General features: G+C 44.8%; 5 protein-coding genes across 10 annotated transcripts in view; 2 read left to right on the plus strand and 3 right to left on the minus strand.

Annotated features, from left to right (window-relative positions):
• Nucleotides 1-5,848, minus strand: part of LOC139580496 (isthmin-1-like) — a 39,810-nt gene extending 33,962 nt beyond the window's left edge. Inside the window, exon 1 of the mRNA XM_071409240.1 lies at nt 4,690-5,848. Coding sequence (XP_071265341.1) covers nt 4,690-4,830 — 141 coding nt within the window. The 5' untranslated portion in view covers nt 4,831-5,848. The remainder of the gene's footprint in view (nt 1-4,689) is intronic.
• Nucleotides 5,849-40,436: 34,588 nt separating this feature from the next.
• LOC139580497 (protein TBATA-like) lies at nt 40,437-71,298 on the minus strand. 2 transcript variants are annotated; one of them, XM_071409241.1, is made up of 12 exons: nt 71,147-71,298; nt 63,892-63,986; nt 62,599-63,279; nt 59,032-59,116; nt 58,443-58,653; nt 58,059-58,232; nt 48,875-48,954; nt 48,554-48,715; nt 44,460-44,541; nt 43,806-43,971; nt 43,634-43,677; nt 40,437-40,905 (listed from the first exon to the last, which is right to left on the minus strand). In XM_071409241.1, the coding sequence occupies exons 5-12, from the start codon at nt 58,645-58,647 to the stop codon at nt 40,790-40,792; spliced, it is 1,029 nt and encodes a 342-aa protein (XP_071265342.1). In that variant the 5' UTR covers nt 58,648-58,653; nt 59,032-59,116; nt 62,599-63,279; nt 63,892-63,986; nt 71,147-71,298; the 3' UTR covers nt 40,437-40,789. The 2 variants fall into 2 exon arrangements, with proteins under 2 accessions (XP_071265342.1, XP_071265343.1); XM_071409242.1 differs by lacking the exons at nt 58,443-58,653; nt 59,032-59,116; nt 62,599-63,279; nt 63,892-63,986; nt 71,147-71,298 and adding an exon at nt 58,355-58,388 and having other exon boundaries at nt 40,621-40,905.
• Nucleotides 70,239-96,080, plus strand: LOC139580498 (peptidyl-prolyl cis-trans isomerase A-like). Of its 3 annotated transcripts, XM_071409245.1 has the most exons (7): nt 70,250-70,531; nt 73,557-73,587; nt 73,861-74,023; nt 90,468-90,556; nt 90,695-90,791; nt 91,356-91,431; nt 95,481-96,080. In XM_071409245.1, exons 2-7 carry the CDS (start codon nt 73,561-73,563, stop codon nt 95,614-95,616), a joined length of 588 nt encoding a protein of 195 aa, XP_071265346.1. In that variant the 5' UTR covers nt 70,250-70,531; nt 73,557-73,560; the 3' UTR covers nt 95,617-96,080. The 3 variants fall into 3 exon arrangements, with proteins under 3 accessions (XP_071265345.1, XP_071265347.1, XP_071265346.1); XM_071409244.1 differs by lacking the exon at nt 73,861-74,023 and having other exon boundaries at nt 70,239-70,531; XM_071409246.1 differs by lacking the exons at nt 73,557-73,587; nt 73,861-74,023 and having other exon boundaries at nt 70,240-70,531.
• A 25,634-nt stretch (nt 96,081-121,714) lies between these two features.
• On the plus strand, nt 121,715-139,774 carry LOC139580499 (myosin-6-like). 3 transcript variants are annotated; one of them, XM_071409248.1, is made up of 36 exons: nt 121,715-121,882; nt 121,977-122,133; nt 122,227-122,254; nt 122,346-122,451; nt 122,560-122,652; nt 122,765-122,828; nt 122,918-123,016; nt 123,207-123,310; nt 123,409-123,547; nt 123,649-123,767; nt 123,987-124,136; nt 124,667-124,837; nt 125,031-125,340; nt 126,405-126,475; nt 126,649-126,854; nt 129,428-129,551; nt 130,159-130,295; nt 130,386-130,641; nt 131,431-131,673; nt 131,760-131,936; nt 132,035-132,180; nt 132,304-132,394; nt 132,487-132,876; nt 134,201-134,327; nt 134,424-134,542; nt 134,632-134,828; nt 134,998-135,181; nt 135,282-135,447; nt 135,559-135,683; nt 135,781-136,089; nt 136,717-136,920; nt 137,022-137,318; nt 137,440-137,736; nt 137,832-137,966; nt 139,217-139,272; nt 139,652-139,774. In XM_071409248.1, exons 1-35 carry the CDS (start codon nt 121,805-121,807, stop codon nt 139,235-139,237), a joined length of 5,640 nt encoding a protein of 1,879 aa, XP_071265349.1. In that variant the 5' UTR covers nt 121,715-121,804; the 3' UTR covers nt 139,238-139,272; nt 139,652-139,774. The 3 variants fall into 3 exon arrangements, with proteins under 3 accessions (XP_071265349.1, XP_071265350.1, XP_071265348.1); XM_071409249.1 differs by having other exon boundaries at nt 121,819-122,133; nt 137,440-137,544; nt 137,641-137,736; XM_071409247.1 differs by having other exon boundaries at nt 121,819-122,133.
• Nucleotides 139,775-144,152: 4,378 nt separating this feature from the next.
• Nucleotides 144,153-144,179, minus strand: part of LOC139580500 (cofilin-2-like) — a 21,851-nt gene continuing 21,824 nt past the window's right edge. The window contains exon 5 of the mRNA XM_071409250.1: nt 144,153-144,179. This exon is cut by the window's right edge and continues 746 nt beyond it. The gene's annotated coding sequence lies outside the window, so the exon portion shown is untranslated.

The raw sequence follows: 144,179 nt of genomic DNA on the forward strand, positions 1-144,179 counted from the left end.
CCGGTACAGAGTCAATGTGGAGGCTATATACAGGGGGGTACCGGTACAGAGTCAATGTGGAGGCTATATACAGGGGGTACCGGTACAGAGTCAATGTGGAGGCTATATACAGGGTGTTACGGTACAGAGTCAATGTGGAGGCTATATACAGGGGGTACCGGTACAGAGTCAATGTGGAGGCTATATACAGGGGGTACCGGTACAGAGTCAATGTGGAGGCTATATACAGGGGGTTATGGTACAGAGTCAATGTGGAGGCTATATACAGGGGGTACTGGTACAGAGTCAATGTGGAGGCTATATACAGGGGGTACCGGTACAGAGTCAATGTGGAGGCTATATACAGGGGGTACCGGTACAGAGTCAATGTGGAGGCTATATACAGGGGGTACCGGTACAGAGTCAATGTGGAGGCTATATACAGGGGGTACCGGTACAGAGTCAATGTGGAGGCTATATACAGGGGGGTACCGGTACAGAGTCAATGTGGAGGCTATATACAGGGTGTACCGGTACAGAGTCAATGTGGAGGCTATATACAGGGGGTACCGGTACAGAGTCAATGTGGAGGCTATATACAGGGGGTACCGGTACAGAGTCAATGTGGAGGCTATATACAGGGGGGTACCGGTACAGAGTCAATGTGGAGGCTATATACAGGGTGTACCGGTACAGAGTCAATGTGGAGGCTATATACAGGGGGCACCGGTACAGAGTCAATGTGGAGGCTATATACAGGGTGTTACGGTACAGAGTCAATGTGGAGGCTATATACAGGGGGTACCGGTACAGGGTCAATGTGGAGGCTATATACAGCGGGTACCGGTACAGAGTCGGTGTGCTGGGGTACAGGCTAGTAGAGGTAATCTGTACATGTAGGTGGGGGCGAAGTGACTATGCATACTGTGCTAGGACATAATCATTGTGTGCTAGGATTATGGGACCAAATATTTAACTGTTTACTACTTTAATACACAAGTGAATTTGTTCCAAAACTATTGGTCCCCTAAAATAGGGGAACTATGTACAAAAAGTGCTGTAATTTCTAAATTGTTCACCCGATATGGATAGAAATACCCTCGAATTAAAGCTGACACTCTGCACTTTAACCTCATAGTCATTGTACCATTTCAAATCCAAAGTGCTGGAATACAGAGCCAAAACAACAAGAAAAATGTCACTGTCCCCAATACTTTTAGAGCTGACTGTATTTATTTAGGGCAGTCAGTTTAACCTTCCTAAAACCAACAGAGAGAGCCATATCTCTTATTCTCAGTTGTCCTGTAATTTCTACACCTGGCCCCCCATAGAGACCAGGGCCTGTATGAAGAGTCTCAGAGTACACCTGGCCCCCCACAGAGACCAGGGCCTGTATGAAGGGTCTCAGAGTAGAGGTTCTGACATTTAGATCAGAATGAACAGAATGAACAAGATTAGATATAAACAGATCCTCTGAAACGCTTTGTGGATACGGGCCCTGGCCTCCCCCTTTAGATCTATCTTTACCTCGGTCCCCACTATAGAGGACCACTTAGCTACATCAGATTGATCCCCCTCCACAAGCTAGGCCCACCTCTTTTCTCACAACATATCAGCTAGAGCCCACAGGGCCAGTACCTGTGACATGGCTATTCCCAACCTGTTCTCTATCCTAGTCCTGTCCTGTGGTATTTCATTGTTCTAGAAGTGGATCTGGTACACTCCACAGAGCAGGGCTTTACGGAAGAGTGGCCAGAAAAAAAGCTGTTGCTTAAAGAAAAAATAAGCAAAGACGTTTGATGTTCGCCACAAGGCATGTGGGAGACTCCACAAACATATGGAAGAAGGTACTCTGGTCAGATGAGACTAAAATAGAGCTTATTGGCCATCAAGGGAAATGCTATGTCTGGCGTAAACCCAACACATCTCATCACCCCGAGAACACTATCCCCACTATTTCCATCGGCAGGGACTGGGAAACTGGTCAGAATTTAAGGAATGATGGATGGCGCTAAATACAGGGAAATTCTTGAGGGAAACCTGTTTCACATTTGAGACTGGGACGGAGGTTCGCCTTCCAGCAGGACAATGACCCTAAGCATACTGCTAAAGCAACACTTGAGTGGTTTAATTAAGGGGAAACATTTAAATGTCTTGGAATGGCCTAGTCAAAGCCCCGACCTCAATCTAATTGAGAATCTATGGTATGACTTAAAGATTGCTGTACACCAGCGGAACCCATCCAACTTGAAGTAGCTGGAGCAGATTTGCCTTGAAGAAAGAGCAGAAATCCCAGTGGCTAGATGTGCCAAGCTTATAGAGACATACCCCAAGAGACTTGCAGCTATAATTGCTGCAGAAGGTGGCTCTACAAAGTATTGACTTTGGGGCGGTGAATAGTTATGCACGCTCAAGTTTTCAAATTTTTTGTCTTATTTTTTGTTTGTTTCACAATAAAAAATATATTGCATCTTCAAAGTGGTAGGCATGTTGTGTAAATCAAATGATACAAACCCCCCCCCCAAAAAATCTATTTTAATTCCAGGTTGTAAGGCAACAAAATGGGAAAAATGCCAAGGGGGGTGAATAGTTTCGCAAGCCACTGTACATAATACGTTATAGAAAATCAAGTCAGAAATGTTAGTGGAACTTATTAATTTTAGAAGCCTTTTTAAACCTTAAACTTAGTTTGCATGTCCTCCTGTGCAGGAAAATTGTAATCAATAAAAGAGTGATCAAATTAAGACCCTACATCTGTACTAATATGGTATTTTCAAAGATATTTATATACAGTACCAGTAAAAAGTTTGGACATACCATATGGAATTATGTAGTAACCAAAAAAAAAGAAGTGTTAAACAAATCAAAATATATTTTATATTTGAGATTCGTCAAAGTAGCCGCCCTGTGTCCTGTGTGCTGTGTCCTCTGTCCTGTGTACTGTGTCCTGTGTGCTGTGGCTATTTTAGATGTGCAGCTCGAACCATAGAACTAGAATGACTGAATTTAGAATGCATCTAATTCTAATTCTAGAACAGGGTCGGGTCCATTGGTGAACATCAGTTCAAGTGATTCTGATGGTGGGAAGTCCTAAATATGTCTACGGTAATAATAATAATACTGACCTGGTTAAAACAGGTGGAGACAAGGGCCTGAACAAACAAGACACATTTCCAGTCATCAAAGGGGATTAAATGAGATGGATTTGAGTTAAAATGGGGGAGACAAAAAGAGAGGTTTTATTTTGCCTGTAAAGCTGCAGTATAACAGTGGGTTTAAATAAAAGGCAGCAACAGTGCGGTGTGGGAGAGAGAGCTTTCCAACAGAAGGGCTCCAACAAAGGTGACTATAGAAGTCATGTGAAGCCAGAAAGCCAATCAGGCCACACCATCGGGATGTGGTGTGAACGGAGGGTACCTCCAGCGCTGACCTGACCGCTCTCCCCGTCCCCAAGGAGGAGACTAGGGTGACCGTGATGAGGCTGTGATGACAGAGTAGTGCCTGCAGCTAGGGCATGGAATCCCCATGGAACCCCCAGCTATGATGAAGGTGAATGGACTATGACCCCTGTGACCCCTCTCTCCATCTTACGTTTCACCTCTTACTCCCAGCCTCCCAGGGGAGACTATTGTGTGTGTGTGTGTGTGTGTGTGTGTGTGTGTGTGTGTGTGTGTGTGTGTGTGTGTGTGTGTGTGTGTGTGTGTGTGTGTGTGTGTGTGTGTGTGTGTGCCATTTCACCTCTTACTACCAGCCTCTCCTAGGGGAGACTATTGTGTGTGTGTGTCTACCATTTCACCTCTTACTCCCAGCCTCTCCCAGGGGACTGAGACTCTATGAATGGACTGTCTCTTTATACTGTATATCAGGGGTACTCAAGTGCTATTTGAGAAGGTCTCTGGTCCCACACATTTCCTAGGTGGCAAAGATCTGGAAGGATAATGTAATTTACCGCTGTAGTAACAAACCCTGACCTCGCAACCCATGCGACCTCAAAATGTTCAAACACCTCTTGTCGGCAGAGAGAAAATCAAACCGTTTTCAAAGATAATTTCCCGCTTTTCTGCGTATTCTTCCATGTCTTCTGTGTGTTTATATTGATACCGGGGGTCGAAGCCCGAACAAGTTTAAAAAAAAAAAAAGAGATATACAGTAGCAGTCAAGAGTGTCAAAACACCAACTCATTCCAGGGTTTTTCTTTATTTTTACTATTTTCTACATTGTAGAATAATAGTGAAGACATCAATGTGAAATAACACATATTATTCTTCAATGTAGAAAATAGTAAAAATAACGAAAAACCCTTGAATGAGTAGGTGTTTGACACTTTTGACTGCTACTGTATAGATATTTATTTGCGGTTATGACACCGTTCTGGGTCTGGATCCGATCAGACAGTTGAGTATGGGGGCTGTATATCATAAACCCCAAGGACTCAGAATAACCCTCTGGGAATGTGTTCATCCATAATATATCATGTCTGTTATCCAACTCTGTGGTCATTTAAAATAGACCCTTTTCACTTTCCATTTCAGACCCAATGTGTTACAGAAACATTTCCCGGAAAGGACTGTGGATCCCATAGAATACAGGCTTAATTCCCCATTTTGATATTGAGCCCTAACCCTAAACTCAATAGCCTAAAAAAGAGTCCCTGCAACGTATACTGCACTGCAGGTTTCCCGAAAGAATAGAAAAATAAATAGCACTCACCTCTGCAATCACAGTATCCTGCTGATCCTGGCTCAAAGTTAAATTCCCGTGGTGCAGCGGGCTGCTCCGTAACACCGTGATGTGTAAGGTAAGAAGTACAAGTCCTAAAAGCAACAAGAGTTCTGCCACCAATCGAACCATCTTTTTCACCCGATCCGTCTTGGTTACCTGCGGTGTGACAGGGGGTCCGCCGCCAGCTCCTCCCGCTGCAGACGCTCCAAGCTCCGGACCCGCTGCGGGCGAGGAGCCGCAACACCACTTCGGATCCACTTCGAGGTTCGGAAGGGGGGGGGGGGATAGGACGTAGAATAGAGTATTCAAGAAAAATAAAACCTGCCACAAGTTTGTTTGGGATCAGGTGGTTATGTTAGGTTGATTTTGTTTATTATGAATTACATCAGACCAGCCTCGGTGGAGAGCGTTCTTCTAATGTGCCAAAAAAGTGAGTCCGGATTCGATGTGTAAAAACGGGATAACGTTAAACCAAAGTTAAAAGTCCATTCAGCAAGGTTTCCTGTGGAATCCCCTTGAACTATGCTCCTTCTATGCTGGCATGGATCTCCAAGGTTAATTATCCAAATGCTGCCAGGGCGACTGTTATAACACTACCCATGGGAAAAGTACAATTTCGGATGTTTTAGTCATGTAGGCTATTGCCTGTTGCACTCCAGATGGAGTCCTCTCCACGATCAAGAAACGTGCAGCCCAGTTCCAGACCCGTGTTTCCCCCACTGCATTCTCCACTGTTTACACGAATACTTTGGCTCAACTTTAGAATCAAACCTTCTCGTTCCCTTCTCCCTCCCTCTCATCTGTGGTATGCCGCACTCCTTGGTGTTGATGGTTCGGACACAAATGATCCCTTATGCATTACATAGGCTATCCTCTATCCAAAAATTGTCATTTTGAATTTGCGCAGAGAATGAACTTGCTGGTGTGGCTACCTTTTCGTACACCAGCCAACCCCAAAAGATCCTTTCTAGTTTTAATAGTTCTCCTTTTCAACCACGACCATTAGTCGCGAATATAGGCCTGGTGGTGGTAATTCTGGGCTGAGTTCTGCGCAGCATAAAACCAGCAGCTATCCAATCCAATCCAAGCTCCAAGTGCGTCCCGTTCCTCACCGTGTCCAAATGGTGTAAACCACACGGCGGTCAGTCCACACTCCTATACTATGGGCATGCTATACAGGCTGTTTTCTGTCCCAGCGCGCAGTGTTTTTAATACGCCCCTCTGCTGGTTTGCTGTCAGCTCCCCCTCCCCCTTTCTCTCCCTTCAGCGCCCGTGACGGGTCATGTCTAGAAGGATTATGTCAAGTTGACGTCGAACGTATATATATATATTGAATTTTTTTGGTGTATTTTATCTAACCCGAACTATTTTCCTAATGTTAACTTAATTATCCTAACCTGTTACGTTAATTATCTCAACCGTGTTACGTTCATTCTCTCAACCTACTGCATAAATTCTAACCTGCTACGAAAAGTCACTTCTGACATTAGCTTCATCCCTTCTAGTCAAAACCCTGTGACGCGGAGGGATGGTGGCAAGTCAAATCGTCACGGCTCTACATCACAATCAAGTCACAGGCCACCTACTCTGTAGGTATTTGTACATGTGCCCGATGTTATTGCAGGAACCGTACATATGGACTTGAAACATGAATATATTTCAAATTAACATTATACTTTCAAGCACTTTATTTGTTTAGTGCCCTCTTCAAAGGACCTGGTCACTGATCACCCAGTAGGATCTCCTTCAGTTCCCAATAGTACAGTTCCCTAAAACAAATGGCAACTTTAAAGGGTGAATGCACTTCCTGATTTACCCTTGTTTTTCCATTAATGCTCATTAAGAAATGCTAGCGGCCATGACTGAAGACAAACAACCATTGTCTTGGGGGTGTGGTTTGATGTGGGTGTGGTTTGATGTGGGTGTTTCGTGGGTGTGTCTTTGCCATTCAACAACAAAAAAACAAGGCCAGTAGTGAGTACAGCGATGTTAGCTAAGCTAGCTTTGCTATAGAGAGAACAAAGTTTTGAAGTTGAGGACTTCTCAAGATGGTCAGCTAATTCCGTTGTACGTGTAGGCTAAAGCTTACCGTATGCTTCCCAGCATATATTATGGCAACATTTTCTTGTTCGTTTTGGTCTTTGGCAGGGGGGTTTTCAGCTGTTTGTGCACACAAAACATTTTCTAGAGGTAAGTCAACATTTTTGTAGCTGAAGTCTACTCCCCTTCGTCGGTGATTGGTTAATAGTACTACTCCTAGTAGGACTGGGAACATTAAGTGTTTGTTGTCATCGAACAAGAGACGACTAGTTTTCATGCAGAATTTTTCACTTGAGAAATACTGCACCAAACAGCTTATCTAGATTTAAAATTGCACGACTAAAGACCTCCTTGGAAAAAACATCAACATTACAGAGGTCTTCAGTGATCTTGAAGAAGTGTTTCCTGCGATGTTGTTGCTAAGGTGGCTCAAGAGGGACAAACAACAGTCATATTGGGTAGAAGACCTAAGACTCAAGAAGGCGCCTAAGACTCAAGAGGGCCACCATTGTTCCTGTTCCCAAGTAAGCAAAGGTAACTGAACTAAATGACTACCGCCCCATAGCACTCACTTCTGTCATCATGAAGTGCTTTGAGAGACTAGTCAAGGATCATATCACCTCTACCCTACCTGTCACCCTAGACCCACTACAATTTGCTTACCGCCCCAATAGGTTCACAGACGATGCAATCGCCATCACACTGCACACTGCCCTATCCCGTCTGGACAAGAGGAATACCTATGTAAGAATGCTGTTCATTGACTACAGCTCAGAATTCAACACCATAGTACCCTCCAAACTCATCATTAAGCTTGAGACCCTGGGTCTCGACCCTGCCCTGTGCAATTAGGTCCTGGACTTCCTGACGGGCCGCCCCCAGGTGGTGAGGGTAGGTAACAACATCTCCTCTTCGCTGATTCTCAACACTGGGGCCCCACAAGGGTGCGTTCTCAGCCCCCTCCTGTACTCCCTGTTCACCCACGACTGCGTCGTGACCAACAAAATATGATTTGATTTTGATTATTGCTGCTTTTTCCTTGTTTTTTAAAGGGAAGATCTTAAGGGATCGAGCCTAGCCGAGTTCTGCTGGAACCCAACCTAAGAATGCGGACGCCTTAAATCCTGCGCTGACCTTGTGTTTAGCCAAACTGACAGCAGCGTTCACCCTAATGCTTAGACCTATCCAGTTCACATGGGCCTCGTGAGAGAGGGTTCGGTTTTCTTCTATTGAATGTGACAGTAGGGGTGTCTCCTCTATCGGACCTTTGACAAAAGCCACCAATGACAAACGCCCTAACCACTGTCCCAATACGGGATATCTCTAGGGCATGTGCTTATTGGGCCAGAATAGCCCCAGTCCAGAGGAAGGCCTAACCCTTCCTCCCTAGGTATTTGTGTCGATCTGAAACAACTTCATAGGTGTAAGCAGTAGGATGAATGCTCTTTGAAATAAATCACAACTCTGTTAAAAGTCAAAAATTATTTTATTGATCATAGTGATTCAGGAGTTCTCATGAAACATGTCCAGAACATTAATATATGTTATATTCTGAGAACATGGCAACCGTGTCCTGTGTATGTTTGATGTGACTTTTGATGGAATATTCTCCTAACCCCACAGGAAACTGGACACATGAACGTTCCATTAAAAACACATCTAGAACATGAATATTGTATATTCTGAGAACGTTAGTAACCACGTTCTGGGTTCTGTTTGACATTAAGGCAACGTTCTTCTACCTCTAACGCCAAAACATGCTTAAAAAGGTTCTCAGAAGGTTTTTTGCACACATGGATAGAATGTTCTCCTAACTAACGGAAAACTGGACACAAGCATTAGGGGAACATTACGAAAATGATCTCTATCCCTAGAATTGTTAGCTGGGTGCCCTGTTTTGATTCTAAATGCCAATGGCCTACAGTTAGCTGTTGTTAGCAAGGTAGCTAGCTAATGTGACTTATGCACATCTTCCTCTGACATGCTACATCACAATTACACATCAGTGGAGGCTGCTGAGAGGAGGACGGCTCATAATAATGGCTGGAATGGAGTCAATGGAATGGTATCTATCATGTGTCTCCATGTGGTTTCCATGTGGTCTCCAAGTAGTTTCCATGTGGTCTCCATGTGGTCTCCATGTGTTCTCCATGTGGTCTCCATGTGTTCTCCATGTGTTCTCCATGTGGTCTCCATGTGGTCTCCATGTGTTCTCCATGTGGTCTCCATGTGTTCTCCATGTGTTTTCCATGTGGTCTCCATGTGGTCTCCATGTGGTTTCCATGTGGTTTCCATGTGGTCTCCATGTGGTCTCCATGTGGTCTCCATGTGGTCTCCATGTGTTCTCCATGTGTTCTCCATGTGGTCTCCATGTGGTTTCCCTGTGGTCTCCATGTAGTTTACATGTGGTCTCCATGTGGTCTCCATGTGGTCTCCATGTGGTCTCCATGTGTTCTCCATGTGGTCTCCATGTAGTTTCCATGTGGTCTCCATGTAGTTTCCATGTGGTCTCCATGTGGTCTCCATGTGGTCTCCATGTGTTCTCCATGTGGTCTCCATGTAGTTTCCATGTGTTCTCCATGTGTTCTCCATGTGTTCTCCATGTGTTCTCCATGTGGTCTCCATGTGGTCTCCATGTAGTTTCCATGTGGTCTCCATGTGGTCTCCATGTGGTTTCCCTGTGGTCTCCATGTAGTTTCCATGTGGTTCCATGTGGTCTCCAGGTGTTCTCCAGGTGTTCTCCATGTGGTCTCCATGTGGTCTCCATGTGGTCTCCATGTTGTCTCCATGTTGTCTCCAAGTGTTCTCCATGTGGTCTCCATGTGGTCTCCATGTGGTCTCCATGTAGTTTCCATGTGGTCTCCATGTAGTTTCCATGTGGTCTCCATGTGGTCTCCATGTGGTCTCCATGTCGTCTCCATGTGGTCTCCATGTAGTTTCCATGTGGTCTCCATGTAGTTTCCATGTGTTCTCCATGTGTTCTCCATGTAGTTTCCATGTGGTCTCCATGTGGTCTCCATGTGGTCTCCATGTGGTCTCCATGTGGTCTCCATGTGTTCTCCATGTGGTCTCCATGTGGTTTCCATGTGGTCTCCATGTAGTTTCCATGTGGTCTCCATGTGGTCTCCATGTGTTCTCCATGTGGTCTCCATGTAGTTTCCATGTGTTCTCCATGTGGTCTCAATGTGGTCTCCATGTGTTCTCCATGTGGTCTCCATGTGTTCTCCATGTGTTCTCCATGTGTTCTCCATGTGGTTTCCATGTGGTCTCCATGTGGTTTCCCTGTGGTCTCCATGTAGTTTCCATGTGGTTCCATGTGGTCTCCATGTGGTCTCCAGGTGTTCTCCATGTGGTCTCCATGTGGTCTCCATGTGGTCTCCATGTGGTCTCCATGTGGTCTCCATGTGTTCTCCATGTGGTCTCCATGTGGTCTCCATGTGGTCTCCATGTGGTCTCCATGTGTTCTCCATAGTTTCCATGTGGTCTCCATGTGGTCTCCATGTGGTCTCCATGTGGTCTCCATGTGGTTCTCCATGTGGTTCTCCATGTGGTTTCCATGTGGTTTCCATGTGGTCTCCATGTGGTCTCCATGTGGTCTCAATGTCTTCTCCATGTGGTCTCCATGTGTTCTCCATGTGGTCTCCATGTGTTCTCCATGTGTTCTCCATGTGGTCTCCATGTGGTCTCCATGTGGTTTCCATGTGTTCTCCATGTGGTCTCCATGTGTTCTCCATGTGGTCTCCATGTGGTCTCCATGTGGTCTCCATGTGGTCTCCAGGTGTTCTCCATGTGTTCTCCATGTGTTCTCCATGTGGTCTCCATGTGTTCTCCATGTGTTCTCCATGTGGTCTCCATGTGGTCTCCATGTGGTCTCCATGTGGTCTCCATGTGGTTTCCATGTGGTCTCCATGTGGTCTCCATGTGGTCTCCATGTGGTCTCCATGTAGTTTCCATGTGGTCTCCATGTAGTTTCCATGTGTTCTCCATGTGTTCTCCATGTAGTTTCCATGTGGTCTCCATGTGGTCTCCATGTGTTCTCCATGTGTTCTCCATGTCTTCTCCATGTGGTTTCCATGTGGTCTCCATGTGTTCTCCATGTGGTCTCCATGTGTTCGCCATGTGTTCTCCATGTGGTCTCCATGTGTTCTCCATGTGGTCTCCATGTGTTCTCCATGTGTTCTCCATGTGGTCTCCATGTCTTCTCCATGTGGTTTCCATGTGGTCTCCATGTGTTCTCCATGTGGTCTCCATGTGTTCTCCATGTGTTCTCCATGTCTTCTCCATGTGGTTTCCATGTGGTCTCCATGTGTTCTCCATGTGGTCTCCAGGTGGTCTCCATGTGGTCTCCATATGTTCTCCATGTGGTCTCCATGTGGTCTCCATGTGGTCTCCATGTGGTCTCCATGTGGTCTCCATGTGGTATCCATGTGGTCTCCATGTGGTCTCCATAAGGTCTCCATGTGTTCTCCATGTGTTCTCCATGTGTTCTCCATGTGTTCTCCATGTGTTCTCCATGTGGTCTCCATGTGTTCTCCATGTGGTCTCCATGTGGTCTCCATGTGGTCTCCATGTGGTCTCCATGTGGTCTCCATGTGTTCTCCATGTGTTCTCCATGTGGTCTCCATGTGGTTTCCATGTGTTCTCCATGTGGTCTCCATGTAGTTTCCATGTGGTCTCCATGTGTTCTCCATGTGTTCTCCATGTGGTCTCCATGTGGTCTCCATGTGTTCTCCATGTGGTCTCCATGTGGTCAGTGGGGTGGACCACTACATGTTGTCTGGACAGTGGGGGTGGACCACTACATGTTGTCTGGACAGTGGGGGTGGACCACTACATGTTGTCTGGACAGTGGGGGTGGACCACTACATGTTGTCAGGACAGTGGGGTGGACCACTACATGTTGTCTGGACAGTGGGGGTGGACCACTACATGTTGTCTGGACAGTGGGGGTGGACCACTACATGTTGTCTGGACAGTGGGGGTGGACCACTACATGTTGTCTGGACAGTGGGGGTGGACCACTACATGTTGTCTGGACAGTGGGGGTGGACCACTACATGTTGTCTGGACAGTGGGGTGGACCACTACATGTTGTCTGGACAGTGGGGGTGGACCACTACATGTTGTCTGGACAGTGGGGTGGACCACTACATGTTGTCTGGACAGTGGGGTGGACCACTACATGTTGTCTGGACAGTGGGGGTGGACCACTACATGTTGTCTGGACAGTGGGGGTGGACCACTACATGTTGTCTGGACAGTGGGGGTGGACCACTACATGTTGTCTGGACAGTGGGGGTGGACCACTACATGTTGTCTGGACAGTGGGGGTGGACCACTACATGTTGTCTGGACAGTGGGGGTGGACCACTACATGTTGTCTGGACAGTGGGGGTGGACCACTACATGTTGTCTGGACAGTGGGGGTGGACCACTACATGTTGTCTGGACAGTGGGGTGGACCACTACATGTTGTCTGGACAGTGGGGGTGGACCACTACATGTTGTCTGGACAGTGGGGGTGGACCACTACATGTTGTCTGGACAGTGGGGGTGGACCACTACATGTTGTCTGGACAGTGGGGGTGGACCACTACATGTTGTCTAGACAGTTGGGGTGGACCACTACATGTTGTCTGGACAGTGGGGGTGGACCACTACATGTTGTCTGGACAGTGGGGGTGGACCACTACATGTTGTCTGGACAGTGGGGGTGGACCACTACATGTTGTCTGGACAGTGGGGGTGGACCACTACATGTTGTCTGGACAGTGGGGGTGGACCACTACATGTTGTCTGGACAGTGGGGGTGGACCACTACATGTTGTCTGGACAGTGGGGGTGGACCACTACATGTTGTCTGGACAGTGGGGGTGGACCACTACATGTTGTCTGGACAGTGGGGGTGGACCACTACATGTTGTCTGGACAGTGGGGGTGGACCACTACATGTTGTCTGGACAGTGGGGGTGGACCACTACATGTTGTCTGGACAGTGGGGGTGGACCACTACATGTTGTCTGGACAGTGGGGGTGGACCACTACATGTTGTCTCTGGACAGTGGGGGTGGACCACTACATGTTGTCTGGACAGTGGGGGTGGACCACTACATGTTGTCTGGACAGTGGGGGTGGACCACTACATGTTGTCTGGACAGTGGGGGTGGACCACTACATGTTGTCTGGACAGTGGGGGTGGACCACTACATGTTGTCTGGACAGTGGGGGTGGACCACTACATGTTGTCTGGACAGTGGGGGTGGACCACTACATGTTGTCTGGACAGTGGGGGTGGACCACTACATGTTGTCTGGACAGTGGGGGTGGACCACTACATGTTGTCTCTGGACAGTTGGGGGTGGACCACTACATGTTGTCTAGACAGTTGGGGTGGACCACTACATGTTGTCTGGACAGTGGGGGTGGACCACTACATGTTGTCTCTGGACAGTGGGGGTGGACCACTACATGTTGTCTGGACAGTGGGGGTGGACCACTACATGTTGTCTCTGGACAGTGGGGGTGGACCACTACATGTTGTCTAGACAGTTGGGGTGGACCACTACATGTTGTTTGGACAGTGGGGGTGGACCACTACATGTTGTCTGGACAGTGGGGGTGGACCACTACATGTTGTCTGGACAGTGGGGGTGGACCACTACATGTTGTCTGGACAGTGGGGGTGGACCACTACATGTTGTCTGGACAGTGGGGGTGGACCACTACATGTTGTCTAGACAGTGGGGGTGGACCACTACATGTTGTCTAGACAGTGGGGGTGGACCACTACATGTTGTCTCTGGACAGTTGGGGTGGACCACTACATGTTGTCTGGACAGTGGGGGTGGACCACTACATGTTGTCTGGACAGTGGGGGTGGACCACTACATGTTGTCTGGACAGTGGGGGTGGACCACTACATGTTGTCTGGACAGTGGGGGTGGACCACTACATGTTGTCTGGACAGTGGGGGTGGACCACTACATGTTGTCTGGACAGTGGGGGTGGACCACTACATGTTGTCTGGACAGTGGGGGTGGACCACTACATGTTGTCTAGACAGTGGGGGTGGACCACTACATGTTGTCTAGACAGTGGGGGTGGACCACTACATGTTGTCTGGACAGTGGGGGTGGACCACTACATGTTGTCTGGACAGTGGGGGTGGACCAGGCATGTTAGTGAAACATACCCAACCCTCCAGTAAGTCATGATAAACTCACTTTTCAAAACTCAGTTTTGGATGAGACTGACCTTTATGACACAAATTATCCTACTTTCACTTTGTAGTCAATTTTGACAAAAAAAAGGAATGTTTCAGACTCATATAGATGCCACATTGTCACGCCCTGACCTCAGATAGCTGTTTTATTTCTCTATTTGGTTAGGTCAAGGTGTGATTTGGGGTGGGCATTCTATGCTGTCTATTTCTTTGTTTTTGGCCGAGTATGGTTCCCAATCAGAGGCAGCTGTCTATCTTCGTCTCTGATTGGGGATCATACTTAGGCAGCCCTTTTTCCCACCTTCAGTTGTGGGATCTTGTCTTTGCACATTTGTGGCCTGCTGGAGGTCATTTTGCAGGGCTCTGGCAGTGCACCTCCTTGCACAAAGGCGGAGGTAGCGGTCCTGCTGCTGGGTTGTTGCCCTCCTACGGCCTCCTCCACGTCTCCTGATGTACTGGCCTGTCTCCTGGTAGCGCCTCCATGCTCTGGACACTACGCTGACAGACACAGCAAACCTTTTTGCCACAGCTCGCATTGATGTGCCATCCTGGATGAACTGCACTACCTGAGCCACTTGTGTGGGTTGTAGACTCCGTCTCATGCTACCACTAGAGTGAGAGCACCGCCAGCATTCAAAAGTGACCAAAACATCAGCCAGGAAGCATAGGAACTGAGAAGTGGTCTGTGGTCACCACCTGCAGAATCACTCCTTTTTTGGGGGTGTCTTGCTATTTGCCTATAATTTCCACCTTTTGTCTATTCCATTTGCACAACAGCATGTGAAATTTATTGTCAATCAGTGTTGCTTCCTAAGTGGACAGTTTGATTTCATAGAAGTGTGATTGACTTGGAGTTACATTGTGTTGTTTAAGTGTTCCCTTTATTTTTTTGAGCAGTGTATATATATAGAGAGAGAGTGTTAGAGAAAGGGAAACAACGAGATAGAGAGAGAGAATCTGCGGCCTTGGACACACAGAGCACTGACAGGCGTCTGGACATCAAAGGTCTAGCAGAAGATCCCCCTTCAGAATAGCAGCCAGCCACATGCCATTCCAAGAAGTACAGCCTGCGCAGAGCTGAGGTTCAACAGAACTGCTAAATACAGGCAGACAGGCAAGCAGAGAGGGAGACAGGCATACAGGGAGGGAGACAGACAGACAGACAGGCACAGGACAAGCAAGGAGGGAGGGGGGAGACAGGCAGAGCTGCTGATTGGCCTCAACAGGCAGGTCCCGACCCATTAGAGTCTGGCTAGACAGATGTTTCTGAGAGGTTGTGTTCCAAATTACACCCTTTCCCCTATGTAGTGCACGTTTTTGACCAGGGCCTGTAGGTGCACACTATGTAGGGATCAGGGTGGCATTTGGGACACATCCAGGCAGAGCATTGCAGACCATACTGGCCTCTCGCCATTTCTGTTCATATTGAGCACCTTTTAAGAGATTGCTGGTGGTTTGGGGCTGGGGATATGGGGAGACTGGACATCTGTTTTCCAGACCTGACAGCTCGACTTAGAGGAGGCCCAGCTACCTTGACTTGGAGGGGGCCCAGCTAGCTAACTGACTTGGAGGAGGCCCGGCTAGCCCACTGACTTGGAGGAGGCCCGGCTAGCCCACTGACTTGGAGGGGGTCCAGCTAGCTAACTGACTTGGAGGAGGCACGGCTAGCCCACTGACTTGGAGGGGGCCCAGCTAGCTAACTGACTTGGAGGAGGCACGGCTAGCCCACTGACTTGGAGGGGGCCCAGCTAGCTAACTGACTTGGAGGGGGCCCAGCTAGCTAACTGACTTGGAGGAGGCCCAGCTAGCTTGACTTGGAGGGGGCCCAGCTAGCTAACTGACTTGGAGGGGGCCCGGCTAGCTAACTGACTTGGAGGGGGCCCGGCTAGCCCACTGACTTGGAGGGGGCACGGCTAGCCCACTGACTTGGAGGGGGCCCAGCTAGCCCACTGACTTGGAGGAGGCACGGCTAGCTAACTGACTTGGAGGGGGCCCGGCTAGCTAACTGACTTGGAGGGGGCCCGGCTAGCTAACTGACTTGGAGGAGGCCCAGCTAGCTAACTGACTTGGAGGGGGCCCGGGTAGCTAACTAACTTGGAGGAGGCCCAGCTAGCTAACTGACTTGGAGGGGGCCCGGGTAGCTAACTGACTTGGAGGAGACCCAGCTAGCTAACTGACTTGGAGGGGGCCGGCTAGCTAACTGACTTGGAGGGGGCCCAGCTAGCTAACTGACTTGGAGGGGGCCCGGCTAGCTAACTGACTTGGAGGGGGCCGGCTAGCTAACTGACTTGGAGGGGGCCCGGCTAGCTAACTGACTTGGAGGGGGCCCGGCTAGCTAACTGACTTGGAGGGGGCCCGGGTAGCTAACTGACTTGGAGGAGGCCCAGCTAGCTAACTGACTTGGAGGGGGCCCGGCTAGCTAACTGACTTGGAGGGGGCCCGGGTAGCTAACTGACTTGGAGGGGGCCCGGGTAGCTAACTGACTTGGAGGGGGCCCGGGTAGCTAACTGACTTGGAGGGGGCCCGGGTAGCTAACTGACTTGGAGGGGGCCCGGGTAGCTAACTGACTTGGAGGGGGCCCGGGTAGCTAACTGACTTGGAGGGGGCCCGGGTAGCTAACTGACTTGGAGGAGGCCCGGCTAGCTAACTGACTTGGAGGGGTCCGGCTAGCTAACTGACTTGGAGGGGGCCCGGGTAGCTAACTGACTTGGAGGGGGCCCGGGTAGCTAACTGACTTGGAGGGGGCCCGGGTAGCTAACTGACTTGGAGGGGGCCCGGGTAGCTAACTGACTTGGAGGGGGCCCGGCTAGCTAACTGACTTGGAGGGGGCCCGGGTAGCTAACTGACTTGGAGGGGGCCCGGCTAGCTAACTGACTTGGAGGGGGCCCGGCTAGCTAACTGACTTGGAGGAGACCCAGCTAGCTAACTGACTTGGAGGGGGCCCGGGTAGCTAACTGACTTGGAGGGGGCCCGGCTAGCTAACTGACTTGGAGGGGGCCCGGCTAGCTAACTGACTTGGAGGAGACCCAGCTAGCTAACTGACTTGGAGGGGGCCCGGGTAGCTAACTGACTTGGAGGGGGCCCGGGTAGCTAACTGACTTGGAGGAGACCCAGCTAGCTAACTGACTTGGAGGGGGCCCGGCTAGCTAACTGACTTGGAGGGGGCCCGGATAGCTAACTGACTTGGAGGAGGCCCAGCTAGCTAACTGACTTGGAGGGGGTCCAGCTAGCTTCCTCGACCATCTAGAGGAGGAGGAGGAAGAAGTGGAGGAGGAGGAGCAGGAAGAGGGGGAGGAGGAGGTGGAGGTGAATGAGGAGGTGGAGGATAAGGAGGAAGAAGAGGAGGGGGAGGTCTAGAACAGAGCTGGGCAGGGGATGGAAACACAGATGTAGATGGAAACACAGAGATCAGACATCCATCTACTGTAGATGGAACCACAGAGATCAGACATCCATCTACTGTAGATGGAACCACAGAGATCAGACATCCGTCTACTGTAGATGGAACCACAGAGATCAGACATCCGTCTACTGTAGATGGAAACACAGAGATCAGACATCCGTCTACTGTAGATGGAACCACAGAGATCAGACATCCATCTACTGTAGATGGAACCACAGAGATCAGACATCCACCTACTGTAGATGGAACCACAGAGATCAGACATCCACCTACTGTAGATGGAACCACAGAGATCAGACATCCATCTACTGTAGATGGAACCACAGAGATCAGACATCCATCTACTGTAGATGGAACCACAGAGATCAGACATCCACCTACTGTAGATGGAACCACAGAGATCAGACATCCACCTAATGTAGATGGAACCACAGAGATCAGACATCCATCTACTGTAGATGGAACCACAGAGATCAGACATCCATCTACTGTAGATGGAAACAGAGATCAGACATCCATCTACTGTAGATGGAAACACAGAGATCAGACATCCGTCTACTGTAGATGGAACCACAGAGATCAGACATCCATCTACTGTAGATGGAAACACAGAGATCAGACATCCATCTACTGTAGATGGAAACACAGAGACCAGACATCCACCTACTGTAGATGGAAACACAGAGATCAGACATCCATCTACTGTAGATGGAACCACAGAGATCAGACATCCATCTACTGTAGATGGAACCACAGAGATCAGACATCCGTCTACTGTAGATGGAACCACAGAGATCAGACATCCGTCTACTGTAGATGGAAACACAGAGATCAGACATCCGTCTACTGTAGATGGAACCACAGAGATCAGACATCCGTCTACTGTAGATGGAACCACAGAGATCAGACATCCGTCTACTGTAGATGGAAACACAGAGATCAGACATCCATCTACTGTAGATGGAACCACAGAGATCAGACATCCATCTACTGTAGATGGAACCACAGAGATCAGACATCCGTCTACTGTAGATGGAAACACAGAGATCAGACATCCGTCTACTGTAGATGGAACCACAGAGATCAGACATCCACCTACTGTAGATGGAAACACAGAGACCAGACATCCATCTACTGTAGATGGAAACACAGAGATCAGACATCCATCTACTGTAGATGGAACCACAGAGATCAGACATCCATCTACTGTAGATGGAACCACAGAGACCAGACATCCATCTACTGTAGATGGAACCACAGAGATCAGACATCCGTCTACTGTAGATGGAACCACAGAGATCAGACATCCATCTACTGTAGATGGAAACACAGAGATCAGACATCCATCTACTGTAGATGGAACCACAGAGATCAGACATCCGTCTACTGTAGATGGAACCACAGAGATCAGACATCCGTCTACTGTAGATGGAAACACAGAGATCAGACATCCGTCTACTGTAGATGGAACCACAGAGATCAGACATCCATCTACTGTAGATGGAACCACAGAGATCAGACATCCATCTACTGTAGATGGCACCACTGTAGATCAGACATCCACATACTGTAGATGGCACCAGAGTTCTCCTTAGAAGACAAGTTTTAGACACTGTAGATAGCAGACATGAACGCAATAGTGGATACTGTAACAGAGAGAGATACTGTACATTTTGGCATACAGAGAAGGGTGTACTGGCCCTTAAATCATTAAATCAGCCCCAGGTGAAAGACAGTACATAAGTTTGAGGCAGGGCCTACAACGGTTGACCAAATCAGTGGTTCTCAATTCTCTCCTCGGGGGCCCTCAGCCATTTCAGCGCTTCCACAGCTGATTCAACTTGTCTATTAACACATGGCATTTTAACAATATGCCTAGCCAGAACAATTAATGGTTTTTCAAAATGATCTAGAAATAAGCTTTGAGATGGAGAAAGGTCTTTATAGAACCTCTCTCCATAACGGTTCTATAAATATCAGGTATCAAGGAAGTGCAGACTGTGTGAAGTAACAAGGTTTATTGTAACAACAGGGACAGGAGAACGACAGGTCAAGGCAGGCAGGGGTCGATAATCCAGAGAGGGGCAAAGGTACAGGACGGCAGGCAGGGGCTGGGGCAGGCTCAGGGTCAGGTCAGGCAGAGGTCGGTAATCCAGAGTAGTGGGGCGAAGGTACAGGACGGCAGGCAGGCTCAGGTCAGAGACAGGCAGTGGTCGGACGGGTGGGTACAGGTTCAGGACAGGCAAATGTCAAAAACCAGGAGGACGAGAAAAAGAGAGACTTGGGAAAAACAAGAGCTGAGACAAACCGCTGGTAGGCTTGAACAAACAAGACGATCTGGCAACAGACAGACAGAAAACACAGGTATAAGTACACAGGGGATAATGGGGAAGATAGGAGACACCTGGAGGGGGGTGGAGACAAACACAAAGACAGGTGAAACAGATCAGGGCGTGACAATAAAGAACCGTAGAAAGGGTTCTATATGGCCCCAAAATGGGATGTAAGTCAGTTTAGGTGTTGAACCGTATATTAATATAAATCTATATATATTTTACCTTTATTTATACAGGTTTATACAGAGAGACCTGGTCCAATAGCAGCAGGGGGAACAACGTTTCAGACAAAATAACTTACTAATAACAACATTAAACAAAACTATAGACACACATACAGTACAACAATTACATATTACGTTAAAAAAACACAAATGTCTTGACTTAAAAACAGCTGTCCTAAAGACAATGACACTCTTGTATGATATTTACATCGATCAAGTGTTTAAACTCCACCAACGTGACTAGATCATCACATTTTAAAATGTTCAGGAGAGAATTCCAGGACCACGGAGCTGAGTAACTAAAACTATTTCTACCATGACCTGTTCTAATTCTTGTTACTGTTAGAAGCAAATGAGAACGGGACCGTAATTGATATTTATTTACCGACCTGACTAAAAAAAGAACAGAGATAAAATGGCATTTTACCCAATATGGCCTTATAAATCAGTGTATACCAGTGTTTAAGCCTACGTAAGGTCAATGACGACCAGCCAACAGCGCTGGAGAGATCACAATGATGTGTTAGACGTTTCTGATTTGTAATGAACCTGACGACAGCTTGATACACTGAATCAAGTGCTCTCAGGGAAGTGGTTATACCGTATACTGGGGGTGTTTGGGTAGTGGTTATACCGTATACTGGGGGTGTTTGGGTAGTGGTTATACCGTATACTGGGGGTGTTTGGAAATAGCCATGCAATAGTTTTTCAATACGGTCAAAACTGTTGTTTTACATGTGAACGTGTAGCTACTTTTTAAGTTACTAACCTAACAGTCAACTTGTACAATACGTTAGGAGACAAAGCAGATTTCGTTCTTCATTTCACCCGTCACATTATGACGCTTACCGTAGTTTCTCAGAACAGTCTGTCGCGTGATGGTTTGTAAATAACAACATGAGAAAAAGGGAGCAGCTGTGTCTTTGGTTTCACTTGCTAGTTATCTCAGTAACTGGCTGAATTAATAAGGAGACTGGGCATCCTATGCAGTGCATTTGGAAAGTATTCAGACCCCTTCCCTTTAACCACATTTTGTTACGTTACAGCCTTATTCTAAAATGGATTAAATGTATGTTTTTTTCCTCATCAATCTAAACACAATACCCTATAATGACAAACCGAAAACAGGTTTGTACAGAATTTTGCACATTTATTACAAATAAAAACAGAAATACCTTATTTACATAAGTATTCAGACCCTTTGCTATGAGACTCAAAATTGTGCTCATGTGCATCCTGTTTCCACTGATCATCCTTGATGTTTCTACAACTTGATTGGAGTCCACCTGTGGTAAATTCAATTGATTGGACATGATTTGGAAAGGCACACACCTGTCTATATAAGGTCCCACAGTTGACAGTGAATGTCAGAGCACAAACCAAGCCATGAGGTTGAAGGAATTGTCCGTAGAGCTCCAAGACAGGATTGTGTCGAGGCACAGATCTGGGGAAGGGTACCAAAACATTTATACAGCATTGAAGGTCCCCAAGAACACAGTGGCCATCATTCTTAAATGGAAGAGGTTTGGAACCACCAAGACTCTTCCTAGAGCTGGCCGCCCGGCCAAACTGAGCAATCGGTGGAGAAGGGACTTGGTCAGGGAGGTGATCAAGAACCCGATAGTCACTCTGACAGAGCTCCAGAGTTCCTCTGTGGAGATGGGAGAACCTTCCAGAAGGAAAACCTTCTCCGTAGCACTCCACCAATCAGGCCTTTATGGTAGAGTGACCAGACGGAAGCCTCTCCTCAGTAAAAGGTGTATGAAAGCCCGCTTGCAGTTTGCCAAAAGGCACCTAAAGGACTCTCAGACCATGAGAAACAAGATTCTCTGGTCTGTTGAAACCAAGATTGAACTCTTTGGCCTGAATGCCAAGCGTGTTTGGATTCGGTCTTGTGTCAGGTAAACTGTTGTGTCCTCACCTTTGGTCTAATAATGTTCCCATAATCTCCAAACTGTTCCCTTTCAATTGCTGCCATGGCTATGCATTTCATATTTCTTCTGTAAATAACAATTCAATTTAGTCCTATCCATAGAGGCCATTTACCACGAGTGTAAAGGGTTAATGGTTATTTATGGAACCTTAGGAAACAGGTCTTTATAGAACCATGAAGGTTCCATTTAGAACCTCAAGAGCATGGTTCTCTATAGAACCTTAGGAAACAGGTCTTTATAGAACCATGAAGGTTCCATTTAGAACCTCAAGAGCATGGGTCTCTATAGAACCTTAGGGGAGCTAGAAACACAAGCATTTAGCTACGTATTACTGTTGGAGCTAGAAACACAAGCATTTAGCTGGGTATTACTGTTGGAGCTAGAAACACAAGCATTTAGCTAGGTATTACTGTTGGAGCTAGGAACACAAGCATTCAGCTGGGTATTACTGTTGGAGCTAGAAACACAAGCATTTAGCTGGGTATTACTGTTGGAGCTAGAAACACAAGCATATTGCTAGGTATTACTGTTGGAGCAAGAAACACAAGCATTTAGTTAGATATTACTGTTGGAGCTAGAAACACAAGCTTTTAGTTAGGTATTACTGTTGAAGCTAGAAACACAAGCATTTAGCTAGGTATTACTGTTGGAGCAAGAAACACAAGCATTTAGCTAGGTATTACTGTTGGAGCTAGAAACACAAGCATATTGCTAGGTATTACTGTTGAAGCTAGAAACACAAGAATTTAGCTAGGTATTACTGTTGAAGCTAGAAACACAAGCATTTAGCTGGGTATTACTGTTGGAGCTAGAAACACAAGCATTTAGCTGGGTATTACTGTTGGAGCTAGAAACACAAGCATTTAGCTACGTATTACTGTTGGAGCTAGAAACACAAACATTTAGCTACGTATTACTGTTGGAGCTAGAAACACAAGCATTTAGTTAGGTATTACTGTTGAAGCTAGAAACACAAGCATTTAGCTACGTATTACTGTTGGAGCTAGAAACACAAGCATATTGCTAGGTATTACTGTTGAAGCTAGAAACACAAGCATTTAGCTAGGTATTACTGTAGGAGCTAGAAACACAAGCATTTAGCTACATATTACTGTTGGAGCTAGAAACACAAGCATATTGCTAGGTATTACTGTTGAAGCTAGAAACACAAGCATTTACCTAGGTATTACTGTAGGAGCTAGAAACACAAGCATTTAGCTGGGTATTACTGTTGGAGCTAGAAACACAAGCATTTAGCTGGGTATTACTGTTGGAGCTAGAAACACAAGCATTTAGCTACGTATTACTGTTGGAGCAAGAAACACAAGCATTTAGCTGGGTATTACTGTACTGTTGGAGCCAGAAACACAAGCATTTAGTTAGGAATTACTGTTGGAGCTAGAAACACAAGCATTTAGTTAGGTATTACTGTTGGAGCTAGAAACACAAGCATTTAGCTGGGTATTACTGTTGGAGCTAGAAACACAAGCATTTAGCTGGGTATTACTGTTGGAGCTAGAAACACAAGCATATTAGCTAGGTATTACTGTTGGAGCTAGAAACACAAGCATTTAGCTGGGTATTACTGTTGGAGCTAGAAACACAAGCATTTAGCTACGTATTACTGTTGGAGCAAGAAACACAAGCATTTAGCTAGGTATTACTGTTGGAGCTAGAAACACAAGCATTTAGCTGGGTATTACTGTTGGAGCTAGAAACACAAGCATTTAGCTGGGTATTACTGTTGGAGCTAGTAACACAAGCATATTGCTAGGTATTACTGTTGGAGCAAGAAACACAAGCATTTAGTTAGGTATTACTGTTGGAGCTAGAAACACAAGCATTTAGCTGGGTATTACTGTTGGAGCTAGAAACACAAGCATATTGCTAGGTATTACTGTTGGAGCTAGAAACACAAGCATTTAGCTGGGTATTACTGTTGGAGCTAGAAACACAAGCATTTAGCTGGGTATTACTGTTGGAGCTAGAAACACAAGCATTTAGCTACGTATTACTGTTGGAGCAAGAAACACAAGCATTTAGCTAGGTATTACTGTTGGAGCTAGAAACACAAGCATTTAGCTGGGTATTACTGTTGGAGCTAGAAACACAAGCATTTAGCTGGGTATTACTGTTGGAGCTAGAAACACAAGCATTTAGCTGGGTATTACTGTTGGAGCTAGTAACACAAGCATATTGCTAGGTATTACTGTTGGAGCAAGAAACACAAGCATTTAGTTAGGTATTACTGTTGGAGCTAGAAACACAAGCATTTAGCTGGGTATTACTGTTGGAGCTAGAAACACAAGCATTTAGCTACGTATTACTGTTGGAGCTAGAAACACAAGCATTTAGTTAGGTATTACTGTTGAAGCTAGAAACACAAGCATTTAGCTACGTATTACTGTTGGAGCTAGAAACACAAGCATATTGCTAGGTATTACTGTTGGAGCTAGAAACACAAGCATTTAGCTAGGTATTACTGTTGGAGCTAGAAACACAAGCATATTGCTAGGTATTACTGTTGGAGCTAGAAACACAAGCATATTGCTAGGTATTACTGTACTGTTGGAGCTAGTAACACAAGCATATTGCTAGGTAGTACTGTTGGAGCTAGAAACACAAGCATATTGCTAGGTATTACTGTTGGAGCTAGAAACACAAGCATATTGTTAGTTATTACTGTTGGAGCTAGAAACACAAGCATATTGTTAGGTATTACTGTTGGAGCTAGAAACACAAGCATATTGCTAGGTATTACTGTTGGAGCTAGAAACACAAGCATATTGTTAGTTATTACTGTTGGAGCTAGAAACACAAGCATATTGCTAGGTATTACTGTTGGAGCTAGAAACACAAGCATATTGTTAGTTATTACTGTTGGAGCTAGAAACACAAGCATATTGTTAGTTATTACTGTTGGAGCTAGAAACACAAGCATATTGCTAGGTCTTACTGTTGGAGCTAGAAACACAAGCATATTGCTAGGTATTACTGTTGGAGCTAGAAACACAAGCATATTGCTAGGTCTTACTGTTGGAGCTAGAAACACAAGCATATTGCTAGGTATTACTGTTGGAGCTAGAAACACAAGCATATTGCTAGGTATTACTGTTGGAGCTAGAAACACAAGCATATTGCTAGGTATTACTGTTGGAGCTAGAAACACAAGCATATTGCTAGGTATTACTGTTGGAGCTAGAAACACAAGCATATTGCTAGGTATTACTGTTGGAGCTAGAAACACAAGCATATTGTTAGTTATTACTGTTGGAGCTAGAAACACAAGCATATTGCTAGGTATTACTGTTGGAGCTAGAAACACAAGCATTTAGCTAGGTATTACTGTTGGAGCTAGAAACACAAGCATTTAGCTGGGTATTATTGTTGGAGCTAGAAACACAAGCATTTAGCTGGGTATTACTGTTGGAGCTAGAAACACAAGCATTTAGCTGGGTATTACTGTTGGAGCTAGAAACACAAGCATTTAGCTGGGTATTACTGTTGGAGCTAGTAACACAAGCATATTGCTAGGTATTACTGTTGGAGCAAGAAACACAAGCATTTAGTTAGGTATTACTGTTGGAGCTAGAAACACAAGCATTTAGCTGGGTATTACTGTTGGAGCTAGAAACACAAGCATTTAGCTACGTATTACTGTTGGAGCTAGAAACACAAGCATTTAGTTAGGTATTACTGTTGAAGCTAGAAACACAAGCATTTAGCTACGTATTACTGTTGGAGCTAGAAACACAAGCATATTGCTAGGTATTACTGTTGGAGCTAGAAACACAAGCATTTAGCTAGGTATTACTGTTGGAGCTAGAAACACAAGCATATTGCTAGGTATTACTGTTGGAGCTAGAAACACAAGCATATTGCTAGGTAGTACTGTTGGAGCTAGAAACACAAGCATATTGCTAGGTATTACTGTTGGAGCTAGAAACACAAGCATATTGCTAGTTATTACTGTTGGAGCTAGAAACACAAGCATATTGCTAGTTATTACTGTTGGAGCTAGAAACACAAGCATATTGCTAGTTATTACTGTTGGAGCTAGAAACACAAGCATATTGCTAGGTATTACTGTTGGAGCTAGAAACACAAGCATATTGCTAGGTATTACTGTTGGAGCTAGAAACACAAGCATATTGTTAGTTATTACTGTTGGAGCTAGAAACACAAGCATATTGCTAGGTATTACTGTTGGAGCTAGAAACACAAGCATATTGCTAGGTCTTACTGTTGGAGCTAAAAACACAAGCATATTGCTAGGTATTACTGTTGGAGCTAGAAACACAAGCATATTGCTAGGTATTACTGTTGAAGCTAGAAACACAAGCATATTGCTAGGTATTACTGTTGGAGCTAGAAACACAAGCATATTGCTAGGTATTACTGTTGGAGCTAGAAACACAAGCATATTGTTAGTTATTACTGTTGGAGCTAGAAACACAAGCATATTGCTAGGTATTACTGTTGGAGCTAGAAACACAAGCATATTGCTAGGTCTTACTGTTGGAGCTAGAAACACAAGCATATTGCTAGGTATTACTGTTGGAGCTAGAAACACAAGCATATTGCTAGGTATTACTGTTGGAGCTAGAAACACAAGCATATTGCTAGGTATTACTGTTGGAGCTAGAAACACAAGCATATTGCTAGGTATTACTGTTGGAGCTAGAAACACAAGCATATTGCTAGTGTATTACTGTTGGAGCTAGAAACACAAGCATATTGTTAGTTATTACTGTTGGAGCTAGAAAACACAAGCATATTGTCTAGGTTATTACTGTTGGAGCTAGAAACACAAGCAGTATTGTCTAGGTTATTACTGTTGGAGCTAGAAACACAAGCATATTGCTAGGTCTTACTGTTGGAGCTAGAAACACAAGCATATTGCTAGGTATTACTGTTGGAGCTAGAAACACAAGCATATTGCTTAGTGTCATTACTGTTGGAGCTAGAAACACAAGCATATTGTCTAGTGTATTACTGTTGGAGCTAGAAACACAAGCATATTGTTAGGTATTACTGTTGGAGCTAGAAACACAAGCATATTGCTAGGTATTACTGTTGGAGCTAGAAACACAAGCATATTGCTAGGTATTACTGTTGGAGCTAGAAACACAAGCATATTGTTAGTTATTACTGTTGGAGCTAGAAACACAAGCATATTGTTAGTTATTACTGTTGGAGCTAGAAACACAAGCATATTGTTAGTTATTACTGTTGGAGCTAGAAACACAAGCATATTGTTAGTTATTACTGTTGGAGCTAGAAACACAAGCATATTGTTAGTTATTACTGTTGGAGCTAGAAACACAAGCATATTGTTAGGTATTACTGTTGGAGCTAGAAACACAAGCATATTGCTAGGTATTACTGTACTGTTGGAGCTAGAAACACAAGCATTTAGCTAGGTATTACTGTTGGAGCTAGAAACACAAGCATATTGTTAGTTATTACTGTTGGAGCTAGAAACACAAGCATATTGCTAGGTATTACTGTACTGTTGGAGCTAGAAACACAAGCATATTGCTAGGTATTACTGTTGGAGCTAGAAACACAAGCATATTGCTAGGTATTACTGTTGGAGCTAGAAACACAAGCATATTGCTAGGTATTACTGTTGGAGCTAGAAACACAAGCATATTGTTAGTTATTACTGTTGGAGCTAGAAACACAAGCATTTAGCTAGGTATTACTGTACTGTAGGAGCTAGAAACACAAGCATTTAGCTGGGTATTACTGTTGGAGCTAGAAACACAAGCATTTAGCTGGGTATTACTGTTGGAGCTAGAAACACAAGCATATTGTTAGTTATTACTGTTGGAGCTAGAAACACAAGCATATTGTTAGTTATTACTGTTGGAGCTAGAAACACAAGCATATTGCTAGGTATCACTGTACTGTTGGAGCTAGAAACACAAGCATATTGCTAGGTATTACTGTTGGAGCTAGAAACACAAGCATATTTTTAGGTATTACTGTTGGAGCTAGAAACACAAGCATATTGCTAGGTATTACTGATGGAGCTAGAAACACAAGCATATTGTTAGGTATTACTGTTGGAGCTAGAAACACAAGCATATTGCTAGGTATTACTGTACTGTTGGAGCTAGAAACACAAGCATATTGCTAGGTATTACTGTTGGAGCTAGAAACACAAGCATATTTTTAGGTATTACTGTTGGAGCTAGAAACACAAGCATATTGCTAGGTATTACTGTTGGAACTAGAAACACAAGCATATTGCTAGGTATTACTGTTGAAGCTAGAAACACAAGCATTTAGCTAGGTATTACTGTAGGAGCTAGAAACACAAGCATTTAGCTACGTATTACTGTTGGAGCTAGAAACACAAGCATATTGCTAGGTATTACTGTTGAAGCTAGAAACACAAGCATTTAGCTAGGTATTACTGTACTGTAGGAGCTAGAAACACAAGCATTTAGCTGGGTATTACTGTTGGAGCTAGAAACACAAGCATTTAGCTGGGTATTACTGTTGGAGCTAGAAACACAAGCATTTAGCTGGGTATTACTGTTGGAGCTAGAAACACAAGCATTTAGCTACGTATTACTGTTGGAGCTAGAAACACAAGCATTTAGTTAGGTATTACTGTTGAAGCTAGAAACACAAGCATTTAGCTACGTATTACTGTTGGAGCTAGAAACACAAGCATATTGCTAGGTATTACTGTTGGAGCTAGAAACACAAGCATTTAGCTAGGTATTACTGTTGGAGCTAGAAACACAAGCATATTGCTAGGTATTACTGTTGGAGCTAGAAACACAAGCATATTGCTAGGTATTACTGTTGGAGCTAGAAACACAAGCATATTGCTAGGTATTACTGTTGGAGCTAGAAACACAAGCATATTGTTAGTTATTACTGTTGGAGCAAGAAACACAAGCATTTAGCTGGGTATTACTGTACTGTTGGAGCCAGAAACACAAGCATTTAGTTAGGTATTACTGTTGGAGCTAGTAACACAAGCATATTGCTAGGTATCACTGTTGGAGCTAAAAACACAAGCATTTAGCTAGGTATTACTGTTGGAGCAAGAAACACAAGCATTTAGCTGGGTATTACTGTACTGTTGGAGCCAGAAACACAAGCATTTAGTTAGGTATTACTGTTGGAGCTAGAAACACAAGCATTTAGCTGGGTATTACTGTTGGAGCTAGAAACACAAGCATATTGCTAGGTATCACTGTTGGAGCTAGAAACACAAGCATTTAGCTACGTATTACTGTTGGAGCAAGAAACACAAGCATTTAGCTAGGTATTACTGTTGGAGCTAGAAACACAAGCATTTAGCTGGGTATTACTGTTGGAGCTAGAAACACAAGCATTTAGCTGGGTATTACTGTTGGAGCTAGAAACACAAGCATTTAGCTGGGTATTACTGTTGGAGCTAGTAACACAAGCATATTGCTAGGTATTACTGTTGAAGCTAGAAACACAAGCATATTGCTAGGTATTACTGTTGAAGCTAGAAACACAAGCATTTAGTTAGGTATTACTGTTGGAGCTAGAAACACAAGCATTTAGCTGGGTATTACTGTTGGAGCTAGAAACACAAGCATATTGCTAGGTATTACTGTTGGAGCTAGAAACACAAGCATTTAGCTGCGTATTACTGTTGGAGCAAGAAACACAAGCATTTAGCTGGGTATTACTGTACTGTTGGAGCCAGAAACACAAGCATTTAGTTAGGAATTACTGTTGGAGCTAGAAACACAAGCATTTAGTTAGGTATTACTGTTGGAGCTAGAAACACAAGCATTTGGCTGGGTATTACTGTTGGAGCTAGAAACACAAGCATTTAGCTGGGTATTACTGTTGGAGCTAGAAACACAAGCATATTGCTAGGTATTACTGTTGGAGCTAGAAACACAAGCATTTAGCTGGGTATTACTGTTGGAGCTAGAAACACAAGCATTTAGCTGGGTATTACTGTTGGAGCTAGAAACACAAGCATTTAGCTACGTATTACTGTTGGAGCATGAAACACAAGCATTTAGCTACGTATTACTGTTGGAGCTAGAAACACAAGCATTTAGCTGGGTATTACTGTTGGAGCTAGAAACACAAGCATTTAGCTGGGTATTACTGTTGGAGCTAGAAACACAAGCATTTAGCTGGGTATTACTGTTGGAGCTAGTAACACAAGCATATTGCTAGGTATTACTGTTGGAGCAAGAAACACAAGCATTTAGTTAGGTATTACTGTTGGAGCTAGAAACACAAGCATTTAGCTGGGTATTACTGTTGGAGCTAGAAACACAAGCATTTAGCTACGTATTACTGTTGGAGCTAGAAACACAAGCATTTAGTTAGGTATTACTGTTGAAGCTAGAAACACAAGCATTTAGCTACGTATTACTGTTGGAGCTAGAAACACAAGCATATTGCTAGGTATTACTGTTGGAGCTAGAAACACAAGCATTTAGCTAGGTATTACTGTTGGAGCTAGAAACACAAGCATATTGCTAGGTATTACTGTTGGAGCTAGAAACACAAGCATATTGCTAGGTATTACTGTACTGTTGGAGCTAGTAACACAAGCATATTGCTAGGTAGTACTGTTGGAGCTAGAAACACAAGCATATTGCTAGGTATTACTGTTGGAGCTAGAAACACAAGCATATTGCTAGGTATTACTGTTGGAGCTAGAAACACAAGCATATTGCTAGGTATTACTGTTGGAGCTAGAAACACAAGCATATTGCTAGGTATTACTGTTGGAGCTAGAAACACAAGCATATTGCTAGGTATTACTGTTGGAGCTAGAAACACAAGCATATTGCTAGGTATTACTGTTGGAGCTAGAAACACAAGCATATTGTTAGTTATTACTGTTGGAGCTAGTAACACAAGCATATTGTTAGGTATTACTGTTGGAGCTAGTAACACGAGCATATTGCTAGGTATTACTGTTGGAGCTAGTAACACGAGCATATTGCTAGGTATCACTGTTGGAGCTAAAAACACAAGCATTTAGCTAGGTATTACTGTTGGAGCAAGAAACACAAGCATTTAGCTGGGTATTACTGTACTGTTGGAGCCAGAAACACAAGCATTTAGTTAGGTATTACTGTTGGAGCTAGAAACACAAGCATTTAGCTGGGTATTACTGTTGGAGCTAGAAACACAAGCATATTGCTAGGTATCACTGTTGGAGCTAGAAACACAAGCATTTAGCTACGTATTACTGTTGGAGCAAGAAACACAAGCATTTAGCTAGGTATTACTGTTGGAGCTAGAAACACAAGCATTTAGCTGGGTATTACTGTTGGAGCTAGAAACACAAGCATTTAGCTGGGTATTACTGTTGGAGCTAGAAACACAAGCATTTAGCTGGGTATTACTGTTGGAGCTAGAAACACAAGCATTTAGCTGGGTATTACTGTTGGAGCTAGTAACACAAGCATATTGCTAGGTATTACTGTTGAAGCTAGAAACACAAGCATTTAGTTAGGTATTACTGTTGGAGCTAGAAACACAAGCATTTAGCTGGGTATTACTGTTGGAGCTAGAAACACAAGCATATTGCTAGGTATCACTGTTGGAGCTAGAAACACAAGCATTTAGCTACGTATTACTGTTGGAGCAAGAAACACAAGCATTTAGCTAGGTATTACTGTTGGAGCTAGAAACACAAGCATTTAGCTGGGTATTACTGTTGGAGCTAGAAACACAAGCATTTAGCTGGGTATTACTGTTGGAGCTAGAAACACAAGCATTTAGCTGGGTATTACTGTTGGAGCTAGTAACACAAGCATATTGCTAGGTATTACTGTTGAAGCTAGAAACACAAGCATTTAGTTAGGTATTACTGTTGGAGCTAGAAACACAAGCATTTAGCTGGGTATTACTGTTGGAGCTAGAAACACAAGCATATTGCTAGGTATTACTGTTGGAGCTAGAAACACAAGCATTTAGCTGGGTATTACTGTTGGAGCTAGAAACACAAGCATTTAGCTAAGTTTTAACATCTGCAAGTCTGTGTATGTGACCAATACATTTTATTTGATCACCGCCATCTAGTGGCCAAAATATATAAATGACAAGATTTGGTTCAGTACTCCAGCACTGCAGGTGGCTGATAAATCACTAATATTAACTTTACGCTTTTTACAAACACAAAAGAATAAGAAAATGTACTTATTTCAAATGGATATATCCTCATGGTGCTGCCCATGCTGTCACAGACGGCATAATGGCACAGATACAAAAATGAGTCCTCTATCGGCAGGGAACCTAGCGGTTAGAGAGGCGAGCCAGCAACCGGAGGGTTGCCTGTTCGAATCCCAGGTCCGATGGGAGAAATCTGTCGGGAAGTGAGCTGGCAACCAGAGGGTTGCTGGTATCAAATCATAGATGCCATTGCCTGCCATCGTACCCTTGAGCAACAACAGCTCTCTGGGCTCTAAGTGAGGCAGCCCCACACACCTCTCCACCCCCCTCAACAACAGCTCTCTGGGCTCTAAGTGAAGCATCCCCACACACCTCTCCACCCCCTCAACAACAGCTCTCTGGGCTCTAAGTGAAGCAGCCCCACACACCTCTCCACCCCCCACAACAACAGCTCTCTGGGCTCTTAGTGAAGCAGCCCCACACACCTCTCCACCCCCCACAACAACAGCTCTCTGGGCTCTTAGTGAAGCATCCCCACACACCTCTCCACCCCCCTCAACAACAGCTCTCTGGGCTCTAAGTGAAGCAGCCCCACACACCTCTCCACCCCCCTCAACAACAGCTCTCTGGGCTCTAAGTGAAGCATCCCCACACACCTCTCCACCCCCTCAACAACAGCTCTCTGGGCTCTAAGTGAAGCAGCCCCACACACCTCTCCACCCCCCACAACAACAGCTCTCTGGGCTCTTAGTGAAGCAGCCCCACACACCTCTCCACCCCCCACAACAACAGCTCTCTGGGCTCTTAGTGAAGCATCCCCACACACCTCTCCACCCCCCTCAACAACAGCTCTCTGGGCTCTAAGTGAAGCAGCCCCACACACCTCTCCACCCCCCACAACAACAGCTCTCTGGGCTCTAAGTGAAGCAGCCCCCCACACCTCTCCACCCCCCTCAACAACAGCTCTCTGGGCTCTAAGTGAAGCAGCCCCACACACCTCTCCACCCCCCTCAACAACAGCTCTCTGGGCTCTTAGTGAAGCAGCCCCACACACCTCTCCACCCCCCACAACAACAGCTCTCTGGGCTCTTAGTGAAGCAGCCCCACACACCTCTCCACCCCCCACAACAACAGCTCTCTGGGCTCTTAGTGAAGCAGCCCCACACACCTCTCCACCCCCCACAACAACAGCTCTCTGGGCTCTAAGTGAAGCAGCCCCACACACCTCTCCACCCCCCACAACAACAGCTCTCTGGGCTCTAAGTGAAGCAGCCCCACACACCTCTCCACCCCCACAACAACAGCTCTCTGGGCTCTAAGTGAAGCAGCCCCACACACCTCTCCAACCCCCACAACAACAGCTCTCTGGGCTCTTAGTGAAGCAGCCCCACACACCTCTCCACCCCCCACAACAACAGCTCTCTGGGCTCTAAGTGAAGCAGCCCCACACACCTCTCCACCCCCCACAACAACAGCTCTCTGGGCTCTTAGTGAAGCAGCCCCACACACCTCTCCACCCCCCACAACAACAGCTCTCTGGGCTCTAAGTGAAGCAGCCCAACACACCTCTCCACCCCCCTCAACAACAGCTCTCTGGGCTCTAAGTGAGGCATCCCCCCACAACAACAGCTCACTGGGCTCTAAGTGAAGCAGCCCCCCACACCTCTCCAACCCCCACAACAACAGCTCTCTGGGCTCTAAGTGAAGCAGCCCCACACACCTCTCCACCCCCCACAACAACAGCTCTCTGGGCTCTTAGTGAAGCAGCCCCACACACCTCTCCACCCCCCACAACAACAGCTCTCTGGGCTCTAAGTGAAGCAGCCCCACACACCTCTCCACCCCCCACAACAACAGCTCTCTGGGCTCTAAGTGAAGCAGCCCCACACACCTCTCCACCCCCACAACAACAGCTCTCTGGGCTCTAAGTGAAGCAGCCCCACACACCTCTCCAACCCCCACAACAACAGCTCTCTGGGCTCTTAGTGAAGCAGCCCCACACACCTCTCCACCCCCCACAACAACAGCTCTCTGGGCTCTAAGTGAAGCAGCCCCACACACCTCTCCACCCCCCACAACAACAGCTCTCTGGGCTCTTAGTGAAGCAGCCCCACACACCTCTCCACCCCCCACAACAACAGCTCTCTGGGCTCTAAGTGAAGCAGCCCAACACACCTCTCCACCCCCCTCAACAACAGCTCTCTGGGCTCTAAGTGAGGCATCCCCCCACAACAACAGCTCACTGGGCTCTAAGTGAAGCAGCCCCCCACACCTCTCCAACCCCCACAACAACAGCTCTCTGGGCTCTAAGTGAGGCAGCCCCACACACCTCTCCACCCCCCACAACAACAGCTCTCTGGGCTCTAAGTGAAGCAGCCCCACACACCTCTCCACCCCCCACAACAACAGCTCTCTGGGCTCTAAGTGAAGCAGCCCCACACACCTCTCCACCCCCACAACAACAGCTCTCTGGGCTCTAAGTGAAGCAGCCCCACACACCTCTCCAACCCCCACAACAACAGCTCTCTGGGCTCTTAGTGAAGCAGCCCCACACACCTCTCCACCCCCCACAACAACAGCTCTCTGGGCTCTAAGTGAAGCAGCCCCACACACCTCTCCACCCCCCACAACAACAGCTCTCTGGGCTCTTAGTGAAGCAGCCCCACACACCTCTCCACCCCCCACAACAACAGCTCTCTGGGCTCTAAGTGAAGCAGCCCAACACACCTCTCCACCCCCCTCAACAACAGCTCTCTGGGCTCTAAGTGAGGCATCCCCCCACAACAACAGCTCACTGGGCTCTAAGTGAAGCAGCCCCCCACACCTCTCCAACCCCCACAACAACAGCTCTCTGGGCTCTAAGTGAGGCAGCCCCACACACCTCTCCACCCCCACAACAACAGCTCTCTGGGCTCTAAGTGAAGCATCCCCCCACACCTCTCCAACCCCCACAACAACAGCTCTCTGGGCTCTTAGTGAAGCAGCCCCACACACCTCTCCACCCCCCACAACAACAGCTCTCTGGGCTCTAAGTGAGGCATCCCCCCACACCTCTCCAACCCCCACAACAACAGCTCTCTGGGCTCTAAGTGAGGCATCCCCCCACACCTCTCCAACCCCCACAACAACAGCTCTCTGGGCTCTAAGTGAGGCATCCCCCCACACCTCTCCACCCCCCACAACAACAGCTCTCTGGGCTCTAAGTGAAGCAGCCCCACACACCTCTCCAACCCCCACAACAACAGCTCTCTGGGCTCTAAGTGAAGCAGCCCCACACACCTCTCCACCCCCCACAACAACAGCTCTCTGGGCTCTAAGGGAAGCAGCCCAACACACCTCTCCAACCCCCACAACAACAGCTCTCTGGGCTCTAAGTGAAGCAGCCCCACACACCTCTCCAACCCCCACAACAACAGCTCTCTGGGCTCTAAGTGAAGCAGCCCCACACACCTCTCCACCCCCCTCAACAACAGCTCACTGGGCTCTTAGTGAAGCAGCCCCACACACCTCTCCACCCCCCACAACAACAGCTCTCTGGGCTCTAAGTGAAGCAGCCCCACACACCTCTCCAACCCCCACAACAACAGCTCTCTGGGCTCTAAGTGAAGCAGCCCCACACACCTCTCCAACCCCCACAACAACAGCTCTCTGGGCTCTTAGTGAAGCAGCCCCACACACCTCTCCACCCCCCACAACAACAGCTCTCTGGGCTCTAAGTGAAGCAGCCCCACATCTCTCTCCAACCCCCACAACAACAGCTCTCTGGGCTCTAAGTGAAGCAGCCCCCACATCTCTTCTCCAACCCCCAAAACAACAGCTCTCTGGGCTCTAAGTGAGGCAGCCCCACACACCTCTCCACCCCCCACAACAACAGCTCTCTGGGCTCTAAGTGAAGCAGCCCCACACACCTCTCCACCCCCCACAACAACAGCTCTCTGGGCTCTAAGTGAAGCAGCCCCACACACCTCTCCACCCCCACAACAACAGCTCTCTGGGCTCTAAGTGAGGCAGCCCCACACACCTCTCCACCCCCCACAACAACAGCTCTCTGGGCTCTTAGTGAAGCAGCCCCACACACCTCTCCACCCCCCACAACAACAGCTCTCTGGGCTCTAAGTGAAGCAGCCCCACACACCTCTCCACCCCCCACAACAACAGCTCTCTGGGCTCTTAGTGAAGCAGCCCCACACACCTCTCCACCCCCCACAACAACAGCTCTCTGGGCTCTAAGTGAAGCAGCCCAACACACCTCTCCACCCCCCTCAACAACAGCTCTCTGGGCTCTAAGTGAGGCATCCCCCCACAACAACAGCTCACTGGGCTCTAAGTGAAGCAGCCCCCCACACCTCTCCAACCCCCACAACAACAGCTCTCTGGGCTCTAAGTGAGGCAGCCCCACACACCTCTCCACCCCCACAACAACAGCTCTCTGGGCTCTAAGTGAAGCATCCCCCCACACCTCTCCAACCCCCACAACAACAGCTCTCTGGGCTCTTAGTGAAGCAGCCCCACACACCTCTCCACCCCCCACAACAACAGCTCTCTGGGCTCTAAGTGAGGCATCCCCCCACACCTCTCCAACCCCCACAACAACAGCTCTCTGGGCTCTAAGTGAGGCATCCCCCCACACCTCTCCAACCCCCACAACAACAGCTCTCTGGGCTCTAAGTGAGGCATCCCCCCACACCTCTCCACCCCCCACAACAACAGCTCTCTGGGCTCTAAGTGAAGCAGCCCCACACACCTCTCCAACCCCCACAACAACAGCTCTCTGGGCTCTAAGTGAAGCAGCCCCACACACCTCTCCACCCCCCACAACAACAGCTCTCTGGGCTCTAAGGGAAGCAGCCCAACACACCTCTCCAACCCCCACAACAACAGCTCTCTGGGCTCTAAGTGAAGCAGCCCCACACACCTCTCCAACCCCCACAACAACAGCTCTCTGGGCTCTAAGTGAAGCAGCCCCACACACCTCTCCACCCCCCTCAACAACAGCTCACTGGGCTCTTAGTGAAGCAGCCCCACACACCTCTCCACCCCCCACAACAACAGCTCTCTGGGCTCTAAGTGAAGCAGCCCCACACACCTCTCCAACCCCCACAACAACAGCTCTCTGGGCTCTAAGTGAAGCAGCCCCACACACCTCTCCAACCCCCACAACAACAGCTCTCTGGGCTCTTAGTGAAGCAGCCCCACACACCTCTCCACCCCCCACAACAACAGCTCTCTGGGCTCTAAGTGAGGCAGCCCCACACACCTCTCCACGCCCCACAACAACAGCTCTCTGGGCTCTAAGTGAAGCAGCCCCACACACCTCTCCACCCCCCACAACAACAGCTCTCTGGGCTCTCAAAGCCTGAAGCATCCCCCCACAACAGCTCACTGGGCTCAAGTGAGCAGCCCCCCACACCTCTCCACCCAACAGCTCTCTGGGCTCTAAGTGAGGCAGCCCCACACACCTCTCCACCCCCCACAACAACAGCTCTCTGGGCTCTAAGTGAAGCAGCCCCACACACCTCTCCACCCCCCACAACAACAGCTCTCTGGGCTCTAAGTGAAGCAGCCCCACACACCTCTCCACCCCCACAACAACAGCTCTCTGGGCTCTAAGTGAAGCAGCCCCACACACCTCTCCAACCCCCACAACAACAGCTCTCTGGGCTCTTAGTGAAGCAGCCCCACACACCTCTCCACCCCCCACAACAACAGCTCTCTGGGCTCTAAGTGAAGCAGCCCCACACACCTCTCCACCCCCCACAACAACAGCTCTCTGGGCTCTTAGTGAAGCAGCCCCACACACCTCTCCACCCCCCACAACAACAGCTCTCTGGGCTCTAAGTGAAGCAGCCCAACACACCTCTCCACCCCCCTCAACAACAGCTCTCTGGGCTCTAAGTGAGGCATCCCCCCACAACAACAGCTCACTGGGCTCTAAGTGAAGCAGCCCCCCACACCTCTCCAACCCCCACAACAACAGCTCTCTGGGCTCTAAGTGAGGCAGCCCCACACACCTCTCCACCCCCACAACAACAGCTCTCTGGGCTCTAAGTGAAGCATCCCCCCACACCTCTCCAACCCCCACAACAACAGCTCTCTGGGCTCTTAGTGAAGCAGCCCCACACACCTCTCCACCCCCCACAACAACAGCTCTCTGGGCTCTAAGTGAGGCATCCCCCCACACCTCTCCAACCCCCACAACAACAGCTCTCTGGGCTCTAAGTGAGGCATCCCCCCACACCTCTCCAACCCCCACAACAACAGCTCTCTGGGCTCTAAGTGAGGCATCCCCCCACACCTCTCCACCCCCCACAACAACAGCTCTCTGGGCTCTAAGTGAAGCAGCCCCACACACCTCTCCAACCCCCACAACAACAGCTCTCTGGGCTCTAAGTGAAGCAGCCCCACACACCTCTCCACCCCCCACAACAACAGCTCTCTGGGCTCTAAGGGAAGCAGCCCAACACACCTCTCCAACCCCCACAACAACAGCTCTCTGGGCTCTAAGTGAAGCAGCCCCACACACCTCTCCAACCCCCACAACAACAGCTCTCTGGGCTCTAAGTGAAGCAGCCCCACACACCTCTCCACCCCCCTCAACAACAGCTCACTGGGCTCTTAGTGAAGCAGCCCCACACACCTCTCCACCCCCCACAACAACAGCTCTCTGGGCTCTAAGTGAAGCAGCCCCACACACCTCTCCAACCCCCACAACAACAGCTCTCTGGGCTCTAAGTGAAGCAGCCCCACACACCTCTCCACCCCCACAACAACAGCTCTCTGGGCTCTAAGTGAGGCAGCCCCACACACCTCTCCACCCCCACAACAACAGCTCTCTGGGCTCTAAGTGAAGCAGCCCCACATCTCTCTCCAACCCCCACAACAACAGCTCTCTGGGCTCTAAGTGAAGCAGCCCCACATCTCTCTCCAACCCCCAAAACAACAGCTCTCTGGGCTCTAAGTGAGGCAGCCCCACACACCTCTCCACCCCCCACAACAACAGCTCTCTGGGCTCTAAGTGAGGCAGCCCCACACACCTCTCCACCCCCACAACAACAGCTCTCTGGGCTCTAAGTGAAGCAGCCCCACACACCTCTCCACCCCCCACAACAACAGCTCTCTGGGCTCTAAGTGAAGCAGCCCCCCACACACCTCTCCACCCCCCACAACAACAGCTCTCTGGGCTCTAAGTGAGGCAGCCCCACACACCTCTCCACCCCCCACAACAACAGCTCTCTGGGCTCTAAGTGAGGCAGCCCCACACACCTCTCCACCCCCCTCAACAACAGCTCTCTGGGCTCTAAGTGAGGCAGCCCCACATCTCTCTCCAACCCCCACAACAACAGCTCTCTGGGCTCTAAGTGAGGCAGCACCACACACCTCTCCACCCCCCACAACAACAGCTCTCTGGGCTCTAAGTGAGGCAGCCCCACACACCTCTCCAACCCCCACAACAACAGCTCTCTGGGCTCTAAGTGAGGCAGCCCCACACACCTCTCCAACCCCCACAACAACAGCTCTCTGGGCTCTAAGTGAGGCAGCCCCTCACACCTCTCCAACCCCCACAACAACAGCTCTCTGGGCTCTAAGTGAAGCAGCCCCACACACCTCTCCACCCCCACAACAACAGCTCTCTGGGCTCTAAGTGAAGCAGCCCCACACACCTCTCCACCCCCCACAACAACAGCTCTCTGGGCTCTAAGTGAAGCAGCCCCCCACACACCTCTCCACCCCCCACAACAACAGCTCTCTGGGCTCTAAGTGAAGCAGCCCCACACACCTCTCCACCCCCACAACAACAGCTCTCTGGGCTCTAAGTGAGGCAGCCCCACACACCTCTCCACCCCCCTCAACAACAGTTCTCTGGGCTCTAAGTGAAGCAGCCCCACACACCTCTCCACCCCCTCAACAACAGCTCTCTGGGCTCTAAGTGAGGCAGCCCCACACACCTCTCCACCCCCCACAACAACAGCTCTCTGGGCTCTTAGTGAAGCAGCCCCACACACCTCTCCACCCCCCTCAACAACAGCTCTCTGGGCTCTAAGTGAGGCAGCCCCACACACCTCTCCACCCCCACAACAACAGCTCTCTGGGCTCTAAGTGAAGCAGCCCCACACACCTCTCCACCCCCTCAACAACAGCTCTCTGGGCTCTAAGTGAGGCAGCCCCACACACCTCTCCACCCCCCTCAACAACAGCTCTCTGGGCTCTAAGTGAAGCAGCCCCACACACCTCTCCAACCCCCACAACAACAGCTTTCAACAACACACCTCTCCAAAAATATGTACATTATGTATGTATTTCGGAGAGGTTGGGTTAAAAGCGGATGTCAAATTTATTTTGGACAATTGTGTGCACTTGACCAATGATTAAAATGTGTAGAAATCTGGGGATGAGGATTGCTACAATGACACGTATTGGACACCTGGATAGTTCAATAATGCCTTTTCTTTTATTGCTATCTAAACTAGAGATATAATCAAAAGATAATTGTTAGTCATTATCCAGACAGCTGTTAACCTAGCCTGGCATTGCATGTCTCACAGTCTCAGGCATCTAAACACACTGTGGTCATACATCGCCTTGCAGAACAAGCTAATAAAATCGAACAAAAGTGGGACAACACTGATTTAATTGGCTCAGAATTGTTTGAGAATTAAACCATGACAACAGTGTTACATCATACAGAATAACTAGTCAGAGAATGTTTCTGAATACATAAACAGGCTTCCTACTAACTACATTTAAATTATGAAAACAGAAGCATTACACTATAAGGGAGTCTAATCCTTCTGATCACACTGCTTGTTCTGATCATCCTGGGCAATATGTGGCTTAGTTTCGGGCGGATTCGGGCTTTCTGGGTGGACCTCAAGGACCTCTGCTTCTCCAATCATCTCTGGAAGAAAGAACAGAAGCTTAGAGAGTAACGGACAAGAGCTAGTCAAATATGTTACCTAACCATGACCAACCATGATCTAGCCATGACCAACCATGATCTAACCATGACCAACCATGATCTAACCATGACCAACCATGATCTAACCATGACCAACTATGATCTAACCATGACCAACCATGATCTAACCATGACCAACCATGATCTAACCATGACCAACCATGATCTAACCATGATCTAACCATGATCTAACCATGACCAACTGTGACCAACCTTGTTGATTGGGAAACAGCCCACATGTCATTCCTTGCTATGAAATACATACAGAACTTTGATGTACGATAGAAACTGGCAAGTAAGGTGCAACCTGCTTGTGTGTGTGTGTGTGTGTGTGTGTGTGTGTGTGTGTGTGTGTGTGTGTGTGTGTGTGTGTGTGTGTAGACTTGTTCAGTAAGAATGCCTAGTGGTGACTCAGTCCAATAAATAACCCCCATAGTAGTCATGTACCTTCTATAACCCCCATAGTAGTCCTGTACCTTCTATAACCCCCATAGTAGTCCTGTACCTTCTATAACCCCCATAGTAGTCCTGTACCTTCTATAACCCCCATAGTAGTCCTGTACCTTCTATAACCCCCATAGTAGTCCTGTACCTTCTATAACCCCCATAGTAGTCCTGTACCTTCTATAACCCCCATAGTAGTCCTGTATCTTCTATAACCCCCATAGTGGTCCTGTACCTTCTATAACCCCCATATTAGTCCTGTACCTTCTATAACCCCCATAGTGGTCCTGTACCTTCTATAACCCCCATAGTGGTCCTGTACCTTCTATAACCCCCATAGTAGTCCTGTACCTTCTATAACCCCCATAGTAGTCCTGTACCTTCTATAACCCCCATAGTAGTCCTGTACCTTCTATAACCCCCATAGTAGTCCTGTATCTTCTATAACCCACATAGTGGTCCTGTACCTTCTATAACCCCCATATTAGTCCTGTACCTTCTATAACCCCCATAGTAGTCCTGTACCTTCTATAACCCCCATAGTAGTCCTGTACCTTCTATAACCCCCATAGTAGTCATGTACCTTCTATAACCCCCATAATAGTCATGTACCTTCTATAACCCCCATAGTAGTCCTGTACCTTCTATAACCCCCATAGTAGTCCTGTACCTTCTATAACCCCCATAGTAGTCCTGTACCTTCTATAACCCCCATAATAGTCATGTACCTTCTATAACCCCCATAGTAGTCCTGTACCTTCTATAACCCCCATAGTAGTCCTGTACCTTCTATAACCCCCATAATAGTCATGTACCTTCTATAACCCCCATAGTAGTCCTGTACCTTCTATAACCCCCATAGTAGTCCTGTACCTTCTATAACCTCCATAGTAGTCATGTACCTTCTATAACCTCCATAGTAGTCATGTACCTTCTATAACCCCCATAGTAGTCCTGTACCTTCTATAACCTCCATAGTAGTCATGTACCTTCTATAACCCCCATAGTAGTCCTGTACCTTCTATAAACCCCATAGTAGTCATGTACCTTCTATAACCTCCATAGTAGTCATGTACCTTCTATAACCCCCATAGTAGTCCTGTACCTTCTATAACCCCCATAGTAGTCCTGTACCTTCTATAACCCCCATAGTAGTCCTGTGCCTTCTATAACCCCCATAGTAGTCCTGTACCTTCTATAACCTCCATAGTAGTCATGTACCTTCTATAACCCCCATAGTAGTCATGTACCTTCTATAACCCCCATAGTAGTCATGTACCTTCTATAACCTCCATAGTAGTCCTGTACCTTCTATAACCCCCATAGTAGTCCTGTACCTTCTATAACCCCCATAGTAGTCCTGTACCTTCTATAACCCCCATAGTAGTCCTGTACCTTCTATAACCCCCATAGTAGTCCTGTACCTTCTATAACCCCCATAGTAGTCCTGTACCTTCTATAGCCCCCATAGTAGTCATGTACCTTCTATAACCCCCATAGTAGTCCTGTACCTTCTATAACCTCCATAGTAGTCATGTACCTTCTATAACCCCCATAGTAGTCCTGTACCTTCTATAACCCTCATAATAGTCCTGTACCTTCTATAACCCCCATAGTAGTCCTGTTCCTTCTATAACCCCCATAGTAGTCCTGTACCTTCTATAACCCCCATAGTAGTCCTGTACCTTCTATAACCCCCATAATAGTCATGTACCTTCTATAACCCCCATAGTAGTCCTGTACCTTCTATAACCCCCATAGTAGTCCTGTACCTTCTATAACCCCCATAGTAGTCCTGTACCTTCTATGACCCCCATAGTAGTCCTGTACCTTCTATGACCCCCATAGTAGTCCTGTACCTTCTATAACCCCCATAGTAGTCCTGTACCTTCTATAACCCCCATAGTAGTCCTGTACCTTCTATAACCCCCATAGTAGTCCTGTACCTTCTATAACCCCCATAGTAGTCCTGTACCTTCTATAACCCCCATAGTAGTCATGTACCTTCTATAACCCCCATAGTGGTCCTGTACCTTCTATAACCCCCATAGTAGTCCTGTACCTTCTATAACCCCCATAGTAGTCCTGTACCTTCTATAACCCCCATAGTAGTCCTGTACCTTCTATAACCCCCATAGTAGTCCTGTATCTTCTATAACCCCCATAGTAGTCCTGTATCTTCTTATACAGTAGAATTCAACTTCAAGACAAACGTTAGCATTACCTGGTTTGTCCTCCTTGCTGATTGGCAGCTGCATTTGGGATGAACTGCGAAAGCAAACAAAGCATTTAGTTTCAGGTTCCATAAACCTGGCAAACCTGGTAAACCTGGTAAACCTGGTAAACTGTGGCAAACCTGGTAAACCCTTTTCTGTTGGTTTGTGAACCACACCAACCTGGTATGAAGTCTTAGTTTTGCATGTCCACAGCTAGTAAGTACCCGTCCTGACAGAGCGGTGTGTGGATGGCGTCTGGGTACCTCGCACTCAGTCAACCTCTGCTGCCTTGGGAAGACACAGTCCTTCATGGCCTGTTGAATCAACCCCATCACCATGTCCTTCTCTAGGGAGTCAACAGGGAGTTAGATTCACTGAATCAACCCCCTCACCATGTCCTTCTCTAGGGAGTCAACAGGGAGTTAGATTCACTGAATCAACCCTATCACCATGTCCTTCTCTAGGGAGTCAACAGGGAGTTAGATTCACTGAATCAACCCCATCACCATGTCCTTCTCTAGGGAGTCAACAGGGAGTTAGATTCACTGAATCAACCCCATTACCATTACTCTCTCTCTCTCTCTCGCTCTCTCTCTCGCTCTCTCTCTCGCTCTCTCTCTCGCTCTCTCTCTTCCTCTCTTCTCCTCTCTCTCTCTCTCTCTCTCTTGGTTAGCAGTAGTACAGTATAACGTATTGTTTGCTCTTTGGGGTTTCAGGCTGGGTTCCAACTAAGCACTTTGTGATATCTGCTGATGTAAAAAGGGATTTATAAATACATTTGATTGATAAATGGATGCCATTTAGGACACAGCCCGTATATGTATGTTTTTTTACCCCTCTGGCCCGCGAGCAGCAGCCACTGCTGGACCAATGATAAGGAGTCAGTCTGAAGGATTTGACACAGCAGCTCCAGCACCTGTCAAGAGGAGAGAGGAGGAGAGGAGAGAAGGAGAGAGGAGAGGAGAGGAGGAAAGGAGGGAGGAAAGGAGAGAGGAGGAGAGGAAAGGAGAGAGGAGGAGAGGAATAGAGGAGAGGAGGAAAGGAGGAGAGGAGGAAAGTAGAGAGGAGGAGATGAAAGGAAAGAGGAGAGGGCCATGACAGGGTGACACAAAACTGAATAGATTTCTCAAGAAATTGAATAATTCTTGTGTGGTAAACACATCTTCAGCCCTGTTAAAACCTGGTTCTAACATGCTGCCTTTGTCCTGATCTACAGGACAGTCAGAAGCCCTGTTTATACCTGGTTCTAACATGCAGCCTTTGTCCTGATCTATAGGACAGTCTGCAGCCCTGTTTATACCTGGTTCTAACATGTAGCCTTTGTCCTGATCTATAGGACAGTCAGAAGCCCTGTTTATACCTGGTTCTAAAATGCAGCCTTTGTCCTGATCTATAGGACAGTCTGCAGCCCTGTTTATACCTGGTTCTAACATGCAGCCTTTGTCCTGATCTATAGGACAGTCAGAAGCCCTGTTTATACCTGGTTCTAACATGCAGCCTTTGTCCTGATCTACAGGACAGCCAGAAGCCCTGTTTATACCTGGTTCTAACATGCAGCCTTTGTCCTGATCTACAGGACAGCCAGAAGCCCTGTTTATACCTGGTTCTAACATGCTGCCTTTGTCCTGATCTACAGGACAGTCTGCAGCCCTGTTTATACCTGGTTCTAACATGCAGCCTTTGTCCTGGTCTACAGGACAGTCAGAAGCCCTGTTTATACCTGGTTCTAACATGCAGCCTTTGTCCTGATCTACAGGACAGTCTGCAGCCCTGTTTATACCTGGTTCTAACATGCAGCCTTTGTCCTGATCTACAGGACAGTCAGAAGCCCTGTTTATACCTGGTTCTAACATGCAGCCTTTGTCCTGATCTACAGGACAGTCAGAAGCCCTGTTTATACCTGGTTCTAACATGCAGCCTTTGTCCTGATCTACAGGACAGTCAGAGGCCCTGTTTATACCTGGTTCTAACATGCAGCCTTTGTCCTGATCTTGTCCACTTTCTGATTGTGCCCACATTTACAGACGGGTGTAGACGATTTAAAAGACACATTGTGATCTGATTGTGATCAGATCTTCCTGACCACCTCCGGAGGTATTCAGGCACGTATTGTGTCTGGATATCTTACAAGTGTAAACGGATCTGGACAGTGAAACCATTTAAATCATCAATATCCTGCCTTCTAAAATCATTGACAGGTGGCACCATTCACTTACAGCATCAATTTGAGTCTTAAAATAAACAACTACTATTTTGAAAGCATGGCGCTCCATAAATTTGCATACAGGGAGGTACCAAGAAATCTGGTCACAATGTGGGCAAAGGACACATGTTAGTGGCAGGTATAAATGAGGCTAGAAAGTTTGTTTCTCGCTCTGTGAATGGAGATGTAATTGCCTCAGGACCCGAGCTCTGTTGAAGTCGGTTAGCCTGGAATCAACTCATACATTCTCTGTGTATTTCTGTGTATTTCTGTGGAGATTCTGGAGCTTTAATCATTTTTTTCATGTCTAATGACATCAAATCACGTAATCTAACCCAGACAGTCTATTCTGATTAATATAATCACGTAATCTAACCCAGACAGTCTATTCTGATTAATATAATCACGTAATCTAACACAGACAGTCTATTCTGATTAATATAATCACGTAATCTAACACAGACAGTCTATTCTGATGAATATAATCACATAATCTAACACAGACAGTCTATTCTGATGAATATAATCAGGTAATCTAACACAGACAGTCTATTCTGATTAATATAATCACGTAATCTAACCCAGACAGTCTATTCTGATGAATATAATCACGTAATCTAACACAGACAGTCTATTCTGATGAATATAATCACGTAATCTAACACAGACAGTCTATTCTGATGAATATAATCAGGTAATCTAACACAGACAGTCTATTCTACTGAATATAATCAGGTAATCTAACACAGACAGTCTATTCTACTGAATATAATCACGTAATCTAACAGACAGTCTATTCTGATTCATATAATCACGTAATCTAACACAGACAGTCTATTCTACTGAATATAATCACGTAATCTAACCCAGACAGTCTATTCTACTGAATATAATCAGGTAATCTAACACAGACAGTCTATTCTGATGAATATAATCACGTAATCTAACCCAGACAGTCTATTCTGATTAATATAATCACGTAATCTAACACAGACAGTCTATTCTACTGAATATAATCACGTAATCTAACCCAGACAGTCTATTCTACTGAATATAATCAGGTAATCTAACCCAGACAGTCTATTCTGATTAATATAATCACGTAATCTAACACAGACAGTCTATTCTGATTAATATAATCACGTAATCTAACACAGACAGTCTATTCTGATGAATATAATCACGTAATCTAACACAGACAGTCTATTCTGATGAATATAATCAGGTAATCTAACACAGTCTATTCTGATTAATATAATCACGTAATCTAACACAGACAGTCTATTCTGATGAATATAATCACGTAATCTAACACAGACAGTCTATTCTGATGAATATAATCAGGTAATCTAACACAGACAGTCTATTCTACTGAATATAATCAGGTAATCTAACACAGACAGTCTATTCTACTGAATATAATCACGTAATCTAACAGACAGTCTATTCTGATTCATATAATCACGTAATCTAACACAGACAGTTTATTCTACTGAATATAATCACGTAATCTAACCCAGACAGTCTATTCTACTGAATATAATCAGGTAATCTAACACAGACAGTCTATTCTGATGAATATAATCACGTAATCTAACCCAGACAGTCTATTCTGATCAATATAATCACATAATCTAACACAGACAGTCTATTCTGATGAATATAATCACGTAATCTAACACAGACAGTCTATTCTACTGAATATAATCACGTAATCTAACACAGACAGTCTATTCTACTGAATATAATCACGTAATCTAACACAGACAGTCTATTCTGATGAATATAATCACGTAATCTAACACAGACAGTCTATTCTGATGAATATAATCACGTAATCTAACCCAGACAGTCTATTCTGATGAATATAATCATGTAATCTAACCCAGACAGTCTATTCTGATGAATATAATCATGTAATCTAACCCAGACAGTCTATTCTGATGAATATAATCACGTAATCTAACACAGACAGTCTATTCTGCTGAATATAATCACGTAATCTAACAGACAGTCTATTCTGATTATATTAATCACGTAATCTAACCCAGACAGTCTATTCTACTGAATATAATCAGGTAATCTAACCCAGACAGTCTATTCTGATTAATATAATCATGTAATCTAACCCAGACAGTCTATTCTGATGAATATAATCACGTAATCTAACCCAGACAGTCTATTCTGATGAATATAATCAGGTGATGATTATTTTCTATTATTTATCAAAATGGCCGTTGTTCAACACCACATCATGAAATACTTCAGTATCTCATGTCTCTGATCTGCTTTGGTTAATTGATAGTTTAGAGCAATATTTATTTTAGATACATTTTTAATTAAATTGTTCAGAGGTTTTACAGAGGGAGAATGGAGGGAAACATTTTCCTTTCCCTTTAGAGGGAGAATGGGGAGGAAACATTTTTCCCTTCCCTTTAGAGGGAGAATGGGGAGGAAACATTTTTCCCTTCCCTTTAGAGGGAGAACGGAGGGAAACATTTCCCCTCCCTTTAGAGGGAGAATGGAGGGAAACATTTCCCTTCCCTTTAAGGGAGAATGGAGGGAAACATTCCCCTTCCCTTTAGAGGGAGAATGGAGTGCACTGCAGACAATAATAGTAATAACAGTAATAATAATAATAATAGTTAGTAGTAGTAGAAGTAATAATAAATTAAATGTATGTACCGCTTGGCTTATAGAGATAATGTGAAAGACTGTACAGTACCATCAGTTCCTGCTGATGTAGAACCGGGGCAGGGGGGTGACGGTGGGTCTGAGGCTGGTGGCTACGCTGATAAGCCTGAGAGGAGGGAGGGATGATCCTCCCGGTCTGGGCAGAGTACTGGGTCTTCCTCCGGACCAGTCCTAGACCCTCCTCTTCATTCTCCTGTATAGTAACACACACACACACACACACACACACACACACACGCAATAGAGAAGGTCAAACAGACATGATATTTCAGCTACTGTCCAAAATAACGGCAAGAACAATCCCGACGTTATAAATAACTGCTGATGTTGTTTATTAAATGAATGTACTTACATCTTTTCTGTCCTGAGTAGAAAGGCTGACCTTTGCAGACAGATCTTTCAACTCCTCTTTCCAGGCTTCTGATAACAGAGCTTTAACGCAAAGAGGAAAGAGCATAGGCAATGACATCTCACTCCTGTTTATATCATCTACAGTTCCTTCAGAAAGGATTCTTGACTTTTAAAAAGGATTACATTGAGATTGTGCGTCACTGGCCTACACACCGGCCCCATAATAAGCAGGATTATGTTTTTAGAAATATTTACCAATTAATTAAAAGCTGGAAAGGTACATTTCCTGAAGCTTGTTTTAAAGTATTTGTGGTTTTGAAACTTTTAAAAATTCTTAATATTGTTTTAATGTTTGTAGTTGAAATGGTTAAAGAGCGGTAGCATTTACAATGTCTCCTACTGTGTTCTTATTTCTGGCATTGAAGCCATACATGTTTTGGCTAATTTATGCTAATTTCCACTGTTTATAGCTTCTAAACATTTTTAATAATTTGAAGTTAGGATAGCCTGAACTTGTGAACGTGGGGATATTGTGTAGTCTATAGAAATGTCTGCATGTGTTTTTGATATGTAGATTAGATTACAGATACTGTACAGATACTGCAGACTTTTAAATGATATGTGAGCTAAACATTAAATATATCTAAATATATATATAGGAAAACAAAATGCTCTAATCGTACCATCCCCACAACAACAAGAACAGCAAATGCTTTAATACATGTAATTTTGTCCATTTTAATTGAAATACTGTAGAATTCCATTCATTCCTATGGAGGACTGCTTTTTCTGGGGAGTACCAATATGGCCGACCGGTGGCTTCCAAGCCTCTCATTGGCCAATACATAGCATCATCAGCAACCAAAGGTTTATATACATCATAGGTGGTAGCTAACTAGCTAGTCTCCCTCAGCATAAGGGTTGGTGGTAGCTAACTAGCTAGTCTCCCTCAGCATAAGGGTTGGTGGTAGCTAACTAGTTAGTCTCCCTCAGCATAAGGGTTGATGGTAGCTAACTAGCTAGTCTCCCTCAGCATAACGGTTGGTGGTAGCTAACTAGCTAGTCTCCCTCAGCATAAGGGTTGGTGGTAGCTAACTAGCTAGTCTCCCTCAGCATAAGGGTTGGTGGTAGCTAACTAGTTAGTCTCCCTCAGCATAAGGGTTGGTGGTAGCTAACTAGCTAGTCTCCCTCAGCATAAGGGGTGGCTAATGCTAATAAGCTAGCGTAAGAAAAAAAATAAGATACTCATTTTTTTTTTATAATAAAAAAAAAAGACCTCTCGTCTCAATGGTGGCACAGGGCTACTCATTTCTCCTAAGAGGAGATTCTGTTTTCCTCCTATCTCACCTGTCTATTTCCACATTTGAATTATATGCTGTCACTGTCACTTGTCCAATCAAGCTTAACATTGTTGTCATCTATCACCCACCAGGTGCACTTAGAGAGTTCCTCAATGAGCTTGACAACTTGAAAAGCTCATTTTCCAACGATGGTTCACCGCTCATCGTACTGGGCGACTTTATCCTCCCGATGCCTGACCCTTTTCCAGTCACCTCCCACTCAAGAGGCAATACGCTTGACCTCATCTTTACTAGAGGTTGTTTTAATCTCACTGTAACCCCCCTCCTGGTCTCTGATCACTACTTAGTTTCCTTTTCTCTCCATCTCTCCTCCAACCCTAAACCCTCAGCCCAGATAGTCATGCGTTTCCGCAATCTTTGCTCCCTCTGTCCCCCACTACTTCCTCCTCTTCTATCATATCCTCTCTCCGTTCTGCTCAATCCTTTTCCCTCCTTTTTCCTGACTCTTCCTCTTGACCCTACTCTCTTTCCTTTCCCTTTCTGCAACCTTTGATTCTCATTGGCCCCTTTCCGCACAGCCAGCTCAACCTTCCCCTCCCACCCCGTGGATGACTGATTTACTCTGTGTGAACAGAACAGGGCTCCTGGTAGCTGAGCGGAAATGGAGGAAAACTAAACTTCTGGAGGACCTATCATCCTTTCACTCCCTCCTCTTCCTCTGTATCCACTGCTAAAGCCACTTTCAATCACTCAAAATGTCAAGCTTCTGCCTCCAACCCCGGGAAACTCTTCTCCACGTTCTCCTCCCTCCTTCTTCCTCCTCCCCCTCCTTGTGGACGACTTTGTCAAGGTTGACGACATCTGCTCCTCATTCACTCAGCCTATTGAGTCCACTGGTCCCACTCATTCACTCAGCCTCACTGGTCCCACTCATTCACTCAGCCTATTGAGTCCACTGGTCCCACTCATTCACTCAGCCTATTGAGTCCACTGGTTCCACTAAAGCAGAACTACCCTACGCCTTGACCTCTTTCTCCTCTCTCTCTCCAGATCAAATCCTGCGACTAGTGAGGTTCGGCCACCCAACAACCTGCCCACTTGACCCAAACCCTTCCTCCTTTCTCCAGACCATCTCTGGGGACCTTCTCCCAATCTTCACTACCCTCATCAACTCATCCCTGACCTAGCTGCGTTCCCTCTGACTTTAAGTTGGCCAGAGTTGCTCCCCTTCTCAAAAAACCAACACTTGACCTCTCTGATGTCAAAAACAACAGGTATCTCTTATTTTTTCAAAACACTTGAGCATGCTGTCTTGGACCAACTCTCTTGTTATCTTTCTCAGATCAATCTTCTTGACCCTGCTTCAAGGCAGCTCACTCAACTGAGACCGCTCTCCTCTGTGTCACAGTCTCTACGCTCTGCCAAAGCTGACCCTCTCTCCTCTGTTCTCATCCTCCTAGATCGATCTGCTGCCTTTGACACCGTGAACCATCATATTCTCCTCTCCGCCCTCTCAGGGTTGGGCGTCTCAGGCTCTGCACACTCTTGTATTGCATCGTACCTGGCAGGCTGCTCAGACCAGGTGAGATGGAGAGGATCAGTGTCTGCAACACATACTATCACTACTGGTGTCCCCCCCAGAGCCCACATACTATCACTACTGGTGTCCCCCCCAGAGCCCACATACTATCACTACTGGTGTCCCCCCCCAGAGCCACTGTAATATCACTACTGGTGCCCCCCACCCCAGAGCCCACATACTATCACTACTGGTGTCCCCCCCCCCAGAGCCCACATACTATCACTACTGGTGTCCCCCCCCCCAGAGCCACTGTAATATCACTACTGGTGCACCCCACCCCAGAGCCCACATACTATCACTACTGGTGTCCCCCCCCAGAGCCCCTGTAATATCACTACTGGTGTCCCCCCCCAGAGCCCACATACTATCACTACTGGTGTCCCCCCCCAGAGCCCCTGTAATATCACTACTGGTGCCCCCCACCCCAGAGCCCACATACTCTCACTACTGGTGTCCCCCAGAGCCCACGTACTATCACTACTGGTGTCCCCCCCCCCCCAGAGCCCACATACTATCACTACTGGTGCCCCCCCCCCCCCCCCCCCCACCCCAGAGCCCACGTACTATCACTACTGGTGTCCCCCAGAGCCCACATACTATCACTACTGGTGCCCCCCCCCCCCCCCACCCCAGAGCCCACGTAATATCCCTTCTGGTGTCCCCCAGAGCCCACATACTCTCACTACTGGTGTCCCCCAGGGCTCACGTGCATCACTACTGGTGTCCCCCAGAGTGTAACGGCAGTCTAGCTCTTCCTCCTCCTCGTACGAGGAGAGGCGAGAAGGATCGGAGGACCAATGTGCAGCGTGGTAAGTTTCCATGATTTAATAACAAGACAACTAGACAAAATACAAAACAACAAACGTACTAACCGTCACAGTCCCGTGTGGCACAAACACTGACACAGGAAACAACCACCCACAAATCCCCAACACAAAACAAGCCACCTATATATGATTCTCAATCAGGGACAACGATTGACAGCTGCCTCTGATTGAGAACCATATTAGGCTGAACACAGAAACAGACAAACTAGACACACAACATAAAATGCCCACCCAACTCACGTCCTGACCAACACTAAAACAAGCACAACACCTATGAACTCTGGTCAGGACGTGACACAGAGCCCACGTACTATCACTACTGGTGTCCCCCAGAGCCCACATACTCTCACTACTGGTGTCCCCCAGGGCTCGGTTCTAGGCCCTCTCATCTTCTCTCTATCCACCAAGTCACTCAGCTCTGTCATATCCTCACATGGTCTCTCCTATCACTGCTATGAGGATGACACTCAACTACTTTTCTCCTTCCCGCTTCTGACACCTAGGTGGCGACACTCATCTCAGCTTGGATGTCGGCCCACCACCTCAAACTCAACAACACGGAGCTGCTCTTTCTACCGGGAAGGCCTGCCCGCTCCAAGACCTCTCTCTGTCATGGTTGACAACTCCGCAAAGTGTCCCCCTTCCATAGTGCAATGAACCTTGGCGTGACCCTGGACAACACACTGTCGTTCTCGCTCCTGCAGGTTCATGTTCTACAGCAGTCGAAGAGTACAACCCTCACACAGGAAGAGGCACAGGTAGTGATCCAGGATCTTGTCCTCTCCCGTCTGGACTACTGCTACTCTCTGTTGGCTGGGCTCCCTGCTTGTGTCATCAAACCCCTGCAACTTATCCAGAATGGCGCAGTCCGCCTGGTGTTTAACCTTCCTATGTTCACCATTGTCACACCGCTCCTCCACACAGTCCACTAGCTTCCAGTCGAAGCTCGCATCATCTTCAAGACCCTGGTGCTTGAGCAGCAAGGGGAACCACCCCTCCCTAACTTCAGGCTTTCTTTCTTTCTATTGTGTTATTGAGTGTACGTTTGTTTATGTGTAACTCTGTGTTGTTGTTTGTGTCGCACTGCTTTGCTTTATCTTGTTCAGGTCGCAGGTGTAAATGAGAACTTGTTCTCAACTGGCCTACCTGGTTAAATAAAGGTGAAATAAAAATATATAAATAACTTCAGGCGATGCTCAAACCCTATATCCCAACCCGAGTACTCTGTTCACCACCTCTGGTCTCTTGGCCCTCCCACCCCTACAGGAGGGAGGCTCCCACTCAGCCCAGTCAAATATCCCAACCCGGGTACTCTGTTCACCACCTCTGGTCTCTTGGCCCTCACACCCCTACAGGAGGGAGGCTCCCGCTCAGCCCAGTCAAATATCCCAACCCGAGTACTCTGTTCCGCCACCTCTGGTCTCTTGGCCCTCCCACCCCTACAGGAGGGAGGCTCCCGCTCAGCCCAGTCAAATATCCCAACCCGGGTACTCTGTTCACCACCTCTGGTCTCTTGGCCCTCCCACCCCTACAGGAGGGAGGCTCCCGCTCAGCCCAGTCAAATATCCCAACCCGAGTACTCTGTTCACCACCTCTGGTCTCTTGGCCCTCCCACCCCTACAGGAGGGAGGCTCCCGCTCAGCCCAGTCAAATATCCCAACCCGAGTACTCTGTTCACCACCTCTGGTCTCTTGGCCCTCCCACCCCTACAGGAGGGAGGCTCCCGCTCAGCCCAGTCAAATATCCCAACCCGAGTACTCTGTTCACCACCTCTGGTCTCTTGGCCCTCCCACCCCTACAGGAGGGAGGCTCCCGCTCAGCCCAGTCAAAACTCTCCCCTGTCCTGGAACCCCAATGGTGGAACAAGCGGAATCCCTGCTCATCTTCCCAAAATGTCGGAAACCTTATTTCTTTGAAGAGTATCTTCAATAACTCTCAAGGCACCCCCGACTATACTAGGATATGATGGGGACCAGAAGAACAGAGCAGGCCATGTCATAAGAAGGTAGACAAAAGAGACAATGACTAACAAGAACCTGAGACGGCAACAGACAAGACGCAGAGAAAGTGACAGAAGAGGGCAGATGGAGAGAGGCAGAGAAGGGGTGAGCACAGAGTGGACTATCATTTAAAACTGCTCTAGTGTAAGGGTGCAAGGGTGCTTGGGTACTGTGGGATTTATTCTGTTGAGTAGTATGGAGGTTTATGGCAGTACATTGTAAATGTATGTGTTCCAGACTAGAGAGAGTGTTCTAGACGAGGGAGAGTGTTCCAGGGTGGAGAGGGAGAGTGTTCCAGACTAGAGAGAGTGTTCCAGGGTGGAGAGGGAGAGTGTTCCAGGGTGGAGAGGGAGAGTGTTCCAGGGTGGAGAGGGAGAGTGTTCCAGACTAGAGAGAGTGTTCCAGGGTGGAGAGGGAGAGTGTTCCAGGGTGGAGAGGGAGAGTGTTCCAGGGTGGAGAGGGAGAGTGTTCCAGGGTAGAGAGGGATAGTGATCCAGGGTGGAGAGGGAGAGTGTTCCAGGGCGGAGAGAGAGAGTGTTCCAGGGTAGAGAGAGAGAGTGTTCCAGGGTAGAAGGAGAGAGTGTTCCAGGGTAGAGAGGGAGAGAGTGTTCCAGGGTAGAGAGGGAGAGTGTTCCAGGGTAGAGAGGGAGAGTGTTCCAGGGTAGAGAGGGAGAGTGTTCCAGGGTAGAGAGAGAGAGAGTGTTCCAGGGTAGAGAGAGAGAGTGTTCCAGGGTGGAGGGGGAGAGTGTTCCAGGGTAGAGAGAGAGAGTGTTCCAGGGCGGAGAGAGAGAGTGTTCCAGGGCGGAGAGAGAGAGTGTTCCAGGGCGGAGGGGGAGAGTGTTCCAGGGTAGAGAGAGAGAGTGTTCCAGGGCGGAGAGAGAGAGTGTTCCAGGGCGGAGAGAGAGTGTGTTCCAGGGCGGAGAGAGAGAGTGTTCCAGGGCGGAGAGAGAGAGTGTTCCAGGGTAGAGAGAGAGAGAGTGTTCCAGGGTGGAGAGAGAGAGTGTTCCAGGGTAGAGAGAGAGTGTTCCAGGGCGGAGAGAGAGAGTGTTCCAGGGCGGAGAGAGAGAGTGTTCCAGAGCGGAGAGGGAGAGTGTTCCAGGGCGGAGAGAGAGAGTGTTCCAGGGCGGAGAGAGAGAGTGTTCCAGGGTAGAGAGGGAGAGTGTTCCAGGGCGGAGAGAGATAGTGTTCCAGGGCGGAGAGAGAGAGTGTTCCAGGGCGGAGAGAGAGAGTGTTCCAGGGCAGAGAGAGAGAGTGTTCCAGGGCGGAGAGGGAGAGTGTTCCAGGGCGGAGAGAGAGAGTGTTCCAGGGTGGAGAGGGAGAGTGTTCCAGGGTGGAGAGGGATAGTGTTCCAGGGCGGAGAGAGAGAGAGTGTTCCAGGGCGGAGAGAGAGAGAGTGTTCCAGGGTGGAGAGAGAGAGTGTTCCAGGGTAGAGAGAGAGAGTGTTCCAGGGTAGAGAGAGAGAGTGTTCCAGGGCGGAGAGAGAGAGTGTTCCAGGGTGGAGAGAGAGAGTGTTCCAGGGCGGAGAGAGAGAGTGTTCCAGGGCGGAGAGAGAGAGTGTTCCAGGGCGGAGAGAGAGAGTGTTCCAGGGCGGAGAGAGAGAGTGTTCCAGGGCGGAGAGAGAGAGTGTTCCAGGGTGGAGAGAGAGAGTGTTCCAGGGTAGAGAGAGAGAGTGTTCCAGGGTGGAGAGGGAGAGTGTTCCAGGGTGGAGAGGGAGAGTGTTCCAGGGTGGAGAGGGAGAGTGTTCCAGGGCGGAGAGAGAGAGTGTTCCAGGGTGGAGAGGGAGAGAGTGTTCCAGGGCGGAGGGAGAGAGTGTTCCAGGGCGGAGAGAGAGAGTGTTCCAGGGCGGAGAGAGAGAGTGTTCCAGGGCGGAGAGAGAGAGTGTTCCAGGGCGGAGAGAGAGAGTGTTCCAGGGCGGAGAGAGAGAGTGTTCCAGGGCGGAGAGAGAGAGTGTTCCAGGGTGGAGAGAGAGAGTGTTCCAGGGCGGAGAGAGAGAGTGTTCCAGGGTGGAGAGAGAGAGTGTTCCAGGGTAGAGAGAGAGAGTGTTCCAGGGTAGAGAGAGAGAGTGTTCCAGGGCGGAGAGAGAGAGTGTTCCAGGGTGGAGAGGGATAGTGTTCCAGGGCGGAGAGAGATAGTGTTCCAGGGCGGAGAGAGAGAGAGTGTTCCAGGGTAGAGAGAGAGAGTGTTCCAGGGTAGAGAGAGAGAGTGTTCCAGGGTAGAGAGAGAGAGTGTTCCAGGGCGGAGAGAGAGAGTGTTCCAGGGCGGAGAGAGAGAGTGTTCCAGGGCGGAGAGAGAGAGTGTTCCAGGGCGGAGAGAGAGAGTGTTCCAGGGCGGAGAGAGAGAGTGTTCCAGGGCGGAGAGAGAGAGTGTTCCAGGGCGGAGAGAGAGAGTGTTCCAGGGCGGAGAGAGAGAGTGTTCCAGGGCGGAGAGAGAGAGTGTTCCAGGGCGGAGAGAGAGAGTGTTCCAGGGCGGAGAGAGAGAGTGTTCCAGGGTGGAGAGAGAGTGTTCCAGGGTAGAGAGAGAGAGTGTTCCAGGGCGGAGAGAGAGAGTGTTCCAGGGTGGAGAGGGATAGTGTTCCAGGGCGGAGAGAGATAGTGTTCCAGGGCGGAGAGAGAGAGAGTGTTCCAGGGTAGAGAGAGAGAGTGTTCCAGGGTAGAGAGAGAGAGTGTTCCAGGGTAGAGAGAGAGAGTGTTCCAGGGCGGAGAGAGAGAGTGTTCCAGGGCGGAGAGAGAGAGTGTTCCAGGGCGGAGAGAGAGAGTGTTCCAGGGCGGAGAGAGAGAGTGTTCCAGGGTAGAGAGAGAGAGTGTTCCAGGGTAGAGAGAGAGAGTGTTCCAGGGTAGAGAGAGAGAGTGTTCCAGGGTAGAGAGAGAGAGTGTTCCAGGGTAGAGAGGGAGAGTGTTCCAGGGTGGAGAGGGAGAGTGTTCCAGGGTGGAGAGAGAGAGTGTTCCAGGGTAGAGAGGGAGAGTGTTCCAGGGCGGAGAGAGAGAGAGTGTTCCAGGGTAGAGAGGGAGAGTGTTCCAGGGTGGAGAGGGATAGTGTTCCAGGGTGGAGAGAGAGAGTGTTCCAGGGTAGAGAGGGAGAGAGTGTTCCAGGGCGGAGAGAGAGAGTGTTCCAGGGCGGAGAGAGAGAGTGTTCCAGGGCGGAGAGGGAGAGTGTTCCAGAGCAGAAAGACCCACAGTAGCTACTGTAATTGAGTCTTGGCAGTACAAAAGAGACTGAAGATTGCATATATATTGGAACCCAAAATGAATTATTTCATACTGCTTGAGCGTGTGTAAAGCATTTGTTCCTATACATTCATGTACATTTTAGTATAGCAAAATTCCCAGGCTTTCCTTGAAATCCTGGTTGGGTGATTCCAGATGTCCTGCTTATAGTATTCCCTCTTGATTCTGGGATTCTTCTAAACAGGAATTCTGGAAAACCTGGACATTTTTTTGAAAAGTTTTCGGAGGTTTTGCAACGTTTATAAATTCACCTGTTCTGTGTCCGGTGCTGTATCTGCCTCCGAACACGCTGTGTCCTGCAGGCATGGAGAAAGGTGCTCCCGTACTTGTCCTGAATACCTGACTCTTGATGAGCGGATGGGGGAACAGAGAGGTGGTCACGTACCAGTCGTCATTCACCATGCATACTGGAATCCCATTTAGACCTATCGAAGAAAAAGAAAGGCGGAGACTGTGTCACAAATGGCACCCTATTCCCTATTAACCCTGGTCAGAAGAAGTGCACTACGTAGGGAATAGGGTGCCTTGGTCCAATGCGGTCTCTCACCTTGCATGTGTGTGACTCTGTGTGGGTGAGGGTTGTGTCTCTCACCTTGGATGTGTGTGACTGTGTGGGTGAGGGTTGTGTCTCTCACCTTGCATGTGTGTGACTCTGTGTGGGTGAGGGTTGTGTCTGGAGAAGAAGGAGTGGTGACTCAACGCTCCAAAGCGTGGACTGCCCCTAGTGGCCGCGTTGGAAACGTCAGCCGTGCGCGGGATAACGTGATCGTCATGATGACCCGTGTTCCTGTCAGATAGTTTCTTTTCACCACAGGGATCTGGACTGTTAAAGACCGACATGATGATCTGTGAGAGAAATATCACAGGGTTTATTGTGGATATGAAGGGTTGATATGGCTCTCCGTTTAGTCGAGCGTGGTGCTCGCACATGGCAGGATTGTGGGTTCGATTCCCGGGTTCACCTGCTTTGGACCAAAGCCATTGCTAAATGGTACTATTAGAGACAGATCAATTACCATTGAAAGGTAACATTTAAATCCCAAACTATACCAAGCCTTGTTGTGCACACACTGTATATAAATAATATCATGTTGTCATGGAAACTTGAGAAGTCACGTGGACTTCGTAACAGTCTTGTGCAGGCAGATTTAGTGCTGATGTATTTTTTTAAAATGTTTTTTTATTAAAAACTCTTTTAATAAATAAAATGTAAACTTATCCTACCTCAGAATGTCCACATTAGCCTCTCCTCAGTCTTCAGACTCTGACTTAGTGTCCAATGTTTCCCACGTTGCTAGGAGACTCAGCTCTCAACGTGAAAAAGAAAAGCATCCGGTTAACAATGGGGACTGTAACTTCCACCCTGGGCATTAATCCCTGAGGAAATCCCTGTATAATCTGAAGCCGTCAACAGAGGCCACGTTCCAAATGGCACGCCATTACCTACACCGAGTGGACAAAACATTAAGAACACCTGCTCTTTCCATCACACAGACTGACCAGGTGAATCCAGGTGAAAGATATGATCCCTTATTGATGTTACTTGTTAAATCCACTTCAATCAGTGTAGATGAAAGGGGAGGAGACGGGTTAAAGAGGGATTTATAAGCCTTGAGACAATTGAAACGTGTATTGTGTATGTGTGTCATTCAGAGGGTGAATGGACAAGACAACATATTGAAGTGCCTTCGAACGGGGTTTGGTAGTAGGATCCAGACACATCGGTTTGAGTCAAGAACTGCAAAGCTGCTGGGTTTTTCACCATCAACCGTTTCCTGTGTGTATCAGGAATGGTCCACCACCCTAAGGACATTCAGCCAACTGGACACAACTGTGGGAAGTACTGCCCCTAACGATTGAGACTGTACCGAGGGCAAAAGGGGGTCAACTCAATATTAGGAAGGTGTTCTTTAAGCTGGACATCAAGAGAAAGATGAAAGACAATACAGTGTATCCTGGATAGGTCCCACTCTGAGACAATACAGTGTATCCTGGATAGGTCCCACTGTAAGACATTACAGTGTATCCTGGATAGGACCCACTCTAAGACATTACAGTGTATCCTGGATAGGACCCACTCTAAGACATTACAGTGTATCCTGGATAGGACCCACTCTAAGACATTACAGTGTATCCTGGATAGGACCCACTCTAAGACATTACAGTGTATCCTGGATAGGACCCACTCTAAGACATTACAGTGTATCCTGGATAGGACCCACTCTAAGACATTACAGTGTATCCTGAATAGGACCCACTCTAAGACATTACAGTGTATCCTGGATAGGACCCACTCTAAGACATTACAGTGTATCCTGGATAGGACCCACTCTAAGACATTACAGTGTATCCTGGATAGGACCCACTCTAAGACATTACAGTGTATCCTGGATAGGACCCACTCTAAGACATTGTTCGAGTCTATCCTGGATAGGACCCACTCTAAGACATTGTTAGAGTCTATCCTGGATAGGACCCACTCTAAGACATTGTTCGAGTCTATCCTGGATAGGACCCACTCTAAGACATTGTTAGAGTCTATCCTGGATAGGACCCACTCTAAGACATTGTTAGAGTCTATCCTGGATAGGACCCACTCTAAGACATTACAGTGTATCCTGGATAGGACCCACTCTAAGACATTACAGTGTATCCTGGATAGGTCCCACTCTAAGACATTACAGTGTATCCTGGATAGGACCCACTCTAAGACATTACAGTGTATCCTGGATAGGACCCACTCTAAGACATTACAGTGTATCCTGGATAGGACCCACTCTAAGACATTACAGTGTATCCTGGATAGGTCCCACTCTAAGACATTACAGTGTATCCTGGATAGGACCCACTCTAAGACATTACAGTGTATCCTGGATAGGACCCACTCTAAGACATTGTTCGAGTCTATCCTGGATAGGACCCACTCTAAGACATTGTTAGAGTCTATCCTGGATAGGACCCACTCTAAGACATTGTTAGAGTCTATCCTGGATAGGACCCACTCTAAGACATTGTTAGAGTCTATCCTGGATAGGACCCACTCTAAGACATTACAGTGTATGCTGGATAGGTCCCACTCTAAGACATTACAGTGTATCCTGGATAGGTCCCACTCTAAGACATTACAGTGTATCCTGGATAGGACCCACTCTAAGACATTGTTTGAGTCTATCCTGGATAGGACCCACTCTAAGACATTGTTAGAGTCTATCCTGGATAGGACCCACTCTAAGACATTGTTAGAGTCTATCCTGGATAGGACCCACTCTAAGACATTACAGTGTATCCTGGATAGGACCCACTCTAAGACATTACAGTGTATCCTGGATAGGACCCACTCTAAGACATTACAGTGTATCCTGGATAGGACCCACTCTAAGACATTGTTCGAGTCTATCCTGGATAGGACCCACTCTAAGACATTGTTAGAGTCTATCCTGGATAGGACCCACTCTAAGACATTGTTCGAGTCTATCCTGGATAGGACCCACTCTAAGACATTGTTAGAGTCTATCCTGGATAGGACCCACTCTAAGACATTACAGTGTATCCTGGATAGGACCCACTCTAAGACATTACAGTGTATCCTGGATAGGTCCCACTCTAAGACATTACAGTGTATCCTGGATAGGACCCACTCTAAGACATTACAGTGTATCCTGGATAGGACCCACTCTAAGACATTACAGTGTATCCTGGATAGGACCCACTCTAAGACATTACAGTGTATCCTGGATAGGTCCCACTCTAAGACATTGTTAGAGTCTATCCTGGATAGGACCCACTCTAAGACATGACAGTGTATCCTGGATAGGACCCACTCTAAGACATTACAGTGTATCCTGGATAGGACCCACTCTAAGACATTACAGTGTATTCTGGATAGGACCCACTCTAAGACATTGTTAGAGTCTATCCTGGATAGGACCCACTCTAAGACATTACAGTGTATCCTGGATAGGACCCACTCTAAGACATTACAGTGTATCCTGGATAGGACCCACTCTAAGACATTACAGTGTATCCTGGATAGGACCCACTCTAAGACATTACAGTGTATCCTGGATAGGACCCACTCTAAGACATTACAGTGTATCCTGGATAGGACCCACTCTAAGACATTACAGTGTATCCTGGATAGGACCCACTCTAAGACATTACAGTGTATCCTGGATAGGACCCACTCTAAGACATTACAGTGTATCCTGGATAGGACCCACTCTAAGACATTACAGTGTATCCTGGATAGGACCCACTCTAAGACATTACAGTGTATCCTGGATAGGACCCACTCTAAGACATTACAGTGTATCCTGGATAGGTCCCACTCTAAGACATTACAGTGTATCCTGGATAGAGACCCACTCTAAGACATTACAGTGTATCCTGGATAGGTCCCACTCTAAGACATTACAGTGTATCCTGGATAGGACCCACTCTAAGACATTGTTAGAGTCTATCCTGGATAGGACCCACTCTAAGACATTACAGTGTATCCTGGATAGGACCCACTCTAAGACATTACAGTGTATCCTGGATAGGTCCCACTCTAAGACATTACAGTGTATCCTGGATAGGACCCACTCTAAGACATTACAGTGTATCCTGGATAGGACCCACTCTAAGACATTACAGTGTATCCTGGATAGGACCCACTCTAAGACATTGTTAGAGTCTATCCTGGATAGGACCCACTCTAAGACATTACAGTGTTTCCTGGGTTTCGAACGGCCCGAACGGTTTGGCTTACAAAGAACTGGTAGGACCACTCTATGGAAAGATGTGACTCACCAACACGATGGTGTTCTTCGTTTTGCTCTACGACCCACAAGCGTCACGGAAATCGTCTGAAGTCGTTACAGCCGATCTCCCTACTTCTGTCTGTAATGTCCGAACAGTTTGGGCTACACACTCATATGACCCATCCATGGAGAGTTAAGTCTCTCGCGAACACGTACATGTTGGTTGTGTTGCTCTAGGACGCCCACAAGCCTCACAAGACTCATCTGAAGAGAGCCCGCTACCAACATTTTTTATGGAAATACAAAATGGAAGTAGTGGTTCCATTTGTGTGGTTGTTCCACTGGATATCATAAGGTGAATGCACCAATTTGTAAGTCGCTCTGGATAAGAGCGTCTGCTAAATGACTTAAATGTTCAATGTAAATGTAAGTAGTTTAGTGCCCCCAAAAAATGGGCAAAACAATAAATCCTGGCCTTTCTTATATCTCTAAGATATAAACAAACGTCCTTTTGATTTATTTTTTGACAATCTGTTTATCCATATTTGAATCTGTTATTCAGTGCATTTCTATTGGCTAATAGCAGTAAGGTCAAATTCAAATGAGGATTCAGGAGGTCATGAAAATAGACCAGATGAAGCCGAGGTAGATGAAGGATCTGGGGGTGGACTCTGTAGGGTTTGGGGTCTCAGGTAGACATCATCGTCAGGCTGCTGTGGTGAGGAGTCGCCTGAAATTAAAGGACCTCAGCGTTACTCTGGACCCTGAACTCTCTTTTGAAAAACATATCAAGAATATTTCAAAGGGCAGCTTTTTTACATCTTAGTAACATTGCAAAATTCAGAAACTTTTTTGTCCAAAACTTATGCAGAAAAGCTAATCCATGCTTTTGTCTCTTCTAGATTAGACTACTACAATGCTCTACTCTCTGTCTGGGGGTATCGTCCCCCGACCTCCCCCTGTCTCAGCCTCCAGATTCTATTTTAAAGATTCAAGTTTTAATGTCACATGCCCACAAAACACCACAATGCAGAAGTCAATATCAATGTAATACTAGACAAAAACAAACAAGAAATAAGAATAATAAATATGAATAACACAATAAGTAAGTAAGCAAGCATACTGTATACAGGGCATTCAGGAATTATTCAGACCCATTTACTTTTTCCACATTTTGTTACTTTACAGCCTTATTCTAAAATGGATTAAATAAATACAAATTATCCCCAGCAATCTACACACAATACCCCATATTGACGAAGCAAACAATTGTTTATAGATTTTTTTCTAATTTCTTAGAAATAAAAAAACAGAAATACATTATTTACATAAGTATTCAGACCTTATGCTATGAGACTCGAAATCCTGTTGGTCTATTGATCATCCTTGAGATGTTTCTACAACTTGATTGGAGTCCACCTGTAGTAAAGGTGCCCTCTAGAGAACAAAACAAGTATTACATTACTACTGCCTTCTAGAGAACAAAACAAGTATTACATCAACTACTGCCCTCTAGAGAACAAAACAAGTATTACATCAACTACTGCCCTCTAGAGAACAAAACAAGTATTACATACATGAAGGGCACTTTTTGGCATTTGCTGTATGATCGATGAGATACTCCATATTGCAAATGTGCGGTCCCTTACTAGACGTCCGCGAATGTTTCTAAAAATTTGCGGACGGCGGCTGGCCGTGCACCGGGGCCAGATCTTCCGGGAAGTCATCGAACGAAGTCTCTCGGACATTTGGTTTCCGTTTTATACATTTTTTCAAATTTTGGTCATTTTTCCGCTGTCCCGGTAAATTCCACCAGATGGCGAATGGAATCTTATTGCAAATGCACAAAACATCACCAATCACGACATGGCCATTCCTCCTAAACGGAAAAGACTTCGAAGACGAAACTTGGTGAGCATAGGTTTGGACTAATGGGCTGTTAGCCCCGAAACAAGATGGCATCGAGGCCTCAAAGCTTTTTGAGTTAAGGCCATTTTTCTGGGATTAAAGGTCAAAAACGAAAATAGAGAGCAAATTTTGACCGCTTCAAGTCAAAGTACATGAACCTACGGTGTCAGGAAAAAAAGAACCAGCCATTTATCTATCGTAATTGAAGCGAAATCGTACAATGTATAATTGGTGATGCTCAAAGAAATGCGCTTTTTTCCGAAAAAGTTACAGATCCAGTTGCAGCGTGTTCAGACAAATCTTTTTTAAGTGGGTTTCGGAGCTCTGCGAGATTTCTGAGATTTTCTGTGATTTTCTGAAATAACACACACTCATTCAACCCTCTGTAAATAAGACAGTTCTTAACATAAAGACTTAAAACTCAAAATTCTGTAAGAGCCTACCCCAATGAGGATATGTGTTCACTTTCCTGTGTCAACCAGAAGTGCCTTAAATTAGGGTCATAGGGGCTGATTCGAAGTGTTAAAAAGGTCAGTAGTGTATTTGAGGTTTACAAAAAGGCTTCTAAAGTTTGTAATTTCCACCTAAAAATGTCAGACTTGATATGCCCTAACTAAAATGTGAAATAATTTTAATTCACACAATAATTCACATTTCCTGTTGCTGCAGGATTATTTTCCCTGCTATGAGAAACTGGTCAAATTAAGATCCCGCATCTGTACAAAGTTGTCTATCTCTCCCTGTTGGATTTTGTACTGTTTTAAGTAGTGTTAAGTAGTGTGCAAAGTGCATGTGTGCCAAGTCCTTGTCTATTGATATTTCCAAGTGGCAAAGACAGTGTGTGACCGACGTAGCTGCCTGTTTCCTGTATAGTGCACTACTTCTGAGGGTACTAGGGTGCCATTTCAGACACACTTACGGCTTTTTAAAAAAATCAGTAGCTGTTACCACAGCTATCTTTTAGTTTGTGTCCGATTGGATCACTAAGGTTTGAAGGGATAGTGATGTTGGAATTACATACGTTGTTGTTCCTGATGATTTTCTGTTTTGATATTCTGTTGTGTTTTGTTCTATTTACTTTTTTGTTGCTGCAAATTGTAACTATTCATCAACCATTGGGGAAACTGCTTTAACAAATCACCAACATTAGAGTGATTGGGATGCAAGAGCCTGTGTGTGTGTGTGCGTGCACGTTTTACTATACATTACTTGTGAGAACCAGAAGTCCTCACAAGAATATTAAACCACTTTTTTTTTGAGAAGTGAGGAAATTTTTCCAGTCCTCGCTTGTAAAAAGGCTATTTTAGGGTTAGAATTAGGGGTTAGGGTTTAGGAAGAAAACTAGCATGGATCATCCATCAGTCACTACTATTGAAGTCGTCAGTCTGGTTTTTAACCAACGCAGTATTGGAGTGCTGTTGAGTATGCAACTGTATCATTTAAGAAAATTGTTTGTAAATTTGCTATTGCTATTGTAAATATCATTGTGAATATTTTTGTATCATCTTAATAATTCTTTGTCCTTTTTAAAGTCCAACTGATCGGCAACACATCCTCCCAAACAAACCCAACATTGACAGAGTCTTCGTGACCAAATGACACCCTATTCCCTATATAGTGCACTATGTTTGACCAGGGCCCATAGGGCTCTTGTCAAAAGTAGTGCACTACAAAGGGAATACGGTGTCATTTGGGACGCCCCCTGTGACAGTGTCTTCTCTCTCCTCTCATAGGTGAACCAATCCAACCGTCTCATTGTCAGCTCTATACGCTGCAGATCTCTGTGGGTTGTGGTTCATCCACTTTAACTAACAGCAGCGCACCCAGTTAGAATCCACTGTGTCCCAAATAGAACCCTTTTCCCTGTGTAGTGAATCTACTGTGTTCCTAGACAGGTCCTGTCCTTCTGTCATAGGCTTTGTCCCAAATAGAACCTTTTCCCCTGTGTAGTGAATCCACTGTGTCCCTAGACAGGTCCTGTCCTTCTGTCATAGGCTTTGTCCCAAATAGAACCTTTTCCCCTGTGTAGTGAATCCACTGTGTCCCTAGACAGGTCCTTCTGTCATAGGCTGTGTACCAAATAGAACCCTTTTCCCTGTGTAGTGAATCCACTGTGTACCAAATGGAACCCTTTCCCCTGTGTAGTGAATCCACTGTGTTCCTAGACAGGTCCTTCTGTCATAGGCTGTGTACCAAATGGAACCTTTTTCCCTGTGTAGTGCAGTACTTTAAAACATGTTTTATAAAATATTTAACTAGGCAAGTCCAGTTAAGAACAAATTCGTATTTACAATGACGGCCTACCAAAAGGCAAAAGACTTTCTGCGGGGACGGGGATTCAAAATAAATAATAAATATAGAACAAAACATGACGACGAGACACCACAACACTACATAGAGACCTAAGACAACAACATAGCATGGTAGCAACACAACATGGCAACACAACATGACAACAAGATGGTAGCAACACAACATGACAACAACATGGTAGCAACACAACATGACAACAACATGGTAGCAACACAACATGGCAACACAACATGACAACAACATGGTAGCAACACAACATGATAACAACATGGTAGCAACACAACATGACAACAACATGGTAGCAACACAACATGACAACAACATGGTAGCAACATAACATGGCAACACAACATGACAACAACATGGTAGCAACACAACATGATAACAACATGGTAGCAACACAACATGACAACAACATGGTAGCAACACAACATGACAACAACTTGGTAGCAACACAACATGACAACAACTTGGTAGCAACACAACATGGCAGCAGCACCACATGGTACAAACATTATTGGGCCCAGACAACAGCACAAAGGGCAAGAAGGTAGAGACAACAATACATCACGTGAAGCAGCCACAACTATCAGTAAGAGTGCCCATGATTGAGTCTTTGAATGAAGAGATGTAGATAAAACTGTCCAGCTTGAGTGTTTTTTGCAGCTCGTTCCAGTCGCTAGCTTCTGACCAGGCTGTTTAGGTCTCTGGACAGAAGTCAGGCACTATGTAGGGTGCCATCTGGGATGTAAGTTCTCTCTGTCTCCCAAGGTCTTCGTCCCTGGTAACGGTCAAGATAGTCACTGCCATTTCTAGATAAAGATTCAATTAAAATGACATCTCAAGTCTGATAAAGCAATATTCAAATATTTTTTGGGGTGCACAAAAGGTTGTAGAGAAATTCATATAGATGTCGTCTATTCGAGAACTAACATAGTTTTTTGTTGTTGTAAGAACGGACAACGATGATTTAAAAAGCTGTAGCTATCTGCTCTCTTTCAATGTTATTCTAGAACTACGTGCATATCATAATTGTTGCTAATTATTGTCAGTATACAAGTGGTATTTTAAAGATTTATTACAGACAAGTGCAAAGCTGTCATCAAGGCAAAGGGTGGCTACTTTGAAGAATCAAAAATATATTTTGATTTAACACTTTTTTGGTTACTACATGATTCCATATGTGTTATTTCATAGTTTCAATGTCTTCACTATTTTTCTACAATAGTAGAATAGTACAAATAATAGTAGAATAGTACAAATAAAGAAAAAGCCTTGAATGAGTAGGTGTTCCCAAACCTTTGACTGGTACTGTACATTGACCTCTTGTGTAACTTAGGGGGACTGGGACAGCTATGTTTGACCTACATGTTAATATCGAGCCTATGTGTACTAGTCTATCACCTGAGTATCTGAGGTGCTACAGATAAACAATATGAATAAAAATACCAGGGCGATGCTAGAGGGGAAAGGGTTAAAACCCAAACAGATTGTAGCAATCTATAGTTTGTATAAGTTTGTATATTATGCTCAAATAGAGAGAAGGAAATCAAAATGGTACAATCTAAGGTGATTCATTCATAGAAAAACATTGGCCTATTGTCTGTGTTTGTACATACAATGTACAATCAGTTCATATTCTAATAACTGGTCAGAACAATAAAATAACTAATTGTGATTTTTAGTCTTGTAGTTAGATGATGTGACAAGCTAATATTTATCTAATAAATATGTATTGGGATGATACCTGTGTACCTTTGTTTTCTTGTCATTGGTTCTTTTTCTGGTTTGTAAATATGCCTCAAATTGAGGCTCAGCCATACGATATACCATATAACTGAATAGTCAGAAGGACACGTTATGTTAATTTGATTTTAAAAAACAGTAATGTATTGTAAATTATTTGTAAAAAAATGTACAGTAACCACATTTCCATCCACAGTTTTTATGGAAAGTAAACTTGGGAGTCACATGATGATATGGTGAGTGGTCCTCCCACTACGACTCGGGAAACCATGAAGTTTATTAGTCCAAGGCCAGCAGATAGTGGGTGATATTGAGTCGTTTCCATCTTTACCGTCCAAACGGTAAGCCATTAAATCTAGTTATGGAGAAAATCGATGCCTTTGCAGCCTGAATGGAGAATGTTATAGGCACTAACGGGTCCACGATGGATATGAGTGTATTGCCGGCTGCATACAATGACTTCGAACGGTAAGATGAAACCATCAATATCAGATGAATATCGCCATCTGCCGGCCTTTGGCCTAGCAGTTTATTAGGCTACAGATGAAATAAATGATGATGAACTTCACAGGGTGGTGAAAGTGCACGGTGATGAGCTTGATGCTCCTTTCCGATAAATATTGAGTCTTATTCTGGTGACATGATGATCCATGCTTTAGTGCCGTTTGACCAAATGGTAAGGGTAGGCTACAACGCATCTGCCACACTGACCCTCAACACGGGGGTGAGTGCTCAGTCCCCTCCTGTACTCCCTGTTCACCCACGACCGCGTGGCCGCGCACGACTCCAACACCATCATTAAGTTTGCCGACGACACGACGGTGGTAGGCCTGATCACGGACAACGATGAGACAGCCTATAGGGAGGAGGTCAGAGATCTGGCAGTGTGGTGCCAGGACAACAACCTCTCCCTCAAAGTCAGCACCGGTGTAATGATCATGCTGTTTAATCAGCTTCTAGATAGGCCACACCTGTCAGGTGGATGGATTATATTATTTATTTTGTGGTACTTTTTAACCACAAAGGTCGAGAGCCATGCGTCTTCCCGAAACATGAGCCCTCCGTGCACACGATTTGAGAGAAATAAATATGTTGTGCATATGGAACATTTCTGGGATCTTTTATTTAATCTCATGAAACATGAGACCAGCACTTTACATGTTGCAATTCTATTTCTGTTCAGTGATTATCCAAACCACATTGACCTCTTTACTGCATCTATCTATGCATAGAAACACGTCATGGGATCTAACGCCTAGATCACACCAACAGGGTGAAGCGCAAAACAGTACACAGCATCATCTGGATGTGTACAACAAAAGATGAATATTCGCCTTATCAAATGTTATTGGTCACATACACATGGTTAGCAGATGTAATTGCGAGTGTAGCGAAATGCTTGTGCGTCGAGTTCCATTGGTGTCTCTCGAGCCGAACTGCGCATGTGCAGGCAGTCAAATCAAAAGGCACTCCATCAATATAAAGTTGTTTTTGACGGAAATGAAAAACGTGTCAGTTTGTGACTTTCACGAGGTTGGAGTAATAACATGTTCAACTACTGAAGACATTTACTCGAATCGAGGTTGTGCCTTTAGAGTTCGAGAAAATTAACTAAAGGAATAATGTTTCACATCTCTCATTGCCTTCTCAAAGCCCGGCCTGATTTTCCCATTCTGTTTCTAAAGCGTTCCCGGAAGTCTCGCGATGTTGCGCCTCCGGGTTTAGAAACGGTTGATATTCTTCCGAGATCTTGGGAAGAACTTCCTCCTTGCAGTCACAGCGGCATATGTAACCAGCTAACGTGGTATTTCACGCCATCTCAAGTCCATTTTATGTTTACACCCAGCCTTAAAATGCTACTTGCAGCTTTACCGAGTAGGGTCAAGCTCATTTCAGGACGTTCGTTGGCGTTTACCGCCGCTCGGTTGTATTCTGCTGGCCCTGCAGCCGCCAACCCGGTCGTCTACTTTGACATTGCTGCTGACAACCAGCCCGTCGGAAGAGTAACATTCGAGGTGAGTTCAGTTGTCTTGACTAAGAACTTAATCCGATGGTTTACGTAGCACGGCTATTAAATGTCCATCTGTTTTGGCCTCGGCCTTTGAAATAACGAGTAGGCATCGTATAATGCACCAGTTACAACTTGAAACCAACGTGAAGAACGCTCAGTTGGACCTAAGTTACAGCACAACTAATTAGCATGCCGGCCCTGTACAACTAGGCCTACTGTACAAACTAGCTAACTACTAGTATGATTTAATCAGCAATTATTTGGTGTATATGCAGCCTGAAACGGATGCCTGCAAAATCGTGTAAATTATTCCTGATATCCACCAGATGCATCAAACTCTTTGTTTTCCGGCGGAAGTCATTCATTGTCAAATGGAGCAGTCTGTAACGCTACATGCGTTCAATATTTTCAACTCGAGTTGCTTTACAGTGTGGTAGTACAAAGGGAAGTACAAACTATAACTAACCAGCATTGAACTAGGGCAATGAAAAGCGAAGCATGTATGTCAAATACGGATAATGCGGGCTAGACATTAAGCAAAACAAAACGTATAATATGCATCTGGTGGACATCGGAATTTAAACCCCAGAACGTTTAACAAAATGACATTTAAACTTACTCAACCGGAATGTCTGCGATTTGGCCTTCAGTTGTTCGACATTTTAAACGAAGTAAAGCATTGTTTACCAGACTTTGTAGTCGGTATATGGTTCACTTGGGCACCATGAAGTTAGTTTCATATTGGATATGTATAGCTATTGAACCAAGCATGACGCTGGGAAAATTGTGCACCGCATTATGGGACTCCCAGTCACGGCCGGATGTGATGCAGCCTGGCCGTGACAATTTAAAAAACGGACAATACCTTGTGTGTGAATTCAACAACAAAAAAATGATCTTCAATTATTGTACTTTTATTTTATATATATACACACACAGTGACTTCGGAAAGTATTCAGACCCCTCGACTTTCCACATGTTGATGTCTACATGAGGAAATTGTTTTATTTCATCAATCTACACACCATACCCCATAATGACAAAAACATGTTTTTAGTCATTTTAGTAACTTTTCTTAAAACAGAAATACCTTATTTACATAAGTATTCAGACCCTTTGCTATGAGACTCTAAATGGAGTTCAGGTGCATCCTGTTTCCATTGATCATCCTTGAGATGTTTCTACAATTTGATTGGAGTCCACCTGTGGTAAATTCAATTGATTGGACATGATTTGGAAAGGCACACACCTGTCTATATAAAGTCCCACAGTTGACAGTGCATGTCAGAGCAAAAACCAAGCCATGAGGTTGAAGGAATTGTCAGTTGAGCGCCAAGACAGGATTATTTCGAGGCACAGATCTGGGGAAGGGTACAAAAACATTTAGGCAGCATTGAAGATCCCCAAGAACACAGTGGCCTCCATCATTCTTAAATGGAAGAAGTTTGGAACCACCAAGACTCTTCCTAGAGTTGGCCGCCCGGCAAACTGGGGACAAGGACCGTGGTCAGGGAGGTGACCAAGAACCTGATGGTCATTCTGACCAAGGTCTAGAGTTCCTCTGTGGAGATGAGGGAACCTTCCAGAAGGACAACCATCTCTGCAGCACTCCACCAATCAGGCCTTTATGGTGGAGTAGCCAGATGGAAGTCACTCCTCAATAAAATACACATGACAGCCCACTTGGAGTTTGTCAAAAGACACCTAAAGACCATGAGAAACACGATTCTCTGGTCTGATGAAACCAATATGTTGTTTGTGTCGCTTTGCTTCATCTTGGCCAGGTCGCAGTTGTAAATGAGAACTTGTTCTCAACTAGCTTACCTGGTTAAATAAAATAAAAAATTAAGATTGAACTCTTTGGCCTGAATGCCAAGATTCACATCTGGGGGAAACCTGACACTATCCATATTGTGAAGCTTGGTGGTGGCAGCATCATGCTGTGGGGATGTTTTTCAGTGGCAGGGACTGGGAGACTAGTTAGGATCGAGGGAAAGAGGAACGGAGCAAAGTACAGAGAGATCCTTGATGAAACCTGCTTCAGACCTCAGACTGGGGCGAATGTTCCCCTTCCAACAGAACAACGAACCTAAGCAGAGACCTGAAAATAGCTGTGCAGCGACGCTCCCCATCCAACCTGACAGCGCTTGAGAGGATCTGCAGAGAAGAATGGGAGAAACTCCCCAAATACAGGTGTACCAAGCTTGTACCATCATACCCAAGAAGACTTGAGGCTGTAATCGCTGCCAAAGGTACTTCAACAAAGTACTGAGTAAAGGGTCTGAATACTTATGTAAATATAATATTTCTGTTTTTAATCTTTTTAAATATAAATTAGCAAACATCTCTAAACCAGTTTTTGCTTTGCCATTATGGGGTATTGTGTGTGTGTGTGTGTGTGTGTGTGTAGATTTGGGCTCCTGAGTGGCGCAGCGGTTCGAATCCAGGCTGAATCCCATCCGGCCGTGATTGGGAGTCCCATAGGGCGACGCACAATTGGCCCAGCGTCGTCCGGAGTAGGCCGTCATTGTAAATAAGAATTTGTTCTTAACTGACTTGCCTCGTTAAATAAAATAAATGAGGGGGGGAGGGAAACAATTTCATACATTTTAGAATAAGGCTATAACGTAACAAAATGTGGAGGAAGTCAAGGGGTCTGAATACTTTCCGAAGGCACTGATTTGTTCTTCATCTTGATTCAGTCATTGTCATGGCATGCTTTACTAGCTATTACCGAGAGAACGGACTATCCAACCATGTACCTACCGGCTCTCTAGAAAGTTTGGTAAACAATACTTTCCTGTGGCTATTTTGCCTAAAATTTCAAGCAGCAGAAGGATAACTGGTAGTTTTTTAAAATATATATTAGTATTCAACATTCTGGCTTGTAAAGAACATTTTACGTGATTTTTGCCGGCATTAGTTTCAGGCTTTATATACCAATTAGTGTATTACAGCCTGATATAATCAGAATAGCTAGCTGCATGCAACTGACTGCCTCATAACGTATGCTATTTTTTATTTTGCAGCTGAATGCAGATGTTGTGCCCAAAACAGCAGGTAGGGGGAGAACAACTACTATTCCAGATTCAATAGTGTTTAATCAAATCAAACTTTATTGGTCACGTACACCATTTATCGCAGGTGCGGTGAAATGCTTATTAGGTGGTGGGCCTTAGTAGGCCATCTGTTTTTACTTTTAGAGACGATCGATCTCTGTCGAGGGAGGAGCTGTTTTTTACATATTGTCAAAAAAGAATTCTGAACACATTTCCATTTGTTGCCAATGTCAATTATATATATTTTTTTAATAAATACTTTTATGTTCTCTAGCTGGACAGGCAAACTGTCTCCCAAGTGGCACAGCGGTCTAAGGCACTACATTTCAGTGCAAGAGGTGTCACTACAGTCCCTGGTTCGAAACCAGGTTGTATCACAACCGGCCATGATTGGGAGTCCCATATGGCGGCGCACAATTGGACCAGCGTCGACCGGGGTAGGCAGTAGCATTGTGCTGTGTGACACAACTGCACATTTTAGTGGCCTTTTGTCCCCAGCACAAGGTGTACCTGTGTAATGATCATGCTTTTTAATCAACTTTTTTGATATGCCACACTTGTCAGGTGGATGGATTATCTTGGCGAAGGAGAAATGCTCCCTAACAGGGATGTACAACATTTGAGAGAAATAAGCTTTTTGTGTTTATGGAACATTTCTGGTATCTTTAGTTTCAGCTCATAAGTATTCAGACCTTTTACTCATTACTTTGTTGAAGCACCTTTGGTAGCGATTACAGCATCGAGTCTTCTTGGGTATGATGCTACGGGCTTGGAACACCTGTATTTGGGGAGTTTCTCCCATTTATTTTCTGCAGATCCCCTCAAGGGGGGGGGGGATGTATTACATTTTAGAATAAGGCTGTAACGTAACAAAATGTGGGAAAAGTCAAGGAGTCTGAATACTTTCCGAATGCACTGTGTGTGTATAATCATGCCAAATCCTGATTCAACCATTTGAATTCATTGACAGTGAGAGCTAATGAAACACAAATTGACAAATTTACAGTAGCTGGCTAGTCTAATCTGTCACATTGGCTAGCTGACAAATTGAAATTTACAGTAGCTAGTGTTGATAAAACATGTTTACTGGAGAACTGAGACGAAGTAGAGACTCTGGACAGGGTGGATGAGGTTTAATTAAATGCAATTTATTCAGAGGTAAAGATATCTGAAATAGCGTGCACGGACCCTTTCATCAAGCTCAAAATGGAACTCTCCGAAAGAAGCCCAGATAACAGAGTCCATATACATTTTATACAGTACAGAAAGTAGGTTGAGTCTGGAAGTTCTGGTCCTCTGGTTGGTTCTGATGAGTTGGGCGAGGTCTCCTTCAGGCCAGTATCACTGTCCCATTGGCTCTGAGTAGAGTTCTTTGTCTTCAGAAATGTTCAGCTAAAACAGGAGATTAGGTGTGTGCGTAGATGTTCCTATTTTGACATTTCTGTGTGTCTCTGTAAAATGTTCAGACTGAAGAGGAGTTTTTGTGTGTGCGTAGATGTTCCTGTCTTATCTGTGTTTATGAAAGGTTTACGTCAGCCCTCTGTCCTTGGGTATGTGTGTGTGTCTCAGTTTCTCGTGATATTCAGTGCCAGGCACCCCTTTTCTTATCAGTCTTTATGAAAAGGCCTGTGTCAGCCATCTGTCTCTGGGTGTGTGTGGGTCTCCGTATCTGCTATGAGTTTGTGAGAAACCCTGTTTGGAAAGAAGTTAGTTATAACAATGTATTAGCAAATATGCTTGTGTTATAGTAAATGATATTTATTACAAATCCCCCTCTTCACGTCTCCAAAGAGACGTGACATAAACTAGGTAAAAGTAAGAAAAGCACAAGTAAACAACCAGGGAAACGTTCTCAGAGAGAAAGTTTTATTCCCCCCCTCTTCACGTCTCACAAGAGACGTGACATAACTTTAAGCGAATCCAGGCACAAGAAGGGAAACTTTTTCCAGAAGAAAAAGTTTCATATTCCCTCTCTTCACGTCTCCTAAGAGACGTGACATAAACTAGGTAAAAGTAAGAAAAGCAAAAGTAAACAACCAGGGAAACTTTCTCAGAGAGAAAGTTTTATTCCCCCTCTTCACGTCTCACAAGAGACGTGACATAACCTTAGGACAAAAGCTACAAGTGGCAAAAAATAGAGTAAACTTTATCAGAAGATAAAGTTTTGATTCCCCCTCTTCACGTCTCCAAAGAGACGTGACATAAACTTAGGTAAAAGTAAGAAAAGCAAAAGTAAACAACCAGGGAAACTTTCTCAGAGAGAAAGTTTTAATTCCCCCTCTTCACGTCTCACCAGAGACGTGACAAAAGCTATGAATGGCGTTTAATTAGTCATCAGTCCAATAGCCTGGCTCAGCATCCTCCAGGGCAAGCATAGGAAACATCTGTCCCTTCTCTGCCTGGTTGGGATCAATAGCAGTAGTTATGATCCTAGTGGTCAGCGTTCGAATACATGGAATGCAGCAGCATCCACAAAGCACCAGTATCGCAGTGAAGACAGATATAGATACCAGTATGGAGGAAACAAGCATCTTATATTTCCCAAACGCATCCATCCAAGAGTTCCACATAGAGGTGTCAACCCCGGAGTGGTGCTTCATCTTCTCATTAAGTGTACGAAGACCCTCTAAGGCAACAGTAAGACTACCATCAGTTGCTGTGTTATTGGGAATGAAAGTACAACATTGCTCCCCGAACATGGCACAAACACCTCCGCGTTCAGCCAACAACATATCCACCGCGATTCTATTTTGGAATGCCATCAGGGATGTAGCTGCCAATTGTCCATGGACCGCCTCGAAGCCTTGTTGAGTCCAATTACCTAATTTTTTTACCAAAAAACGAGAAAATGTTAAACCCTCAGGTCCATCCCTCTATACAACCTGTACCAGGTGGGCTCGTCGCCACCCGGGAACTTCAAACCTTCACAACAGGGAGGACAAACATCACTTTTTATTCATTCGACAACCTCTACTACAGCAAACCAAGGGTCCTCCTCTGTCAGGCCCACTCTCCTGCGAAAGCTTGATTCCGTATCAGCCTCTCCAACTGGAGCATCAAGCAACGGCATCATACCAGAGGTCCTTGCCACATCTGTAACAGACTTCTTCAAACAAGGTATGATACAGGCAGCACAGCACATGAGCATAAGAAAAACAACAACTAGAGTCAGAAATCCAGTAACCATCATTGTAGTGCACTTACCAAACCAACCACCCAGCCAGGGGAACAGTCCACTCTCCTCCACACCTGCAAGACCCTTCATCTCCACTGATAACTTTGCCAAACCACTCAGAGCTTTTGAAATGCTCCCATCCGGACTAGTATTGTTTAGGGACAAACGTGCAACACTGTTCTCCAATCATTTTACATACACCTCCCTGGTTGGCCAGAATCATGTCCAGTTCTAGTCTATTTTGTCTACTGGTTTGAGAGGTAGCATCCAATCGTTCAGCCATCCCGTAAGTACTGTGTGGGTGTAGTTAACAAATCATTGTTGATTATAGTAGATATAATTGATTCAGGCATTCTGCTTAGCATCAACAATAGCTGGGCCAAAAATGGGCAATAAATGCCACAGGCCATCACTCCTGTTTGATGTCTGGTATTCGTGGGGGACCCCTATTGGGACCCCAACAGGTTGGTGTGCATGTTATCTGTACCCTCGGACCAAGGAGCGTCACGGTTCTGCCGTCTCCTGGGTTGGTACCGAGTCTCTGTGTCATGTGCAGCTCCCAGAAGTTGGTTAGCTGTAACCTCAATAATAGGCAATGGTGTTATCAGACTGGCCAAAGCACATGTGCAACGACAATATCCTTTCAAAATGGGGTCAACCGCCTGGCAGGTCCACACATCCACCATACATCAGCAACACCTCTAGTTAATAGTGGCATTAGTGATGCAGGTAGCAGTAGGGAGCCCTCCATAGTCTATACCCCTACCTGTACCAGTGTTACAGCTGTAATATCCCCCATATGCCTTAACCCCCCATGGTGTCTTCTGGGGAGGGACTTCTGGGAACACAAGACTCAGAGTTTTACACAGGGTTGAATTTGGCTTGAACTTTCCAATATGCACATCCAACCTTCCCCATTACTTAGGGCAAATGGGTGAGCAGCCAGAATAGGTCTGGCATGTCCACATACGACACAGTCCTTTCTATTAAGTGTTTTGTAGGCCAACCACATATTCTCCCTTTCCTCATATTCAGTTTCAGTCCCCAATTGGTCACTATCTGAGATGTCTTTTACATTTATTACCTGTCCCAGATTGGAGAGCTTAGGTGGTGGTGTGGGACTTGGTCTTGAAGTGGTGGAGGAGGCCGGCTGAATCCCTGGTCCGTTGGAACTGGTGGTGGTTCTGGCAGCACTGTGATGGTAACATCCCCATCGTATCCTAAACAGACAGCTCAGGACCACAAGCAGTCCTGTAAAACCCCATCCTCTCCCAGAGAACACATCATCAGCTAGAGATCAAGCAACACTTTCACTTCTATGAACGTACACAGTGAGGAAAGGTCGGGGTCAGGGAATTCTTCATTAAGGAGTTGACCCCTGAGCTTTATTAGCAACAGTTCTTCTCCTTAACTCTGTGATCATTCGGCAGTGTCAGTGTGTCTCACCCTCCAAGTGCGATATGCCCCCAGGTCGAGTGAATCACCTTCTCCTTTAATTCATCTGTAATGCATAAAATCTTGGACATACAGGTTTGGTTAACAAACAGTTTCTCATTTGTTCTATCTGATTATATATTTGACTTCTATGCCTATTTTTTAGCTAGAATTTTTTTAAATTTTAAATTAGTTTATTATTCAATAGGCCCCATCCTATCCTAGACCACAATGTACCCATCCCCCTCTTGATACCTGGCTCTAGCCAGGTAACAACCTTACCTATTCTAAATAATGACTTAGGTAAGAATAGTAAAATATTCTTATGTTCTACATTATCATGTAGGAGCGCCCCTTTCATTTTCCACATGTCCAATTCTCCCTGTTGTCTCCATTCAGTAACTGTTATCTACCCATTCTGTTATCCATGTCCTGGCGCCCCTTCCGAAACTCCCCTCTCTGCTCTCAAACCTTCAAGGTCTCAGCAGTGTAGGGAGGGCCTGTCTGTCTGCCCTTTCCCTTATCTGTCTGTAACAACTGTTTTGTTTCCAAATTTTAACTAAATGTCTCACTGTTTGGCTTCATCTAAACTCATGGATTTTTAGAAAAACATGTCTATGGTGGCAATTTCTAGAGTCCTTACATATTAATTTACCTCAAAACCAGTATACCAAATGACCACAAATGCATTATCTACATGACCATCCCCCGAAGCTGATCAGACTTCAAGAGACAGCCATGATGCAGGTCAAAGGTTACAACACCCCCTTACATTCGTGTTCCATACCATGTCTAGACCTATTAAAGAACCCCTTATCTTTAAAAATTAAACATTTCCTTGTCTAATTAAAACTCAGAAAATAAAACTCTGAATATTCCATATATGAGTGTGCCCCTTTAAGATACCTTGTCTCTGGGAACATGTAAATCCCCTTAACCCAAACGTTTACTACAAACAAAACATAATTACATAGTTATACCTGTCACAAGAATTTAAAACATGGCCAAGAGGATTAAGTCCTCACCACATTAAAGCTCAGGCTTGGACTTAGGTACCGAGCGGCGACCAGTTAAAAAATAGTTATTAACCTGACCCGGATTTGCCAATTCAGCACGAGCTCCCGAATGATCAAGCTCAGTTTAATTCCGATGCTACCTAGAAGGGTGTCCGAGGCGTGTACGAGGTTGCCAACAACTTACATCTTCAACTTACACTAACTTCTAGTCCCGGACACTGATACAAACTTGAACAGACACTTCAATCTTATGGATACTCCTAGTTCTAGCAACTAGCCCCATTTCTAAGATGTGTCATTACTTCTCACTTATCTTACGGATACTCCTAGTTGCAACTAGCCCCGTTTCTAAGATATATCAGAATAAATGGCAGATATCTTTACACAAGTGCCTTCACATGTAAATACTTTATACCCTGCCATTGGACCTTGTGATTTGTTGTACATCAAGAGCGGGCATATGACCTCCCTCTCTTGGTGTACCACACATCTATCTTAGCCTTCAAAGTCTGATTGGCCCTCCCACGAGGTCTTGAGATTGGGGCCTGTACATTTATATTGTTCCTTTCCCCCTGCCCTGTCCTGTATTTTTTGTTCTAGGTATTCATTGAACTCTAGTTTTGGGCCATTAGCGGCTGCCATGGTAAATTTCAGGATCAGGTTTGACTATCTTAGTGCACTTAGCCCGTCACTGGCCGAGGCCAGCAATGTATTCTCGGTGCTGACACCGACTTATCTCTGGTGCCCCACACTCGTACACAAAGAATTATTTACAGCAGTTATTACTGTTAAACAGATTTTGTTAATCGAGTTGTTATATATTTTCCCAGAAGGTATCAGAATCGCCCTTCTGGAACAATATATCTACGAACTCAAGCGCTGCTAAAATAATTATCAATTCAATTATAGGAATTATTTTGCAAAAGTTATCAGCGTTTTTCAGTTTTTCGAGTTGCCATATATTTTCCCAGAAGGTATCAGAATCGCCCTTCGGGAACAATATATCTACGAACTCAAGCGCTGCTAAAATAATTATCAATTCAATTTTAGGAATTATGGAAATACCAACATCACAATAGAGGACAAATACAAGTCAGTTTTCAGCTCGGCGGCTGCACCACGGGCCAAAAGAAAACTCAGCTGTCCTCCCAAAAGTTATCAACTAGTGAGTCTCGTGAAAAGGCCAATCTTACACAACATTTCAAATTAACATTTCCACATTTAGTTTTAACACATTGATCGCAGGTTAAGTTCTTCACAGTGCATTTAGTTAAGTGCCACGTCAACCATTTGCCCGACTATCTGAACTTGTATTTTTGTTTTATTTTGTTGATTCCCCCTAGGTAACTTCCAAGTGTTTTAACCAATCAAATGTTGTTAAGTCTGGGGAACCTTTTCTAGACTTGGATTCTCACGGAATTCTCACTCAACCCGACTGTCTGAATCTTTTTATCAAGTCAGTTACAATTATCTTCTACCCGACTATGTGGATTTATCACAACACCCATTTACTTAGATTCTCACGGCTTCTACCCGACTATATGAATCTGAGTCTCACGGCTTCTACCCGACTATGTGACTCTCTATATCTCAGATATCTTTACATGTTTACTTTTACATTTACAATAGACATTTATCATAAATTTGACAGTAACCCATACTCAACCTCAGTACTTCTGATCTTTAATTTGGATTTTCCTAATATACAATATGCAGATTTTTGATTTAACAGGTTTCTGCTTACCTTTGTTTTGTAGGCCTTATAGATCAGTTTCCTGAGGTGAGCTAGATTCCCGGCTGCTCCTTCGACAGGTCACCCTTCCTTTCTGATCCGTCTCTCACTTGTCTCTTTTCTCTTATCAACTTTTTATGGACCGAATTCAGAGAAGAAAACCATCCCTCTGCTACCAATTTGTTGATAAAACATGTTTACTGGAGAACTGAGACGAAGTAGAGACTCTGGACAGGGTGGATGAGGTTTAATTAAATGCAATTTATTCAGAGGTAAAGATATCTGAAATAGCGTGCACGGACCCTTTCATCAAGCTCAAAATGGAACTCTCCGAAAGAAGCCCAGATAACAGAGTCCATATACATTTTATACAGTACAGAAAGTAGGTTGAGTCTGGAAGTTCTGGTCCTCTGGTTGGTTCTGATGAGTTGGGCGAGGTCTCCTTCAGGCCAGTATCACTGTCCCATTGGCTCTGAGTAGAGTTCTTTGTCTTCAGAAATGTTCAGCTAAAACAGGAGATTAGGTGTGTGCGTAGATGTTCCTATTTTGACATTTCTGTGTGTCTCTGTAAAATGTTCAGACTGAAGAGGAGTTTTTGTGTGTGCGTAGATGTTCCTGTCTTATCTGTGTTTATGAAAGGTTTACGTCAGCCCTCTGTCCTTGGGTATGTGTGTGTGTCTCAGTTTCTCGTGATATTCAGTGCCAGGCACCCCTTTTCTTATCAGTCTTTATGAAAAGGCCTGTGTCAGCCATCTGTCTCTGGGTGTGTGTGGGTCTCCGTATCTGCTATGAGTTTGTGAGAAACCCTGTTTGGAAAGAAGTTAGTTATAACAATGTATTAGCAAATATGCTTGTGTTATAGTAAATGATATTTATTACACTAGCTAGTCTAATCTGGCACATTGGCTAGTTGACAAATTGTCTAAATGCTCAACAGAGTTACCTCTTCATATGCTCAAGACAATTTGTAATGCCCGCTCCAAATTTCAAGTGCACTCAAACAGATATGCATCTTATTTCAGTCTGGGAGCTAGCTAGCTTTATCTGATCCTCTTCAGTCTGGGAGCTAGCTAGCTATATCTGATCCTCTTCAGTCTGGGAGCTAGCTAGCTGTATCTGATCCTCTTCAGTCTGGGAGCTAGCTAGCTGTATCTGATCCTCTTCAGTCTGGGTGCTAGCTAGCTGTATCTGATCCTCTTCAGTCTGGGAGCTAGCTAGCTGTATCTGATCCTCTTCAGTCTGGGAGCTAGCTAGCTGTATCTGATCCTCTTCAGTCTGGGAGCTAGCTAGCTATATCTGACCCTCTTCAGTCTGGGAGCTAGCTAGCTGTATCTGATCCTCTTCAGTCTGGGAGCTAGCTAGCTGTATCTGACCCTCTTCAGTCTGGGAGCTAGCTAGCTGTATCTGACCCTCTTCAGTCTGGGAGCTAGCTAGCTGTATCTGACCCTCTTCAGTCTGGGAGCTAGCTAGCTGTATCTGATCCTCTTCAGTCTGGGAGCTAGCTAGCTGTATCTGATCCTCTTCAGTCTGGGAGCTAGCTAGCTGTATCTGACCCTCTTCAGTCTGGGAGCTAGCTGTATCTGATCCTCTTCAGTCTGGGAGCTAGCTAGCTAGCTGTATCTGATCCTCTTCAGTCTGGGAGCTAGCTAGCTAGCTAGCTGTATCTGATCCTCTTCAGTCTGGGAGCTAGCTAGCTAGCTAGCTGTATCTGATCCTCTTCAGTCTGGGAGCTAGCTAGCTAGCTGTATCTGATCCTCTTCAGTCTGGGAGCTAGCTAGCTAGCTGTATCTGATCCTCTTCAGTCTGGGAGCTAGCTAGCTAGCTGTATCTGATCCTCTTCAGTCTGGGAGCTAGCTAGCTAGCTGTATCTGATCCTCTTCAGTCTGGGAGCTAGCTAGTTAGCTGTATCTGATCCTCTTCAGTCTGGGAGCTAGCTAGCTAGCTGTATCTGATCCTCTTCAGTCTGGGGGCTAGCTAGCTGTATCTGATCCTCTTCAGTCTGGGAGCTAGCTAGCTAGCTATATCTGATCCTCTTCAGTCTGGGAGCTAGCTAGCTAGCTGTATCTGATCCTCTTCAGTCTGGGAGCTAGCTAGCTAGCTAGCTATATCTGATCCTCTTCAGTCTGGGAGCTAGCTAGCTAGCTATATCTGATCCTCTTCAGTCTGGGAGCTAGCTAGCTATATCTGATCCTCTTCAGTCTGGGAGCTAGCTAACATAATCAGACAGCAGGTACACGTTTTCACAAGAGGCTGTGTTTACATCGTAGATAGAAGCAGGTCATTGGCTGCCTTCATCACGAGGGGGTATGTACAGGAGTTTTGATTGGTTCCAAGTTTAGTAATTCGGCAAATTTGCCTGAGCGGCTGAGTGTTGAAATATACTTTTAATGAGAAAATGTGCAAGAGTTGAAGTTGCTAACAAAAAAATTGAAGTGTCATAAGAATGTTAAAAAAAACTATAAAAAAAAAAACTTTTATATACAAAAAGAAATCTGCTCCTCCCTCGACCGGGATCGATCACCTTCAGTTTAATGCTTCACCGCCTATGTTTCTAGCTCCAACAGTGCAGTAATTTCTAACAAACAATACACTTATAATCCAAAGATAAACACAAGATATTAGGACCTATCTTACATTACATTTACATTTAAGTCATTTAGCAGACGCTCTTATCCAGAGCGACTTACAAATTGGTGCATTCACCTTATGATATCCAGTGGAACAACCACTTTACAATAGTGCATCTAACTCTTTTAAGGGGGGGGGGGGTTAGAAGGATTACTTTATCCTATCCTAGGTATTCCTTAAAGAGGTGGGGTTTCAGGTGTCTCCGGAAGGTGGTGATTGACTCCGCTGACCTGGCGTCGTGAGGGAGTTTGTTCCACCATTGGGGTGCCAGAGCAGCGAACAGTTTTGACTGGGCTGAGCGGGAACTGTACTTCCTCAGAGGTAGGGAGGCGAGCAGGCCAGAGGTGGATGAACGCAGTGCCCTTGTTTGGGTGTAGGGCCTGATCAGAGCCTGAAGGTACGGAGGTGCCGTTCCCCTCACAGCTCCGTAGGCAAGCACCATGGTCTTGTAGCGGATGCGAGCTTCAACTGGAAGCCAGTGGAGAGAGCGGAGGAGCGGGGTGACGTGAGAGAACTTGGGAAAGTTGAACACCAGACGGGCTGCGGCGTTCTGGATGAGTTGTAGGGGTTTAATGGCACAGGCAGGGAGCCCAGCCAACAGCGAGTTGCAGTAATCCAGACGGGAGATGACAAGTGCCTGGATTAGGACCTGCGCCGCTTCCTGCGTGAGGCAGGGTCGTACTCTGCGAATGTTGTAGAGCATGAACCTACAGGAACGGGTCACCGCCTTGATGTTAGTTGAGAACGACAGGGTGTTGTCCAGGATCACGCCAAGGTTCTTAGCACTCTGGGAGAAGGACACAATGGAGTTGTCAACCGTGATGGCGAGATCATGGAACGGGCAGTCCTTCCCCGGGAGGAAGAGCAGCTCCGTCTTGCCGAGGTTCAGCTTGAGGTGGTGATCCGTCATCCACACTGATATGTCTGCCAGACATGCAGAGATGCGATTCACCACCTGGTTATCAGAGGGGGGAAAGGAGAAGATTAATTGTGTGTCGTCTGCATAGCAATGATAGGAGAGACCATGTGAGGATATGACAGAGCCAAGTGACTTGGTGTATAGCGAGAATAGGAGAGGGCCTAGAACAGAGCCCTGGGGGACACCAGTGGTGAGAGCACGTGGTGCGGAGACAGATTCTCGCCACGCCACCTGGTAGGAGCGACCTGTCAGGTAGGACGCAATCCAAGCGTGGGCCGCGCCGGAGATGCCCAGCTCGGAGAGGGTGGAGAGGAGGATCTGATGGTTCACAGTATCAAAGGCAGCCGATAGGTCTAGAAGGATGAGAGCAGAGGAGAGAGAGTTAGCTTTAGCAGTGCGGAGCGCCTCCGTGACACAGAGAAGAGCAGTCTCAGTTGAATGACTAGTCTTGAAACCTGACTGATTTGGATCAAGAAGGTCATTCTGAGAGAGATAGCAGGAGAGCTGGCCAAGGACGGCACGTTCAAGAGTTTTGGAGAGAAAAGAAAGAAGGGATACTGGTCTGTAGTTGTTGACATCGGAGGGATCGAGTGTAGGTTTTTTCAGAAGGGGTGCAACTCTCGCTCTCTTGAAGACGGAAGGGACGTAGCCAGCGGTCAAGGATGAGTTGATGAGCGAGGTGAGGTAAGGGAGAAGGTCTCCGGAAATGGTCTGGAGAAGAGAGGAGGGGATAGGGTCAAGCGGGCAGGTTGTTGGGCGGCCGGCCGTCACAAGACGCGAGATTTCATCTGGAGAGAGAGGGGAGAAAGAGGTCAAAGCACAGGGTAGGGCAGTGTGAGCAGAACCAGCGGTGTCGTTTGACTTAGCAAACGAGGATCGGATGTCGTCGACCTTCTTTTCAAAATGGTTGACGAAGTCATCAGCAGAGAGGGAGGAGGGGGAGGAGGATTCAGGAGGGAGGAGAAGGTGGCAAAGAGCTTCCTAGGGTTAGAGGCAGATGCTTGGAATTTAGAGTGGTAGAAATTGGCTTTAGCAGCAGAGACAGAAGAGGAGAATGTAGAGAGGAGGGAGTGAAAGGATGCCAGGTCCGCAGGGAGGCGAGTTTTCCTCCATTTCCGCTCGGCTGCCCGGAGCCCTGTTCTGTGAGCTCGCAATGAGTCGTCGAGCCACGGAGCAGGAGGGGAGGACCGAGCCGGCCTGGAGGATAGGGGACATAGAGAGTCAAAGGATGCAGAAAGGGAGGAGAGGAGGGTTGAGGAGGCAGAATCAGGAGATAGGTTGGAGAAGGTTTGAGCAGAGGGAAGAGATGATAGGATGGAAGAGGAGAGAGTAGCGGGGGAGAGAGCGAAGGTTGGGACGGCGCGATACCATCCGAGTAAGGGCAGTGTGGGAAGTGTTGGATGAGAGCGAGAGGGAAAAGGATACAAGGTAGTGGTCGGAGACTTGGAGGGGAGTTGCAATGAGGTTAGTGGAAGAACAGCATCTAGTAAAGATGAGGTCAAGCGTATTGCCTGCCTTGTGAGTAGGGGGGGAAGGTGAGAGGGTGAGGTCAAAAGAGGAGAGGAGTGGAAAGAAGGAGGCAGAGAGGAATGAGTCAAAGGTAGACGTGGGGAGGTTAAAGTCACCCAGAACTGTGAGAGGTGAGCCATCCTCAGGAAAGGAACTTATCAGGGCGTCAAGCTCATTGATGAACTCTCCAAGGGAACCTGGAGGGCGATAAATGATAAGGATGTTAAGCTTGAAAGGGCTGGTAACTGTGACAGCATGGAATTCAAAGGAGGCGATAGACAGATGGGTCAGGGGAGAAAGAGAGAATGTCCACTTGGGAGAGATGAGGATCCCAGTGCCACCACCCCGCTGACCAGAAGCTCTCGGGGTGTGCGAGAACACGTGGGCAGACGAGGAGAGAGCAAGCAGTAGGAGTAGCAGTGTTATCAGTGGTAATCCATGTTTCCGTCAGTGCCAAGAAGTCGAGGGACTGGAGGGAAGCATAGGCTGAGATGAACTCTGCCTTGTTGGCCGCAGATCGGCAGTTCCAGAGGCTGCCTGAGACCTGGAACTCCACGTGGGTCGTGCGCGCTGGGACCACCAGGTTAGAGTAGCAGCGGCCACGCGGTGTGAAGCGTTTGTATGGTCTGTGCAGAGAGGAGAGAACAGGGATAGACAGACACATAGTTGACAGGCTACAGAAGAGGCTACGCTAATGCAAAGGAGATTGGAATGACAAGTGGACTACACGTCTCGAATGTTCAGAAAGTTAAGCTTACGTTGCAAAAAATCTTATTGACTAAAATGATATAGTACTGCTGGCTGGTGAAATAGGCTAGCTAGCAGTGGCTGCGTTGTTGACTTTGTTTGAAAGTGTAGCTGGCTAGGTAACCTCAACTGGCTAGGTAACCTCGACAATTACTCTAGACTACACAATTATCTTGGATACAAAGACGGCTATGTAGCCAGCTAAGATCAAACAAATCAAACTGTTGTACTGTAATGAAATGAAATGTAATACTACCTGTAATACTACCTGTGGAGCAAAGCGGAATGCAACTACTCGCTCCAAACCAAACCGGAAGTGCGTATCGTAGAGGGAGAGGCAATAGAAGTGTTGTTTCTTGTATTATTGTCTTTTGTGTCTTTAGAGGACTGCTTCACCTTAATGTCCCCTTTCCCTTTTCTTCTGTCCTTATTTTGTCCCACTTTGTCCCTTCTTCTCTTCTGCCAACTAGACACTCCTTGTTAGCTAGCTAGCTTCTTTCAGGAATGTCCCTAGCAACTGCCTAGCAACAGGTAAACAACTTAGCTAGCTAAGAAAACGGTATAATTTTATGAAAAATTGTTACTTTTTCAAAAGCCTTTCTTCTTTGTTTGCTGCTTGTTTGGTCTCCTATTCAGTTTGCAGTTTTCTTTTGATTTTTTTTCGATGTACTTTACTCTAAAAAAACATTTAAATTTCAATATTTGTAGGAGCTCATCTTTTCAGCTGCTGCTGCTTAATTTGGAACTCCGGAAAATCTTAATGAGCAATGTCAGAGTCCAGTGTGTGTGTTTGTGTAATTCATACTTTGAATAAAACGTATTGTATTCGTACATCCTGTTGTTCATGTTGGTATGCTATTAGCCAGGGCTCTCCAACCCTGTTCCCGGGGGGGCTACCTCCTGTAGGTTTTCACTCCCACCCTGTTCCCGGAGAGCTACCTCCTGTAGGTTTTAACTCCAACCCTGTTCCCGGAGAGCTACCTCCTGTAGGTTTTCACTCCCACCCTGTTCCCGGAGAGCTACCTCCTGTAGGTTTTAACTCCAACCCTGTTCCCGGAGAGCTACCTGCTGTAGGTTTTCACTCCCACCCTGTTCCCGGAGAGCTACCTCCTGTAGGTTTTAACTCCCACCCTGTTCCCGGAGAGCTACCTCCTGTAGGTTTTCACTCCCACCCTGTTCCCGGAGAGCTACCTCCTGTAGGTTTTAACTCCCACCCTGTTCCCGGAGAGCTACCTCCTGTATGTTTTCACTCTCACCCTGTTCCCGGAGAGGCACCTCCTGTAGGTTTTAACTCCAACCCTGTTCCCGGAGAGCTACCTCCTGTAGGTTTTCACTCCCACCCTGTTCCCGGAGAGCTACCTCCTGTAGGTTTTCACTCCAACCTAGCAACCTCTAGCGCACCTGATTTCTAATAATTAGCTGGTTGATAAGCCGAATTAGGTTAGTTACAACTGGGGTTAGAGCGAGAACCTCCAGGATGGTGTGTCTCCTGGAACAGGGTTGGAGAGAGAACCTCCAGGATGGTGTGTCTCCTGGAACAGGGTTGGAGAGAGAACCTCCAGGATGGTGTCTCCTGGAACAGGGTTAGAGAGAGAACCTCCAGGATGGTGTGTCTCCTGGAACGAGGTTGGAGAGAGAACCTCCAGGATGGTGTGTCTCCTGGAACGAGGTTGGAGAGAGAACCTCCAGGATGGTGTGTCTCCTGGAACAGGGTTGGAGAGAGAACCTCCAGGATGGTGTGTCTCCTGGAACAGGGTTGGAGAGAGAACCTCCAGGATGGTGTGTCTCCTGGAACAGGGTTGGAGAGAGAACCTCCAGGATGGTGTGTCTCCTGGAACAGGGTTGGAGAGAGAACCTCCAGGATGGTGTGTCTCCTGGAACAAGGTTGGAGAGAGAACCTCCGGGATGGTGTGTCTCCTGGAACAGGGTTGGAGAGAGAACCTCCGGGATGGTGTGTCTCCTGGAACAGGGTTGGAGAGAGAACCTCCGGGATGGTGTGTCTCCTGGAACAGGGTTGGAGAGAGAACCTCCGGGATGGTGTGTCTCCTGGAACAGGGTTGGAGAGAGAACCTCCGGGATGGTGTGTCTCCTGGAACAGGGTTGGAGAGAGAACCTCCGGGATGGTGTGTCTCCTGGAACAGGGTTGGAGAGAGAACCTCCGGGATGGTGTGTCTCCTGGAACAGGGTTGGAGAGAGAACCTCCGGGATGGTGTGTCTCCTGGAACAGGGTTGGAGAGAGAACCTCCGGGATGGTGTGTCTCCTGGAACAGGGTTGGAGAGAGAACCTCCGGGATGGTGTGTCTCCTGGAACAGGGTTGGAGAGAGAACCTCCGGGATGGTGTGTCTCCTGGAACAGGGTTGGAGAGAGAACCTCCGGGATGGTGTGTCTCCTGGAACAGGGTTGGAGAGAGAACCTCCGGGATGGTGTGTCTCCTGGAACAGGGTTGGAGAGAGAACCTCCGGGATGGTGTGTCTCCTGGAACAGGGTTGGAGAGAGAACCTCCGGGATGGTGTGTCTCCTGGAACAGGGTTGGAGAGAGAACCTCCGGGATGGTGTGTCTCCTGGAACAGGGTTGGAGAGAGAACCTCCGGGATGGTGTGTCTCCTGGAACAGGGTTGGAGAGAGAACCTCCGGGATGGTGTGTCTCCTGGAACAGGGTTGGAGAGAGAACCTCCGGGATGGTGTGTCTCCTGGAACAGGGTTGGAGAGAGAACCTCCGGGATGGTGTGTCTCCTGGAACAGGGTTGGAGAGAGAACCTCCGGGATGGTGTGTCTCCTGGAACAGGGTTGGAGAGAGAACCTCCGGGATGGTGTGTCTCCTGGAACAGGGTTGGAGAGAGAACCTCCGGGATGGTGTGTCTCCTGGAACAGGGTTGGAGAGAGAACCTCCGGGATGGTGTGTCTCCTGGAACAGGGTTGGAGAGAGAACCTCCGGGATGGTGTGTCTCCTGGAACAGGGTTGGAGAGAGAACCTCCGGGATGGTGTGTCTCCTGGAACAGGGTTGGAGAGAGAACCTCCGGGATGGTGTGTCTCCTGGAACAGGGTTGGAGAGAGAACCTCCGGGATGGTGTGTCTCCTGGAACAGGGTCGGAGAGAGAACCTCCGGGATGGTGTGTCTCCTGGAACAGGGTCGGAGAGAGAACCTCCGGGATGGTGTGTCTCCTGGAACAGGGTCGGAGAGAGAACCTCCGGGATGGTGTGTCTCCTGGAACAGGGTCGGAGAGAGAACCTCCGGGATGGTGTGTCTCCTGGAACAGGGCCGGAGAGAGAACCTCCGGGATGGTGTGTCTCCTGGAACAGGGTCGGAGAGAGAACCTCCGGGATGGTGTGTCTCCTGGAACAGGGTCGGAGAGAGAACCTCCGGGATGGTGTGTCTCCTGGAACAGGGTCGGAGAGAGAACCTCCGGGATGGTGTGTCTCCTGGAACAGGGTCGGAGAGAGAACCTCCGGGATGGTGTGTCTCCTGGAACAGGGTCGGAGAGAGAACCTCCGGGATGGTGTGTCTCCTGGAACAGGGTCGGAGAGAGAACCTCCGGGATGGTGTGTCTCCTGGAACAGGGTCGGAGAGAGAACCTCCGGGATGGTGTGTCTCCTGGAACAGGGTCGGAGAGAGAACCTCCGGGATGGTGTGTCTCCTGGAACAGGGTCGGAGAGAGAACCTCCGGGATGGTGTGTCTCCTGGAACAGGGTTGGTCTAAACCATTGTTTCTCCCTCTCAGAGAACTTCAGAGCACTGTGCACCGGAGAACATGGTTTTGGCTACAAGGGATCCATCTTCCACAGGATCATTCCTCAGTTCATGTGCCAGGTAGGTCAAGTAATGTTTTAGTTGTTTGAGAACCCCCTTTTTGTAATTATTGTTGTTGTAACTCATGGTATCTTTGCCCCCAAACACATGTAATCCTTTCTCTGACCCCTCTAAATGTATGTCTATTCTACTCTGTAGGGGGGAGACTTCACTAATCACAATGGAACCGGAGGGAAATCTATCTACGGACTCAAATTCAAAGACGAGAACTTCGATCTGAAGCACACAGGACCTGGTAAGTGATTCCCCCTTTCTGTTATGTCTGGGTTGACCTGATCAAGCCTGAGTGCCAGTCTGTTTGTGCTATTATGCCAATTCCCAATCACTCATTTATCATGTGAAAGAAATGGCTTGCCGATGACTGACAAGTGCACAAACAGATCTGGGACCATGCTAGATTTTAAATGTATTTCCAGAATACTGTAGCCTACCTTTGGGTTATTTTAATGAATCCCCATTCGTACCACTAGATGGCAGCATTGCACTGCGGATGTTTCAACGAGAGCTTTACTGCGTAACCAACTTAATGTGGTTGAGAACGATGACCTATTTCGGTTAACACAGCCATAAAGAATCAATTGACCAAATCTATCTTTTCTTAGCCGTTTCTGATTCTAAGTAATTAGGCCTTTTGATATTTCAGATCACTGACTTGCTATCAAGGATGTTGCCATAGGAACTGTAACCCGGCTTGTCTTGAGCAGTGAGGTGTGTGTTTGCAGTACCTCAGCTAACTTGCCAGACATCCACTTAGGGGTCTAGTTACAATGTAATGTGGTGTTTCTTTTTTTCCATTTAGGCATTTTGTCAATGGCCAACGCTGGGCCCAACACCAACGGATCTCAGTTCTTCATCTGCACCGACAAGACCGAGTGGTACGTACGGACCTGTCAAGACAGTGGTACGACAGAGAAACAGACTGCTGTGTTGATTAAGTGTCTGAGTAGGACTGCAGATACACATTGCATTCTGACAGTATTCAGACACCTTGACTTTTTCCACATTTTGTTACGTTACAGCCTTGTTCTAAAATATATAAAAAAATATCCAAACTTTCCAATCTACACACAATACACCATAATGACAAAGCATAAACAGCTTTTTTAGAAATTTTTGCAAATAATAAACAAATACCTTATTTACATAAGTATTCAGACCCTTTGCTACGATACTTTAAATTGAACTCAGTTGCATCATTGATCATCCTTGATGTTTCTACAACTTTATTTATATATATATATATATATATATATATATATATATATATATATATATATATATATATATATATATATATATATATATACAGTGGGGAGAACAAGTATTTGATACACTGCCGATTTTGCAGGTTTTCCTACTTACAAAGCATGTAGAGGTCTGTAATTTTTATCATAGGTACACTTCAACTGTAAGAGACGGAATCTAAAACAAAAATCCAGAAAATCACATTGTATGATTTTTAAGTAATTAATTTGCAATTTATTGCATGACATAAGTATTTGATCACCTACCAACCAGTAAGAATTCCGGCTCTCACAGACCTGTTAGTTTTTCTTTAAGAAGCCCTCCTGTTCTTCACTCATTACCTGTATTAACTGCACCTGTTTGAACTCGTTACCTGTATAAAAGACACCTGTCCACACACTCAATCAAACAGACTCCAACCTCTCCACAATGGCCAAGACCAGAGAGCTGTGTAAGGACATCAGGGATACAATTGTAGACCTGCACAAGGCTGGGATGGGCTACAGGACAATAGGCAAGCAGCTTGGTGAGAAGGCAACAACTGTTGGCGCAATTATTAGAAAATGGAAGAAGTTCAAGATGACGGTCAATCACCCTCGGTCTGGGGCTCCATGCAAGATCTCACCTCGTGGGGCATCAATGATCATGAGGAAGGTGAGGGATCAGCCCAGAACTACACGGCAGGACCTGGTCAATAACCTGAAGAGAGCTGGGACCACAGTCTCAAAGAAAACCATTAGTAACACACCATGCCGTCATGGATTAAAATCCTGCAGCGCACGCAAGATCCCCCTGCTCAAGCCAGCGCATGTCCAGGCCCGTCTGAAGTTTGCCAATGACCATCTGGATGATCCAGAGGAGGAATGGGAGAAGGTCATGTGGTCTGATGAGACAAAAATAGAGCTTTTTGGTCTAAACTCCACTCGCCGTGTTTGGAGGAAGAAGAAGGATGAGTACAACCCCAAGAACACCATCCCAACCGTGAAGCATGGAGGTGGAAACATCATTCTTTGGGGATGCTTTTCTGCAAAGGGGACAGGACGACTGCACCGTATTGAGGGGAGGATGGATGGGGCCATGTATCGCGAGATCTTGGCCAACAACCTCCTTCCCTCAGTAAGAGCATTGAAGATGGGTCGTGGCTGGTTCTTCCAGCATGACAACGACCCGAAACACACAGCCAGGGCAACTAAGGAGTGGCTCCGTAAGAAGCATCTCAAGGTCCTGGAGTGGCCTAGCCAGTCTCCAGACCTGAACCCAATAGAAAATCTTTGGAGGGAGCTGAAAGTCCGTATTGCCCAGCGACAGCCCCGAAACCTGAAGGATCTGGAGAAGGTCTGTATGGAGGAGTGGGCCAAAATCCCTGCTGCAGTGTGTGCAAACCTGGTCAAGAACTACAGGAAACGTATGATCTCTGTAATTGCACACAAAGGTTTCTGTACCAAATATTAAGTTCTGCTTTTCTGATGTATCAAATACTTATGTCATGCAATAAAATGCAAATTATTTACTTAAAAATCATACAATGTGATTTTCTGGATTTTTGTTTTAGATTCCGTCTCTCACAGTTGAAGTGTACCTATGATAAAAATTACAGACCTCTACATGCTTTGTAAGTAGGAAAACTTGCAAAATCGGCAGTGTATCAAATACTTGTTCTCCCCACTGTATATATATTATTTTTTTAAATTAATTTTATCCCATTTTCTCCCCAATTTTCGTGGTATCCAATCGCTAGTAATTACTATCTTGTCTCATCGCTACAACTCCCGTACGGGCTCGGGAGAGACGAAGGTCGAAAGCCATGCGTCCTCCGAAGCACAACCCAACCAAGCCGCACTGCTTCTTAACACAGCGCGCCTCCAACCCGGAAGCCAGCCGCACCAATGTGTCAGAGGAAACACCGTGCACCTGGCCCCCTTGGTTAGCGCGCACTGCGTCCGGCCCGCCACAGGAGTCGCTGGAGCGCGATGAGACAAGGATATCCCTACCGGCCAAACCCTCCCTAACCCGGACGACGCTATGCCAATTGTGCGTCGCCCCACGGACCTCCCGGTCGCGGCCGGCTGCGACAGAGCCTGGGCGCGAACCCAGCCCAGCCTGGGCGCGAACCCAGAGACTCTGGTGGCTCAGCTAGCACTGCGATGCAGTGCCCTAGACCACTGCGCCACCCGGGAGGCCCTGATGTTTCTACAACTTGATTGGAGTCCACCGGTGGTGAATTCAATTGATTGGACATGATTTGGAAAGGCGCACACCTGTCTATATAAGGTCCCACAGATGACAGTGCATGTCAGAGTAAAAACCAAGTCATGAGTTCGAAGGAATTATCCGTAGAGCTCCGAGACAGGATTGTGTCGATGCACAAATCTGGGTAACGGTACCAAAGCAATTCTGCAGCATTGAAGGTCCCCAAGAATACAGTGGCCTCCATCATTCTTAAATGGAAGAAGTTTGGAACCACCAAGACTCTTCCTAGAGCTGGCCGCCCGGCCAAACTGAGCAATCGGGGAAGAAGGGCCTTGGTCAAGGAGGTGACCAGGAACCCGATGGTCACTCTGACAGAGCTCTAGAGTTCCTCTGTGGAGATGGGAGAAACTTCTAGAAAGACAACCATCTCTGCAGCACTCCACCAATCAGGCCATTATGATATGGCCAGAAGGAAGCCTCTCCTCAGTAAAATGCACATGACAGCCCGCTTGGAGTTTTCCAATAGACACCTAAAGACTTTCAGACCATGAGAAACAAGATTCTCTGGTCTGATGAAACCAAGATTGAACTCTTTGGCCTGAATTCCAAGTGTCACTTCTTTAGGAAACATGGCACCATCCCTATGGTGAAGCATGGTGGTGTCAGCATCATGCTGTGGGGATGTTTTTCAGCGGCAAGGACTGGGAGACTAGTCAGGATCGAGGGAAAGATGGACAGTGAAAAGTACAGAGATCCTTGATGAAAATCTGCTCTAGAGCGCTCAGGACCTCAGACTGGGGCGAAGGTTCACCATCCAACAGGACAATGACCCTAAGCACAGCCTAGACAACGCAGTAGTGGCTTTGGGACAAGTCTCTGAATTACCTTGATTGGCCCAGCCAGAGCCTGGACTTGAACCCGATCTAACATCTCTGGAGAGACCTGAAAATAGCTGTGCAGCAACGCTTCCCATCCAACCTGACAGCGCTTGAGAGGATCTGCAGAGAAGAATGGGAGAAACTCCCCAAATACAGGTGTACCAAGCTTGTAGCGTCATACCCAAGAAGACTTGAGGCTGTAATCGCTGCCAAAGGTGCTTCAACAAAGTACTGAGTAAAAGGTCTGAATACTTATGTAAATGTATATTTCAGTTTTTATTTGTAATAAATTAGCAATTAAATTGAAACCTCTTTTAAGCATTATGGGATATTGTTTTTTAGATTGAGGGGCGGGGAGATTTAATACATTTGAGAATAACTGTAATGTAACAAAATGTGGAAAGTCAAGGAGTCTGAATAACTTCCGGAGGCACTGTAGGATCAGTTATGCCATTTTGATATCATAAAGAATAATATTGTGTGGCCAGAGAGGACCTGATCCTAGATCAGGACTACGCTGAGACGCTTCCTACATACAGTACGTCCCCAGACCATTATGATCGTCTTTCTCAGTCCGGGGGGAAAGTTAATAAACCTCTTCCTCTTCTCAGGCTGGATGGAAAACATGTTGTTTTTGGCATCGTGACCCAGGGACTGGATGTGATCAGGAAAGTGGAGATGTTCGGCTCTCGTTCGGGGCGAACCTCCAAGAGTATCACCATCGCAGACTGTGGAGAGCTTCAGTAGTCTGGGAGTCCCAAATTGTACCCTATTCCCTATATAGTGCACGACATTGTACCCTATTCCCTATATAGTGCACGACATTGTACCCTATTCCCTATATAGTGCACGACATTGGGAAATGGGACACGCCCATGAAACGGGCATGATGGTTTCTAATAGCCTGGTGGGATTTTTTTTTTTTTGTATTATTGTTGGACATAAAAGATTAACACGAGGAAATGTGTTCCAAGTGATTTTTAATTGTATAAATCTGTTCCCAGGTATTCCCACGCATACAATAGAGATGTGATTGTAAACGAATGTAAACAAGTTTTGGAACAATAAGCTGTAGAATCTTCCTCTTTTAAACACAGTGACAAGAGTGGGTTTTAGTTTTTTTCAGGATATTGTGTCAAACACCATTTTAGGGGGAAAGTTAGACTTATTCTGTGATTTGATCTTTTTTGATAAATGATTTCTACCACGCACCTACTGGCCCTGTGTTAAATCATCCAACGTTTCCAAGGAACAAGTAGTCTGTTGCGTACGCGTCAGTCAAAATGTTTTGCGATGGCGACCGGCAGTAACATCAGAGATTTAATGTTTTAATTTCCTCTTTATTGAGAAACAGCTTGGCTCTGAATGTGCTTTTCTATGTTGTATTTTCTCTCTGTCTTCCATTCCAACACGGATCTTGTTAAGTTAGGAAGAACCATTTTGGGCTGGGTTTGACTAGTACAAGTAGGATGAGAAGATTCAGATTTTCATGTGAATATTCTAAAATCTGTCCAATTTAAATTTTTTATGAAAATTATATTTTTCTTTGTTACATTTTATTTATTTAAATTTCTAACACAGATCTACAATCTGTCATTAACCTGGAGTCCATCCTACCTTTAGAGTATAGTACATGTAAGAGAGATTCATGACGGCAAACTTTCCAAATGTCAACAGAACAAAATACACTAGGTAATGGAGGGATCTTGGTGTCGAACATTCATCTTGTGAGAAATGGCGGTGGAAATGTCCAAATATATTGACCGTCATACGGAAGTAAAATTGGTGTGTGGTCCTCCCTCTGATCTAATGGACCAATAGGTTATAGATATCCTTTTAAAAGGTTACCAGAACTCTACCGATTGGTGCTGAACAGGAGATTAATATATTTCATTGATCCCTATGCTGAACCTCTATACATATATATATATATTCTAGTGAGTCTGTCAAGGAACATTTTGTATTAAAGGTACACCGTATTTAAAGGGATGGCTTTTAGATAAATGTACTAAAAACCCTATTAAATGAAAACGGCACGAGGAAAATCTGTTGGTCAGCAAGTGGGAGGATGTTTATAAAGCCCTTCTTACATCAGCTGATATCTCAAAGTGCTGTACAGAAACCCAGCCTAAAACCCCAAACAACAAGCAATGCAGATGTAAAAGCACGGTGGCTAGGAAAAACTCCCTAGAAAGGCAGGAACCTAGGAAGAAACCTAGAGAGGAAACAGGCTCTGAGGGGTGGCCAGGTGGAGATTATAACAGAATGTGGCCAAAATGTTCAATTGTGCATAGATGACCAGCAGGGTCAAATAATAATAATCACAGTGGTTGTCGAGGGTGCAACAGGTCAGCACATAGCCAATTATTCAGAGTTAGATAGTGAGTGACGAAATCGAAAACGGCAGATCCGGTACAAGGTTGCACGTCCGGTGAACAGATCAGGGTTCCATAGCCGCAGGCAGAACAGTTGAAACTGGAGCAGCAGCACGACCAGGTGGACTGGGGACAGCAAGGAGTCATCAGGCCAGGTAGTCCTGAGGCATGGTCCTAGGGCTCAGGTCCTCTTAGAGGAGAGAGAGAGAGAGTTGCAAAGCCTTATATGGACCTGTGTACAGTCAGTCTGAATACAAAACTTCTGAGAAATCATATCAAAGTTTATTTGTCACGTGCGCCGAGTAGAACAGGTGTAGACCTTACAGTGAAATGCTTACTTACAGACTCTAACCAATGGTGCGAGAAAAAAAAAATGTGTGTGAGTAGGTAAGTAAAGAAATAAAACAACACTAAAAATACATTTTAAAAAAGAGTAGTGAGGCTATATACAGGCACTGGTTAGTCAGGCTGATTGAGGTAGTATGTACATGTAGATATGGTTAAAGTGACTATGCATATATGATGAACAGAGACAGCAGAAGTGTAAAAAGAGGGGTTGGCGGGTGGTGGGACACAATGCAGATAGCCCGGTTAGCCAATGTGTGGGAGCACTGGTTGGTCGGGACAATTGAGGTAGTATGTACATGAATGTATAGGTAAAGTGACTATGCATATATGATAAACAGAGACAGCAGTGTAAAAGAGGGGGGGGGGGGGGACACAATGCAAATAGTCCAGGTAACCATTTGATTACGTGTTCAGGAGTCTTATGGCTTGGGGGTAAAAACTGTTGTGAAGCCTTTTTGTCCTAGACTTGGCACTCTGGTACCGCTTGCTTAAATCAAAGTGTAAATAAGGAATAGATTTCATAAGTTGTCCTACCATAGGAGTCCCCTCGAAGCCTTCCATTGACTATGTACATACCCAGCGTACAACAGAGATGCAGGAATTGTGACCCGTTTTTGTTGGTTATGTTGTCCTAGTTGTGCCTAGTGGGGCATATGGGGGAGGGAATTCTGTCACCTCCAGGTAGGTGTTTGTCCCCCTGTGTGCTGAGGATGTCAGGTTCTTGTCCGGTTCTGGCATTTAGGTCGCCACAAACTAGTACATGTCCCTGGGCCTGGAAATGATTGATTTCCCCCTCCAGGATGGAGATGCTGTCTTCATTAAGGTATGGGGATTCTAGTGGGGGGATATAGGTAGCACACAGGAGGACATTTTTCTCTGTTAAGATAATTTCCTTTTGAATTTCTAGCCAAATGTAAAATGTTCCTGTTTTGACTAATTTAATAGAGTGAGTTAGGTCTGCTCTATACCAAATTAACATACCCCCTGAGTCTCTTCCCTGTTTCACACCTGGTAGTTTGGTGGATGGGACTACCAGCTCTCTGTAACCTAGAGGGCAACCAGTGGGTCCGTCTCCTCTATACCACCCACCTGGTAGTGTGGTGGATGGGACTACCAGCTCTCTGTAACCTAGAGGGCAACCAGTGGGTCCGTCTCCTCTATACCACCCACCTGGTAGTGTGGTGGATGGGACTACCAGCTCTCTGTAACCTAGAGGGCAACCAGTGGGTCCGTCTCCTCTATACCACCCACCTGGTAGTGTGGTGGATGGGACTACCAGCTCTCTGTAACCTAGAGGGCAACCAGTGGGTCCGTCTCCTCTATACCACCCACCTGGTAGTTTGGTGGATGGGACTACCAGCTCTCTGTAACCTAGAGGGCAACCAGTGGGTCTGTCTCCTTTATACCAGGTTTCACACCTAGTAGTTTGGTGGATGGGACTACCAGCTCTCTGTAACCTAGAGGGCAACCAGTGGGTCCGTCTCCTCTATACCAGGTTTCTTGTAGGATGACAATGTCTGTATTTCCGATTTCTTTGATGAAGTCCAGGTTCCTTCTCTTTAGGCCAAAGGCAGATGACCTCAGGCCTTGGGTGTTCCATAAAGTGTCCAATGTTGTTGGTCGTGTGGTTTGACCTCAGGCCAGTAAGTGTGAGCAGAGCCTGCTGAGCATCTGGTACATGCCATTGGCTTGGGCTCGTGTAAGAGTGGGGGTTGGGCCTGCTCACAGCCTGGACATATTTGTGACTTTCATGTTGAGGCCCTCTTTGCGGGAGTGGGGGGCCATGGGGTGGGCAGGAGGGGCATAGGTCTGATCTGAGGGGGCCTAAATGGGGTGTGTGTCACGGCTCTTGTCAGAATGAGTGGACCAAAGCGCAGCGTGGTAAGTGTTCATGATAAATGTATTACTCAAAACACTCAAACAAAATAACAAAGAGGGAAAACCGAAACAGTCCTGTCATGTGCAAACGCTAAACAGAAAACAACTACCCACAAAACCCAAAGGAAAAAGGACAACTTATATATGATCCCCAATCAGAGACAACGATTGACAGCTGCCTCTGATTGGGAACCATACCAACATAGAAATAAAGAAACTAGAATGCCCACCCTAGTCACACCCTGGCCTAACCAAAATAGAGAATAAAAACCTCTCTATGGCCAGGGCGTGACAGTGTGGGCATGGTTGACTTGGGGTGTGGGCATGGTTGACTTGGGGTGTGGGCATGGTTGACTTGGGGTGTGGGCATGGTTGACTTGGCGTGTGGGCATGGTTGACTTGGGGTGTTGGCATGGTTGACTTGGGGTGTTGGCATGGTTGACTTGGGGTGTGGGCATGGTTGACTTGGGGTGTGGGCATGGTTGACTTGGTGTGGGCATGGTTGACTTGGGGTGTGGGCATGGTTGACTTGGCGTGTGAGCATGGTTGACTTGGTGTGGGCATGGTTGACTTGGGGTGTGGGCATGGTTGACTTGGCGTGTGAGCATGGTTGACTTGGGGTGTGGGCATGGTTGACTTGGGGTGTGGGCATGGTTGACTTGGGGTGTGGGCATGGTTGACTTGGGGTGTGGGCATGGTTGACTTGGGGTGTGGGCATGGTTGACTTGGGGTGTGGGCATGGTTGACTTGGGGTGTGGGCATGGTTGACTTGGGGTGTGGGCATGGTTGACTTGGGGTGTGGGCATGGTTGACTTGGCGTGTGGGCATGGTTGACTTGGGGTGTGGGCATGGTTGACTTGGCGTGTGGGCATGGTTGACTTGGGGTGTGGGCATGGTTGACTTGGGGTGTGGGCATGGTTGACTTGGGGTGTGGGCATGGTTGACTTGGGGTGTGGGCATGGTTGACTTGGCGTGTGGGCATGGTTGACTTGGGGTGTGGGCATGGTTGACTTGGGGTGTGGGCATGGTTGACTTGGCGTGTGGGCATGGTTGACTTGGCGTGTGGGCATGGTTGACTTGGCGTGTGGGCATGGTTGACTTGGCGTGTGGGCATGGTTGACTTGGGGTGTGGGCATGGTTGACTTGGCGTGTGGGCATGGTTGACTTGGCGTGTGGGCATGGTTGACTTGGGGTGTGGGCATGGTTGACTTGGGGTGTTGGCATGGTTGACTTGGCGTGTTGGCATGGTTGACTTGGCGTGTGGGCATGGTTGACTTGGCGTGTGGGCATGGTTGACTTGGGGTGTGGGCATGGTTGACTTGGGGTGTGGGCATGGTTGACTTGGGGTGTGGGCATGGTTGACTTGGGGTGTGGGCATGGTTGACTTGGGGTGTGGGCATGGTTGACTTGGGGTGTGGGCATGGTTGACTTGGGGTGTTGGCATGGTTGACTTGGGGTGTGGGCATGGTTGACTTGGGGTGTGGGCATGGTTGACTTGGGGTGTGGGCATGGTTGACTTGGCGTGTGGGCATGGTTGACTTGGGGTGTTGGCATCTCTCTCTGTAGAGATTGTTTTGTCAATAAACAGGACCTTCCTGTATCCCTAATAAAGAGGGATCATATTGCTAATTAGGGCTGGGAATCGCCAGGGACCTCACGATAAGATATTATCACGATGCTTAGGTGCCGATACGATATGTTATGCGATTCTCACAATTTTATATTGCGATTCGATACTGTGATTTTATTGTGATTGGATGTTCCAAACACATTGCTCACCATAATGTCTGCTGCAGAAGGACAAGAGAGAGCCACGAGAAAACAAGTTTTGATCAGCCATGGAAATATAGTGGCCCCAAAAAAAATGTACCTCCTTTTTTAAACAGAAGATGGAGAATAAGTAATGAATGAAAAATAATGGAATTTTAGTGCAGGAAAAGCAAACTAAGGCAAAAAAATAATATTGTGATATTGTCAAAACGATACGATATATACAATATCCCGGTCTGTAACTGAATCAATTTGTTCCCCATTACTATACGAGGTGAGGACACACACACACACACACACACACACAGAACCCAACCTACACACAGTGTTTTTATCCATGGGTTGGTCAGTAATACTTGCCTGATACCCTCCCTTTCGACTTTATGCCTAATACGTGCATTCACCTCAAAACCCCTGTGTGTGTAGGCCCTAGATGACATTTATACCCAACGCTGGTGGATCATCGGCTGCAGTGCTGTGACAGGAGAGAACCTACTGACAGGAGTAGACTGGCTACTGGACAACCCTGGGTGTAGGTGTGTGTCATTACAGCTGAACCTAGGGTATGGCAAAGTGACAGGGGTGGATGATGGGGAGAAGGGGTATCCCCTCCCAAAGATTTTATTATCAAATATAAGCCCATTTATTGCATTTCTATACCATTTAAGTTGCCTTTTAAATCGCGATCGGAATGATTTTAGTAGCCTATTTTAAATGGTTGGTGTTGAGCTAGGGTCGCGTCTCTGGCAACCCAACTGATAGAACCTGGCAACCCAACCGATAGAACCTGGCAACCCAACTGATAGAACCTGGCAACCCAACCGATAGAACGTGGCAACCCATCCGATAGAACCTGGCAACCCAACCGATAGAACGTGGCAACCCAACCGATAGAACGTGGCAACCCAACCGATAGAACCTGGCAACCCATCCGATAGAACGTGATCCTCCAGAAAGTGGAGAGCAACACTTATGCAGCTCCACCACACAATACATGTTTTTTAAAAGCCGCGTTCAACAGGATCACCAACACAGAGTGACGAGCTTCTATGGCAGACCAATCCGAACTCCTCTCTCGGCATTGTCCAGCCCACTCATTATCTCAGCCAATCATGGCTAGTGGGAAGGTTGCTACCTTTATCTGTGGCTAAACTAACAAGGCTCCTAATTTAACAATTTTATTCGTATTTACAGATGACGTACAAGTTAGTTATTAAAGCACATGAAAGTTCACATGTTCCAGAAGGCATTTCTGCCCCCCCAAAAATACACATCTTGACAAAAAAATATTTTTTACGTTCAAACGGCTCTCCTGTGAAGTCGTGCGACATACGCCTAGATTCCTGAATCGTGTCACATATGCTGTATCTTGCCATAACAGTGGAGGGGGTGTCAAACCAGGAAACAAGTCCCAGAAGTGCCAGAGGAGCACTTTCAACCGACATCTATTTCAACATAAAGGACAACTGTTGTCCATTGGGAGGTTTTAAGCTTGTCATTGGGAGGTTTTTGTTGTCTTATTAAGTCATAAATGATGGACAACTAACCTAAGCACTACATATCTTACGGCATAACGATGAGTTCTATTGTATTTTATTGGTCACAAAGCAATGCACAATATTAATGAGACAATTAGGAAACGGTTTTATGTTTTATCAATTTATTAAATTAATGACATTACTGTACTGATCAACAAAATATTTAACAAAACATGAACTACATTACTGTAATAATCAACAAACAAACATTAATACTCCTCCAAAACATAAACAAAAAACATTAATAACATTACTGTACTAATCAACTAAATATGTATTCAACTAAACATTAACAACATTTATTAAACAAAACATGAATTACATGACTGTCAACAACATATGACAACAAGATGGTAAATATAGTAACATCTATTTCCCACTAAGGGCTAAGATGTTTTGCTTACCTGTAATTGAAAAAAAAAATTATTAAAAAGACTACTAGGACACGAGGTAACACTTCTTTTGTTTCCTCAGCCTTCAGTAAGGGTGAAACGACTGTGTGTGACCTGGGCTGCAAACTCAGAATGTTCTCCTTGCACTTCTCACATTGTCCACTAGGGGAAAGTAGAACATGGGCTCTACCATTCCCACCTCTTGACTGGCTTCTAACGCCACTACTGGTAAGTTATGAGAAGAATATAACATAGTCTCTACACTATTTTGAATATTAAATAAAAAAGACCTACACCAAAATCAGATATAACATTGAAGTGAGGTCCTTTAGAATCAAAGCCATTGTCTCAGTCGTTGAGATACAGACCATGACACCCACCAATATGAATACCTGGGAGTTCAATCTTGGTGGAGGACAATAAAGTATATCATATAACATATCTCATCTCTTCCACTCATTCCATTCTATGGAGACAAAGGATGCCAGGAGAAAAGGTTAAGGTGAGTCCATGTGTTCAAGTACATCAAGTAAGACGCAAATAAACCCTTAAAGGGATAGTTCACCCAAATGTCGAAAATACATATTGGTTTCCTAATATCGGGATATTGACATGCATTGGTTTTGCGCCACAAATGCTAAAAAGTGGCAGTGGCCAGGTAAGCAAAACCAAAGCATGGATTGCTGTCTTAGCTTTGTCCATAGACTGCTTACAGGGTAAGGAAACCAATATGTAATTATATAATTTGGGTGAACTGTCCCTTTAACCCCTTCAATAAATAACATTGGTTCATCAAGCAAGACTCAAATGCACCTCTCCCCCTTCGTCACAGACGCACACAAGACAGCTGGGAATGGGACCCTTAACATGTCATTGAGGGACACGGTCTGGTATGTTCAGATCTAGAAGCTAATTACAGAGGCCCAAGGTTGAAGCTGGGCACAGGTGTGAAGTTGTAAGAGTCAAAAGGGCTCCAAGAGTTTACAGAAGAAAATACAGGGCATTAACCCCCTGCACACACAGGTCTCGAAGGAGGTCACTTTCATTCCAGCTATGTCAACCCCCACATTACAACCTTGTAGACAGCTTCACACTTTCACTGTCTCGAAGGAGGTCACTTTCTTTCCAGCTATGTCAACCCCCACATTACAACCTTGTAGACAGCTTCACACTTTCACTGTCTCGAAGGAGGTAACTTTCATTCCAGCTATGTCAACCCCCACATTACAACCTTGTAGACAGCTTCACACTTTCACTGTCTCGAAGGAGGTAACTTTCATTCCAGCTATGTCGACCCCCACATTACAATCATGTAGACAGCTTCACACTTTCACTAGTGTCTTCCCACAGCCGCCGTGTCTCAGACAAAGTTAGTACGTTTAACATGCACACTAATAATTCGATATTAATCTGATTATGGCCGTAGGGCCGATTTATGACACTAGTCACGTAAACACCTTACTCTGCTTAAATCGGTGCTCCAGCGGTGTATTTGATCTGAGCATGTGCAGCGAGTGAAGTGAATTAGGAAAAACTTTAATTATGCATCTTAGAAATAGTTTTCACAAACTAACTGTATACGTCCAAACTCAGAATAAAATAGGCTTCTCAAAAAAAAAAAAATTGACTTGTATTTTGATTTAGCATTTATCCGAGTGCCGTCATGGCTTCAGACGTGTCCATGTAAACAGTTTTAAGCATGTAAACGTTTTAAAACAAACTATTAATCTGACTTTCCACAATGATCGCATTATTGTGTCCATATAAATCATACTCAATTGAGACCCCTAGTTGTTTTCTTGTGAATAACAACCTTGCCTGGGACCTTGTGGCACACAGGTCAAAAACATTTGTTACTCACCTGATATTGTATTGGCCACCAGATAATGTAACAACTTAGGACATTATCCAGGAAACAGTTACATATCAGTTCAACCGTTTCATTAAATTAACTGGCTTTTTATGACATTATCCAGTGTTATTACATTATAAAATAATACGTTATTAAATTATTCAGTTATTGGATAATGTTGACGTTGGCCCAATTAAAATTATCTTAATGTCCAGATTAATGAATGTCCTGTCTGTCTGTTTGACTCCCAGCCTGTATTTCTGACTCCCTGCCTGTCTGTCTGTCTGACTCTCTGCCTGTCTGACTCCCTGTCTGCCTGTCTGACTCCCTGCCTGTCTGACTCCCTGTCTGTCTGTCTGACTCCCAGCCTGTCTGACTCCCTGTCTGTCTGTCTGACTCCCAGCCTGTCTGACTCCCTGTCTGTCTGTTTGACTCCCAGCCTGTCTGTCTGACTCCCAGCCTGTCTGTCTGTCTGACTCCCTGCCTGTCTGACTCCCTGTCTGTATGTCTGACTCCCTGTCTGTCTGTTTGACTCCCAGCCTGTCTTTCTGACTCCCTGCCTGTCTGTATGTCTGTCCCTGCCTGTCTGTCTGACTCCCTGTCCTGTCTGACTCCCTGTCTGTCTGTCTGACTCCCTGCCTGTCTGACTCCCTGTCTGTCTGTCTGACTCCCAGCCTGTCTGTCTGACTCCCAGCCTGTCTGTCTGACTCCCAGCATGTCTGTCTGTCTGACTCCCTGCCTGTCTGACTCCCTGTCTGTATGTCTGACTCCCTGTCTGTCTGTTTGACTTCCAGCCTGTCTTTCTGACTCCCTGCCTGTCTGACTCCCTGTCTGTATGTCTGACTCCCTGTCTGTCTGTTTGACTCCCAGCCTGTCTTTCTGACTCCCAGCCTGTCTGTCTGTCTGACTCCCTGTCTGTATGTCTGACTCCCTGTCTGTCTGTTTGACTCCCAGCCTGTCTTTCTGACTCCCTGCCTGTCTGTATGTCTGTCCCTGCCTGTCTGTCTGACTCCCTGTCTGTCTGTCTGACTCCCTGCCTGTCTGACTCCCTGTCTGTCTGTCTGACTCCCTGCCTGTCTGACTCCCTGTCTGTCTGTCTGACTCCCAGCCTGTCTGTCTGACTCCCAGCATGTCTGTCTGTCTGACTCCCAGCATGTCTGTCTGTCTGACTCCCTGCCTGTCTGACTCCCTGTCTGTATGTCTGACTCCCTGTCTGTCTGTTTGACTCCCAGCCTGTCTTTCTGACTCCCTGCCTGTCTGACTCCCTGTCTGTATGTCTGACTCCCTGTCTGTCTGACTCCCAGCCTGTCTTTCTGACTCCCAGCCTGTCTGTCTGTCTGACTCCCTGCCTGTCTGACTCCCTGTCTGTATGTTTGACTCCCAGCCTGTCTTTCTGACTCCCTGTCTGTCTGTTTGACTCCCAGCCTGTCTTTCTGACTCCCTGCCTGTCTGTCTGTCTGTCTGTCTCCCTGTCTGTCTGACTCCCTGCCTGTCTGACTCCCTGTCTGTCTGTCTGACTCCCAGCCTGTCTGTCTGACTCCCAGCCTGTCTGTCTGACTCCCTGCCTGTCTGACTCCCTGCCTGTCTGTCTGACTCCCAGCCTGTCTGTTTGACTCCCAGCCTGTCTGTCTGACTCCCAGCCTGTCTGTCTGACTCCCAGCATGTCTGTCTGTCTGACTCCCTGCCTGTCTGACTCCCTGTCTGTATGTCTGACTCCCTGTCTGTCTGTTTGACTCCCAGCCTGTCTTTCTGACTCCCTGCCTGTCTGACTCCCTGTCTGTATGTCTGACTCCCTGTCTGTCTGACTCCCAGCCTGTCTTTCTGACTCCCAGCCTGTCTGTCTGTCTGACTCTCTGCCTGTCTGACTCCCTGTCTGTATGTTTGACTCCCAGCCTGTCTTTCTGACTCCCTGTCTGTCTGTTTGACTCCCAGCCTGTCTTTCTGACTCCCTGCCTGTCTGTCTGTCTGTCTGTCTCCCTGTCTGTCTGACTCCCTGCCTGTCTGACTCCCTGTCTGTCTGTCTGACTCCCAGCCTGTCTGTCTGACTCCCAGCCTGTCTGTCTGACTCCCTGCCTGTCTGACTCCCTGCCTGTCTGTCTGACTCCCAGCCTGTCTGTTTGACTCCCAGCCTGTCTGTTTGACTCCCAGCCTGTCTTTCTGACTCCCAGCCTGTCTGTCTGTCTGTCTGTCCCTGCCTGTCCCTGCCTGTCTGTCTGTCTGACTCCCTGCCTGTCTGACTCCCTGCCTGTCTGACTCCCTGCCTGTCTGACTCCCTGCCTGTCTGTCTGACTCCCTGCCTGTCTGTCTCCCTGCTTGTCTGCCTGTCTGACTCCCTGCCTGTCTGTCTCCCTGCTTGTCTGCCTGTCTGACTCCCTGCCTGTCTGTCTGTCCCTGCCTGTCTGTCTGTCTGACTCCCTCCTGTCTGACTCCCTGTCTGACTCCCTGTCTGTATGTCTGTCTGACTCCCAGCCTGTCTGTTTGACTCCCAGCCTGTCTTTCTGACTCCCTGCCTGTCTGTATGTCTGTCTGTCTGACTCCCTGTCTGCCTGTCTGACTCCCTGCCTGCCTGTCTGACTCCCTGCCTGTCTGACTCCCTGCCTGTCTGACTCCCTGCCTGTCTGACTCCCTGCCTGTCTGACGCCCAGCCTGTCTGTTTGACTCCCAGCCTGTCTGTCTGTCTGTCTGTCTGTCTGTCTGTCTGACTCCCTGTCTGTCTGTCTGTCTGACTCCCTGCCTGTCTGACTCCCTGCCTGTCTGTCTGACTCCCTGTCTGTCTGTCTGACTCCCTGCCTGTCTCCTTGCCTGTCTGTCTGACTCCCTGTCTGTCTGTCTGACTCCCTGCCTGTCTCCTTGCCTGTCTGCCTGTCTCCTGCTTTTCTCACACTCTTTACCCTTTGTACTGTGTGAAACTACACAATGTCTTGCGGGAACCTGCACAATGTTATTACAATACATTATCTCTATACATTATGTTGATATATTGTTCATCTCAGACACCATCCAGAAAATCATTCTGGACTGCACTCATTTGGGAAGGCGTGTTTTTGGAGAGAGATGGACCAAACTCATTTACATGCATCCTTTGGGGTTCTTATCCTTGCTGGTGTTTTCAGATCCAATGGGAATCCACAGAATCCCTGTGGGATGCAGAAACTGGCAGATAACTTTTCAGTGCAACAATGTCTCTGGAAAACTTCCACATTATTTCCAGGATTATTCGCTTCGATAATCGAGACACCGGACCAGCTCGGCGGCAGAGAGACAAGCTAGCTGAAATCGGGTCAGTGTGGGACAAGTGGGTGGACTGCCTTCCCCTGTTTTACAACCCAGGGCCCAACGTTACTGTTGATGAGCAGCTTATGCCATTTAGGGGCCGCTGCCCCTTCAGGCAGTACATACCGTCTAAACCTGCAAAATATAGAATCAAGATCTGGGCTGCCTGTGATGTTGCTTCATCAAATGTGTGGAACTTGCAAGTGTATACGGGGAAGCCAGATGGAGGAGCCTCTGAGAAGAACCAAGGGATGCAGGTTGTCCTGGACGTGACACAGGATACAGGTTGTCCTGGATGTGACACAGGATACAGGTTGTCCTGGACGTGACACAGGATGCAGGTTGTCCTGGACGTGACACAGGATGCAGGTTGTCCTGGATGTGACACAGGATACAGGTTGTCCTGGACGTGACACAGGATACAGGTTGTCCTGGACGTGACACAGGATACAGGTTGTCCTGGATGTGACACAGGATACAGGTTGTCCTGGACGTGACACAGGATGCAGGTTGTCCTGGACGTGACACAGGATGCAGGTTGTCCTGGATGTGACACAGGATACAGGTTGTCCTGGATGTGACACAGGATACAGGTTGTCCTGGACGTGACACAGGATACAGGTTGTCCTGGACGTGACACAGGATACAGGTTGTCCTGGACGTGACACAGGATACAGGTTGTCCTGGACGTGACACAGGATACAGGTTGTCCTGGACGTGACACAGGATACAGGTTGTCCTGGACGTGACACAGGATACAGGTTGTCCTGGACGTGACACAGGATACAGGTTGTCCTGGACGTGACACAGGGACCCCGTGGCCACAACATCACATGCAATAACTTCTTTATTTCGCACAAGCTGGGACAGGAGCTCCTCAAGAGGAAGCTGACGAGGGTAGGAACAGTACGGAAAAACAATGGTCGGAACAGTACGGAAAAACAATGGTCGGAACAGTACGGAAAAACAAGCTCCCACCTCAGCTGTTGAATACACTGAACAGGCCTATCAATTCCTCTAAGTTTGTGTTCACCGCCGACACGTCCCTAGTGTCCTACGTGCCAAAGAAAGGCAACAATGTGGTACTCATGAGTACGCTGCTCAGGGATGGGAGAATCTGTGGCCAGGAACATCAAAAAACAGAAATAATAATTGATTACAATGCCACAAAAGGAGGGGTGGACAATTTAGACAAGCTGGTGACTGGCTACATCTGCAAAAGAAGAACCCTACGCTGGCCACTTGTGATATTCTCCAACATCTTGGACATCTCGGCGTACAACGCGTTTGTCATCTGGATGGCGTTGAACTCAGATTGGAACAGAGGGAAGCTCCAGAGGAGACGGCTCTTTCTCGAGGAGCTGGGCAAGGCATTGGTAAGACCTCAAATCCAGAGGAGGCAACATATCCCAAGGACCCCAGCTTCTGCAGCCATCGTGAGGAGGATTCAGGAGGAGGATGCTGGTGCCCCATCCACCCGACCCACAGAACCAAAAACTCCAATACAGGAAGTAAGTGTGAGTGTCGTTGTTGTGTGTGTCTGACTCTCCTACCTTGGACTGATGTAACTAAACTCAGCAAAAAAAGAAACATCCCTTTTTCAGGACCCCGTCTTTCAAAGATAATTCGTAAAAAATCCAAATAACTAAACAGATCTTCATTGTAAAGGGTTTAAACACTGTTTCCCATGCTTGTTCAATGAACCATAAACAATTAATGAACATGCACCTGTGGAACGGTCGTTAAGACACTAACAGCTTACAGACAGTAGGCAATTAAGGTCACAGTTATGAAAACTTAGGACACTAAAGAGGCCTTTCTACTGACTGTGAAAAACACCAAATAAAGATGCCCAGGGTCCCTGCTCATCGGCGTGAACATGCCTTAGGCAAGAGGACTGCAGATGTGGCCAGGGCAATAAATTGCAATGTCCGTACTGTGAGACGCCTAAGACAGCGCTACAGGGAGACAGGACAGACAGCTGATCGTCCTCACAGTGGCAGACCACGTGTAACAACACCTGCACAGGATCGGGACATCTGAACATCACACCTGTGGACAGGTACAGGATGGCAACAACAACTGCCCGAGTTACACCAGGAACGCACAATCCCTCCATCAGTGCTTAGACTGTCCGCAATAGGCTGAGAGAAGCTGGACTGAGGGCTTGTAGGCCTGTTGTAAGGCAGGTCCTCACCAGACATCACCAGCAACAACGTCACCTATGGGCTCAAACCCAACGTCGCTGGACCAGACAGGACTGGCAAAAAGTGTTATTCACTGACGAGTCGCGGTTTTGTCTCACCGGGGGTGATGGTCGGATTTGCGTTTATCGTTGAAGGAATGAGCGTTACACCGAGGCCTGTACTCTGGAGCGGGATCGATTTGGAGGTGGAGGGTCCGTCATGGTCTGCGGCGGTGTGTCACAGCATCATCGGACTGAGCTTGTTGTCATTGCAGGCAATCTCAACGCTGTGCGTTACAGGGAAGACATCCTCCTCCCTCATGTGGTACCCTTCCTGCAGGCTCATCCTGACATGACCCTCCAACATGACAATGCCACCAGCCATACTGCTCGTTCTGTGCGTGATTTCCTGCAAGACAGGAATGTCAGTGTTCTGCCATGGCCAGCGAAGAGCCTGGATCTCAATCCCATTGAGCACTTCTGGGACCTGTTGGATCGGAGGGTGAGGGCTAGGGCCATTCCCCCCAGAAATGTCCGGGAACTTGCAGGTGCCTTGGTGGAAGAGTGGGGTAACATCTCACAGCAAGAACTGGCAAATCTGGTGCAGTCCATGAGGAGGAGATGCACTGCAGTACTTAATGCAGCTGGTGGCCACACCAGATACTGACTGTTACTTTTGATTTTGTTCAGGGACACATTATTCCATTTCTGTTAGTCACATGTCTGTGGAACTTGTTCAGTTTGTCTCAGTTGTTGAATCTTGTTATGTTCATACAAATAATTATACATGTTAATGAGCTGAAAATAAACACAGTTGACAGTGAGAGGACGTTTCTTTTTTTTGCTGAGTTTATATATGTGAGTGAGTGAATGAGGTGTTAGTAAAATGCCTGAACTAAGTGTTTTCATCATTCTAGATTGCAGCCGGTAGCAACAAGAAAGAAGCGCTGCGATGTGTGTGGACCCAAGAAGGACAGGAAGACACAGTACACATCAAGTGCAAGAAATACATTTGCAACACACCCAGTAAAACCCTGCCCCTCATGTGGTGTATAGACCGGCCTTCATTTGTGTTCAATGGGGCTCATTTTTCATTTCCATAAAATACTGTACGTAAAAGTTGTCCTTCCAATTTGTTCAGTTCAAATAAAAATCAATTGTGATGAAAATCTTGTTTAATTTATATTTGTTCAAGATAAACATGATTTATTCCACCCTGTCTTGATTATAATAGATTTGTTTACAAAAATCAAATTTTATCAACAACAAAAAAAACTAATAGTGCTTTTATTGATGTGATCTAGCAGAGGTAAATGGCAAATATTAACCATGTATGCTGTCTATATTAACCATGTATACTGTCTATATTAACCATGTATACTGTCTATATTAACCATGTATACTGTCTATATTAACCATGTATACTGTCTATATTAACCATGTATGCTGTCTATATTAACCATGTATACTGTCTATATTAACCATGTATACTGTCTATATTAACCATGTATACTGTCTATATTAACCATGTATACTGTCTATATTAACCATGTATACTGTCTATATTAACCATGTATACTGTCTATATTAACCATGTATACTGTCTATATTAACCATGCTGTCTATATTAACCATGTATACTGTCTATATTAACCATGTATACTGTCTATATTAACCATGTATACTGTCTATATTAACCATGTATACTGTCTATATTAACCATGCTGTCTATATTAACCATGTATACTGTCTATATTAACCATCTATACTGTCTATATTAACCATGTATACTGTCTATATTAACCATGCTGTCTATATTAACCATGTATACTGTCTATATTAACCATGTATACTGTCTATATTAACCATGCTGTCTATATTAACCATGTATACTGTCTATATTAACCATGTATAGTGTCTATATTAACCATGTATAGTGTCTATATTAACCATGTATGCTGTCTATATTAACCATCTATACTGTCTATATTAACCATGTATGCTGTCTATATTAACCATGTATGCTGTCTATATTAACCATGTATGCTGTCTATATTAACCATGTATACTGTCTATATTAACCATGTATACTGTCTATATTAACCATGTATACTGTCTATATTAACCATGTATACTGTCTATATTAACCATGTATACTGTCTATATTAACCATGTATACTGTCTATATTAACCATGTATACTGTCTATATTAACCATGCTGTCTATATTAACCATGCTGTCTATATTAACCATGTATACTGTCTATATTAACCATGTATACTGTCTATATTAACCATGTATAGTGTCTATATTAACCATGTATACTGTCTATATTAACCATGTATACTGTCTATATTAACCATGTATACTGTCTATATTAACCATGTATGCTGTCTATATTAACCATGTATGCTGTCTATATTAACCATGTATACTGTCTATATTAACCGTGTATACTGTCTATATTAACCGTGTATACTGTCTATATTAACCATGTATACTGTCTATATTAACCATGTATGCTGTCTATATTAACCATGTATACTGTCTATATTAACCATGTATACTGTCTATATTAACCATGTATACTGTCTATATTAACCATGTATACTGTCTATATTAACCATGTATACTGTCTATATTAACCATGCTGTCTATATTAACCATGTATACTGTCTATATTAACCATGTATACTGTCTATATTAACCATGTATACTGTCTATATTAACCATGTATACTGTCTATATTAACCATGTATACTGTCTATATTAACCATGCTGTCTATATTAACCATGTATACTGTCTATATTAACCATGTATACTGTCTATATTAGCCATGCTATCTATATTAACCATGCTGTCTATATTAACCATGTATACTGTCTATATTAACCATGTATACTGTCTATATTAACCATGTATACTGTCTATATTAACCATGTATACTGTCTATATTAACCATGTATACTGTCTATATTAACCATGCTGTCTATATTAACCATGTATACTGTCTATATTAACCATGTATACTGTCTATATTAGCCATGCTATCTATATTAACCATGCTGTCTATATTAACCATGTATACTGTCTATATTAACCATGTATACTGTCTATATTAACCATGCTGTCTATATTAACCATGTATACTGTCTATATTAACCATGTATACTGTCTATATTAACCGTGTATACTGTCTATATTAACCATGTATACTGTCTATATTAACCATGCTGTCTATATTAACCATGTATACTGTCTATATTAACCATCTATACTGTCTATATTAACCATGTATACTGTCTATATTAACCATGCTGTCTATATTAACCATGTATACTGTCTATATTAACCATGTATACTGTCTATATTAACCATGCTGTCTATATTAACCATGTATACTGTCTATATTAACCATGTATAGTGTCTATATTAACCATGTATAGTGTCTATATTAACCATGTATGCTGTCTATATTAACCATCTATACTGTCTATATTAACCATGTATGCTGTCTATATTAACCATGTATGCTGTCTATATTAACCATGTATGCTGTCTATATTAACCATGTATACTGTCTATATTAACCATGTATACTGTCTATATTAACCATGTATACTGTCTATATTAACCATGTATACTGTCTATATTAACCATGCTGTCTATATTAACCATGCTGTCTATATTAACCATGCTGTCTATATTAACCATGTATAGTGTCTATATTAACCATGTATACTGTCTATATTAACCATGTATACTGTCTATATTAACCATGTATAGTGTCTATATTAACCATGTATACTGTCTATATTAACCATGTATACTGTCTATATTAACCATGTATACTGTCTATATTAACCATGTATGCTGTCTATATTAACCATGTATGCTGTCTATATTAACCATGTATACTGTCTATATTAACCATGTATACTGTCTATATTAACCGTGTATACTGTCTATATTAACCGTGTATACTGTCTATATTAACCGTGTATACTGTCTATATTAACCATGTATACTGTCTATATTAACCATGTATAGTGTCTATATTAACCATGTATAGTGTCTATATTAACCATGTATGCTGTCTATATTAACCATGTATGCTGTCTATATTAACCATCTATACTGTCTATATTAACCATGTATGCTGTCTATATTAACCATGTATGCTGTCTATATTAACCATGTATGCTGTCTATATTAACCATGTATACTGTCTATATTAACCATGTATACTGTCTATATTAACCATGTATACTGTCTATATTAACCATGTATACTGTCTATATTAACCATGTATACTGTCTATATTAACCATGTATACTGTCTATATTAACCATGCTGTCTATATTAACCATGTATACTGTCTATATTAACCATGTATAGTGTCTATATTAACCATGTATAATGTCTATATTAACCATGTATACTGTCTATATTAACCATGTATACTGTCTATATTAACCATGTATACTGTCTATATTAACCATGTATGCTGTCTATATTAACCATGTATGCTGTCTATATTAACCATGTATGCTGTCTATATTAACCATGTATACTCTATATATTAACCATGTATACTGTCTATATTAACCATGTATACTGTCTATATTAACCATGTATACTGTCTATATTAACCATGTATACTGTCTATATTAACCATGTATACTGTCTATATTAACCATGTATACTGTCTATATTAACCATGTATACTGTCTATATTAACCATGTATACTGTCTATATTAACCATGTATACTGTCTATATTAACCATGTATACTGTCTATATTAACCATGTATACTGTCTATATTAACCATGCTGTCTATATTAACCATGTATACTGTCTATATTAACCATGTATACTGTCTATATTAACCATGTATACTGTCTATATTAACCATGCTGTCTATATTAACCATGTATACTGTCTATATTAACCATGTATACTGTCTATATTAACCATGCTGTCTATATTAACCATGTATGCTGTCTATATTAACCATGTATGCTGTCTATATTGCTTGTAATTGATATAAGTCAACATCTAAGTATTAAGTATTTTTATGTAAATTGTTACGGCTGTATTGTTTTAAAACCCCTATAATGTTGTGGGTCCATCAGACCCGTGAACATCGGGTGAATAACAAGCACATGAACACCACACAAGGGTTAAGGAAGGCGACAAGTGTTCTTTCACGTATGGCCTAGATGTATTTATGTGAGACCTTTGCGAACAGGCCACGACTATCACAATGTCAGATGGCGAGGCCCAGACAGTCAAACACATTGAAGTGCCTCAGTTGGAATCCAAGAACAATTTCACAGGTTTATCTTTGTCCTCAAGGATAAAGGGAAGGGACAAAGACACGTAAACAAGATGGGGCCTAGGGTTATACTTACAGTGGCTGTTACTCTGTGACAATGGATCGGACGGTGACCTTGTCTTGGTGAACAAAGGAGTGCAGTTGTCTTGAATAATCTGACATGTCCTCTTGTCAACATGAAACCATGTCATAGTGACAGTGCAAATTAGGAGGGTCCTTCTTGACTTGTGGTGGTAATGCTGTGCCTGGACTTTAGCACCATGTGGAAAAAACACTTTAAAATGTAAAAAGAATGACAATACTGTTATTTAATAAGAAAACATATATGTAAGTAATTTACACTTGGGGGCGGCAGGTAGCCTAGTTGTTAGAGCGATAGGCCAATTACCGAAAGGTTGCTGGATTGAATCCCGGAGCTGACAAGGTCTTCCCTGAACAAGGCAGTTAACCCACTGTTCCCTGGTAGGCTGTCAATTTAAATAAGAATTTGTTCTTAACTGACTTGCCTGGTTAAATAAATACAATTATACTGCAAAAACTGGGGGGTAACAAATTGGCTTATCCCGATGCTGATGTGTAGATATGTAGTGAATACGATTTGATTAGATACTTATTTAATTAATTAAACAAAAGCATTATATTTACGGAAAATATATCGAGAAAAAAGTCAACAATTCCTACAAAATAGTTTAAATAATTTGTGTCAAGTCATTGGTGTTACATTGTGTCAGTGGTGTTACAGCACAGGTTATTGGTGTTTTGGAAGGGGGCCACATTCTATGTTGCACAATACAACTTTATACATACTGTTCCTGATTTAAGATCAAATACATTTCCCGGTGGCTAAAATTCTAATAGTTCACATAATTTCAGTTTGTGACAAAAGCAATTATAGTGTTCAGAATCATTGTACCATCGAAACCACTGCGAAATATCTTTTCCATGACCAATAATATTGTATTTTTCAGTTGTTTTCAAGCTGGTGGACAAAACTGAAAGTAAAAGATGCAAAAACAAGACTTAAGAACGGGAAACACAGAAATAGCGGAGATAGAACAGATCTACCACGTCTTAGACTTGCTTTCAATGAGAACGACAGCTCTATAACAGATATTTCTATGTGAATTTGGTCTGGGTCGCCCCCCAAAAAGTTACGTACTGCAGCTTTAAGCTAGAGATATCGTTCCTTCCTGCGGCGGAAGGTGGCCGAGCAACAGGAAGACATCCCAAAAACCCGTCTTCTCACAAAAAGTGTTGTGCCCCTCCCAAAAAAGGGTTAAACGTGTCAAAGAACAAAAAAACTATTTCCTAAGCATTTTTATATATCTCCTAGAATTAACACAGACACTTCAAACCCGTATTCCTTATTACTTATGATTTGACTGTCTTTTTGCCATTTATGAATGTGCTATTCAATGCGTTTCTATGTGCTATAGTAGTAAAGGCAAAATTCAATATTTGATCAAATACATTCCTATCCTAGGAATACCTAGGATAGGATAAAGTAATCCTTCTAACCCCCCCCCCCCCCCCCTTAAAAGAGTTCCCCCCCTTAAAAGAGTTAGATGCACTATTGTAAAGTGGTTGTTCCACTGGATATCATAAGGTGAATGCACCAATTTGTAAGTCGCTCTGGATAAGAGCGTCTGCTAAATGACTTAAATGTAAATGTAAATGTTATTATTATACCTACAGGGGTCCTAAAATTCTAAATCAAATAGATAAATGATCCATGGTATGACCATTAGGAGTGCTTTATTTAAAAGCAGGATTACATGATACAAATGAACATGAGATTGTCATTCTGTCCTTGCTCAAACATTACATACCATACATGCACCATACTTGGATGTACATGGTGTCAGACTGACCTTCGGAGGAGGGTGCTATTGTCATCGTGAAGCCATAAACAAAGGGTTACGCACCCTGGGGGATTTTGTCCCCTCCTCTGCCCTCATGAATAGCCTGCCTTAGACACACACTTCTGCTTCCAAATACAGATCTTTTAAAATAATCAGAGTAACTTTTGCATCGGCCCATCTCCATATAGGGCTGAGCAACAGCCTTTATAAAGAGGGTTGCAGGTCTGGAGAGAAACAGACCAGGGAGACACAAAGCACCGGACTGTCATCCTAAAGGTAAGCACATAGTCTGCTGAGGAAGACTCATGATTAAAGGACCTAACAACTATGATTCCCACAGCATCACAAGGCACCAATCAGCAAATAAATAACTGGTCAGGTGATTGATGTTGGTCTTTGTATTTGTCTATTTCGTTCTCAGCAGAGATCCTTTCTACCAAACCAAGAGGTGACCACTGACCAACAACAGGTAAGGAATGTGAACTTCCACACTAAGGTTGTAGAGTGTAGATACACTCTCTTGACTAAGGCTCAGGCCTACCTATATATATTTAAAGTCATGGCATGCATTTTCTTGGTTGTTGAAGTTGTTGTTGTGAAATAGTTTTTATAGTGGTTTACAGCAGTACATTTTGCCTTAACTGTATCTGCAATTAATTGAATTTGGGCCATCGAAAGTCTGACTGGAATGAAGGTGATTTAATGTGTAATTCATTATACAAGAGCACGTGTTGAGGATTGAAGACAGCAGTCTCTCTATCTTGAGATAAACTTGTTATCCAGGTCAGTCTCTCTATCTTGAGATAAACTTGTTATCCAGGTCAGTCTCTCTATCTTGAGATAAACTTGTTATTCAGGTCAGTCTCTCTATCTTGAGATAAACTTGTTATTCAGGTCAGTCTCTCTATCTTGAGATAAACTTGTTATTCAGGTCAGTCTCTCTATCTTGAGATAAACTTGTTATCCAGGTCAGTCTCTCTATCTTGAGATAAACTTGTTATTCAGGTCAGTCTCTCTATCTTGAGATAAACTTGTTATTCAGGTCAGTCTCTCTATCTTGAGATAAACTTGTTATTCAGGTCAGTCTCTCTATCTTGAGATAAACTTGTTATCCAGGTCAGTCTCTCTATCTTGAGATAAACTTGTTATTCAGGTCAGTCTCTCTATCTTGAGATAAACTTGTTATTCAGGTCAGTCTCTCTATCTTGAGATAAACTTGTTATCCAGGTCAGTCTCTCTATCTTGAGATAAACTTGTTATTCAGGTCAGTCTCTCTATCTTGAGATAAACTTGTTATTCAGGTCAGTCTCTCTATCTTGAGATAAACTTGTTATTCAGGTCAGTCTCTCTATCTTGAGATAAACTTGTTATTCAGGTCAGTCTCTCTATCTTGAGATAAACTTGTTATCCAGGTCAGTCTCTCTATCTTGAGATAAACTTGTTATTCAGGTCAGTCTCTCTATCTTGAGATAAACTTGTTATTCAGGTCAGTCTCTCTATCTTGAGATAAACTTGTTATTCAGGTCAGTCTCTCTATCTTGAGATAAACTTGTTATTCAGGTCAGTCTCTCTATCTTGAGATAAACTTGTTATTCAGGTCAGTCTCTCTATCTTGAGATAAACTTGTTATTCAGGTCAGTCTCTCTATCTTGAGATAAACTTGTTATTCAGGTCAGTCTCTCTATCTTGAGATAAACTTGTTATTCAGGTCAGTCTCTCTATCTTGAGATAAACTTGTTATTCAGGTCAGTCTCTCTATCTTGAGATAAACTTGTTATTCAGGTCAGTCTCTCTATCTTGAGATAAACTTGTTATTCAGGTCAGTCTCTCTATCTTGAGATAAACTTGTTATCCAGGTCAGTCTCTCTATCTTGAGATAAACTTGTTATCCAGGTCAGTCTCTCTATCTTGAGATAAACTTGTTATTCAGGTCAGTCTCTCTATCTTGAGATAAACTTGTTATTCAGGTCAGTCTCTCTAGCTTGAGATAAACTTGTTATTCAGGTCAGTCTCTCTATCTTGAGATAAACTTGTTATCCAGGTCAGTCTCTCTAGCTTGAGATAAACTTGTTATTCAGGTCAGTCTCTCTATCTTGAGATAAACTTGTTATTCAGGTCAGTCTCTCTAGCTTGAGATAAACTTGTTATTCAGGTCAGTCTCTCTATCTTGAGATAAACTTGTTATTCAGGTCAGTCTCTCTATCTTGAGATAAACTTGTTATTCAGGCCAGTCTCTCTATCTTGAGATAAACTTGTTATCCAGGTCAGTCTCTCTATCTTGAGATAAACTTGTTATCCAGGTCAGTCTCTCTATCTTGAGATAAACTTGTTATTCAGGTCAGTCTCTCTATCTTGAGATAAACTTGTTATTCAGGTCAGTCTCTCTATCTTGAGATAAACTTGTTATTCAGGTCAGTCTCTCTATCTTGAGATAAACTTGTTATTCAGGTCAGTCTCTCTATCTTGAGATAAACTTGTTATTCAGGTCAGTCTCTCTATCTTGAGATAAACTTGTTATTCAGGTCAGTCTCTCTATCTTGAGATAAACTTGTTATTCAGGTCAGTCTCTCTATCTTGAGATAAACTTGTTATTCAGGTCAGTCTCTCTATCTTGAGATAAACTTGTTATTCAGGTCAGTCTCTCTATCTTGAGATAAACTTGTTATTCAGGCCAGGTCAGTCTCTCTATCTTGAGATAAACTTGTATTTCAGCCAGGACACCAATTGAGAATCCTAGCCAAGAGTAACATTTTATTGAAGCCATACAAATATTATTATGACACGATCATTAAGCATTATAAGACTTGTCATAAGTGACTACGAACTGCTTATAATATGTAAGTATTGTTGCGAACAGCGGGGCAGGGAAGCGAACCCGGGTCGCTGGGGAGAAAGTCAAACACATCGCACTGACAGGGTTAACTCACTTAGGGGGGAATTGTAACATGGCTCACATTAGTGAGGATCGTTACACTTCCCGCTCCGAACAGGAAAGAAGCATCCCAGTGCCTCGACCACATCAGCCCCCTCACACGTCTGTCTGTGCGTTCCCATGGCACCCATCCCACTTCTAACACCAATTGTTGACCTACTTGGTGAGAATCGTAACGTGGCTCATATTAGCGAGAATCGCTACAGTATTCTATTACAAGAAGCTAGAGTTATTATCAGTCATTTAGAACCTATTATAAATTGCCACATAGAAAGACAACATATATGTTAAGTTATGAAACATTGTAAGGACTCATACATATAACAGTAATAACAATACATTATAACTGTACACCACAACCCATTAACACTAAATAAACCATGTCAGAATCTGTCAGCATCTCATTCAAAATGGAATTTGCTAATACAGTATTAACCATTGCCTAATGATTCTGAAGACTGAAGGTCCAATCCCTGTGATGTAAAAAAAAATTAACTCTCTTCTTTAGCATGTACCCTACAAAAACACGTATTCACTGTGAAACAAAACGAAAGGAACATAAAACTGCATATCAATTCAAAAAAGCACAGGATAAATACTATTTTAAAACTATCCTGGAAAGACAGTTTTCAATTTTGATTCAACAGACAATTTTCAGGTTTACTAACTAATGTTAATGTCAGAATGGGATCTTTTGAATGACACTGTGGATTGATGTAGATATTCTCTGTTCCTCCCTGTACAGATTTCAGGATGGGAGACATGCTTATGGAGGAGTTCGGGGCAGCAGCTCCCTTTCTGCGTAAACCAGACAAGGAGAGGATGGAATGCCAGACGAGACCCTTTGACATAAAGAGGGAGTGCTATGTACCTGACCCTGAGGTTGAGTACGTCAAGGGCACAATCACCACCAGAGACGGGGACAAAATCACAGTTAACACAGAGTTTGGGAAGGTGAATGTTTTAATAAAAAAGGTTTTTAACGTGAATAGACAACAGGAACAATATGTAGTCTATATAATGATTTGTGTTCTTTTTCCTTTACTGATATTAAATAGAATAGCGGTGTACTTTGAAAAATGAAATGAAACAAACTGTGGAAATGTAATTTGCTCTTCTTTCAGACTGTTGTCGTGAAGGAGATTGACTGCCACCCCCAGAACCCGCCAAAGTTTGATAAAATTGAGGACATGGCGATGTTCACCTTCCTGCACGAGCCCGCCGTGCTGTTTAACCTCAAAGAGCGCTACGCAGCCTGGATGATTTACGTAAGTAATGACCAGCCTGCTGATGTCTCCACTAGATCTAAACATGGATTCAAATGAATATAACTTAAATCTGCACCTCCCTCGTCTTCCACAGACCTACTCAGGGCTGTTCTGTGTCACTGTCAACCCCTACAAGTGGCTGCCAGTGTACGATCAGTCTGTTGTCAATGCTTACAGAGGCAAGAAGAGGACAGAAGCTCCTCCTCATGTATTCTCCGTCTCTGACAATGCCTACCAGTACATGCTCTCAGGTAAAATGCAACCGTTGTTTTCTAAGTACATTCAAAACATCAAACTATATTTGGAAAATTGCTATTTACTGATAATTCATTTTCTTTCAACAGACAGGGAAAACCAGTCTGTCCTCATCACGTAAGTACCTCAACCAAAAGTTATATCAATTTGAGGCTATTTCCAATTAGGAGAAATGTTCAATCATCAACATTTGTATTTCCATTCCCAGTGGAGAATCCGGTGCTGGAAAGACTGTGAACACCAAGCGAGTCATTCAGTACTTTGCCAGCATCGCTGCCGTCGCTGGAAAGAAAAGTGCAGCAGAAGAGAAAAAGGTCAACAGAATGTCCATCCTAAATGAAACACACTTCCTGGTTGTATGAGCATGTTGACAAAGATATTCACGACAGAAATGTAACACTGTATGCGATGTTGGTTTGTAGGGGACCTTGGAGGATCAAATCATCCAGGCCAATCCTGCCCTGGAGGCGTTTGGTAACGCAAAGACCATCAGGAATGACAACTCCTCCCGATTCGTACGTTTTTTCCCCCTCTTGTTTGAGAACACGTCTTTATTATCAAATCCTATCATCATATTATCTGGTGTATATACACCCATTCATTAATATGTTGGTAAAACCTTTACAGGGTAAATTCATCCGAATTCATTTTGGAGTCACTGGGAAACTTTCCTCTGCTGACATTGAGACTTGTAAGTAAAAGTTAAATTTGATCAGGTTTGGAAAAATCTCTTTGACAACAGATTCATAAAATACACATTCACTTTTTCATGCATATCAGATCTTCTGGAAAAGTCACGTGTCACTTTCCAGCTCAAGGCTGAGAGAGACTACCACATCTTCTACCAGATTCTGTCCCAAAAGAAACCAGAACTGCTGGGTGAGTAATACAACACTCAACGAGGTACTGAACACTATATCAGTGTCTCTCAACCTCAGGTCTGTGGACCAGCACCAGTCCTTGGAATGTTACTGATCGTTGTCAGTAAATTAGCTGCCACAAAAAAGATTGAGAAACACTGCATAATAAACAGTACCATAGACACATTCAACTGTGCTGTTCTTTTCAGAGATGCTCCTCATCACCAGCAATCCCTACGACTACGCCTTCATCTCCCAAGGAGAGATTAAAGTCACTTCCATTGATGATTCTGATGAGCTAATGGCTACTGATGTAAGTCAATTTTCATGACAATTTCCATTTATCTCTCCTTGTTCATCTGTCCAACTTTCTATCCAATGCAAAAAAAATGTTACTTTATTCTGCACTAGGATGCCTTTAATGTGCTGGGCTTCTCTCAAGAAGAGATTAATGGCATTTACAAGCTGACCGGGGCCATAATGCACTACGGCAACATGAAGTTTAAGAACAAGCAGAGGGAGGAGCAAGCAGAATCTGATGGCACTGAGGGTGAGGATATAAAACCTCTCGCTTTAATATATAGTAGACTTTGAAAAATCTGACGGTCAGAATTGCCTCCTCCTACGACCATTAAAACCTTTCCTTTCCAGATGTCGACAAAGTCGCATATCTGATGTGCCTGAACTCTGCGGACCTGGTCAAGGGGCTGTGTCACCCAAGGGTCAAAGTAGGAAATGAATGGGTCACCAAAGGTCAGAGTGTCGATCAGGTGAGTCTAAAAATAAATAGAAAAGTTGTAAATTTCCAGGAGCTAATAATTGTGAGTATAAAAACTTCTGTTTAGAGTTGCTAATATTTTTAATGAGTGATTCCCCCATTGAGCAGGATGTTTAATCCAGGACTAGGCCTAATCTGTGTCTGGGAAACTGTCCCCATGTGTTCATGTTGAACCTATGTTTTAGTAATTCATTTTCTCAATATTTTGCAGGTGTACTACTCTATTGGTGCACTGTCAAAGAAGATTTACGAGAACATGTTCCTGTGGATGGTGATAAGAATCAACCTGACTCTGGACACTAAGAACGCTCGGCAGCACTACATTGGTGTGCTGGACATTGCTGGCTTTGAGATCTTTGATGTGAGTGTTTGATGTATGCTACATTTCATAAAAATAACCAATTGAGGTGTCACTACAGACACGGGTTCGAACCCAGGCTGTGTCACAAACGTCCACGATCGGGAGTCCCATAGCGCGGCGCACAATTGGCCCAGTGTTCGTCCGGGTTACGGGAGGGTTCGTCCGGGTTATGGGAGGGTTCGTCCGGGTTATGGGAGGGTTCGTCCGGGTTACGGGAGGGTTCGGGAGGGTTCGGCCGGGTTACGGGATGGTTTGGCCGGGGGGGGGGGGGGAGGATTTTACTTGGCTCATTACGCTGAAGCGACTCCTTTTGGAGAATGCATGACTCGACCTTCACCTCTCCCAAGCCCCTCGGCGAAATGCAGCGATGAGACAAGATCACAATTGGATATCACAAAATTGGGGAGAAAATGGGGGGTAAAATACAACAACAACAACAAAAAATAAGAAGAAAAAAAACACATCATCAAATGATTTATCTAAAACATTACAGCTGACAAAAATAAAGTAACTGTGAACTTGTATTTCAGTTCAACACCTTTGAGCAGCTGTGCATCAACTTCACTAATGAGAAGCTGCAGCAGTTCTTCAACCACCACATGTTTGTGCTGGAGCAGGAAGAGTACAAGAAAGAGGGCATCGTCTGGGAGTTCATTGACTTCGGCATGGACTTGGCTGCCTGCATTGACCTCATCGAAAGGGTTGGTGTCTTCAGTTTTTTGACAGTCGTTCATATGAAGTGTCCTGAGATATCTTTGAGATTTCAAACATTTAATTGGGAGTACTTTTAAAATGAGCATTACGAAGAGGAAAATCTTCATAGACAAAATGATTCTGATATTTATTCACTATGCTTTTCTCTTGGTACTAATGGATTTTCCTTCCTTCCACCAGCCCATGGGTATCATGTCCATCCTTGAAGAGGAGTGCATGTTCCCCAAGGCCAGTGATTCTACATTCAAGGCTAAGCTGTATGACACCCATCTGGGAAAAAACGCATGCTTCCAGAAGCCCAAGATTATTAAGGGAAGGCCGGAAGCACATTTCTCCCTGGTTCACTATGCTGGCACTGTTGACTACAACATTGGTAACTGGCTGGTGAAGAACAAGGACCCGCTGAATGAGACTGTGGTCGGACTGTTCCAGAAGTCAAGTCTTAAGTTCTTGTCCAATCTCTTTGCGAGCTACGCTGGTGCAGAAGGAGGTACTATATGTTTCTATCTGCAAAGACTACAAACCAATAAAGTAAATGACATTTAACATGATAGAACAGAGAAGCGGGAAGTAGCCTTGCGGTTAGAGTGTTGGGGCAGTTAACGAAAGGTTACATGTTCGAATACCTCAACCGACATGGAGCAAGGCACTTAAAACTAATTTACAACAAAACATTTCACTGCACCTATCCGGTGTTTGTAACAACATGTATAATCTAATTGTTATCAGGTGAAGACAATAACAACATGTATAATCTAATTGTTATCAGGTGAGGACAATAACAACATGTATAATCTAATTGTTATCAGGTGAGGACAATAACAACATGTATAATCTAATTGTTATCAGGTGAGGACAATAACAACATGTATAATCTAATTGTTATCAGGTGAGGACAATAACAACATGTATAATCTAATTGTTATCAGGTGAGGACAATAACAACATGTATAATCTAATTGTTATCAGGTGAGGACAATAACAACATGTATAATCTAATTGTTATCAGGTGAGGACAATAACAACATGTATAATCTAATTGTTATCAGGTGAGGACAATAACAACATGTATAATCTAATTGTTATCAGGTGAGGACAATAACAACATGTATAATCTAATTGTTATCAGGTGAGGACAATAACAACATGTATAATCTAATTGTTATCAGGTGAGGACAATAACAACATGTATAATCTAACTGTTCTGTGGTCATCAGGTGAGGACAATAACAACATGTCCGTCTTTCCGTCTTTCGGATGGGACGTTAAACGGGTGTCCTGACTCTCTGAGGTCATTAAAGATCCCATGGCACTTATCGTAAGAGTAGGGGTGTTAACCCCGGTGTCCTGGCTAAATTCCCAATCTGGCCCTCAAACCATCATGGTCACCTAATAATCCCCAGTTTACAATTGGCTCATTCACCCCCCTCCTCTCCCCTGTAACTATTCCCCAGGTCGTTGCTGCAAATGAGAACGTGTTCTCAGTCAACTTACCTGGTAAAATAACGGTAAAATAAATAAAAATGTATAATCTAACTGTTATGTGGTTATCAGGTGAGGACAAAGCGGCTGGAGGAAAGAAGAAGAAAGGCTCTTCCTTCCAGACTGTGTCTGCACTGCACAGGGTAGATCCCACATTAAATCAATCTAGCTTTTCACATTACATTACATTACATTACATTTGAGATGTGAGCATGTTGTGGATTGGCACGTTAGCATTTAATGCCGTTGTGACTCGTGAGGTACTCTGAGACTCATGCACTGACGGAGAGAATTTCTACATTCGTCATACTCACAGGAGAACTTGGGTAAACTCATGACCAACTTGAGGTCTACTCACCCCCACTTTGTGCGTTGCCTCATCCCCAACGAGACCAAGACTCCCGGGGCCATGGAGAATCCTCTGGTCATGCACCAACTGCGCTGTAACGGTGTGCTGGAAGGAATCAGGATCTGCAGAAAGGGCTTCCCCAACAGGATCCTGTATGCTGATTTCAAACAAAGGTACAAAATAAGGTTATACAGTGGGGCAAAAAAATATTTAGTCAGCCACCAATTGTGCAAGTTCTCCCACTTAAAAAGATGAGAGAGGCCTGTAATTTTCATCATAGGTACACTTCAACTATGACAGACAAAATGAGGGAAAAAAATCCAGAAAATCACATTGTAGGATTTTTAATGAATTTATTTGCAAAATATGGTGGAAAATAAGTATTTAGTATAATAAAGTGCCCTTTAATATAGACCACATGGAAAATTCAATACATCAGATTTGCTAACGGACAACATTCCTGAAGCTGTGCATCCTATGCGACCTCTCGGGAAGATTTTACCCCACTTAATAGCAAAATGAATCCAAGTTTTCACCATCATTGTAAAGCCCTAGTTATTTTGTTGCTTTGACAAAGTAATATCTCAAGAGTATTATTTATTTAATGTGATTAGTGATTCATATTTTTTTTTAATAATAATAATAATAAATATCCCTAATTTTAAGGTCAACCCTGTTACGTGAACTAAACTGAAACTATTCCTTAAAAATGAAGAAGAAAAAAAAACATGGACATCCAATAGTCAAATCATAGTGTAAAAGTAGATGAGCTAGTTCTACTCTTTTTGGTCATTTTCTGATGTTTTGTGGTGGAAAACTGAGTGGGTGGAGCACAACATGTCAACACTGTTAGCCGTAGATAAACAGGCTAGAAATGTCCATTTCCTTGTGAAGCTTTGCTTTCATTTGCCACTCCCTGTTGTACACAATGAGCTTCCTTTCCCCCCTCACAAGGCGAATTATGGATGATTTAAGATTAGGTCGTCAACCCTATGACGATAACCCTGTTACTTTATTTGGCACTTAATGATAGTACTTATGATAGTATGATAGGTACTTATGATAGTCTTTTGATTTATTTATTTAACCTTTAAAGATGGGAAAACATGTTTTTGTTAAGTTGAATATGTGCTCTTTAGGAAATAATTAAATAAAATATACAGTACCAGTCAAAAGGTAGGACACACCTACTCATTCAAGTTATTTTTTAAACTATTTTCTTCATTGTAGAATAGTAGTGAAGACATTAAAACTATGAAATAACACATATGGAATCCTGTAGTAACCAAAAAAGTGTTAAACAATATATTTTAGATTTTTCAAAGTAGCCACCCTTTGCCTCGATGACAGCTTTGCACACTCTTGGCATTCTCTCAACCAGCTTCATGAGGACTTATTTTCCAACAGTCTTGAAGGAGTTCCCACATATGCTGAGCACTTGTTGGCTGCTTTTCCTTCACTCTGCGGTCCAACTCATCCCAAACCATCTCAACTGGGTTGAGGTCGGGTGATTGTGGAGGCCAGGTGATCTGATGCAGCACCATCACTCTCCTTCTTGGTCAAATAGCCCTTACACAGCCTGGAGGTGTGTTGGATTATTGTCCTGTTGGAAAACAAATTATAGTCCTACTAAGCACAAACCAGATGGGATGGCGTATCGCTGCAGAATACTGTGGTAGCCATGCTGGTTAAGTGTGCCTTGAATTCTAAATAAATCACTGACAGTGTCACCAGCAAAGCACCCCCACACCATCACACCTCCTCCTCCATGCTTCACGGTGGGAACCACACATGCAGAGATCATCCGTTCACCTTCTCTACATTTCACAAAGACACAGCGGTTGGAACCAAAAATCTCAAATTTGGACTCATCAGACCAAAGGGCAGATTTCCACCGGTCTAATGTCCATTGCTCGTGTTTCTTGGCCAAAGCAAGTCTCTTCTTCTTATTGGTGTCCTTTAGTAGTGGTTTCTTTGCAGCAATTCGACCATGAAGGCCTGATTCACGCAGTCACTTCTGAACAGTTGATGTTGAGATGTGTCTGTTACTTGAACTCTGTGAAGCATTTATTTGGGCTGCAATCTGAGGTGCAGTTAACTCTAATGAGCGTAGCCGCTGCAGCAGAGGTAACTTTGGGTCTTCCTTTCCTGTGGCGGTCCTCATGAGAGACAGTTTCATCATATGCCTTGATGGTTTTTGCGACTGCACTTGAAGAAACATTCAAAGTTCTTGAAATTTTCCGGATTGACTTACCTTCATGTCTTTAAAGTAATGATGGACTGCCGTTTCTTTTTGCTTATTTGAGCTGTTCTTGCCATAATATGGACTTGGTCTTTTACCAAATAGGGCTATCTTCTGTTTACCACCCCTACCTTATCACAACACAACTGAATGGCGCAAATACATTTAAAAGGAAAGAAATTCCACAAACTAACTTTTAACAAGACACACCTGCTAATTGAAATGCATTCCAGGTGACTACCTCATGAAGCTGGTTGAGAATGCCAAGAGTGTGCAAAGCTGTCATCAAGACAAAGGGTGGCTACTTTGAAGAATCTCAAACATAACATATATTTTGATTTGTTTAACACTTTTTTGGTTACTACATGATTCCATATGTTTTATTTCATAGTTTTGATGTAGAAAATAGTACAAAATAAAGAAAAACCCTGGAATGAGTTGATGTGTCCAAACTTTTGACTTGTAATGTCTATTGAAGATAATTGTTTGGTGATTTTAATTCAGATACCGCATCCTCAACCCAAATGCTATCCCCGAGGGTCAGTTCATTGACAACGTGAAGGCGGCAGAAAAACTGCTGGGCTCTCTGGACATTGACCACACCCAGTACAGATTAGGACACACTAAGGTAAGTTCTCCAAATAGATGGAAGGCAATATGGCCTGTCGGATCAGGAGGGAAAGATAGGACCAACAAAAAGGGTCCTAGCAACATATTGCCGTTACACCACTATCACCACCAGGCCAAACTGAGCAATACCCGTAGAGTTGTACTAGAGAACTGATGCAACGGCCACTTCTATGACAGAATGGCCAGCGCCATTGAGGACTATCTATTTTAAAGAAGTCACTTACGTTTTCTTATATTTCCATGAGTGTATTATTGGAAGTTTGTAAATAAACTGAAAAGGTTCATACAAGCACCTACTGAGCTAGAGTGCATCATCTAGAGGTATAAAAACAACCTGGTTGGTGATTTACTGCCCCCTGCTGTTATTGAGTGCTCAGGAATATAATTAATTGGCTGACCCCTCCAGCTGATCTGAATGGAATTCTGTGATTCGTCCTGAACCATACACAGTAAAATCATTGATGTGTACTGCATATATACACACACCGTTATCTATCTATCTATCTATCTATCTATCTATCTATCTATCTATCTATCTATCTATCTATCTATCTATCTATCTATCTATCCATCCACCCCTGTATGTCTCTGTATATCTTTATTAGGTGTTCTTTAAGGCTGGTCTCCTGGGTACCCTTGAGGAGATGAGGGACGACCGTCTCGCCCTCATCATCACCGGCATGCAGGCCAGATCACGTGGTCTACTTGCCAGGATTGAGTTCCAGAAAATTGTTGACCGCAGGTTGGAAAAACAATAGATAGAAACTTCTGCAGACAATATGGTGGAGGTGGAAAAGGTTGTATAACAAGCTAATTTTATAACAATTCACAGGGATGCTTTGCTTGTGATCCAATGGAACATTCGTGCCTTCATGGGTGTCAAGAATTGGCCCTGGATGAAAATGTTCTTCAAGATCAAACCTCTGCTGGTTTCAGCAGAAACTGAGAAAGAGATGGCCAACATGAAGGAAGAATTCCTGAAGCTGAAAGAGCTTTTTGCTAAAACGGACGCCCGTAGAAAGGAGCTGGAGGAGAAGATGGTCTCCCTTCTCCAAGAGAAGAACGACCTGCAAATGGCAGTCCTATCTGTGAGTAAAAGGCACATTTCTAAACGACTTTGATGTAACTTTAACTGCACTCGTCCCTTTGCTGCAGTCAAATCCTGTGTAAAAAAATGGCCTTTCGAGGTCTTAGCATGACTGAGGCCCAATCCCAAACCAGCCTCCTTTGAAGGTTCATCTGTTGCCACCCTCAAAGGGTGACTTCCAGAGCGGCGTGGAACAAACCCGGTCCAACTACAGGACGCATTCGTGACTTCAACGATGCAATTTAAGGAAAAAAGTACAATAACGAAAATGTATTTTATAAGATATAACAAGATACAAGATGAACAAAATCTTTAACCTCAATAACAGTTAAACATTTTCATTTTGTTACATGTTTCACACCTCGAAAATAAGCCACAAACAAATGCACGTGTCATGTCATTAGGCAAGACTTTCCATTATTTCATATGAAATTGGGCCAAGTCCAAACATGATGCATGTTGGGATAGCACTTTGCCCTGGAGCCTACAGCAGTGCTGGTTAAAGTGGCTATCGGAGGGTCTCTAATTAGTCCCTACCCCCTTTGATCATTTTCACTCCCTCAGCTTTGTGAATATGGCGGTAACACTTGTGAACGTTCAAATCGAGGGCTTACGGGAAGGGACTGGTTTGGGATTCAGCAAGAGACATGGAAAAACAAAGAGAGGGATGAGACATGATTTGATAAATCGATGTCATACAATTAATGAATACAGAATATTTTACAACCAACCAAATGTATGAAATTTGAAGGATTTGATATATGCTTACAATATATTGACACGTTGACAGTCAGAAGACACTCTTGGTGATGCTGAAGAGAGATGTGAGGGGCTGATCAAGAATAAGATCCAGCTTGAGGCCAAAGCCAAAGAGCTGACAGAGAGGCTGGAGGATGAGGAGGAGATGAATTCAGAGCTGACTGCTAAGAAGAGGAAGCTGGAAGATGAGTGCTCAGAACTCAAGAAGGACATTGATGATCTGGAGCTCACTCTGGCTAAAGTGGAGAAAGAGAAGCATGCCACAGAGAACAAGGTCAAAGTTTCTCTTTATTCTTGGGTTGTTAAAATTACAAATAATTGGTGTGGATGAAAGTGTAATGACACTAGTGTTTTCTTTAGGTTAAAAACCTGACTGAGGAGATGGCAGCTCTGGACGAAATCATTGCCAAGCTGACCAAGGAGAAGAAGGCTCTGCAGGAGGCTCATCAACAAACGTTGGATGACCTGCAGAGTGAGGAGGACAAGGTCAACACGCTGACCAAGGCCAAAGCCAAACTGGAACAGCAAGTTGATGACGTGAGTATAAAAATGACTACATATTTAGTCATATCCTAAAAAAATTGGTTACCGCAAATGGTTTACTCCTAATATTGTTTAAATATATCCTTTATCAGCTTGAAGGGTCTCTGGAGCAAGAGAAGAAGGTGAGGATGGACCTGGAGAGAGCAAAGAGAAAGCTGGAGGGAGATTTGAAGTTGACCCAGGAGAGCCTAATGGACCTGGAGAACGACAAGCAACAGATGGAAGAGAGGATGAAGAAGTAAGATCACAAATACATTTAACTGTTTACATACTAATAATATTTTATAGCAGAAAAGACCACAACTCCCAAAAATCATTCAAATAGATGTTTATGTTAAACTTCATTTTTTTTACTCATCAGGAAGGACTTTGAGATGAGCCAACTCAACAGCAAGATTGAGGATGAGCAGGCCATGAGCGCCCAACTCCAGAAGAAACTGAAGGAGCTGCAGGTATTTCAATATTATTGTTGAAAATATACTCTTTCTGTTACACTTGATTATGTTCTGCTCTTACCAGAAAAGTTTAATTCCGACCATTTCAGGCCCGCATTGAGGAGCTGGAGGAAGAGCTGGAGGCTGAGAGAGCTGCCCGTGCCAAAGTGGAGAAACAGAGGGCAGACTTGGCCAGAGAGCTGGAGGAGATCAGCGAGAGGCTGGAGGAGGCTGGTGGAGCCACTGCCTCCCAGATTGAGATGAACAAGAAGAGGGAGGCTGAGTTCCAGAAGGTGCGCAGAGACCTCGAAGAGGCTACCCTGCAGCACGAGGCTACTGCTGCCACTCTGAGGAAGAAAAATGCTGACAGTGTGGCTGACCTGGGAGAGCAGATTGATAACCTTCAGAGAGTGAAGCAGAAGCTGGAGAAGGAGAAGAGTGAGCTCAGGCTGGAGCTGGATGATGTGGTCTCCAACATGGAGCAGATTGTCAAGACTAAGGTCAGTGGATTAACCATGATGAAATACAAGCATTTTTCTGAGATCAGATAGATATCGCACATGTCACTACACATGGCACTACACATGTCACTACACATGGCACTACACATGTCACTACACATGGCACTACACATGGCACTACACATGGCACTACACATGGCACTACACATGGCACTACACATGGCACTACACATGTCACTACACATGGCACTGCACATGGCACTGCACATGGCACTACACATGGCACTACACATGGCACTACACATGGCACTACACATGGCACTGCACATGTCACTACACATGTCACTACACATGGCACTACACATGGCACTACACATGGCACTGCACATGGCACTGCACATGGCACTGCACATGGCACTGCACATGGCACTACACATGGCACTACACATGGCACTACACATGGCACTACACATGGCACTACACATGGCACTACACATGGCACTACACATGGCACTACACATGGCACTACACATGGCACTGCACATGGCACTACACATGGCACTGCACATGGCACTGCACATGGCACTGCACATGGCACTACACATGGCACTACACATGGCACTGCACATGGCACTGCACATGGCACTGCACATGGCACTGCACATGGCACTACACATGGCACTACACATGGCACTACACATGGCACTACACATGGCACTACACATGGCACTACACATGGCACTACACATGGCACTGCACATGGCACTACACATGGCACTGCACATGGCACTACACATGGCACTACACATGGCACTACACATGGCACTACACATGTCACTACACATGGCACTACACATGGCACTACACATGGCACTACACATGGCACTGCACATGGCACTGCACATGGCACTGCACATGGCACTGCACATGGCACTACACATGGCACTACACATGGCACTACACATGGCACTACACATGGCACTACACATGGCACTACACATGGCACTGCACATGTCACTACACATGTCACTACACATGGCACTGCACATGGCACTGCACATGGCACTACACATGGCACTGCACATGGCACTGCACATGTCACTACACATGTCACTGCACATGGCACTGCACATGGCACTGCACATGGCACTGCACATGGCACTGCACATGGCACTACACATGGCACTACACATGGCACTACACATGGCACTACACATGGCACTACACATGGCACTACACATGTCACCGCACATGGCACTACACATGGCACTACACATGGCACTACACATGGCAGAGATATTTCAGAAATATGATCTATGAAGGGTGTGCTGCATTATATATATTTTTAAAAACATGTTTTCAGACAAACTTGGAGAAAATGTGCCGCACTCTCGAGGACCAGATGAGTGAATACAGGACGAAAGCTGAGGAAGGACAGCGATCCATCAATGATTTCACCATGCAGAAAGCAAAGCTTCAAACTGAGAACGGTATAACAACTTTAACATGAACATTCACATAAACAGCTACAATGAACATCCACAATAAGAGACTCATTGAAATGATCAAAAATTCGATGAAAACAGGTGAACTTGCCAGACAATTGGAGGAGAAGGACTCTCTGGTCTCCCAACTGACCAGGGGCAAGCAGTCCAACGTTCAGCAGATTGAAGACCTCAAAAGACAACTGGAGGAGGAAGTCAAGGTATTTATACTAAAAATGTAGAATCTGTTATCCGACTACATTCATCCTCCGGCATAACTACGTATTCTTTTTTTACCGTTATTTTCCAGGCAAAGAACGCACTTGCCCATGCAGTGCAGTCTGCTCGCCATGACTCAGACCTGCTCAGGGAGCAGTATGAGGAGGAGCAGGAGGCCAAGGCTGAGCTGCAGCGTGGCATGTCCAAGGCCAACGCTGAGGTGGCTCAGTGGAGAACCAAGTATGAAACTGATGCCATCCAGAAGACCGAGGAGCTTGAAGAGGCAAAGTAAGGATGTTTTCTTACTCTCAAGGCTATTCAACCTTGGCTGAACGAGCGATACACAACAGTATATGATGAATGATACATGAATTACCTGATATACAACCGTTATATATATATAGAAAAATAAAGGCAGCTGTTCTTGAAATTAGTTTCCCCATCTATGTCAATCTAGGAAGAAGCTGGCTCAGCGTCTGCAGGATGCCGAGGAAGCTGTGGAGGCTGTTAACGCTAAATGCTCCTCCTTGGAGAAGACTAAACACAGACTCCAGAATGAGATTGAAGATCTCATGGTGGATGTGGAGAGATCCAATGCAGCTGCTGCCGCGCTGGACAAGAAGCAGAGGAACTTCGACAAGGTATTATTATGGAACAGTCTTCTTAACTTTCCTTATAATACATGATAATTCATATGCTGTTTATTCAAGACCATTTACAATCCATGTATGATTCTACTAGGTCCTGGCTGAATGGAAGCAGAAGTTTGAGGAGTCTCAGACTGAGTTGGAGAGCTCCCAGAAAGAGGCCAGATCCCTCAGCACTGAGCTCTTCAAACTCAAGAACTCTTATGAGGAGTCTCTGGATCATCTGGAGACCATGAAGAGGGAGAACAAGAACCTACAAGGTCAGAGCATCAGTATTATTGGCCTGCATTTCAGGCAATCGTTTAAATATTATTAAAGAGATTTGTTATCACATGACACTGACGTGCAACATTCCCCCCCCCCCCCCACAGAGGAAATTTCTGATCTGACTGAGCAACTTGGTGAGGGAGGAAAGAGCGTCCATGAGCTGGAGAAGATCCGTAAACAGCTGGAGCAGGAGAAGGCTGAGATACAGACTGCACTAGAGGAAGCTGAGGTGAGACTGGGAAATATTTACTGGTAGGGATAGACACCATTTACTGAGAGTAAAATATTAGAAGATTTTACATACAATGTGTGTTGTGTTCCCATAGGGCTCCCTGGAGCACGAGGAGGGCAAGATCCTGAGAGCACAGCTGGAGTACAACCAGGTCAAAGCTGACATTGAGCGCAAACTGGTGGAGAAAGATGAGGAAATGGAGATGAATAAGAGGAACCAGCAGAGAGTGGTGGATACCCTGCAGAGCTCCCTGGAGTCAGAGACTCGCAGCAGGAATGAAGCTCTCAGGCTGAAGAAGAAGATGGAGGGAGATCTCAATGAGATGGAGATCCAGCTCAGCCAGGCCAACAGGCAGGCAGGAGAGGCCCAGAAGCAACTAAAGGGTCTTCATTCCCATCTGAAGGTAACACTTCCACAGCATCTAATCCAGGGTTGGGGGTCAATTACAATTTAATTCGAAATTACAATTCAATTCTTGAATTTAGGTTGTAATTAAATTCGAATTTCACCACCAAGTTATGGAATTAGACTACTAGGACTGTTTGAATTGGAATTGCATTGGAAATCAATTTAATATTTGTGTAAGAGGGCGGCAGGTAGCCTAGTGGTTAGAGCATTGGACTAGCTGACAAGGTAAAAACCTGTCGTTCTGCCCCTGAACAAGGCAGTTAACCCACTGTTCCTAGGCTGTCATTGAAAATAAGAATTTGTTCTTAACTGACTTGCCTAGTTAAATAAAGGTAAAACAAATATAATTGTTTGGGATAATATTGAATTAGGAATTACATTCTTGGAATTGAATTATCTCTGATTTTAAAGACTAACCTTGAATTTTAATTGAATTAAATTTACAGGGAGATTGAATTGATTAAGAATTGAATTAGTGGAATTGACCGCAACCCTGATTTAATCTTAAACACAATAACTACTACATTTTTATTATAAAGATGAAGCCCAAAAAATAATTGTTAAACAGATCCTGGGGTATTTCTGGGACTTCTTTCTAACAAAACCAAAATTCTCTCCACAGGATTCTCAACTGCAGCTGGATGATGCTCTCCGTGGCGGTGACGACCTGAAGGAGAACATTGCCATTGTGGAGAGACGCAACAACCTGATGCAGGCTGAACTGGATGAGCTGAGGTCCCTGGTGGAGCAGACGGAGAGAGGCCGCAAACTGGCCGAGCAGGAACTGCTGGATGTTAGTGAGAGAGTTCAGCTACTGCACTCTCAGGTAAAAGGCATCGATAGACAACAATAGATAGCCTTATTAAATATACACAACTTGAAAATGTTGAAGATAATATGAAAGTAATTCCTCAACCACATGTGTAGAACACCAGCCTGCTGAGCCAGAAGAAGAAGCTAGAGGGTGACACATCCCAGCTTTCGACTGAAGTGGAAGAGGCTGTGCAGGAATGCAGAAACGCTGAGGAGAAGGCCAAGAAGGCCATTACTGATGCTGCCATGATGGCAGAAGAGCTGAAGAAGGAGCAGGACACCAGTTCTCACCTGGAGCGCATGAAGAAAAACATGGAGCAGACCATTAAGGACCTGCAGCACCGCCTGGATGAAGCTGAACAAATCGCCATGAAGGGGGGCAAGAAGCAGATCCAGAAGCTGGAGGCCAGAGTAAGTATTTGAGGCTAACCTACTTTCTCTTCTATAAATGAACATAAAAAATTTCTAGCTTCAATGTAGTTGCAACGACATAATATTGGAAATAGTGTTAACATCCATCACATCTTTCCAGGTGAGGGAGTTAGAGACTGAAGTGGAAATGGAGCAAAGGAGGAGCGGCGATTCTGTGAAAGGAGTCCGTAAATATGAGAGACGCATCAAGGAACTCACCTACCAGGTACATCAGAGTTACCCTATGAACATGCTCAGAATAAAACTAAGGTTCATATATATGACCCTATCCCCCCCCCCCCCCCTTTGTTTTCTGGTGCAGACTGAGGAAGACCGTAAGAATTTGAGCCGTCTGCAGGACCTGGTGGACAAACTGCAGCTGAAGGTCAAATCCTTCAAGAGAACTGCAGAGGAGGCTGTAAGTACAAAACCGTCCATCATCCAACTGACGCATCTGTCATTTATGAATTGTTGCCTTTTGCTAGAGACTAAAATCATCCATATTTTTCACAGGAGGAACAAGCCAATTCCAATTTGGGCAAATTCCGCAAGATTCAGCATGAACTGGACGAGGCAGAGGAGAGGGCTGATATTGCTGAGTCTCAGGTCAATAAGATGAGAGCCAAGAGTCGGGACGTTGGTTCTAAGGTCAGTATCTGCTGCTTCAATCTTCAATTCATTATAATTTAATGACTCCCCCCCCCCCCATGTAATGTGTGGCTGAAGCCTTTACGTTGAATACTTTTAAGGCGTATAATATCCAATAGCCATAATATCATTAACATCTGAATATCTACATTTATATGAATTAATTTGCGGGCGTCCATTGTGTTCTGAAACTATACAAGACAGGATCAACTCTAAATGTAATAGCTAACTGCTAACGGTCCCGATGGTTTCATAGATACATTTCCTGTAGAAGAAGAAAAAAGTCCCCACTTTACATTTACTGTATTTCCATGGTAGTTTTATAAGTAGGTACAGTGTAATAACAGTCAAAGATTATACTTTATACCTGTTGCAGTTTTATACATTCATTCATTTGATAAACAAATTCAAATTAAAAGGACAACTTCAATTTCAACTTTGGTATTTCAACCTTGTGTCTCTACCATAGCCTCAAGTCATTTCCTCGGTAGCAAATCACTAAAAGTTATTATGTTATAGGGTAATTGCCAATAGCATTATAATTACTAACAATTATACTGTATGTAATAACCACTCCTCAACATTGATATTCATTACATGCTTTGACTTACAGAATTTTGTCTTTAGTAAGAATATGTACCGACACTACAAATTCCACTCAAACACTGTACCTTCCTATGCAGCTACTACCATGGTAACACATGGGATCTAAAGAAACTGGGACCATTTTTTTTTTTTAAAAGAAGATTTTATGTAATACCTACAGTTGAAGAATCAAATGAATCTACTGTTCATTTTATTTTAATTGTTCATTGGACAATATTGCAACTATAAAATGTTTTACAAACTTTTAATTGATTACATAGTAGATCTAAGGAGAAATCAGGACCATTCCAGGTTTGTTATCTGTATGGGGACAACATGATGTTCATAGTTTATAAGTGTATACTACTTACCTGTTGAAGCTTATTGTAATTTTAACTAGAGCACATTGTATATGGCAATATCAAGGTTTTCCAGTAGGATTACAATGTTCTTATAACCAAGGACCAGTCACCCAAAGGTTGCTAGATTGAATCCCCGAGCTGACAAGGTAAAAATCTGTCGTTCTGCCTCTGAACAAGGCAGTTAACCCACTGTTCCTAGGCCGTCATTGTAAATAAGAATTTGTTCTTAAACTGACTTGCCTAGTTAAATAAAGGTACATTTAAAAAAATATATATATTAAAAATCTATCTTCTCTGTGACAGAAAGGAAAGGATGAGGAGTGAGACCAGGAGACCAAGAGTTGTGATCCAGCTCCCAGGTCAGTTGCCGTGGTTATAATTTGCACACTTCCTGGTTTCAGTGGTGACTTACAATGCAATTACATCGTTTTTGGAGATGTTTATTGTAATAAGGACAGTAGTTGAAATTAAAGCAAAAGCCAAATTAATTTAATGTTAATTGAATTATTTGATTTGACATCCTTGCACCTTTAAAAGATGTCAAATCTTAGTTAATTTACTAGCAAACACAATTGTAATGTTCGGACCATTTTATGAATGAGTGTTTTAGTGCAGCATAAACACTCATTGGAGTTGCCCCATTGTGTAATTTACATTTCAAGACCCAAAGTATATAATACAAATGTTTCCAGAATATAGAGCTAATTTTCACAACCTTTTATCCACCTTCTGCCACAGAAAGGACATGATGAAGAGTGAAGCTCTCAGACGGACCTTTCTGAAAATCTCCTGACTGTAGTCCTTTAGTGTGTCTCTATTCTCCCATGTAACATGAGCCGAATAAAGACAATTGAAATTGCATCTCTGTGTATTGCTTGTAATATGTTACGCTGTGTGGCAAAGGGTTTTCATGTCTGGTATAGACATAAGGTTGATGCTATTATGAATAGGAATTCCAGACATTTTGGAAGAAGGAAATTCACAATTTCTTTTTTTACACAATTATGTAAACACTGGTTTTAATAGATTTTAATAGAATATATTGATAACTTACTTCAAGTGGTACCATAGAAAAAGACAAACGTTTAACATATACATGTATCGTCTACATTTTTATAAAATTGGAAGTAATACAGTGAGCTCCAAAAAGTATTGGGACAGTGCATGTTTTATTTGTTTGTTTTGGCTCTGTATTCCAGCACTTTGGATTTGAAATGGTACAATGACTATGAGGTTAAAATGCAGAGTGTCAGCTTTAATTTGAGGGTATTTCTATCCATATCGGATGAACAATTTAGAAATTACAGCACTTTTTGTACATAGTTCCCCCATTTTAGGGGACCAATAGTTTTGGAACAAATTCACTTGTGTGTATTAAAGTAAAACAAGTAAAATATTGGGTCCCATATTCATAGCACACAATGATTACATTAATAATTTTAATATGACTCTTGAAATATTGTATTTTCACTGTGTTTCAAATATGTAACTCACCCCTTGGATTCGGTCTTATGAAGCAAAATGGTGAAATGGTGTTTTTTACGTTGGATAAAAGTAGAGACTCAGAGTTACAAAATGGTTTATCATACACTACAGTTGAGGAACAATGGGGAAGTAATTCTGCTTTCACTTTTGAGAAAATGGCCTTTGAATGTTTTGGTATCTAGTGAAGAGCTCTTCTTTGTTTAAACCCATTCAGCATCGTTCAAACCTTCTTAAGCTTTAGCCCCACCCATCTCGTTTCGCTCTCGGAGGAGCTCACACTTGACGCTCTGGCCGATGATTTGTTTACCTCTGGATAACATGAAAATAACCTAACCAGCTCTGCTGGCAACAATTTCATTACGCTTTTTTTCAGACGTTTACTGACACCGGCCATATTCACTGGGTGTTATACACACGTTACGTAACGTTAGCTAACGAGCCAGCCAGCCAACGTTAGCTAGTTAAACAACAATGAACACAGTGCCAAATCATGTCGTTACTACCCTGCATGAATACGGCTCTGGGTTACGAATAATAACGTCAACTAGGGAGCCAGCCAGCCAACGTTAGCTAGCTAGCTAACAGTACACTTGAAATGCTTGAAATGAAAGCACTTTGTCAAAATTAGAAATATTCATGTATTCATGTCTCAAATATTCATGAAATTTTAAATATTCATGTATTCATGTCTCAAATATTCCCTAATTTATGGATTTTCAAATGACTGGGAATACAGATATGCATCTGTTGGTTACAGATACATGAAGGAAAAAAGTAGGGGTGTGGATCAGAAAACCAGTCAGTATCTGGTGTGATCACCATTTGCCTAATGCAGCCCGACACATCTCCTTCACATAGAGTTGATCAGGCTGTTGATTGTGGCCTGTGGAATGTTGTCCTACTCCTCTTCAATGGCTGTGCGAAGTTGCTGGATATTGGAACTGGAACACGCTGTTGTACATGTTGATCCAGAGCATCCCAAACATGCTCAATGGGTGACATGTCTGGTGAGTATGCAGGCCATGGAAGAACTGGGACATTTTCAGCTTCCAGGAGTTGTGTACAGATCTTGCGACATGGGGCCGTGTATTATCATGCTGAAACATGAGGTGATGGCGGTGGATGAATGGCAGGACAATGGGTCTAAGGATCTCGTCACGGTATCTCTGTGCATTCAAATTGCCATCGATGAAATGCAATTGTGTTGTTGTCCGTAGCTTAACCCCACCGCCACCAGGGGGCACTCTGTCTTCAACGTTGACATCAGCAAACCGCTTGCCCACACGACGCCATACACACTGTCTGCGGTTGTGAGGCTGGTTGGACGTGCTGCCAAATTATTTAAAACTACGTTGGCCTCCAACGAAATTACCATTAAATTCTCTGGCAACAGCGCTGGTGGACATTCTTGCAGTCAGCGTGCCAATTGCACTCTCCCTCAAAACTTGAGACATCTGTGGCATTGTGTTGTGTGACAAAACGGCACATTTTAGAGTGAGCTTTTATTGTCCCCAGCACAAGGTAATGATCATGCTGTTTAATCAGCTTCTTAATATGCCACACCTGTCAGGTGGATGGATTATCTTGGCGAAGCAGAAATGCTCAATAACGTGCTTCTACACCTGCATTGCTTGCTGTTTGGGGTTTTAGGCTGGGTTTCTGTACAGCACTTTGAGATATCAGCTGATGTAAGAAGGGTTTTATAAATACATTTGATTTGATTTTGGATGTAAACAAATATTTGAGCACAATTTCAGAGAAATAAGCTTTTTGAGCATATGGAAAATTTCTGGGATTTATTTTATTTATTTCTGGACGTTCTTTTATTTCAGCTCATGATACATGGGACCAACACTTTACATGTTGCGTTTATATTTTAGTTCAGGGTAGCTAGCTAGTGAGGCTTTCATTTATTACCCAATTCATTTGGTAAAGTTGAGTTTTCCAACACGTGCAGTCGTTGCTATCTACTCATGCCTGCGGCACGAGTTAGCTAAACAGGCGGCTCTGTAGATGACATGATGATCCCATCTTTCACCTATGGTGCCTTCAAGACAACTGGGAACTCGGAAATAACCGAGGTCAAATCATGACATCGGTGATCTTCAGGTCTAAAAGTCGGAGCTCTAGAAAGAGTTGGATGAATTGGTTCCAGCCGATTTTTTTCCAGTCGGAAGGCATGGAAGTCGGAGATTTCCCAGTTCCCATTTTGTTTTGAACACGGCACTAGTCTGTAGCGCATCTGTGTGAGGTCACACACTCAAAAAGGCTCAACTAATCACCCTACGGGCTTGAATGTCAAGACTCATGAATATTCATGAAATTATCCCCCTCCCCGCCTTCCAACGGAAGGACTTTAAGCTTTCAGGGACGATGAACGTTTTAGCTTTCAGTTTATTCCAAAATCTATAGGACAAGTAGTGTAAATCTAACATAGGCAGGACCCACTAATTTCATTCATACTGACAAACAGGAAATGCCACATTATCCCTGTCAACAGTTGGATAACTGCAGAGCACCCTGCCTCAGTCAGGATGTTCGTTTTCTAGCTCACAAACTACATTCCTTTATTGTGATGATCATTCTTGTCTCTCTCACTTTTGTCACACATGATCTATTCAGCTCTCGTGTGTGTCCTGTTCCCAGAGATCAACCAAGCTGATTAAACTCTCTCTCACAGGTGAGTGAGAGTTAAACACACACTACAGATGCATTGTCTCTCACTTTGTCTCACAAAAGTCCTGCAGTTTGATCTAGCCCCGTCGTCACTATTTAGACATTAAGATCACATACTGTATGCATTTATTTGCCTGTTGTCTTTGTGGGTTTTGTCTTACACAGCCTTGTCAGGGCGGCAGGTAGCCTTGCGGTTGAAAGCATTGGGCCAGTAACCGAAAGGTTACTGGTTCAAATCCCAGAGCAGACTAGGTGAAAACTTTGTCGATGTGCCCTTGAGCAAGGCACTTAAATCCTAGTTCCTCCTGTAAATTGCTCTGGCTAATTGACTTAAATGTAATGTAAATGTCTCGCTACATTGGTGAACAGGGTGGGATCCTTTAGATATACCTATGGGTCCCGGGCACAGAAATTCTCCTAGAGAGATGAGTTCTATAACAGTCTACATCAGAGGCCCAGGCTTTTGACATAGACAGTAAAGCTCTCATTTCTGGACTACAACATTGTAAGATTGGTATATATTTCAAATATTACTTTAGACACCTTTTCTATTTGCCACCGTACTCATTAAATGGTGAAACACTATTCGGGATGGTGTTCTTTGTTCGTATCTACAGTGCCTTAGGAAAGTATTCAGACCCCTTGACTTTTTCCACATTTTGTTACGTTACAGCCTTCTAAAATTGATTAAATATTATTTTTTTCAATTTACACACAATACAAGAGATTTTCTTCACCAGGTTACACATCTTAAAAGGCACTGAATTGGTGTCACGACCCATGCCATGTCAACAAGATGAGGTCCGGTGTCATACTTACAATAGCTTGATGAGTAGTTATTATTTTCTTGTTTACGTGAGCCGTTTACCCACAGAAATACTACACGTTGTTAATCTTTCACTTAAACGTAGGGGGAGATATTGTTTTTACTGAAAACAAACAAAAAAATGATCAACTAGCCGATGGGGCCACAACAGACCAGGCTCAACTTGCCCAACTGTTCTGTTGACACGTAATGTCAATCTCTGTGGTAACAAATGGAATACTGATATCTCAGACACACAGACAGACAATCCAGGGCAATATACTGGAAATCCAGTTTCTC

Source organism: Salvelinus alpinus, chromosome 7 (assembly GCF_045679555.1).
Source record: "Salvelinus alpinus chromosome 7, SLU_Salpinus.1, whole genome shotgun sequence".
NCBI lineage: Eukaryota > Metazoa > Chordata > Actinopteri > Salmoniformes > Salmonidae > Salvelinus > Salvelinus alpinus.

What these genes read in the sequence shown, in the direction of transcription:
- LOC139580497 (XM_071409241.1), bottom strand. Translation starts at nt 58,647, where the DNA reads ATGTCGGTCTTTAACAGTCCAGATCCCTGTGGTGAAAAGAAACTATCT. An exon ending in CAGCACCGGACACAGAACAG is followed by an intron (nt 48,955 to 58,058) that starts GTGAATTTATAA and finishes TTTGCGTTAAAG; the next exon opens with CTCTGTTATCAGAAGCCTGG. An exon ending in CTACTCAGGACAGAAAAGAT is followed by an intron (nt 48,716 to 48,874) that starts GTAAGTACATTC and finishes GTTACTATACAG; the next exon opens with GAGAATGAAGAGGAGGGTCT.
- LOC139580498 (XM_071409244.1), top strand. Translation starts at nt 70,349, where the DNA reads ATGTTTACACCCAGCCTTAAAATGCTACTTGCAGCTTTACCGAGTAGG. An exon ending in TCGGAAGAGTAACATTCGAG is followed by an intron (nt 70,532 to 73,556) that starts GTGAGTTCAGTT and finishes TTTATTTTGCAG; the next exon opens with CTGAATGCAGATGTTGTGCC. An exon ending in TGTTGTGCCCAAAACAGCAG is followed by an intron (nt 73,588 to 90,467) that starts GTAGGGGGAGAA and finishes TCTCCCTCTCAG; the next exon opens with AGAACTTCAGAGCACTGTGC.
- LOC139580499 (XM_071409247.1), top strand. Translation starts at nt 121,890, where the DNA reads ATGACCAGCCTGCTGATGTCTCCACTAGATCTAAACATGGATTCAAAT. An exon ending in CAGAAAATTGTTGACCGCAG is followed by an intron (nt 130,296 to 130,385) that starts GTTGGAAAAACA and finishes AACAATTCACAG; the next exon opens with GGATGCTTTGCTTGTGATCC. An exon ending in GGAGAACAAGAACCTACAAG is followed by an intron (nt 135,448 to 135,558) that starts GTCAGAGCATCA and finishes CCCCCCCCACAG; the next exon opens with AGGAAATTTCTGATCTGACT.